Below are 144,179 nucleotides of genomic sequence, written 5' to 3'. Positions count from 1 at the left end.
TACCAGATCTCAACCCAATGGTGACACCTGTTGGAGATGTTGGACCAACATGTTAGACAGTATACTTTTGCACAGACAATATTCTATATATGTACACGTGTGTACGCCCAGATGCATGTGCCTAGGTACAGTACAGTATGTGAGTCTTGTCTTGTACATTTGTGTCCTCTGCAGGTCACCCGTCCTGCCTCAAGTTCTCCCCTGAGCTCACAGTGCGAGTCAAGGCTCTGTGGTGGCAGTGTATCGAATGCAAGACCTGCAGCAACTGTCAGGATCAGGGCAAGAATGCGGTGAGTCAGAGACGATGACATCTATTCTTTGTTAATGGACATTCAGACATCTGTCCTGAGCTTTTTTCTCTTTGATTTTGCCACATAGATTCCATCTCATCTCTTTCATAATCAGAAATTACAGATTGGATTTGATTATATGTCTTGTTATATCACATTGTTTGAGTTGGTGTATTTCTCCTGCACAGGAGAACATGTTGTTCTGCGACTCCTGTGACCGGGGCTTCCACATGGAGTGTTGTGACCCCCCTCTCACGCGAATGCCAAAAGGTAAGATATTTTTCTGTGGCCTGCCACTTTAATCTAAGGTAAACAAACATTATTATTATTCCTTCCCACCAGGTGGAGATCTTTCCATCGGTTGTGTCTGTCTGTCCACTACTTTGTCAACGACAAATATGTAATTTGATTTACTTAATAATCACAGAGCAATCATCCCTCCAGGCTATTAGAACGGGCACTTGATAATTTCAGATATGCACAATGGGCGGTACAACAACAAATTGCACAGTACATTCACACTGAGCCTACTGACAGTCTGACACACACACGGTACAGAGCGAGAGTGTTTTAAATCACCAAACCACAACGTCTATTGAGTCAATACCACTGTGCCAGTGCATTTTCTGTTTTTAAGAAAGATACAAATTATGTTTACGTCACAACTCGTGACTGTGTTCAAGAGGCTCTTACTGTTGGAAATCTTGTGTAGGTCCTATATCTGTCCACAGATCAAAGCACTAGACTACTGTCTATATTTTCCAATTTGTCAGAGGTGCAATTTTGATATTATGTGTTGGAAAGTATTATTATTGTTAGAGTATGCCTCCTGGTGGAGATTTACATTAAACTGAGCACACTTTACTTTCTAGTAATTTCTTAAATTAGGATGGACATCAGAGAACTCTGCCTAATGATGAAATCAATAATCACTAAACTCATTTATCTCCAGCCATTTCCCTCTATAACATAGCGGGAAAAACAATCTTGTCTCTTGTATTTCTGGAAGTCTCTGCTTTAAATGATTGTACTTCTGATATGGCCATGCTCGTATTCACAAAACTAATAAGACAAAAAAATGTATATATATTCTAATGAAGTGCATAATACCTTACCATTTTGTCCTAGTGGTACTACCCAACATATGTCATTAGAAGCAGTGATGCACATCTCTAATCCTCTGTCTGTCACTCTCTCTCACCCCCCCCCCCCCCCCCCCCCTCTGTGTGTGTGTGTTCTCCCCCTCTCAGGCATGTGGATCTGTCAGATCTGCCAGCCCAGGAAAAAGGGAAAGAAGCTCTTACATGAAAAGGCAGCACAAATCAAACGCCGCTACAGCGCACCACTGGGACGGCCCAAGAACAGGTAAAAGGAACTGAAGAACTGGGGCCCATCTAATGGCGTCTTCCTTCACCGTCAGCCTGGCAGACTGCTACACAGGCCAGAAGGCCACTGTCAGCCTAGATAGATAGATAGATAGATAGGTCTGTCTGTCTAAAAGCTCCAAAGGGTTCATATTTTAAACACAACACAACACACACACACACTACACACGCACGCACGCACGCTTTCGCGCCCATCAAAAGTAGTTTGAGAGCTAGGGAGAGACAGAGCGCTGTGAGCACATTCAAGACAGTTGAAACCGTCTTCAGTTCGCTATAAACACAACACGAGATACTCATGTTGTGTTTATAGCGATCTGTACAACTGACTGTTGCAGTCCCAGTGGCCCAAAGGTGGCTGCCAGTCGACACCACACACACACTTGCCCCCCCCAGCTCAGGAGTGTAGGCTAATAACGGGGAAGAAGTTAGAAGAGTGCGGGTGCCCCGTAGGCTTTTGTTTTTATGTAATCGGTTCACCAGCAGCTGTTATCAGTTAGACACCCAGCAACATTATCTACCTATCTATCTATCTGTCTGTCCATCCATCCATTCATCTCTATTACTACTTTTGTGCCCAACCCAAATTCCCAAGATCAACTGTAAAGAATTCCCTCCCTATCAGTAATGTGATCTATTACATCGCATTACCCACACTGAACATTTGGCGTTATATATATTCAGAACGGGTAAGGACTAGTACAGTATAATTACTATCGATATAATTTACAGCAGTAGGAAAGAAAATGAGTGAATAAGTGAAATTCAAAACCATTTATTCCTGTATCTTTTCCCGTCACTCACTCCCCCCTCCCTCCATTTCAGACCGGGTCGGCCCTTCAAAAAGCTGGGCGGGCGTGGCCGGCGGAAGCGTTCCGCCTCCCCCAATTCGTCCTCCAGCTCGTCTTGCGAGGGCTACCCCGGTGACGACCGCCTGCTGTTCTCCCTACGTGAGGACGACGACTCGTCACAGGGGGGAGGCGGTCTGCGCTTCAACAAGAAGACCAAGGGTCTGATCGACGCACTTACCAAGTTTTTTACGCCCTCGCCGGAGGGCCGCAAGGCACGCCAGGAGGTAGTGGACTACTCTCAGCAGTGCCGCATTCGCAAGAAGTCCAGTCGCAAGGGAGAGGGAGACGATCGGACAGGTGAGGGAGGAGTGAGAAATATCTGGTCTTTACGTACATAAATGTTTGTCAAGGGACACTTGCGCTGAGGTATGAATTGGCGTTAAGAAGGGACACAGTATCGTATTAGCCTGACACAAAACAAGCAAGCTTAGTGAGGATGTTGTGATTTCTGTATATAGCATATTGAAATTCTATCCCACCACCAACCTTGTGTGCTTTTATTACCACAGTTTAAATGTTCAGAAATGTAGCAGTGTTTGATTGTACTCAAATGTGTTTAACTTGGTTGAGTTTTTAAGCACAGTGACACAAATAAATGGACAACAAATCCAAGTCTTAAAGGAGAATTCCATGCTAGAAGCCTTTCTTACCTTTATTATTTTGTGCAAAAGTGCATTATTGGCTATTTCCCCTACCATAAGCCGTCATGAATTGAATTGAATGGGGCTATGGGGTGTTGTGCTAATTCGCTTATTTCCATCGCTCAAAAATCTATTATTTTGTATATATCCTCTCTTCATAATGTAAATAGTATCCCAAGCGGTATACTTTACTACTTATTTCGATGGAAATAAGTGAATTAGCACAAAAACCCAACCCCCATTGAGGGCTTCTATTAGGGGAAATAGCCAATAATGCACTTTTGCACAAAATAACACCTGGACCTCTTTGGTGGGGACTTAACAACTACAAATAAAGGTAAGAAAGCCTTCTAGCATGGATGGAATTCTCCTTTAATATAACAGCGGACAAGGGAGCAAAGGAAGGATGGTGGCATATTGTCTGTATCAGCCGAGCAAAGAGTGTCTATCTACTTGGCAATATGCTAGACCCCTTGGAGATGGATTGATAAGGTGGAGCTGGAGCACCACACCTACTGTCAGCTCCCAGTACTTAACACATGTCTTAGTTAACAAAGCTGTGCTACTCGTATCCTGAGTGGTGGTGACAGGATTGAACCCAGAACCTTGCAATTCAAAGGTGAGTGCTCAGAGACTGAGATACCTGGGGCAGCCTGTGAAACATATGGTATAGTTTTGTCTCATATTGTAGGCCTCAGCCTGTGTTAAAGCCAGCTTTTCTTTCTACAGACAATCAGGATGGCAGCGACTGGCGTGACGATGACGACAAATTGCCGGGTCATGAAAACCTGATGGAGAAAGACATTGAACTGTTCAGACACATCCAGGAGCTGGCACTACAGGTATGCACTTTAAAGATTGCAGCAGAAAGATTTGCACACTACATCTCCCATTACGAGGATTTAACAAGCCGTTCTTCAGACTTCTGAGGTTTTGTTATCCATCTGGATTATGCATATGCTATGCACTGTATAGTATATATACAGCATATATACAGCATCATACACATGACAGAGTACAGCTTGTGGAAATGGACCGGTGAGTCTAAATTGCTGGGTATTTAATTTACAGGTCTGTATTCGAGTTTCTTTTGTCAGTGCAAGTGCCAAGGCATAATGCACACACTAGCATGTGGTGCTGGTGTGCATCCTACCAACAGACAGACGGCCAGCCGATGCTGAGGGTTTCCCTTCTGTACAGAGTGTACAACTAATAATAACCCTGCTGGCACTATCACGCTACTGGGACGTGTGTGTCTGTGAGATAGTCGGTGTGCTTGCATATTTGGTGCAGTTCTTTATGTGCCTTGTTATGTGTGTTATGGGTGGATATGTGTGTGTAATCTGTCTACCCAATGCTTTACGATGTCCACTGTAAAATTAATTGGTCTTGACTAAGGTTGGGCGATATGCTATATTTTTTCATTCGCCCATCGTCTGTACAAAAATCACAGATTGGACGATATATTCCTGTTATAAAAGTGCACTGCGGGTCGCAAAAAAGCCAGATCTACAAGCTCTCAAGGCGTCGCGTCCTGCCTGTTTTTGCAGCGCCGTTCGCTTACGCATTGAGGGCTTGTAGATCTGTCTGTTTTTGCAGCGTAACAAAACAAGAAATAAATTCCAGACGGAGATTAAGTGAAGTTGAACAGACGAGCAGCAGCAAGCTAAGCTAACATCACCAACATGGCTGGTGACAGTGTTTTTAGCTTAGCTTGTTACAATGCTAACATGTTGTCACTCACTACTCGTCTCGTCTCGTCTCGTCTCCCCCCCCTCCCCCCTGCACGGCCGTTTCATTGAAGCACGTCGGTGATGAGACACGAGACAGCAGTGTGCATTCTGGTGTAACTGTATATTATTTAACTGTCCGTGGAGTGACAGACGTAAACATAGCAACATGTAGCCTGCCGTAGTAACTTCTCCTCCTCCCCGGACGGTCGGAGCCTCGGAGCGATAGAGCCCAATGCTGCTGTTTGGCCAGGAGCATACCATTACAAGGGGAGGAGGGGTTTCTACTGGTGGCTGCTGGCCCAAATTGATTGCATTTTGCTCACACTTGTGCAGGCTACATTTGAAGAGTTGAAATTAGCAAAATAAAAAATCGCCCCGATAAATCGCCTAATAACAATATTTGGCGATAAACTCATCCAAATCACGATTGCCGATATATTCGTATCGTCACCCAACCCTGGTCTTGACCCATCTTTTTCTCTGTCTCCCTCTGTCGCTTCCACCTTACAGAAGGTCGGGGTGACGGGCCCCCCAGACCCCCAGATGCGCTGTCCGTCTGTTATTGAGTTTGGCAAGTTTGAGATCCAGACTTGGTACTCATCTCCGTACCCACAAGAGTACAGCCGGTGAGCCCCCACACACACATGCATGCAAACATCATTGGTATATTATACCAATTTCAAAGATTTTGAACCCAATACAATGAGAATAAAGCCCTAACCACACCAAAGGGTCACCATGCAACTCCTTGGGTCCAAACGGTTGCAAGGAGTTAACGCTAAAACCGTCTCGACTCTTTGGTGTGGTTTGGGCCATTGAATTCCATGCGTTGAATCACTAGGTCATATCACACCAGAGGGACAATGCTGAAAACCATTTGACCCTTTGGTGTGGTTAGGGCTTAAGGCCACTGATCACTGTGTACACTGTGTGAGCCTAGATACAAGCAGCAATAGAAGTCAAAACTAATATAGAAGGCAAAAGAATGACATGCGTGTAACATTTTACATACGTATAAATTACAGTACATATACAGTATGAGTATATGTGCAAATATACAGGCTGTATCTAAAACTAATATAGATTGCTCAGCAATCAGCCATAGACTGAACCAGTCTATGGCTGGTTCAGTTGTCTTACTACTCTATTCCACCAGCCACTGTGTCAGGTATTTGTGTGAAATGCCTGCCAGTACAGCCAATGTTTAAAAAGGAAGTTAGGTTACCTGTCCACTGGGAAGCTCTTTTTTGAGAACTGGCTTCTTTTGCTGAGTTTTTCAATTATATCCTCTTCCTCGTACTCCGTTGTCCTCCTCTTCTATACTCTCTTTCTCACTCTGCTTTGTCTCTCCCGATCTCCATCCCAGGCTCCCTAAGCTGTACCTGTGTGAGTTCTGCCTGCGCTACATGAAGAGCCGTAGCATCCTGTACCAGCACATGAGGAAGTGCTGCTGGTTCCACCCACCGGCCAACGAGATCTACAGGAAGGAAGAAGTCTCTGTGTTTGAAGTGAGACTTGGGTGGGCGGGAGCAACGGCACAGAGGGGGCGGGAGCAGGGTAGAATGGAGCAATGGGACAGAGGGGGCGGGAGCAGGGTAGACTGGAGCAATGGGACAGAGGGGGCGGGAGCAGGGTAGAATGGGACAGAGGGGGCGGGAGCAGGGTAGAATGGGACAGAGGGGGCGGGAGCAGGGTAGAATGGGATGCAGGTAAACGGAAAGGTGGAGGGAGTAAATTTTCACATCAGAAATGCCAGACAATTTTACATAAATAAATAAAATAATCTATGCTAATATTGTACTCAAGTAGAAATGAAAGGAACTCGACATTATCCTCCAGCGTAAGTAAGCACAGGCTGGAATGTTCCCCCTGTCCAACATGAGATCTAGGGCCAAGTTTACTTGAATAAATCGTACCATTTTGATATGCTTCATCTGGAGATTTTCCTTTAGGCTTGTATAGAGCCTGGAGTTCCAGGCAGGAAGTGGTTTGTCAAAGTCAGACAATGGATTAGGCAGAACAAAGCCTTTTTCATCTGTCAAGAGTCAAGCTCTTTCCTTAGCCTTGCATTTAATCTCTGAATAACACTTTTAACAATACTATACTAACCTGCTGTCGCAGTTAAGCTCATATATGGAGATCCCTGATGTCATCAATATTGGCCAGCAACTCTACAACCCTCAAACCCTTATATCTCCATATGTGGATATGTCAGAACCTGATCTGACATTTCATATGTTGATCCTTCCCCATCTATCCTTCCACTTCGATGTCTCCCTTTTGACATACCTCTGTCCATTCAAATTTCAAACGGGCCCGAAAATTAAGGTCTGCTTCTACATGGGCCCTCATCAAACCCTGTGCACTCAAGAGAATGTCCCCACTACCACCCTTAGATCTCCATAGACTGTATGGAGCTGACCTGTTCTGACATTCCATATGCTGATCTGACCTCATCAAACCCTGTACACTTAAGACATGCTCCTTATATGGCCAGTACATAATTCATTCCATATGTTGCCAAAGCGCCAGCGCTCGCCCAGCAGTCTGCTGTCAACAAGGCGGATGCGTGCCCTCGGGCATCTTACTGGTTATTTTTCCTATAGAGCGGTGCCCATTGGAGCCTCTACAGCGGTGACTGTTGGGCACTGGCCTACTTGGAACGATGCAAGTTGGAAATACATGCCCCGCCCATATATTATGTCTGTGTCCCTTTTATGCCCATATTTGGAGTTCTTTGTCAGGCATGCACAAATATGGAGTCTATGCCGATGTCAGAATTATGTCAGAACAAGCCAGGGCAGAGGCCTTTTTGTGGCGGTTCTGGACACCCTTGGGTCCGACCGACTCGACACCGGGCACGGGTGCAGTTCCCTGTGGTGGGGCGAACGATTCTCAAGTTACGTGGATTACAGACATACGTAGTACACACACACGCACAAAAGTCTGATTTTACTTTGATTGTACATGAACAGTTTCTTAGAAAGTAGACACTTTACTGACCAGGGAGTGAGATGGAAGATTGACTGAAGTATTAGAGGAGAGAAAGATGGAGGACTGAGTTAGAGGAAAGGAATAATGTTTGAGAGAAGAAAGACGGGCTGGGCGGCAGGCAGTCAAGGCCTAGCCCTCAAACCACAGGTCTGCTGCAGCCACCGCCCCTCTCGTCCACATCCTCCTCCAGAGGTGTCATTTACTCCTCCCCACCCTGAAATCAAACAGTCTACACGCCATACACAACAGGATCATCACAGTTACACAATACAGCCCAACAACCTACCATAAGTAGCACGCCTGGCTGCGACTACTGTCACACTACTTATGGAAATAAGGTATTTTGTACCCCTTGCCACAAAACTACTTTCCCACTTGGTACAATGGCATTTGAATCTGAAACAGGAAGCACCGTGGGTTAGCATTCTTAAATATTGCAGCCTGTGGATAACTTACTTTGTGAATGAAGTATTTGAGCTTGTACTTGGTACCACTACCGTTGCCGATAGTACAGGCACAACCATTTCAGACCACAGACCTACTGATGTGGTGTTTTGTTGTGTTGGGCTGGGCTGTTCAGCAGGGACTATCAGCGATGTGTTCATTTAGGCCTTGGTTACTGCATCTTCTCTGCAGACTGTTCTCAATCAGTGCTGATGTTGAAACTGGTCCAGGAAAGGACTGGCCAGCTGCCAACCTCCATTTTTCTATTGTTCTCGCCACTGTCGTAGCTATTTTCTGTCCTTCCTCTGTGTTCTCTCTCTCTCCTCTCTTGTGTGTGCACGTGCGCTCATGTGTGCGTCTCCAGAGATGTAGCTGAGATCATTGTGTTCAATGTCCCTCCTCTCCTCGTCTTCTCCTTGTCCCACAGCTCTAATAGCACTTTAAAGATGTCCACTTACAGATGCCCTCAGGGAGCTTTGTGATGTTTTCCTGTCACTGTAGTTCATATTGATATCCTCCCAGTGTGTGTGCGTTCTGTCTATGCAAATTTGCATTTGTAGGCCTAGATGTTTGCGTATGCATTCTTCTAGTATGTACACATGCACTTACATTTGCATTCTATTTCCCCCTCAGGTGGATGGCAATGTGAGCACAATCTACTGTCAGAACCTGTGCTTACTGGCCAAGCTGTTCCTGGACCACAAGACACTGTACTATGATGTCGAGCCCTTCCTCTTCTACGTCCTCACCCAGAACGACAGCAAGGGCTGCCATCTTGTTGGATACTTCTCTAAGGTGCACACACTGTCACACTGTCACAGTCCCCCTACTACACAATCTTAGCTACGACATTATGTAATGTAGGCTTAGATTAGATGAAATGGGATAAGATTAGATGACATAAGTAAATCTGTGGCAGGTAGCATGCTTATCACACAGGCACAGAGCCTCTTACAACTTATGCTTTTGAACCAGACCCTCATCCCCTCTCTGTCTCTATCTCTACTTTCAGTCTTATGCTTTTGAACCAGACCCTCATCCCCTCTCTGTCTCTATCTCTACTTTCAGTCTTCAAAGTATTGAACCAGACCCCCATCCCCTCTCTGTCTCTATCTCTACTTTCAGTCTTCAAAGTATTGAACCAGACCCTCATCCCCTCTCTGTCTATATCTCTACTTTCAGTCTTCAAAGTATTGAACCAGACCCCCATCCCCTCTCTGTCTATATCTCTACTTTCAGTCTTCAAAGTATTGCCAATAAGGCAAGGACAATATCCATTTTATTGATCCCAGTGGGGAAATGGAGTGTTCACAGCAATAAGTAATAAGGCACATAAAACAATTGTAAAATAGTGGCTCATGAAAGGAAAACTACAATAAAATGTCTAGACTGACCTGTTGTAATGAATTCTAGTGAATTGGGAGCATATTGTCCTGATGCAGGTGCTCCCATTAGCATGCCTCCTCCTGCCAAACGCAGCATCTAGTGGGGTAGTACACCTTGATCAACATCCAGCACTACAGACTGCCTCCTGTGTAACACGCACAGGATCACTGTACATCAGGAGCCCCCTACCTGGACAATATTTTACTGGGTGGGCGATCGTGACCAGAACGTCCTAGTAAAATAACAAATTAAGAATGTATTAATTATTAACCAAGAATTGAAGAAGGTGTGCACGATATGCACATTGTCAGTGCATAAACTCCACTAGTCCCCCCCCCTCCCCGAGCCGTCGTGATCCACGGGTTTAGAACCCCTGATCTATGCCACACTGCGTGAGCACACACACACACACACACACACACACACACACACACACACACACACACACACACACACACACACACACACACACACACACACACACACACACACAATGCTTGTGTGTGTGTGTGTGTGTGTGTGTGTGTGTGTGTGTGCTCACGCTCACTCATCTGTTGGTTTCTGTGTAAAATGTGTGTCTCTCTCTGATGTGTCTCTGTGTGCATGTCTTCCTCTTCAGGAGAAGCACTGTCAACAGAAGTACAACGTGTCCTGCATCATGATTCTTCCCCAGTACCAGCGCAAGGGCTACGGACGCTTCCTCATTGACTTCAGTAAGGCCCTCTCAGCCTTCCTCAGATAGATACACAATGCATACCCACACAAATGCAGTCAAATATCCATACACACAACACACTTGTGATGCCATCATACACACCCAGAGTGATGTGCAACTGCATGCACACAGACAGACATGCTTACGGAGTCATGCCTGTTTAATCCTGATCCCTCTACTGCAGATATTGGGTTGTTGGCATTCCATTCGATAGCAAGGGATCGAAGAACACGTCCCCATTCAGATTGAAACCTGCCTGTATTGAACACTCTCTATGAAACACACTGACACATTTCCTGTTCTTTCGAGAGCATTTGTGCTAGTTGCTCGCTTTAAAGCGTTTAAACAGTGCTGGCTGGCTCGGAGAGACCTATTTACTTTTTGGGAAACAAGGACAATGTTCTCACATTTCTCTTTTCCGACAAAACTTGCATAATGAGTGAGCAAGTGGGTGCTCTGCGTTTTGCCCAAGGATTCTTTGATGTTGTGGGCAGTCTCAGTTGCACTCAAATTCACCCATCAGCAACCATTGCAAACTTGGCAATAGGATCTGAAGCGAGGCCTGTAAAAAATAATAATTTCTCTGAACTGTTTAATCAATGCCCTAGTAGCATACTAGAAATGCATTGCTACCGAACCAGATTCACATGCTTAAAGATTCACTACTGGTTCTTGAAAGAAGACCTGTTTGTTTCTTTGTTGGATAAAGGCATGTTTCATTATGTAATAGAATTAATTATGTTCAGTTTGGGGCACCAATAGCTGAGTGGTTAAGAATTGTGATATAAAGTACATTGTTTTCAATGCCGATAACAAAAATCAATAACTTTTTGAGGGGTGCTAGCCCCTCCTATACACAGGTTTAATATTTGTCTTTAGTTCAATGTTTGCTTTGTAAACGCATGAAGGGAAAATTCACGTCATAATGTGTAATTTACGTCATATTGTCTCTTTATTGTTAATGGCATACAGTAATGTTTGTGTTGGCACCGTTTGTTTTACATCACCATTACATCACCTAATCAACATGAGTTAGACTTTCATATATTAGCGCCCCTCACTTCAAACGGGTGTGATTTATTTGTATACAGCCATGTAGTGTAGTTCTGCTAGTCCAACATTAAACCCTACCACCTATAGAGTTGACCAGTGACCACCCTCGTTTAGAACTTTCTGGCACAGTGGCTCGGTAGGGAAGAATCTCCCATTAATTTACTCTATAGTATACAAGGTTTGAGTTAGATCTGGTGAATCATGACCATTAAACATTTGATTCGGTTCATAAAAGGAATTGAAAAACTACACTGCACATATTTTAAGAATGAACTACTAGTACTTAACCCATTCTGACCTGAGATCAGATTCTAAAAATGTCTACATGATGTTCTACATCAAAGTCAATTTGAAGTAAAAAATAGCAGACCTACAAGCTTGTGGCGCGCTATGAGCTTGTAGATCTGCTATTTTTCAATAGCTAACTGGCGGGAACACCAAAAGGGGTTCCCGCCCAAAATGGGTTAAAAGGGTAAGACTACTTTTTGAGAGGTTTGTGTTGTTTTTTTACCTTATTATGGGCAAACTATTCCATTCCATGAGTTATTTCACTCCGTTGTGTTGTTTATTAGCAATTTCAGAAATAAAAATAGTCGCTCATTGACTTCCATTGTAACGGGGAAACAGCTCTCAAAGTCACTCTTTTAGCACATAATCCAACGCAACAAAAGCTGATTCTGACAGTTTATGACATCAGGAAAACTCATGCGGTTTTATTTTCGTCTTTTAAGATGGATTTGTAAAGTTACTATTTTAGTCGGAGATGGACTGCAGCAGTACTACGGCGTTCCCAACTCACGCGGGCCGTCTTGCCACAGTAAACAGAAGTCTCCACGCTGTTTGAGATGCACCCTCACATATAGCAATCCCAGACACAGACACTTTACACACTTCTTCTAAAGTGTGTTATAAAGTGTCTCCCTCAAACACGTCCATTGTGTATGTTTTTAGTGACAAGCGGACGAGATCAAATCCATTTGTTTACATCCCCTTCGTAAGGAAGTAGTGTACAGTTTTGTTCCAATCAGATCAGACGCGAACAGCAGTGATTCGGTCGGCGTAGGCATACCTACCGGATCTTCTTTCTACACAAATTTGTCAAAACAAGACAAAGTTGACATTTTATATTAAAAATAAAACCGCATGAGTTTTCCTGACATAAACTGTCACTTGTTGCGTTCGTTTATGTGCTAAAAGAGTGACTTTGAGAGCTGTTTCCCCGCTACAATGGAAGTCAATGGACCCTATTTTTTATTTCTTAAATTGCTAATAAACAACACAACGGAGCGAAATAACTCATGGAATGTAATAGTTTGCCCATAATAAGGTAAGAAAGCAAACCAAACCTCTAAAAAAGTGGTCTTACCCTTTAGCTATCCCATCCCATAATAAACCATTTTACATGCATTTCCAATGCTTCCAATCAAATGATGGTTTAGCTTGCTTCTTTTTTACTTTAACCATTACCATTATTATAGTGTTTATATTAACACAATGAGCTCCAGGATTTCTTTCAAAATAGGAGCTCAGGGTGCTGGGCAGATATGGCAGCTTTTACTCTGAAAGCCCCCCCTTCCGTTCCGTACAAAAACAGGGAGGCATAATGTTGCTTGCTAGATAGATAGATCTTTATTTGTCATTGCAACGTGTACAACGAAATTAAAAGTGCCAACCAATCAGTGCATTATATCACAAAACAACATATACAAGCTAAAAACAAAACACACATGACTTCTTGTTATTGCACAACCCCAGCAGCACAATGCACAAACATGTAATTTCATCTGTTATCGCACAACAAACCCTTATTGTACTTTAAGATAGCAGATAAAAAAACTAAAAGTGTTGCAGTAACAGATCATTTTTTAGCAGCATTGAGTGCAACTACCGCTGTGGGATAGAAGCTGTTACTGAATCTGTTGGTCTTGGACTTGATCACTCTGTACCGTCTGCCTGATGGCAGCAGTTCAAACAGTGAGTGAGCGGGGTGGGAAGTGTCTGTCATAATGTTCAGAGTTTTTTTATGACAGCGGTCTCTGTGTAGTTCTTCCAGTGTGGGGAGAGGGCAGCCAACGATCTTCTGTGCTTGCTTACCTTGCAATGATTAATGGGGTGGTAAAATATTGTAATTGACTTTAGTGATTTTCCGCAACGATGTACAATTATGTCTCTGAGCTGTTTAATCTAGTGTAGCATATAAACTAATGTGACTGTCACTAACATTTCAATAACACAAGCTCCACCAATGAGATGCATTGTTTTACAACCACGTCACTCGTGGTAAATCTCTGCAGAAATGAATGGGATTTTTTCCGGCACCACACTGTTGAGTTCCTTAGCTTAGCTTTATCACACTTTTTGAGTCAAAGAAGCTCTGGATGTAACCTCCCAACCCCCTACAGGCTATCTGCTGTCAAAGCGTGAGGGCCAGCCGGGCTCCCCGGAGAAGCCCCTGTCTGACCTAGGCCGTCTGTCCTACATGGCCTACTGGCGCAGCGTTGTCCTGGAGTGCCTCCACCATGTCCGTGACCGACAGCTCACCATCCGCCACCTCAGCAAGCTGACAGGGATCTGCCCCCAGGACATCACTGCTACGCTGCACCAGCTCAACATGCTGGAACAGCGAGGAGATCGGTTAGAGATAAAAGACTACATATGCACACTGAACATATTTATGCGTTTATCTGTACACATCTAAAAAAAAAACGCAGGCGTTGCACAGACTTTATTCCTGACTTCCCTCCCTGGTTTTCTCCAGGTTGGTACTGGTGCGGAGAGAGAAGCTGGTGGCCAACCACATGGCACGTCTCCAGGCTAGGCCCAGGGAGCTTGATGTAGACCCTGAATGTCTCCGCTGGACACCAGTCATTGTCACAAACACTGTGGTCTCTGACGCTGATGCAGATGACGACGACGACGATGATGAAGAGGATGACGAGCCAGAGGAAAACAACCGCAAGGAGGTGAATGTGAGTTTTTGTTGATATGCTGCTTGGTTTTCATGTAGCTGGTGATTGTGTTCTGTTTCTGACTACTGACTTGTTTGGCCCTTTTTGAAACTAGCTCCTTGCCACTCGCCCTACACACTTCCACTCGGTTTGAGCATAGATATATAAATAATTGAGATGGCACCGGGATTCCCCTCCCATCTAGTGCCGTCTCTATTATTTATATATCTATTCTCAAACCAAGTGGAAGTGTGTAGGGCGAGTGGCGATGAGCTAGTATCAAAAGGGTTTTTTTTTCTCTTAATGTTCATCAACTTATACAGCTCCATCTCACTGAATTTAGTAAAAGTTCATTTTCTTCTGTAATATAATTCAAAAAGTGAAACTTTTATATATTCTCAATTCATTGTGTATAAAGTGAAGTACCGGTATTTAAAACCTTTTTTTGTATTAATCTTGATGAGTATGGCGTACAGCTCTTGGAAATCAAAAAATCCTATCAATGAATTAGAAAAGAAAATCACGAGAAATGTCGACCATCTGAAAAGTATATTAATGTATGCAGTCAATACTTGGTCTCGGCTACTTTTGAAGAAATGATTTCATCAATGGGGCGTGGCATGGAGGTGATCAGCCTGTGGCACTGTTGAGGTGTTATGGAAGCCCAAGTTTGCTTTGATAACAGCCGTAAATGAATTTGTATTGTTGAGTCATTGTTGAGACAATTCAACCTAGATTCTCTGTGGGGTTCAGGTCAGGCTAGTTGGCTGGTCAGTTAAGCACAGTAATACCATGGTCAGTACACCAATTGCTAGTAGTTTAGGCTCTGTGGGCAGGTGCCAAATCGAGCTGGAAAGGAAAATTAGCATCTCCATGAAGTTTGTCACCATACTGAAGCACAATGTACTCTAAAAAGATGCCCGTGTTGAAACCGTCGTTAACTTTTCACTGTCAGTGGACCAACACCATGCACATAACATGGCCTAAATCATCACATCACAGATGCAAATGTTCCTTTCCAGCTAGATTTGGCACCTGCCCACAGAGCCAAAACTACTAGTAACTGGTGTACTGACCATGGTATTACTGTGCTTAACTGACCAGCCAACTGGCCTGACCTGAACCCCACAGAGAATCTAGGTTGAATTGTCAAGAGGAAGGTGTGAGACATGAGACTGAACAATACAAATTAATTTACGGCTGTTATCAAAGCAAACCTGGGCTTCCATAACACCTCAACAGTGCCACAGGCTGATCACCTCCATGCCACGCCCCATCGATGAAATAATTTGTTCAAAAGTAGCCCAGACCAAGTATTAACCTCATACATTAATATACTTTTCAGATTGTCGACATTTCTCGTTCAAAAAAAACATTTTTGTAGTGGTCTCGTAAAATATTCTAATTCATTGAGATAGGATTTTTTGATTTTCATGAGCTGTACAATGTAATCAAGATTAAAACAAAAAAAGGTTTTAAATGCTTCACTTTATTCACAATGAATGGAGAATATATGAAAGTTTCACTTTTTGAATTATATTACAGAAGAAAATGTACTTTTACATAATATTCTATTCGGTGAGATGGAGCTGTATAGTGGTTCCGCGGTCTGCATTCATAAAAGTAAAATGTTATTGGTTTGTCACATTGGCACTGAAGAGGTTTTTGTATTTGTTGTAGCTTTGTCATATCAGAGCTTTTGACTGTTTTAGGCCTCCATTCTCATAGATTTGGGATTGATTTTGTTAATTGTTTGTGTAAACAGATCAAACCCAGCCACAAGGTCTCTCCCCTCTCCTGGCACATGCCCCAAGAAAGGAGGCGGAAGGAAGAGGAGCATGAAGATGAGGAGGAAGATGAGGAAGAGGAGGAGGAGGAGGAAAGAAAGTGCTTCCCAGGCTTCCCTACTAGTCAGAGTTCCCCAGTGACTTCCTCCCTTGCCGTTGCCCGCTGCCCTGCTCCACCCACCCCCGCTCAGGAGCCGTCACGCCCTCCTCCTCCTGCCAATGGAGAGCGTCGGCCGCGGGGCAGACCGCCCAAAAACTGGCCCTGGGGAAAGGTGAAGGACGGACCACGGGTGGGGAGGCCGCCCAAGATCCGGCCTCCAGAGGTGGAGGAAGAGGAGGAGGAGGAGGAAGAGGAGGAGGAGGAGGAAGAGGAGGAGGAGGTGAACCACGATGGGAGTAACACAACGCAGCACTCCTCTACTAGCCCACCGTCCTTATTCTCCCTGGACCGACGGGCTGACTCTGCCTCCAGCGTGCGGCCAGCGGACATGGCAAGACACCTGGCCGTCACACCTCCACGCCGTGGTCGACCCCCCAGGAAAAAGAGAATTCCTCCTAAGCCCAGACTGAGAGATGGCCAAGTGGAAGGACTGTCCCAGCTAGCCCTAGGGGCCAGGCTCAGCGAGCAACAGCTTCAGCCTGTCAGAAAGAGCTGCTTCAGTGAGAGCAGTGACGAAGAGGATGAGGATGATGATGACGACGATGAGGATGAGAATGAGGAGAGAAGAGCCTGTTCCCCACCCATCCTCACCAAACCTGCCATGGGGCTAAAATGCAAGGTAAGCAGTCTGATGTACATGCTGGTGGTATTTCAGTTAAGTGGTCCAATAACAGAATATATAGGAGAGAATACTGTAGTTAGTGAATGGAAGAACTTATAATACATTACTTACTGCAGAATCAACAAAATCATGTTGTGTATATAAGTTTGTATATATAGGTTTCTCGCATACAAGCTGTGGCTACTGAATGGGCAAACTGTCTGCATTGTAGATCAAAGTTGACTCAAGTGTGGTTTATATCTTTTCCCCATTTCTCCAAATTGAACATGTTCTCAATTGTTAGGAATGAATACTTGCTAGCTATTTGAAACTTTGCTAGTTCTGAACTGGTGGTGATAGAAAAAGTTCCTGTGTCTCACTGAAGTACAGCGAGGTGATGAAGACGGAGGAAGAGACGTTACTGTAAAAGAGAATCAATGCTCGGCTGACTTTACCCTTGTTTCCCGCACCAGAAGCCCCTGAGGAAGCGTCGAATCCGCCAGCGGAGCCACCCTCACAGCAGTGTAGTAACCGAGACCATCTCTGAGACAACTGAGGTCCTGGACGAACCCTTTGTTGACTCTGATTCAGAGCGGCCCATGCCCCGCCTGGAGGAGGAAACCCCCCTGGGGCTCCACCACCACCCACTGCGACGCTATCCCCCAGCCCGGTCTGCCATGAGGCTGTCTGATCCGGCACCAAAACGGGGCCGACGCTCTAACCTCACTGAGTCAGAGGACGACGGTGAGTTGAGATATGTTTTGGGATTATTGGAAACTAGAAGAAAAAATAAAACTGGCACATCCGTTGGACAGCAAAAAATATACGTACAAAAAAGTCTGCACACTGAGACTTTGCAGAGCTCCCAGTCGAGGCTTTATTGATTGTTATTGGTTATTGAAAACTACACTTAAAACGTTTTTTCACCCTTCTAGAGCATATTTGCGGTCATACAATCTTTAAGTCTAATTTTAATTGCATCCTGTCAAACGGAAACAACAGCAGGTAGTAACCAAATTAACCAATAATATGACCTTCGTTTTTTAAGATCATCTTTTTATTTGGGTGCGGGCGTCTTTATTGTCATTAGCAAAACTGCCATCGATACTAGGCTAATTAGCACAATTTGCCGACTGTGGATAGCATGCCGTTCAGTACTCCACCTCTGTAGTACTCCAACTGAATATGCCATCCACTCCAACTGAATATGCCATCCACTCCAACTGAATATGCCATCCACCCAGACAGCCATGTTTCTATTTACTTGCGCAAGCAGAGCGCGCAAGTAATAATTTCGCCCGGTCTGTGTGCACTGTGCCAGCCAACCCGCCACTTGATGCGTATGCAAATAAAACTGCAGATTTGTGCCTGCATCAAGTGGCGGGTTGGCTGGCACGGTTTTTGGCGCAAAGTAACCACAGTATACCGCTAATCAACTTACAAATTACTCATACATATGTATATGTAATTTGTAAGTTATTCTATTTTACAAATTACATATATATGTATGAAATCCATATACATATGGTCATGTATGTAAATGGATTTCATACATATACATATATATGTAATTTGTAAAACTAATTGTGCCTGATTTGCTGGGACCAGATTGCATACATGACCATATGTCTTACGTCATCATTGAGAGCTAGTCATAGATATACATATATAATAATTTGTAAGTTGATTAGCGGTATACTGTGGTTACTTACAGAGAATATGATATAGGTGGGGAGTTAAGTTTGTTATAAAAGAAGATATTTCCATTAAAATAATTAAAAATGAAATCAAGATATTAGAAAAAGTAGAACACGTATGCATACATGTAAAAGATAAAGATCTATATATCATTCTTATGTACAGATCACCTAAAACAGACCTTTCGAAATTAAACACATTTCTCGAAAACATGGTAAAGTATCTATCATCTCCGACTTCTGCAATTATGATAATAGGAGATTTCAATGAAGACCAATATAGTGAGAAAGGTAGAATTATAAAGACCTTCATGTCAAGATTAGGCTTTAAACAATTAAATACAAATCCAACTACAGATTACGGAAGTATTTTAGATCATGTATATTTTAACAAATGTGAAAGTATTATTACAGAAATTGAAGTTAGAGACACCTATTACTCTGATCATGATTTAGTATAGTATTTAGTATATTCCAAGATGAAATACATTTAAAACAATTGACAATTTAGAATAAATAATAGAATAATTATACTGTATAACATATTTTAATTCAGTTTATATACCTTTTTTTCATCACATATCAATGATATATATATTTATGGCCTACTAGTGTGCAACAAGCAAGTATCTAGTTACTACTATCTAGTATTCTAGTTACTGCTGTGTTCAGATCCGGTCTAGAGCCACAACACACATGCACGGCTTGCACCCACACCATTTCCTTATCCTTTCGAAACTGGTTGTGTAGAAATGTCCAGAATGAGTTGCCATGCGAGTCAGGAGCTACAAAATAAATACGCAAACATCCAAATCTTTTTATTTAAATTCAAATGTCAATGTAACGATCGAACCTTGAGATGTTTTGTGGCAGCTATAAAAGAAAGGCATCACCAAATGACTCATTTGATGAATATTTGCTGACAGACACAATTCAGTGAATAATTTGAATTACCTTAAGCCTTGTATCTAACTAATATATTTATCCTGGTCAATCTCTTCTCTCTCTGTCAGACCTCACCCCTGTCCTGAAGCCTGTATCCACACTTCCTGCGGCCCCTTCAGAGTCCACTGAGGCCAATCCTGAAGTTCCTGTCAAGAAGAAGAAAGGATGGCCTAAAGGCAAGAGCCGCAAGCCCCTCCACTGGAAGAAACGTGGTCCAGGCAGGCCGCCAGGCAGCGGTTCCAAACAGCGGGCAGCTGCAGAGATCCAGGCGCAATCCGGAGTCCCCCCACCCACAAAGATCAAGATGAAACCTGGACGCAAGCCACAGAGCTGGTACCTGCAGAGGGCACAGGAGGAGGCAAAGAGGCAAGAGCAGGAGAGGCAGAGACTCATGGAGCAGCAGCAGCTAACGGCTACGCAACCATCCCAGGTAGAGGACCGAGCTGCAAAGAGAGCCTGCAGAGCCAGCATTGACAACGCCAACAAGTGCAAAGACACTGATGATGAAGACGACTACCTACCCAAGCCTGTGGAGCAGAAGGTTCCCAAGAGACGTGGCAGACCGCCCAAGAACCCCGCACTTCGCCAGCCACCTCCGCCCGCCCCCAAACCCCCTCCTGTTTCTGAGCCTGAGGAGGAAGAGGACGAGACTGAGAGGAGCTGTTGGGGTGACGACAAGCCCAGTCGGCCACCGTCCCGTCCCCTGCTCTCCCCTTCCTCATCCTCCACTGTGGCGCCTCGGGGCTCTCAGTCCCAGGATGTAGAAATAGGTGACAGGGAGGAGGAAGAGGATGACGACGAGGGGGAGGAAGAGGAACCTGGAAATGGCAGACGGCCGGTGGCCATGTCAGGATCTGGCAGTCGGCGTAGTGAAGACCATGATGCTGACGACGAGGGAGATGGACACCTGGAGGACAAGAGCATCAGCAGCAGCAGTAGCAGCAGTAAGAAGAGGAAGAGCCAGGACTCGGAGGAAGATGAGGATGAAGATGATGAGGAGGAGGAGGAAGAGCCTGCCTCCCGCGCCAGCTCTCCTCCTGTCAAAGAGGAACCTCAGGGTGGTGAGGCTTTTTTAGACATTCAGGACAGTGCAACCCGCAACTATGTCAGCAAACAGGAGGAGGACGAGGAGGAGGAGGAGGCTGACGAGGAACAGCAGCAGGAGGTGAAGTGCAGGCCCTCATCGGCTGACCCTGAGCAAGAAGAGAGGAGGCGCAGGGAGCAGGAGGAGTCGGCAGCGGCAGCCGCGGCTGTTGAAACGGTAACGGCAATCTCTGTGCCAGCAGAGCCCATGGAAATCCAGCCTCTTCACCCAGAGGACAAGGCAGTCTCACTGCTGATGGAGCCCCAGCACCCCCACCCTCACTCCCACCCTCACCAACAACACCCCGACTTCAAAGAGGAGCTGAGCCATCACCACCCTCACCACACCCATCACCACCACCACCCCCACCACTCCAATGAGCTGGACCTGGAAACGGTGCAGGCTGTGCAGTCTCTGACCCAGGGTGAGGCCCAGGATGAGGAAGCTGAGCCCCACCCACATCATGGAGCCTACCAGGACTGTGAGGAGACCCTGGCTGCTTGTCGCACACTGCAGAGCTTCAGCCACACCGGGGAGGCAGAGGAGGAGACTCTGGCTCTTGTGGATGAATGTGGGACCTCCCAACACAGCAGCCCCCTGCCCAACCCTCCCATGCCTCCCCTGCCCAACCAGTCGGTACGCTCAGTCAACAGCCCAGGGCTGCCTCCTGGTGTGATGTCGCCAGGGCCAGCAGGAGCACAGAGGGGAGGCACACCTGGCCCAGCAGGGGCACCAGGGGGAGGCGGAGGAGGATACACCCAGATCACCCCGGAACATCCCAGCTCCCTCTCGGCCCCTTCCCAACAGAACATGGAGACATCCCCAATGATGGACGTGCCATCGGTGTCCGACCACTCCCAGCAAGTGGTGGATAGTGGCTTCAGTGACCTGGGCAGTATTGAGAGCACCACTGAGAACTATGACAACCCTAGCAGCTACGACTCCACCATGGGTGGAGCAGCCAGTGGGGCAGGCAACGGCGGTGGTGGAGGGGGGGGAATGTCAGTGGCCGGTGCAGGTACAGCCGCCTCGGTGACTTCTGCGTCAGCTTCTTCGTCCTCCAGGTCGGCCACACCCTCCTCTTCGTCCTCCCAGGCTAACAGCTGCTCCTTTGTCCCCACACCAGGCCTTGGGTCTTCCTCAGGCCCTGTGGGTTCACAACTCTCCATGGGCAGCTGCAGCCTCATCCAGCAGACTGCACCGGGACCCAACAACGCTGGTTCGGGAGCCAATAATGGAGGTAATGCTGCACAGCCCCCGCCACCGCCATCCAACACCCCTAACTGTGGCATTAAATCTCCCCAGAACTGTGTGGTAATTGAGAGGCCACCCAGCACCAACCAGCAGCAGCAGCAGCAGCAGCAGGCACCACAGAAGAAGGTGCCTCAGCAACAACCCCCTCCTCAACAACAGCAGCAGCAACAACAACCTCCCAACCCTCAGCCCCCACCCTCCGCGCCGCCACCCCAGCAGCAACAGCAGTCCCTGTCTCAGTGCAGTATGGGTAATGGCTTTTCTTCCACTCCCATGATCATGGAGATCCCAGAAAGTGGCGGCGGAGGAGGAGGCCGAAGCCTGTATGAACGTATGGGTCAAGACTTTGGCACTGGGGGATACCCTCAGCCCTCGGCTACCTTCAGCCTGGCCAAGCTCCAGCAGCTCACCAACACTATCATGGACCCCCACTCCATGCCCTACTCCCACTCTGCATCAGTCACGTCCTATGCCACCAGTGTGTCTCTGTCCAACCCAGGACTGGCTCAACTTGCCCCCTCTCCCCACCCTCCCCTCTCCCAGGGACAGGCCACCATGACCAGCCCTCCCAACCTCAGCTCTGGCTCCATGAACTTGGGGTCGCTGCAGTTGCAGTGTAACATGCCTGGCACCAATATTGGCCTGCCGCCTCCTCCTCACACTCAGCGCTTACAGGGCCAGATGGCCACGGTGAAGGGTCACATATCCATCCGCTCCAAAGCCACACAGCAGCTGGCCCCGGCCCCACACCAGCAGCAGCTGTACGGCCGCAGCTCCGGTGCCGTGGCTATGCAGGGCACACCGCGCACCCTGGCCGTGCAGCGTGGCATGATGCCCAACCTGATGCCTGCCCCGTCAGCCTACAATTCTATGAATATGACGCCACTCAATGCCATGTCAGCTGGCTACCGCATGCCCCAACCGATGATGAACAGTGGTTACCATGGTAACCCACCCTACATGAACCAGCCAGCCCAGTACCCCATGCAGATGCAAATGGGCATGATGGGAGGACAGGGTTACCCACAGCAGCCTATGCAGCCCAATCACCACGGCAACATGATGTACACGGGCCCCACTCATCACAGCTATGCCGGTGTGCCCAAGCAGTCACCTTACATGAGCAGATGAGCATCTGAAGAACAAACTGCAAAAAACAACTTCAGCCAGGGGGGCATGGCGGGCCAGCGCTCATACTGAGCTGTATTCTTAAATATTGTACCGTGACTCTCATTCACCCTCTCTACAGCCGCAGCAGGCACAAGAGACGGGACAGGGAGAGTTAAAGAGAAAGAGAGAAAGGGTCTTTGGCTTTCTTGTATTTCTATGTTGTCATTTTGTTCCATTCAGTCAGACTTCCCCCCCCTCCCCCCAGCCAGTTGTTTTATGGGAGGCAGCTGGCAGAATAGCTTTGTGTTTGCGTACACCGACCTTTAAGCATCCGATGTGAGGCCTATACACTCTGAAACGGTTTTTCAATTAGGCCAACGGTGTGCCTACATCCGCCTGGTGTCAGTGGTTCACGCAACACATGGGAGGAGAGATGAGGAGCAAGAGAAAGAGGGGGAAAAAGACAGACTGTGCGGGAGGGACCTCAAAATGAGGAAAACATTAAAAACGCGGTTAACTGAATATATTCAACCATGCACACAATCTTTTAAATGACATAGGAAGCCTTATCTTAAAAAAGAGACAATGAGACATTGTAGATGGACTGTTTTTGTTTTTTTAAAACAACCTTTTTTATTTTTTGTTCATTTGTTTCATCAACATTTAGTTGTGATGAAAATACTCCTATACTACGCTCATACACTTGGGTGTCCATACGTACGTGGCATCCATGGAGCAGTGGTTTGCTCTTTCACCAAATAAAACGTCAGCGTCTCCCGTCTGCACTCCGAGAGGGAGAGGAGCTCACATGGCTGTAGACATAACATGCATAGGAGCAAGGCGTTCGGCCCATGTGAGGAATAAGCCAGTTTCCTGATTTCTGTCTTCCTATATGGACGCCGCATGTGTCTAACGATGCACAGCTAAATAGAAACAGGAGGCAGGTGAGCAGGGTCATGTTTGATGGATAGTATGTCGCTAAAATAAAAGAAGTAGCAGTTTTTGTTTGTTTTGTTTTACAATACGCCGCCGTTCTGAGAAACACTTAGATGTAAATATTCTGGTACTTCCTAATAATCCAGCAGCAGCACACAAATACACACTCTAGCTGTCTCCCTCTGGTGGCCAGCACTTTTAAGTGCTACTTTTCTTTTTATATATATATATATCTCTCACTCCACTGACAAATTCTTTATATATATATATATATATATATATATATATATATATATATATAATGTCAGCCCTTTAGCAGTTTGGCGGAGGGGGGGGCTACAGAATGAATTGTGGAAATCCTGCCTTAAGGCAAATCAGTTGCTAATAACAGTAGCTGAACACAACCCCCTCCCGCCACTCCCCACAAGTGTTGATGACCTAGGACGTCCAGGGGTTCTATTTTTGAATGGTGTTTCTTCTATTCAAACTAAAACACTGCACTCCCATTGGCTAGTGACAGGGTGAGGGGCTGTTCATCCTTCAGCAGAGGTGTGCCTACTGTACATGCATCTGGTGTATTACTGGCCCCTCCCACAGACATGCCCACACTTAGGGTGTTAGTGTGGTGGTGGGGTCCTGTTTGGTTAAAGGCGATCGATGGGAGGGTTGGAGGAGTTGAACCCAGTTGCTCCATGTTCCAGTATTCAGAGTCAAAACAATTTTTTTCTCCTCCTTACAGACCAGATGTTTTCATATTTTATTTGTGTGTATTGATCTGTTCTGTTTTGTTTCTCTATGAATTCTACCTGACTGGGCAGCTTTCTTTTGACACAAGCTGACTCTTTTTCGACTTTAGGAAGAAAATAAAAATATATTGTAGAGAGAAAATGTTTTTTCTATAATATACAATGGAAAAATTCTGACATTGATATTGGTACTGTCATTTTTTTCACTTCTGTTTCAGGAACAAAATCAATACATATTTTTTAGCTCGACTTCTTGGGGTAATAATTATTACTAAGAAATTCAAAACGAAAAAAAATTACCACTCACTTTTAGTGACTTTAAGATGCCTTTAACCTCTCCATTCCATCTCATCTCTAGAGTTTTTCTATCTTTGTGTAGTATATTAATGCTATTTTAAACAAAAAGGAAAAAACGGATATCTAAAGGTCACTTAGTGTTCTTTTCTTTATTTTTTATTTTTTGACTGTGTGTATAGGATGACTTCCTTACATTTAAGAGGCATGTAAAAATGAGCTCAGTATATTTCTGTCTGTTTATATCGCTTCCCTTTTTGTATCCTTTGTAATTGTACATGGTGCGTTGTAAGCTAAGAGAGCGCAAAATAAAAAGAGAGAAGGACCGATGGCCGGGCACGCAGTGAAGGTTGAGTTGCACTCGGCACTGCCTCGACTCTCTACTTTGTCCCTGTATGTATTTCTCATTTATTCGTTTGTTTGTTTTTGTTTCCTTTCTTAGCAAGTACTTTCAAAGAACTCTGTACATTTTAACATAAAACAAAAATAAATTATGTTGAGCCATTTATGTTTCATGGTGGCTTCTTCAGGTCAGATGTGATTCAAGTCTGTTACTGGTCCATTTCTGATCCGCTCAACGAAGATGACACATTTTAAGATGTATCAAATTAATAATTGACAGAAATAATTAAACATGAATTTACCTCGCATCTCAAAATGATGAGCCTAGCTCTTTAGATTTAATTTTTCTGGTGGGACAGATCATCAGTTAATTTACTTAGTAATTAGTTAATTTCATCCAATCAGTATAGAGAACCTTTCTACTCCAATTGTGAAAATTGCGGCCAAATATAAATTTGGGGTCCTTGACATGAAATGGGGGAAGAATCTCATGCACCGTCTTCAAATGCAGTTGAAAAGTTTAATGGTGAACGTTTCGGTCTAGTCAACCTCCTTCAGGCTATATTTTTACAGCCCTTGAGGGCCTTGACATGAAAAGTGGTGATGGATGGATGGTTACCATCTGATCGGTGTTCTTTTGTATCATCTGCCAGATGAAATCTGATACTGGATACAAAATGTCAGACCAACTTTATCGTTCGGCCAATCGACAGGCAGTCTAGCGGTGTTTACTGGATACTGTCCAATCACAGCCCAGTCAAGAGCAAAAAAATAAAGGTCAAAGACTGACCCACTTCCGCATCGTCGACCAATAGCTCTTTTTAATGGGCGTAATTTCTTCCACTTCCAGTACCTGATTGGTCGTCTCTGTTGTCAAGGTTCCCAACAGGATTTAGTTCCATCTAGACTGGGATCGATTCGCTTTGCAGGTTGCTGATCCGGTCTGGCTCGAAGTGCGGAAACGGTGCGTGCGTGCATGTGTGTAAGTGTTCAAATGACCGGATACAGTAAAGGGTTACAGACCGGACCAAAGCACTGAGCAGTAAATGGAAACCGGGCTTTCCACACGTACTGCGGAAAGCCTGGTGACGCGACGTTAGCTCCACCTAACGGGGAAGGAACGACGGCCTCTAATCTTTCATTCAGAAAAGGCGAAAGGCGAGACAAAAACGTAAATTGAGTCTACGGTGAGTAATTGGTATTTTAATAACTAAATACTTTGCGAGCTGTTAAAAGAACTGTAGTGTCGTTGTTGACGACGATTACTATTTCCCATCATTGGCTGTATCACGGGAGCTTTTCCGCTGTCACAAGACTGAGGGAGGAGGAGGGATTTGAACACAGGATGGATGTTTATATTCTGAGACGATGGCTTCTAATATGGCCTTGTAAGTAATTTAGCTAGGTAGCAGACAGTTAACTAATATTTATTTTCATTGTGTAATGTGTATGCCATGTATGAAGCAGATGGTAGCAATTCACTAGAGACACCCGATAGCTGTGTGCCTGCGTGTCGCATGTTTAATGAATACTCCGGTATCACCTTTCCCTTCCTCCAACCCACAACTTACTTGCTACTAGTTTAATGCTATTACATCGTATATTAGCCCATATGTCTATTTGACAAAACATGCAATTGAAAAAGAACGATCTGCCTCCCTTCTCATATGAGCCACCACTAACCATAGTATAGCTGGAGCATCATGTGAGTGAAGAAGGGACGTCACTTCATCATTCTTTTTATCTATGATAGCATCTTGGAATGCGTGAGTGCTTAAAAGCCCTTGGCTGATTTTGTACTGTATCCTGGCAAAAGAAAAGGAAAGCCAGTCTGCAAGATACCATAATGTGAGAAACACATCAAATTAATAATGGTTGTGAGTGACGTGGGCACATTGGTACACCGGCGTACGCCCTCTGAGAACACCTATATAAACACGCTTATTTGCCTGCCATGTCTAGAATCTGCTCTTTGCCTTCTCTGCAAAATGCTGTAGTTTTTTAACCTGAAAACAAACTACACAATCAGCCTAGGGTTTCTCAACAATGGGGAATACGCTCTGTGTGTGTGTGTGTGTGTGTGTGTGTGTGTGTGTGTGCGCGCGCGCGTGCGTATGCGCATGCGCGGCTTTATCCTTTTGACGGATATGTACAAACACACTGTATGTTGATATGCATTTTTTGTCAATAAAAACCTCATTCAATCCACCAATGGGTGTGGTTGCTGTCAAGAAACTTGCCAAGGCATCAAATGTGAAAATGTCCCATTGAAGTGGTTGGCTCAATGAAAGAAAACTATAATAGTCAAGGGGCTACAGGCCCAAAAGCTCAAGGAATAGAGTAGTCTCTGGTGTGTGGTATACAAAAATGGCCATACATTTTTCTTTTCGCGATGTTTCCGGCAGAGCAGACCTCTCATTCTGTGTACCATAATGACCAAATTAATAGAAAAACATGGCATGAATAGAAAGTATGGCATGACATTACAGTTCCTCTCATAAACTATAAACTGAATACCTGTCAAGTGAGGTCAACACTAGGTTGACACCTAGTCAAATGAAGGAACTCCAAGCTCTTTTGCTCCCATAGTACGGAACGGTAGGCTGAAGCTTGTGATGTGTGACCATGCCTTTATTACATCATGGCAATGACATTGTCATTTTGTCCACTCAACCCGTGATCTTAAATTACAGTGCGGCTTGACACTGATTCAACACATCTTGTATTGGTCTTCCACTGACTATCTGTGAAATGTAAAACGTTTCCATGGTGGCTAATGAAATGTATTAATGGCTTCCATCTCTCAGCCTCCAGCCAAAATGATCCACAGCCTGTTCTTGGTCAATGCCTCCGGTGATATCTTCCTGGAGAAACACTGGAAGAGTGTTGTCAGCCGCTCTGTGTGCGACTACTTCTTCGAGGCCCAGGAGCGTGCCACTGAGCCAGAGAACGTGTCGCCGGTGATCTCAACACCGCATCACTACCTCATAAATGTGCTCCGCCACCGTATCTACTTTGTGGCCGTCATTCAGAGTGAAGTCCCACCGCTCTTCGTCATCGAGTTCCTCCACAGGGTTGTCGACACGTTCCAGGTAAATTTACCCTCAAATTCAGTCTTAATTTTTGCCAGGTGAAGTCTGGCCTACAACCTCTGCTGTGGGTTTAGCGACCAAGTTATGATTGGCTGCCCTTAAGCCAATGGTATACTCTGAAACGTTGCCTAAGCCAATGGGAGTCTGCCCTGCCACGCACCGTGGAAGTCTGTACCCACACAGGCACACTGTATGTAACGCTAGCAGCCAACAGCTGCTAATGTTATGAGCTAACTGGACAGCAGGAAAACCAAAACAAAACACAGAGCGCCAGCACTCGGCCAGCAGTCTGCTGTCATCCAGGTGGATGCGTGCACGAGAGAAGCGCGCCCTCAGGCTTCTTACTGGTTTCGAATATTATGTACTATGTAGAATAACATTCTATAGTTTATACTTATAGTTTCATTGTACAGTATTGTTAGACGGATGTTAGGTAATTAGCTTGCTTACAGTATGATCCTTGTTGACTATTTCTATTTATTTAATAATTTGATGTAGTACCATGTGTTGTTCTTGCTTTACTGCAAGTCTCTCTGGATCAAGAGCGTCTGCTAAAGGCCTAAATTGTGAATTGTTTGTTATTAGGACTATTTTGGAGTGTGCACAGAGGCTGCCATTAAGGACAATGTTGTGGTGGTATATGAGCTGCTGGAGGAGATGCTGGATAATGGCTTTCCGTTGGCCACTGAGTCCAACATTCTCAAAGAACTCATCAAACCTCCAACCATCCTCCGCACAATGGTCAACACCATTACAGGTAATGGGAATTAAATTTTTTCCATAAAATATATACCTTTATTGAAAGGATAAGCCCCTTGAGATGTCGCATCTCATTTTAGAGGGGGTCCTCAACACAGATACATTGTACAATACAGTTCACAAAGCAATACAACAGTACAACCATACACACAGACAGGACAAAACAAGACAGAACAAAAGCTCTCCCAAAGATAGCTCCCACCCCACTGTTTCAACCCTAAATAGCAGAGTTCATATGGGGAAAAATATATACCCTTTGCACAATAAGACCATGTTATTAGGCAAAAAACTAAACAAAAGCAAACAAGCAATACCAGCATGCATAATGTGATAATAATGAACAGCAGCATCGAGCCAGCAGGGAACACATGAAGGTACATACAGATCGGTCGGTATGTTATATTTATGGAAAACAAGGACAACTGCCAAGAAGAGTACATTAATTTAGAAGCATGAGCACGGCGTTAGAAGGTGTATGAAAATCTATTCCTTAAATACGTTGAGGGAAGTGATTGATCTGAGTGGACTTGGTAGGTCATTCCAATCAGATGGAGCTTTCAATTTGAAGGCACGGCGCCCACTTTCCTTTTTTATCCTTGTGGGGACTGTAAAGTAGGGATGGTCCGACAGGTCCGTGTGTCTTAAATTATAGTGTGGTGTGTATGGGACAAGAAATTGTTTTAGGTACTGTGGATAAGGAAAGAAAATACATTTAAAAATAAATTGTAGCCAATGTGAGTGTCTTCGTGATTTAGTTTAAAGACTCATACATGGAGCAATGGTGAGTTCTATATGGGCATCTCAGTATGAATCTACATAGGTTATTATAGGTGACATTGAGGGGGTAGAGGTTTGTATCGGTGGTGTTCTGATATATGACATCCGCATAGTCTATTATGGGTAGTAGAAGCTGTGAAATTAATCTTTTTCTAAACTGAAGGGTAAAACTATTGATGGATCGATATAGAGTTTTCAAACTGAAATTTATTTTCTGAACAATAGAGTTAATATGAGTCTTAAAGGAGAGTTGAGGATCCAGCCAAAGTCCTAGGTACTTAAACTCCTCCACTTTCTCCAATGCTGCCCCATCGGAAAAGTTAAGGACTAGAGGATGAGGGTTTGGGCTTTGAGTGAACAGCATACTGACAGATTTTCTTTTGTTCAACAGCAGTTTGTTAGAGTGAAACCATTTTTGAACGGAGTCAAAATCAGCCTGTAAAGTACGTTCAATTTCTGAGATAATTAAATTAGATGAATAAATAACTGTGTCATCAGCATATAGTTGAATATGACTGTTGGAGCAGATTGAGGGAAAAGCTGGACTTTCACATATTTGTTTGTTAGAGTGAAACCATTTTTGAACGGAGTCAAAATCAGCCTGTAAAGTACGTTCAATTTCTGAGATAATTAAATTAGATGAATAAATAACTGTGTCATCAGCATATAGTTGAATATGACTGTTGGAGCAGATTGAGGGAAAAGCTGGACTTTCACATATCTGCAGACTTTCTCATATCTTCAGCTGATTTTGGGTCAGCTCCTGCCAGTGCCTTCTCCCCAGTGACTTCTCCATTTCCTACTCTGCTGTCTGAATGCGTTTTACTGAGGGAGACAACATAGAGGAGGCACAGATGACAAGGTTCTTATGGGGCACATGTATACAGATGCAGACTTCGGGTCCATAGCCATTAAAACCGTAATGTATAAAGATATCATCTGAACAATTGTTCTAACTCAAGTGGATGGTGGAGTCCATACCACAACTATAACAAAGACAACTCAAGTGGATGGTGGAGTCCACACCACAACTATAACAAAGACAACGGTGAAGGATATAGTTATTGTTATATTCATAGTGCTTGGGGTGCATGGCGTTTACCCCATCACTAGCCACTGAAACTGTACTGTATCTCTACAGGCCTTATAGTCCAGAATGAATCAAACACATTTCAATGTTTTATTAAGAAAATAAGATTACGAACATATACGTATACATATTACGAATATATATAAGAAAGTAGAGCTATACAATAAAATTAAAAAATAAAATAACTTAAATATTTGAAAGCCAGGTAAATATACACAATATAACGTGTATACTGTTTAACTAGTAGAGTAGACAATTAAACAAATGCACCAAATGGTAAACAGTGTCCCCTCTCCCCCCCAATTTGTGGACATCAAAATTATGACAGTCATCCCAGGTGGGGCATCTGGCCTGTAATAGATTGTGGGAAGTGGCACAAAGAACAGCCATAGTAGAGTAAACGCATGTTCTTGTTTGTTTGTTTTACAGGCAGTACAAATGTAGGAGAACAGCTGCCCACAGGCCAGTTGTCAGTGGTGCCATGGCGACGGACGGGTGTGAAATACACCAACAATGAGGCGTACTTTGACGTAGTAGAGGAGATTGACTGCATCATTGATAAGTCAGGTACATTGATTGAATGAATACTTTATTAGTCAGAAATGTAATTGAAAACTAGAAAGAGGCAATTCTGGGAAATTGCAAAGTGTGATTGCCTACATCGCAGCCGTCGAAAATGGAATCGCTTTTGGCTCCGCGTTGATTAAGCCACCCTCGACACGTGATTCAGATTTGGGATGGATCGGACATTCCGTGTGTGAGTTGTGGCGTTTTTCGTAAAATAGGCCCCTCCCACTAACTTCAGAAGACGATTACGGCCGAGCGATACAGAAAATCTAAATTCTGACTGTGCTGTTTTAATCGGATAGGTCCAGAGATCATGTGTACCGATTTTTGTGAGATTTGGACAAAATCTGTAGGAGGAGGAGCAAAAAGTGTGTTTTGAACAAAATTCAAAATGGCGGGAAATCTATCTAGACACTAATGGGCGTGGCCTATATGGGGAGATGCATGACTCAAGGAATCCAGGGTAAAAAACATTTTGATTTTACTACGGTTCAAGAGTTATACCCAAAAACGTAAAGGTGGCTGTTATAGCGCCACCATGAGGCCGACCGGTATACTTCTAAGGTAATTCATTTTAGTAATTATTATGAATCTCTCCTCCAAGTCTTGTAAGTACGGTCTTACGGTCTGAGACCTTACGGTCTCAGAGGAAAAAATACTTGAAAGTGAGTTTTTGCATTTTCCCATTTTCCCATTCATGTCTATGTGGAAATTCTAATTAATTCATATAAATTAAATTATCCAACAAATGTCTTAGCAAAATACAAGCACACGATTCCCGATGTAGCCCGTCGTTTTGACATATGGCTCGAGTGCGTGCGACAAAAACGTGGGAGGAGTAGCACGTCAAAATAAACAGAGCAGTAAAACAATAGTATGATTGCCCCCAGGGAAATCACACTAACAAGTTATCATTCCATGTACACCTGAATAAGTTGACATATGCAGTCATGCAGATGTGAATATTTTGTGCCTAACTTCTAATACAAATATTAATGGAAAGAAAAGTACAGTCAGACATTACGGCTAAAAGGGTAACAACAAAGTTCTGGGGACTTGTTTCCATTGTGGCTAATATTACATTACTATTACAAGATACTGTTAATAGTATTAGTAGTAGTAGTAGCAGTAACAATAGTAGCAGTAGTAGCAACAATAGAAATATCTGAAATATTGTTAGCAGCAGTAGAAGTAATTGTAGTTAAAGGAATACTTCACCCCCAAAATGACTATTTTTCTATCAATCCGTGGATAATTCTTGTTTTTGTCACATTCCTTCTCCGTGGATAAAGAAATGCTTAATGAATTAAAGATGATAGGGGTCCAAGATTTAGAACAGCAAAACGGGTTCAACACGAGCTGAGTTCACAAAACTTGAGGTCACGTGTGCTCCTTGTTGCGTGCTGTTTACACTGGAAGTATTTTAAATGGTTAAGTTTGAGTAGAAATCCTGTGTACTGTACTGATGATGTAGGATTCAAACATTCTACATTATTCATGGCTTGAGGTGAGTAAATAAAAGTCATTTTGGGGTTGAAGTATTCATTTCATATAATTTCTCACATGATTCCCATGCCTCTCCAATGTCAGGCTCCACCATCACAGCAGAGATCCAGGGAGTGATTGATGCTTGTGTTAAGCTGACAGGAATGCCAGACCTCACCCTCTCATTTATGGTGAGTTCAGTGACCTCCATCCTCAGAATGTGGCATCAATATACAGGTGTCAGAAATGTGAATAATGTGACTGATTAATTACATTAAAAGTTGTTTATCTAGCATTTTTCCTAATCAGTGTGATTAGGAATGCTAGATATTGAGAATGATGCATTAGTGCGTGTGTGTGTGTTAATCATGTAATTGTAATATATCAACCCTTCCTCTTACGCCCATTATGATCTTCTATTCCTTTCATCTCCCAGAATCCTCGACTGCTGGATGATGTCAGTTTCCACCCCTGTGTACGGTTCAAGCGTTGGGAGTCAGAGAGGATCCTGTCCTTCATCCCTCCTGATGGAAACTTCAGGCTGCTGTCCTATCACGTCAGCTCACAGAAGTGAGTCTGTTAACTCCTTTTTAGTCGATATGGTGTGGTCAGCACCTACAGTAGCCTACCACTCGTACAGTCCACACACCTTCTTACACAAACTGCCATCATTCTGTCCCCTCCCTTGTTGCCTTTATGCCGTCTCCAGTCTCCACCCATGTGTGTATACTGCAGTACTGTGTATTACATTGTGCCTGGAGCATCACCGGTAGTTACAACAGCACCACTAAACAAAATGAAGCACACACTCAACATAATGTACACTAGTAATATGCGGCCAATATTGAGGAGAATGAGACTAGACACTGCCAAAGACACCAAGAGCTGCCAGCCAAATTAGTGCTGTGGGAACTAACACACATTAACATAAGTGGATGTACTCAAGAAAGATGCTTTTGATTGATTGATTGAAATCTTTATTAACAGTTTGCAGAATTACAGTACATTTCAAGCACAAACTCAATACAAAGACTGTTAACTGTGAGTGGACGACCCAATTAAGCCTTACACTTGTTTACAACAGGGTCCACATTGTTCAATTCATCAAAACATTTAGAGACAAACAAATAGACACTTCTATGTAGTTAAAGAACAGAACAGGAATTCATCATATAGGAAGCGAAAAGGGAAAAAAAAAATATATACAGTGAGGGGAACAGGGGGATAAAAGAAAAGAAAACGAAAGACAGAGTGTAGGGCGCCTGCACACAAACACCATGCGTTGATGCCATGTGTGCATATGTGCAGGCACCCAACACCACGTCCATACAAAAACATAGTACAATCCATAGTACAAAGACAGAGTGTAGGGCGCCTGCACACAACACCATGCGTTGATGCCATGTGTGCATATGTGCAGGCACCCAACACCACGTCCATACAAAAACATAGTACAATCCAGATAAAAATTCAGCTTTTACAGAGGCCAGTTTCGAATTGCAGCCATCCGTAGGTGCCCTTTGAGAGCAGTTTTGAAGGAGCCAAGGGATTCACATGTCTTAATGACTGTTGGTAGGGCGTTCCACATTTTGGTCGCATAGGAGCGAAAAGAATTTAGTCCCTTGTTTGTGCCGAATCTGGGTTGTACATGGTTTGTTGCACTCCCTCTGGTGTTGTGGGTGTGGACTTCGTTTACATTAAGGAAGTATTTAGACAGGTACATGGGTATCTTGGTGGTGTATCTAATCTTGTGGACCAGACCCATTGCAAGATGCTGTACTCTGTCGTCGACCCTAAGCCATCCCAGCCTGTCAAAGTGGGCAGGGGTGAGGTGGGTTCGGGGGGTGAGGTGGGTTCGGGGGGTGAGGCCAAGTAGGAGCCTGACCAGTTTGTTTTGGGAGGTCTGGAGCCTTGTTTTAAGGGCCTTTGAGGTGCTGTGGTACCAGGAGGTGGATGCATAGTCAAAGAAACCTTGTACAAGGGCTCCTGTTAAGGTCTTCAAGGTGTTTTTGTCGACCAGTGAGGAGATCCTGTAGAGGAATCTTGTTCTTTGATTGACTTTTTTGATTACGTTGGTGGCCATCTTGCAGGAGCGCAAAGCACCAACGAGCTGGCCAGATGTATGGAGAAACGGGATGACTTGAAGCAACGATGGAGAGCTCGTCTGAGGACGACCTAGAGAGAGAATATGTGCCGTTAGCCCAATTGTAAATTGGTTGCTATGTAGTTTTATAGTGAACTTTTCTTGGAGACCAGGACAGAGGTCACTGGTGTATGATGTATGTAGCAGTAGCGCCTAGCCAATGGCGCCAAGGGCAGCACGGGCTCCCCCACTTTAGGGTGGGCCAGTTGCCCACCTCCCCCAGATCTCCTCCTCCCGGCCTACCCACCACCCAGAACGACAAAGACTCAACTCACACGCATGTAATGTCACATATTTATTACGGGTTCGATCCCGGGCACTGCCATCTCAGCGTATGAGTAGCACGGCTTGAAGTTGTGCGCTAAGTACTGGAAGGATGGTATGTGTTGCACTCCACCTCAGCAGTCCATCTCCCAGAGGTCTAGCGCATTGAAAGTAGGGATAGACTCCTGCACCCTGGCTGATACCGACAATAAGCCTCTCTGACTTACTACTACTTATTTATTACATTACTATATTCCACTTTTAAAATGATTCTCACATAAATGCATCGCAAAGAAACAAATATCTGAAGGGTTTGTTTCTGCGCAACCACATACATCCTGCTCAGTGGTTTGTTCCATTTGAACTGGGGAGCCGCCCCTCCGCAGTGAGTCTCAGTCACACACACAAGAAAGTGGATAATGGATTTCAGTTCGTAATGGGAAAGACTGATCAGATGGCATGCATTGTGAAAGTAAGAATGAAACGTTTAAAACCCTAACCACACTTTCTTTACCACCTAACATGAATTGACTTATCCCCTGACTGACTGATTCATATTTACATCTTAGTTGGAAAACAACTGCCATAAGTCATCATGTTAGGGATAACTGCATCAGGGATATAAACACACACAGTTAAAACACGGAAATACAAAAATGCATGTTAAATTGGGAAAATCTAAACGCACTGTCCAAGACTGTCATATATTATTAAGAACGATGACTGTCTTGATCTAAGACTAGTAATTTATACTAGTTCTCATGGCTTTAGGCTTACAATAGTAGGCTATGATTGAGTTCCCATCACCAACGCAAGCCTATAGTAGCCAGAGCTTTCAATCTCCAAATTACAACTAATTAAGAATTCGGGAACGTTATCAACTTTATTTGGACGTTGGGGCAACTGACATGGTGAGTGAGTAGCCTAATCTTCATGCACATAATTAACTGACCAACATGCCAATGTTATAATCATTATAGCTTTAGATATGGCTTCAGCCTGTCATTGGTTGCTTTTATAGTATGTGCGTTCAGAAGCACGCTGCGGCGATGTTGTGATTTGATGACGTGTGCCTCATAGGCCACTGCAGGCAGCTGTCTGTGCATCTGTAGTTTGCTTTTCTATCATTTCTCAAATTATTTAAATTTATGACGTGAATGTACAGTAGCTTATCAATGCTTGTAAGCCCCACAGTTGTTAATTATTTGTAAGTGAACTTCAATTTCTCATTTTAGCACCCGAAGGCACGCAAATATAATGTATAGATATAGACTATGGCTGCATATGGGATCTGGATATGCATTATGCAACTTATTAACAACTTATTTTGTGAAGCAATGGTTTAACTGCAACTTGTAGTTACAAAACAAATGTTGAGTTATGAACAGAACTGATGGCTGGAGGCGGTCAACATGGCCCACATGAAATTGCGCGAAGACGCCCAACTTAATATTTTGAGGGTAAAGAGTGCTCCACCACTCATAGACAAAGTTACATCCGTGTAAATGAGGATAAAGAGTCTCTTTGTGCTCCACCACTCATAGACAAAGTCTGTAAATGTATAGATCCTCTGACTGCTGCTGCCAGATTCACAGTGAACCACCAGACTTCATGTCACAGTTAGTTAAACATATTAAAACAGATGAACTTGTATTATGTTTGTGATAGATGCCTGACCTGCCCATGTTTCTTTCTCTCATCTTGTCATGTGTGCCTAGAGACACATACAGTACGCACACACACAGAGGCGCTTTCTCACAGGTGCAGTTTTATAATGGTTTTCTTGGCAGTGGCCTACTTCTTACTTGAGAAAAAGTGATGCCAATTGTTTTACTTCAAATAATTGTATATGCCTATATTTGCAGTTTATCACAGAGTTACAGCCACAGTGCAAGGGTTCATAGTTACATAACAATATCAAGCAACATATTCCAGTCCATGCATTAATAATGTTCATCATGTTTAATGCAATCAGATAGGACTTTTCTGTTTGGATGCATGGGCTGTCAAGGCCAGAAAATAGTTTTTTGACATTCCCGCATAACTTCCGGGTTTGATGACGCGCATACCCTCTATTCATTTATGATATATATTCTCTATTATTGGTTATTTTTGCAGTCAGTTTGTATTGGCGGTGGGGAGGGGGGGCGGGGCATGGCCAAAGCATTTCCGGGGGTCCCCAGCCAAAAACGTTGAGAACCCCTGTTCTAGACAGCTTGTGGTCGTACACTGTGTTTTACATGTATTGTACCAGTCCTCCAATATAGAGTAGATGTTTCTTTACTTGCCATCAGACCTTGGTAAAGAGCTGAGATTATTCTACCCTTTTTTTCATAAGCATGAACCATAATCCTAATAACTTCATTCATTGAGTCAGGGTTTTATTTTATTTTTATCTATAATAATAGATAAATAATCTCTCATTTGCAAGTATAAAAAATACCTCTCCCCCTTCTCTATCACCGTACAATACATACTGCCTAATACCCTTCCATGTTGCCCATCGTTTAAATCCTTGGTCATAGATTCCCGGTTTGAAACGTGGACCATATGCCAGAATGTTTGTTTCCTTTTTCCAATTTGTATTTTTTAACTATTGTATTCCATATTTCAGAAAGATCTTTCTCCAATTTATAGCGCCTTGTCTGCCAACAAATGTTGTATCTGCCATCCTTCAAATTCCATTTCAATTTCCTTCCATTTCGCAGCACCATAGGTTCAATTTGACATTGTAATTCTATCAATCACAATTAATTTCAGTGAAAATATAAAGGCAATGTATTTGGCAGAAGATGAAGGTAACCATTTTTTATATTTTTTTAATTTTAATCATTATAATATACCACAACTTCTTTGTCGCCCAGTCTCGTGGCCATCCCAGTTTACGTTAAACACAACATCACCTTCCGTGAGGGAAGCTCCCAGGGCCGCTTTGACCTGACGCTGGGCCCCAAGCAGACCATGGGCAAGGCAGTGGAGTCTGTGTTGGTCAGCAGCCAGCTGCCCCGTGGGGTCCTCAACACCAACCTCAACGCCACCCAGGGAACATTCACCTTTGACCCAGTTACCAAGGTAGTCATGATGGAGCATGGGTGTCTGTAGGTTAACGTGTGTGTGTGTGTGTGTGTGTGTGTGTGTGTGTGTGTGTGTGTGTGTGTGTGTGTGTGTGGCCGTGTGGCCGTGTGGCCGTGTGCGTGCGTGCGCGCAGAAAACAAATATGTAGTACTAATCAAAACATTTTGGCTATTGCTCGAATCCCAGCTCCTCCTGTCCACATGTCGAAGTGTCCTTGGGCAAGACACTCCAATGAGTTGGTCAGTGTTAGCTTGCCACCATTGGTGTGTGAATGTGGGAAGTGAGGACGCTGGCGTAGACTGTTCGCCACTTCACCTCCCAATGTATGACCATTGTAAAGCGCTTTGAGCACTTGGAAAAGTGCTATAAAAATGCAATTAATTATTATTATTATTATTGGCTTAGAATTGCGTGATTATTTCCTGGAACGGTACACCCGTCCCAACACTGTCCCTACGGTAAGTACCACCAGCAGGGCTTTTAGATTCTTAGTCTTATTGCACTCAACTGAGGATTTTGCTGTGAACTGTCAGTACATCATGCTACCAGGAGTCTGGTGGAAATTTTGCAATCTGTTTTGCGGTTGCGGTTTGAAATGGACACCAAAGAATGTTTTGTGTTTTGCACAGTTGTTGACGTGGGATGTTGGGAAGATTAACCCTCAGAAGCTGCCCAGCCTGAAGGGCACCATGAGTCTGCAGGCTGGAGCTTCCAAACCAGACGAGAATCCCAGCATCAACATTCAGTTCAAAATACAGCAGATGGCCCTCTCAGGTACACACACACACACACACACACACACACACACACACACGCACACACTTTATTTTGTTTGTATGTTAAACTAATTGACCCCAGCCCTGACACACACATGTACACACAAGCACAATTACACTTGCCATCAGCTCATTGCAGTCTCAACTGACACCACCTAACAAAGTGACACATCTTCCACTAGATGGTGCCAGCTCCAACAAAGACTGCGCCTGTGAACATAACAGAGTTGCATCAAAATCTGTCTTGGGAAATGAAACTTTTTTGTGTCTCTCTTTCTTTTAACAGGCCTGAAGGTGAATCGGTTGGATATGTATGGAGAGAAGTACAAACCTTTTAAGGGCATCAAGTACATGACCAAGGCTGGCAAGTTCCAGGTCAGGACATAGAGTGTCATTGCTCTGTGGCTGTCAGACTACTACTACTACTACTACTACTTGACAGAAGGGAGTGCCTTGATGGGGGGAAGCAGAAGAGAAAGCAGGACGCAATGGTACATTCCCAATGTACACAATTCAGGATTTGTGCACACACACATAACTTATCTGTTATGAATGAAGTCACATATTAAACCTAATATTAAAGTAAAAGACAAATATACAGTTGCAATATTAGTTTGCTTCTGTTTTGAAAATTTGAGGCAAGTTTGATTCGAACCTGATCCAAACAAAAATGTCCGTCCAAAGTGGTCCATATTTTTCAATAATATTTTTTAACCCAACCCAAATCTGACAACATTTATTCCCTGCCAGTTATTGATTAATTATTTCGCCCCTGCCAATTTCCATTCTGAGTTTTTTGCTTAAGGCCAAGATTACCCAAGGTCTTGAACCGGAAGTAAAAGCCCTCTATGTTAAGTCTCTCTCTGTCTTTTTTTTTGTATTCACCCGAAACAACCATTTTGTAACCGTGATCAGCAACATTTTAGTTATCGGCCGTGAATAAAGCTGGTTTTGATTAGAATCGGAATCTGGGAATAGAATCTGAGATAAAACATAAAATAATCTAAACAAATGCAAGTCGACAGGTGCAGCCATCTTGGATCCCAGGTCATTGCCTGTTTACTGATCGCATAGCAATCCAGAGCTAATCATATGTAGCATACGACTGGGACCAAACTTAATCAATATAAAACATGAATTGACGGAATATTCCGCCAATGGTAAACAACGGGTGGATTTCAATCGACGGAGATCTCCGTCAATGGCAGGGAAAAGTTATGCTTACCCAATCAGAGCCCTTTGGGTTGTGAATGGTCTAGTCCAATTTTAATTTCAAGTTCTAAAACAAATGAGGAAGGCCATTTTCTCATAGTGTACTGTGTTCATTTTTATTGTAAGTGCTGTAAGTGACCTTTCTTAAACTTTCCTGTGGTCTTATGTTTCCCATTTAAGTTGTGATCTGACAGATGTGTGCTGGTGACTATTTCTTCCCGTCATCATAATAATCCTTCAGTTGACGGTTCGCTACATTTCATGTCCAGAATACAATTGCACAATTGCAGTGCAAATGTAAAGAAGTCCCCTTTTCTGAAGGAATGTACGATAAAAGAAAACTGGTGTCTTGTATTAGGCTAATACTAGGTCAGAATATCAGTAACAAAAGGTTTTCCTGATAACATCTGTTGCCAAATAAAAGCAAAGCAACTTGATTTTCGGCCTTTTTTAGACTCGGGAGGAAGTTAATGGACAAATAGTTTGGATTGCACTTGTTTTTGTTCAGTGACCTCAAACTATGAGAACCTGTAGTGTTGGCTAAATGTGGATTGTGTCACTATTCAGTGCTCTAAACTGGTAATGGCAGTCATGCAATTAAAAGAAAGTTTGACAATGTCAGTTTTTCTTGCAAATTCCTACATTTCTTTACAACAATCCTAGTTTGTCATTTTAGAGTAACTACTGTCTTCTCCTTTACTTTACTAAGGCCGGGGCTCCACTGAGTGCATGTTGAGTTTGGACGGTGTACATTTTTTTTACCCGGGTGAATGGGTGACGCCGTCCAAACGCAACCGTTGGCAGTGGAGCACCCATTGATTAAAAAGGGAACATTCCCTGCATTGACGATGATGCGGCGCTGACGGACACCCAATGGCTGCAGTGGAGCTTCGGCGTAACTCCTGGCCTTCCAACTCGTATGTCTTTCAGTTTTTGTACAATTCCTCTCTTTTTGATTTTGTTTAATTTCTATTACTCCTTTGTTTATTTCCAACATTCCCTTTTATTGTTTGGCACCAGGCCAATGGAGACGGCAGCCCTGAAGGGAAATTCCAGACTTGAGTTGTTTGAAAAGTACAGGAGATCTGACAGGGTTGTGTTTTTTTCTTTGCTAATCTTATCAAAACTACTGAAGTTGTATCTCCACTACTGTTTTCTCATTTATTGTAAGAGTTTAATTATGTCATCTATCTGTTTTATTCATCTCACTAACTGAAATGGTTATTTATTTGAAGTGACAATTGATAACTGAAATGTGATCTGACTGCTGAAGAACCACACCTTGAATGCTAGGCAGCCCAGGGCTGTGGCTTGGACTACTGAACAGTTTTATGTTGCTTTCAGTCTGATGTATACATGCACAATATATTCTAGACACATGGCAATGAAATACACTTGTTCATGGTTTCACTCTTAATAAAACTATTTAACTATGAAACAATACTTGGAATAACAATGGAATACTCTATGAAATCATACTGTATGTTTATACTGACTATCCTCAAATAGGTAAGGTCCCTGTTATAGCCAAGTGTTGTGTTCCATTGTCTTGGGGCAAGACACTGACTTCCACCTGTGCACTCAGTCACAGCAGAAGAGTGTCACCTAAATGGCTAAAGTAATAGAATATCAATGTGCATGTAAATGCACTGACTAATTACATCATATGGTGTAATGGCAATGTAACCTGTTAAATTTAAGGCAGGTATTTTTTTGTTTAGAGCTTTTTGTTTGAGTGTTGTCCCAATGGTTTTACAATAGGAATAAAGAAAAAAAACAAGATCTGAAGTGTTATATCTGAGTGGTGATAAAGTTAATTTATGGAAATTAATTTACTATTTCTGTATCGTTTATTCCAGTATTTGGAGTTCAGTGTAAGGCTTGCCCAAATATTGAGTCTAGGCGAGTAAGTCTGACGTCGTATACTGTATATTGATGGCATCAGTGGATTCAATAGATTTCTGGGTGATCCTCTTATCCAACCGACTTCCCACTTGGCGCATCACGCCCTCAGGTCCTCATGCATCCAGAGTTCGAAGACTTGCCGCACCCACGCCATGCTACTCATACGCTGAGTCCAACCCATGAAGTTGTAGTCCAAAGGCGAGAACTCTACCGACTGAGTTACCCGTTCCGAACGACTGGTCGGTTTCTGATCTGAAGGATTAGCCAACCTTTTAATGGAACCCTTTTTATTTGAAACTAAGCACAAACTCACGAAGACAACTCACTTGGTATAAAAGGGAGGCCGGTGTTCCCTGCCGCTTCCCCCATTGCCCATAATGGCCACCAAAATCAATTACAACAAATTGAATTATATATATAATAAAAAGATTATATAGCAATTCCCATAGCAAATAACGTCTTTATAACACAACAATAAAATAATAGAGGGTATGCGTGTGACATCATCATCAAACCTGGAAGCTATGTAGGAACGTCTACTGAGTGTCAGAAAATGACTTTCTGGGCTTGACAGCCCATATCCAAACAAACTTTGAATTTGATTGCATTAAACGACGATAAACGACATTAAACTCACTTTGTCACTCATTTTGCCACTCACTTTATGCATCTGCATACCCTACAGACAACTCCCCATGGCATACTGGGAAGACTTCCACTCCCAGCCTGGGATGCTACAATATTTACTTCCACTAAGTGGCTCTGGCCTCCTCACATAAATGCACACATTCTGAACATAATATATGAGGAAGAGCTATATTACAGGAAGAACTGATTGCTCTCTTGGCTGAACAGTATAGTGAGTACTGAGTAGTGACTTTACTACTTTACTTACTACTAGACAGTAGTGATGTGATCATGGAGCTGCTCTGTAGAGGATTTTATTTAATTTTTTTAGGTTCATTTTCTATAAGATCTGTAACATTTAATTAAACCTCATTTGCGATCTAAAACCAAAATATATATTTGTATTTGAAGAACGAATTGCATTGTGGCATTCCCATGTGGTGCTATGGATGGCATTGGCAACATTCTAGGCCGCTTTTGAGGAAGAGGTTGTGAGCAGTGTGGTCAAACTTTCAAACTGAATCTAAAACTGGGAGCATTTAACCCCTTGTTCCAGTGTTGAAACTCCACTCCGTAATTTGGTGATCACTTAGTTTAACCTCTCAGTCTCCGCACTGCAGCCTGCTACAACGTTTTTTCTCTCTGGTTTGTTTCCCTCACTCCTCCTATACTAGTCATCTCTTCGACTTTTGGAGTTGCGAAAAGTTTTTCTTGTTTATGTTAATTGCACTAAGAATTATTAGGCTATTGTTGTCCTCACAATTAAGTTTGTTGTAGACCTAGGCTACTATGCCTATATCACTAGTAATTGTATTTTAGCACTTAACGTTTTTTGGTTTATAACCTTTTATTAGTAGCCTACACTTTATAGTACGAATGTTTCTTTGTTTTTTCTGAATATTGTAACTTTGTATTTGGTCTTCTTGCATTGGGCTGTAGCCAGGAGCCTACACGATTCTAATCAAGCTGAAGTGAAGAGGAACATCACGGCATTCAAAGATCCATCACACGTGGTATGTTGTTGCTTAATCCTTGATTTATCTCGGCCAATTATTTTCTTTCCACTTAGGCCTATGCAAGTGAGGTGATTAGAACTGAGGTGATTAGGGGGTTAGGAAATCAATAATAGCCTGTAGCCCAATGCTGGCTGAATGTGTATTCGTTCGAACCAGTGAAAGTGCCGAGTTTCTCACTAGTCAAATGACCTCACACACTTAGTAGCCTAATAGATTTGTTTTGTTTAACACCGCTGCTGACCACTGTGGAGAGATAAGGAAGCTTATTATCTTCATGTAAATCTAATCCCATGTAGCCACTATGTGTCTCTTTCTCAGCCGGTCCTTTGATCATCATGCACGGGCCGGCTCCCCGGAGTGACTGTTTAGAAAAACCCGGGGGTTGTTTGTTTGTTTGTTTTTCTCTACTTCCGACGCCGTTAAAACGGACACGCATAATATGTCGACACGACAGGCAGGCTACAAAACGATAGGGCTGCTCAGTGCTGACATGGTTTTCTGTTGCATCATGACGGCGTGCTTTCAAGTTGCCGCATGTTAAAGTGCCTGCTGCTGCGAATGAAGGGGAAAAACTGCTGAATAAGCCATGTGCTTATGGGAAGTTGATGGAACGCGTGCTACTGGGTGGCATATGGCTTCATTCCAAGCCGGTGCCTTTCTGGAATCTTTCTGCATAAAAAAAAGAAAAACGCGGCCGGTGTGCAACTACCTTTAGAGTATATCGTGGACGTTCGCATTTAGTGCGAATGGAATTAGTAATCAGCAGGAACCAATCGAAAGCCGTAACTGCATATTTGGCAACATATTGATTTATATTTGTCTCAAAGGTCAGATTAACCTCCATGATTTTGGGGGATAAACAATTAGTCCATGCATGTATAGATAGGCCCAATAGCCTACAATTTGTGCAATATTATGCTATAGGTCTACTTTAAAATATAGCCTATCTCTCTCAGGCATGTGTGTAGGCTACTCATATCTCAAGTAAAACTATACCGGCGGTAGGCTGCTTTCAGCTTCAACCTGAGTGGTCATGCTCGATGTCTACTACTTTAACAACTATGCAAGGTATAATACACTTTGTTAGATAGTCAGACATCATAGTCTATACTCTATTAACTCAATGTATTTCCCTTTCATGTTTAAAATAGTTGTGAACAAATTCGTATCTGTATCTTGAACAACAACAAACAAGCAAGCCAAGCCACAGACAGCCTAATTTGAGTGTTTAACTAATTTGTTACATTTGTATCAATTCAAGTTAGATAAAGCGTGCCTATTGCCTAGCCTACGTTATCTAGGCCTATTTAATTTAAATGTATCAATTCTGCATCACGTGACTTTCCCCATCCCCAGTGGGAGAAGTCTTTGGATTTGGTGCAGGTGCACAGCGATCATTTGCCATATGAAAATCACACCCGTGTGAAGTGAGGGGTGCTAATATATTAATGTCTAACTCATGTTGCTATGATTTGGGGAGGTAAAACAAACAGACAAAAAAACATAAAACTCTCTTTATTGTCAATGGCATTTAATGTTTGTGTTAGCGACTAAACAAACATTAAACTGTGTCCCTGTATATAGAAGCCCCTCAAAAATAAGCTATTATATTCCGTCATATAGGCATTAGGTAAGTGGATATTCTTTGGCAAAGTTGGCAAAAAAAAGTGGCAAAAGATATGGTGTGTCTGTCCCACTCTAGATATAATTACTGCAAAAAAGTTTTATATCCTGTCCAATGCATCAAAAATATTATAGAAGCAGACCTAGGCTATAAGGTAGGCCTATATGGCATTTTATTTTTCACAGTTGAAACGTTCTGAAGATTCCAACTTCCAACAAGGAACAGCAGGAAATATTAATCAAAAATGTATTGTGAATTTTACAAAATAAAAACTAAAGAAACAATCAAAAGAGTGTTACTCAACCACTTTTTAGATTACATTTATTATATTGACAATAATCATAGCTAAAAAGTAGATTAAAATGTCGTCCTGTGTTTCTAAATCCACTAGAAATAGTGTCTCTTTCCATGTGATATATGATTTTCAATCAACTAAGGCACTAAGCAATAAGCTACAAGTACATATTTCATAGTATAAGACTGTTTAGATGTACAGGTATATTTAAAGTACCATCATCACCACATTTTTATCTCCCCAGCCCTCCAGTTGCTGTGCCCAGGCTGACAGGGCCATGGCTTCCCTCACTCCGGCCATTCTCTGGGTGTGGAAGAAGAGGTTCCACACCAGCATTGACAACTTAACTCTGATTCATCAGGCCACTCTGTGACAGAAGAAACAAGATGGATTAATCTTAATGTATATCCCATAGAACAGCTACCAGACATGACACTTAACCATTTCACCAGTGGCCTACAGTGGCCACAAGATTCTAATTCTTGCCAGACATGTTAATTCATGGTAGCACACATTTTTAGAACAGAAAAGACTTGACAGAAATGCACTTGATAGACGTTCCACACAAAAACACACTTCACAGTTTTATTTTTCTCTAGTGACTTGTCTACCTGTGAGCTGTTGTGTGTGGCGTTATTATCTCAGTCCACCTTAAACCAGCCGTAGAGATTAGCACGGCCATTGAGCTGTACAGTTGTCACAATGCCCAGGCCAAGGCCTCGTGCCCCATCCGTGGATGAACCATCAAAGGTTTCCCCACTAAGCAAGTACATCGACTCTGAACACCACCAAGCTGGGCTGTTTTCCCTACCACCTATTGACACATTAGATCTTGTCAAGAAGAAGAGGACAAAATGTCGGATGTGTACCCCATGCCTGCGTAAGGAGAACTGTGGCACATGCACAAACTGTGTGAACCGCAAGACGGGCAAGCAGATCTGTAAGCGGCGCAAGTGTGACCAGCTGAGGAAGAAGAGTGACTTTGAGGTGAGTGACTTACTACTAAGGGCTGTCTCTGTCTGTCAATGAATTGATTCACTAATTATTTATTTTGTGCAAACTATACAACAAAAACATTCTATTTCCATCAGGCCAGGTTATAAACAACTTGTGTGGGAAATTAATCCAGGCTCTTTGAAACTACACAGGCCTTCCAGCCGCTGTCTGGACCCTCCCTACTGTAGGCATTCCTCAGCTGACTAGTCCTGACAGGCTTCTCCCTACATTTCAGGATAGATAGTTACTTTTTTAAGTTACTAGCTTGCTTAATGCTTACATACTTAGATTAACAGTTTGTTTCAGTGATTCTTAAAATAAATTGGTACAAATGTATCTGATTTTTAAAGTCATCAAGGATGACAAATAGTAACTCACTTGTTTCCATTGTAGACCCCAAGCTACCAACACATTACCTATATTTCCATTTACATATGTGATGATTGTGGCTTTTATTTTGCATGCGTTATCCGGTATAAACGCGGTTCACCAAGGCTGCTAAGCCTGGTAGTGTGTTGTAGTCCTGTTAGCCTACTTTACTGTCAAATAAAGGCAGAAGAAACCCCAAAAATATCTATAAAAAAGCAGTTCATAATGCCTTCAGTGACTTATAGGCCTACTGATTTCCTGTTTTTGACTGTCCTGTACTTTGTAACTTTGAGCAGCATTCCTCATTGATTCCAGGTAGTATGTGGTAGTTTTGCAATTATGCCAATCCATGAGAATTTGTTCAGTCAATTTCAGATCAAACTAATTTGAAGCAGTGTTGTGAAGTGAGTCTGTCCTTAGTTTGGTCTACCATTGTCTCTGTAACCTTTTTCATATTTGAAAGGTAGCTTAATAGTTAAACTATTATTGGAATTTTGCAAATGCAAAAATAAAGCCATGACTGAGTTACAGTAAACTAACTTGAAGCTGTGTTGAGAAAGAGCTAGCAGGTTTTTTCCTGGCAGACAGACGTTGTAAACCTGTTAAAGACACCATCATCCTAACTTGGTGATCACTACAGTTTGGGAAAGAAAGGCAACGCTCACCTGACTACATATAGGCTTGTGTATGTGTGGATAAAAAAAACAGAATTCCAGGAGTCTTCCACGCTTTTGTGGAGAATGTGTATGGAGACTCGGACAGTGTCTCCATCCATGGCAAAGATGCCAGTCGGTGTATAACCTGACAAGTCTCAATGGATACTGACCCAGATGGATACATTAACAGTTTATTAACAGAAGAAAACCAGTATCATAAAGGGAAAAAACCTTCCAAGGAAGGGACTGCACACTCCAGGGAACAGAGACGGACAACTTACTGCATCAACTTATTTATTAGCATGACGCGTTTCGCCATGAGCTTCGTCATGTGCTATAGAATAAAACCAGTATTTGCTGAAGTAGTGGTTGTGTGAGTGTTGTCTTGGTCCCAGGTTGTTTGTCTATGTAGAGGCAGGGTGTGCGAGGGTCTAACAAACGGCAGCAAAGGAGAATTCCTCCAGCTCCCTGTATTTCTCCTCTGACCCCTGACCCCTCACATGAGGGTGGGGGTTGACCTTAGCCCACTGTGTGTGTGTGTGTGTGTGTGTGTGTGTGTGTGTGTGTGTGTGTGTGTGTGTGTGTGAGTGAATGTGCAGTTGGGTTCTGAACTGCAGATGGGGGATGGGCTGTAAGTCAAGGAGTATAAGAATAGGCAATAAATGCTCAGCAGTATGGCGGGAACAGGCAGGCGAGCACAGCCTTTCATAGTATGACAGCCAAGGAAGCTCCCTAGCAACCTGTTGGGGTGGACTGGCAGGTACTAGGCATTAGGCAATACTTTTTCATATAATAATAACTGATACATATTTTGATTAACAAGTTATTTCTTTGACGTTATAGCTCTAATAGTGTCACCTCTCATAATAACTGGTATAGGTTGGCAAGATGCTCAAACCGGGAGCACATTTTAAGTTTAGGCATCACTGTTTCATTCAGTGGTGCAGTGGACAGAATAGATGCAGAAAAGAAAGGGTGAAGTCAAGGCTTAACACCACTGACGTAAACTCAGGAATGTGTGCATGTTATACATGCTATTCTGGTTGACCCGCCAAAGCTCGCCAAAGCTCCTGACACCTTGAAAATATGACACTCTTTCCTCTCTACTACACCAGTGGAGTGTAGAGGACACTGAAGGCCAGGAGGAGTATGTCAGTGTGGTAGACAAGGCCACAGGAACAGGCGTGGGTTGGCTGCTGCTGCTGGTGGTGGTGGTGGTACTATTAAGAATGTAGCAAGGACTTTACATACTTACTAACAGATTTATGACTGACTGGTGTGACCATTTCCAGAGTAGAGCCCGACTGGACCGATATATCAGTTTATCTGCAATTATGTAGCTGTTAATAAGTGATTGTGATAATTTGTAAATAAGTATATCGAAACAATACATAGAGTATTGTGGTGCCTCAGCTGCCAGAGTTACCAAGAGTTCAGTTCTTGTGTGTATTTACTTGTTTGCGTGTATTCCTTATTGTATTATCAAAGTTAAATGTTCTTGGTTAGGGCCGATTCATACTCCTATTTTAGAACCAAATAAAAGTCGGTTCGGCTCTGTAGAGCCTACAATTTGACGTCATTTGAGGTTCGGGGGGGCGGGTACCCTCCTAAAGTCGGCTCTTCGGTGCTACTGAAAATTTCTGACGAGCCGAAATCATTTCGGCACTACAGCGCCGAAACAGCGGTAAAATAGGAGTATGAATCGGCCCTTAGTCTCTCAAAAAAATTGGAATCGGCATCAGACCCAAAAATATGGCATCACCGGTCATGCTCTAGCCCATTGATGCCTGAGGCCGAATCTGGGAACGCCTTCTAGGGCCTGACTTAAGTTTTCTGAAAACCTTCAAATTCTGATGATTTTTTTAAAAATAGTTATGTTGCTACATGTATAGCAATAGCTGATGAGACACAGAGAGCGTGCCGGCATCAAGGGTAGAACAACGTATACGTTGCACCAGGCGTCAATGGGCTAGTCCAGAGCACCAAGGACTAAAGAAGTTCCTCGTCTTTTTCTTACCTCTGTTATTGTGTAATTTGAAAACTGTCAATTTTCACAAAAAGGAAGAGAGAACAACAATTAAGACATTCAGAGGCGGAAAGTTCTTATAACGGCAGGGGGTTCAAGCAGCCACGCCCCCCCCCCCCCAGCGGTGGAAAAAAAAGCGAGTTTTGTTTTTTCGGTTGGTACTTTATTTACAGTTTGTTAATGAACACAGTGTTTCAGTTCACAACGAAGAACACATTAAATTGTTTCAGCAACATTTCAACATGATCAATGATAAACAGTAAAGCAGTCACTTTGTGGCGGTCGCTTATTGACGTACCATTTAAAGTACGAGGAAAGTGTTTCTCCTTACAGCTATAACTCTTCTTGGCTGGAGGGTGCTTCATCATCGTAGTCAAATGGAAATAAATCCTGTACTGTACTGTATCCGACATTTGTACTCTCTACCTGGCAGCAGAACAAAAGCCACCTTATTAGCATTTGAATGGGCATGGGCGGCGGCCCAACACCTATCTTGTAACCCCTCGTAAAGGTATGTGACTACGTGCATGACAACATGACCACTGGGGAGGGGAAATTTCAGTGGACAGTCAGTGGGTGCATAATTTACTGCAGTGCATATAGATATATTTTGCCAAAATGCCAGTGGGTTCAGTCGCGCCTTTGCCAAAATGCCAGGGGGTTCAATCGCGCCTCTGAACCCACGGAGTTTCCGCCTCTGAAGACATTCACTGAACATAGTGGAATGTTCCTTTTAACCACCGGTAACTAGGTTCCAAACATTCCATTCCATAACAGGTCTGTATTGGAAACTCTTCTTTTCCATTCATCAACACATGTCACAGCTCCTAAAGTTGGTCCTAGGGAAAGCACAGACAACCACATGTCTCTGATACGCATAATTTCAAGGCAATGTCAATTGTTTTCACCTGAGAGTGAGGAGTTTCATTCTTTATAATGCATGCAGAGAAACACTCTAATCCTCCAAGTAACACACCCCATTGAACAGGTGACCAACCCATAACTAGCGGAGTGACAGAGATCGACCGACTTCCCACTCGTGCACGGCCAGCTGTTTTCATATGAACGCCTGGACAAACCAGAGGCAATGTGGAGAATTCAATCCCCTAGTCCTAGTCCCCTTTATGCATGTTCTTATTTTATCCCCATCAGGCCGGACCGGCTGAAGGCACGGGATTATGTTTTCACTCCTGTGATTCTGTTCGTCCGTCCGACCTTCCATCCATCCGTGAAGGGCTTATCTTGGGCACCTGACGCACCTCAGGACCTTTCGGCATGAAACTTGGCAAGCACACACTCCCATTAGGCCAAGAAAGAACCTCTTTCAAACTTAGTCTAATTTGATAATCACTAAAGATATTATTGTGTACTGTATCCTGCTTATAATTGTGGTTTGGAACAGAGTATATACAAGTCTCTCCTAGGTATAGGATATTATGTTGATTAGTAATACACACATACATACAGTACTAGTAACACACACAAACACTTAGTAATCAATGATAAGTGTGTGTGTGTGTGTGTGTGTGTGTGTGTGTACGTTTACGTGCGTGCGTGCGTGCGTGCGTGTACGTTTACGTGGGTGTGTGCACGCGATCACCTCCACTGAACAGAGAGTCACACATGCTCATGAGTTGCTTTGAACAATAGGTTAACGGTCCATCCATCACCAACACTCCTCTTCCATCACTCCATCACGTGCGACCTCTCCTTCCTTCACTGTATGTTTACATCCCTCCATCACTCCCCTCTGACCCCTCTGTGGATGTGAACAGCTGAGTCCTTATCGCCTAGCAACCACATCCTCCATCTTTTCATTTGAGTATCACATGCACTGCCTTCATTATGAGTTAACATGGAGTGCAATGCTTGTGAAATAATCCTATAAATACAGCATATTGTCGCTACCTCTCAAGCACGTAGACCTGCAGAAATTGGTCCAGTTCAGGAGCCACAAACTAATAATCTGTGTAAACCGCAACAATGATGGTACATGGAAGGGAAGGACGTTTTCCTGCTTTTCCTTTAGAGCAGTCTTGCTCTGGCTTTGGTAATATAGGCAAATGGATACACAGGTGTATTATTGTTGGCAGTGGCTTGCTTACAGTATGCTTGCTTACAGTATGCATTGCATGCACATGGAGCACACATGTGTGGTGCCCATGTATGTGCATGAAGTGGAAATGTGTGGGTAGGGACTTAAAGTAGACATTGTAGTCTTATAGTCACAGGAAACGGTGCCTAATTAATACCATTAACTGGACTGTAATAGAGCTGAACCACTACCCCCCAGACCACATCAACCCACTCTCCTCTGTCTATCCTCCTTTTCCATAGAGATCTTACACTATTGTGTGTGTGTGTGTGTGTGTGTGTGTGTGTGTGTGTGTGTGTGTGTGTGTGTGTGTGTGTGTGTGTGTGTGTGTGTGTGTGTGTGTGTGTGTGTGTGTGTGTGTGTGTGTGTGTGTGTGTGCGTGCGTGCGTGAAGCTGGGGTATGGGGACTGGGGAGGTGTGGCTTATCAAAGGTTTGGATGTAGGCGTGTGTGTGTGTGTGTGTGTCTAATCTGTCATTATGTATAAGTGGACAACAGTGAGAGACAGAAGTTCAGACTGAAATGTTTTTCTGTGTATGCGTGTGTGCATGTGTGTGGGGGGAGGTCGGGGTGGGTGGGTGCCTGGGTGGGTAATGATCTGTTGTGTTCAGAGTGTGCCAGGTGCTCAGTAATCAGCCTGGCTTAGTGTTGAGGAGAACACAGGGTGGAGAGACCTACCAGTCTGCTGCTTCCCCTTTACTCTTTGTTAGTTCACCTTTTGCAGTTTGTCCATTACAGCCACATGTAGCCCTATCTACATGTACTGCACACTACATGTGCATCTTCATTTCCTACACTGTAAAAAGAAGAAGTAGGTCAGAAGTGGTTTATTGTCGGTAAAGTGTTAATTTGTACACTCCAACAATAAAAGATTACAGCGCACTGTCCAACTTGCCCCTTACAGGAGATTTCTTTTTTCAAGCAACGTCTCGGTCAGTGGCAACCTTGCTCACGCGATTTCTGAGTTTCAAATGGATAAATGAACACTTTTACTATGTACATTGCCAGCATTATAAGCACAAAGCAACAATTGAGTGACGTCAAATATGCAACTGCAGAATGAGCTGAAATTCCATTTTTTGAATTAGGCAAATGCATGCAACGATACCACATTTCTGAACATGACAAAACGTGCTTTACATTTGGGTACCTACGGTATCCAACACTGGCCTCTTGTCAGACGTGCTATCTAAAACCAGCGATAACGAGTGTATCTATCGGACTCCCGCTTACAGAGATCGTTTGGTCCGAGAATGAGGGCTGAATGGCTGGCTCGCGTAGTCGACCTAACGGGAGAGGTGCCTTTTAAATACAACAGTGTGCCGCTATTGCTACCGCATGGTAACCACCACTAAAACAGCACACAACTATACGGCAGCGCAGCGCCGCTCTCCTCATCTTGTCCCGCTTTACCACAAACACACACCCCTGGCTTACACACACGTACACACATTGACACATTCATTCACGCACACAAACACACACACACACACACACACACACACACACACACACACACACACACACAGTGGCACACGTGGCTGTGCTGCTGACGTCAGACGCAGGGATTTCCCACGCCATACGAGAGAGAGAGAGCGGCTCAGAAAGACCCTACGAATGCTGTGTCACTGCCGGGCCGCCTCTTTTCTCTCTATCTCTCTCTTTCCTCGATCCCTTGTTTCGTGCCCCGGCTGCCTGAACTTTCAATGAATTCCGGTTTCCCTTTTTCTTTTGTCCAGCAGCTAAATGTTTTCTATACACCTTATCTTTGTTCAAAGGCCTATTCTTTTTTTCTTTTCTAAAACTTCCTCAAAGTGACTGTTTTTTAAGAACTTTTTTTTCTATACGAACCAAACCAGTGGCATAGTACCGCTGTAAACAAAGCTACGAACCAAACCAGTGGCATAGTACCGCTGTAAACACAGCTGGACATGAACGATTCACCTTTAAGCTTTTCTCTTTCTTTTAAATGGTACAAGCCAGGGATATCTTTCAAACTTGATTAAAGTAAACATACATATGAGGGCAGAGCTCCCCACAGATATGCTTGGTATGCCAGTCTCACAGTGTTCAACAAGGAAACGCAAGCCCATCCCCGGCACAATACAGCCCTCATTGTGACCAAAGGGAGGAAACCTTTTACTGGATATTATTGTGTGTATTTGTAGAGCAGTAACTTTGTTGACGCTGTGAAAGCGGCGACAATAGCAAAGAATGTGTGCCGGGATGGAGGTCGTGCTAACTTTGCTGTCGAATGTAGTCAATTAGTTCAGTAGGGATTTTTCAAAATGATAACTTGATTTCAGTAGGGATTTTTCAAAATTAACACTTTGTGAACTGATTTCTGTGTCACCTATGCACGTGATTTGAGTCAGCATGTAAAGTCACAGGCTTTGCTGTGTAATTGTGCATTCCCCCTGCCAGACGATGACTACCAGTGTTCCATTCAGTGTGTCTATGTGTGTGTGCGCGACGGTGCGTGCGTGAGTGTGTGCGTGCGTGTATGAGAGTGCACCATGCAGTCCAGTCCAGTTATTGCATGCAACCCTGACACAGATGGTGTTCAGTGATACGGCATACCAAAGGCATTGTTTAGGGAAGGCAAGCTGGAGGAGATAATTGACAGGCATAGAGCCGTCCCATCCCCCATCTCTCTCTCTGTCCACCTTTGCCTCGGTCTCTCTCTCTCTTTTTCTCTCTATGTCAACCTCCCTTTAACATGCGCATGGCAGCCATTGCTGGCGTGCATGCGCGCACACACACATTTCTCTTTAACCCATAGTAGCTAATATCCCTCATGTTCCCTCCCTTTCTCTTCCTCTCCACCCCTCCCTCCCTCCCTCTCTTTCCCTCTGTATTTTTCGCCCTAGCAGCAGAGCCAACGCTAGCCTCTGATTGGCTGATCGACTGTCTTTGTGTGCTATCTGTAGCGTGACGTCTCGCCGGCAAGCTGTGTGTGTGTGTGTGTGTGTGTGTGTGTGTATGTGTGTGCGCGTGCACATGTGTGTGCACTTGAGTATATTAAATTTGTGTGTGTTGTGTGAAGGGTTTGAGGGCGGTGGATTCACATCATGTGTGTGCTGCTGATTTAGAGAGAGACGCGGAGGAGCGTTAGATGAAAAGAGAGAGAGAGGAGGGAGGTTCTATACGGTGCAGTGGTGATAGCGATCACAGAGTCTGGCTTTGGGGGGAAAAATCCCTCCAATGCGCGTGTATTTGCGTGCATGCGTGTGCGTCCTGTAGACCTGCTGTAGCGTACTAGCGAGTTAGAGGGAGGGGAGAGGGAAAGCAAGAGAGAGAGGGATGTGTGTACTAGAGCTAATGTAAAACAGGATTAAAACACAAGATGGCTTCCTGAATGGGCTGGAACACAGACGAAAGAGAGAGAGAGAGACTAGAGAGGAAGGGAGAGAGGAGAGAGAGAGAGAAATAGACAGACAGAGGGATAGAGAGGTGAGGGGAGAAGGAAGGAGTCTTCTGATGGGGATACGGACGGCAGAGAGAACGCACACACCGAGGAAGCTCAGAGGCACACTGGGTAAATATGAACTACCAGCCCCCCTGGAGGGAAGCTAGAGACTGTTTCAGGAGGAGATAGGCGTTGTGGCGAGGGTGGAGTGAGGGGGGCGGTGGGGTTGTTTGGCTAGACCCAGGAACCAGCTTGAGACAAAACACAGCCGGCACATTTTAACCGCTAGACAAGGGTACAACTAAAGCCTATGGGGGAAGGAGGAGGGAAGGAAAGGGAGACCTATAGGCTCTACCAGATAAGGGGGGAAAAAACGTTGTTGTATTCTTTCCATAATTAACCCTTGTTATGATAACCCGGTTCTTAGAAGGCTTTGATTCCCTTTTCACCCTCCTCCTCCCCCTTTGCATTGGTGACAGTTGCCCTAATGCAGACGATGATAGTGAATTTGCATGCATTGCTGCCATAACCTTATATGGGGTTACAGACTTATGCCGGGACCGACATCAGGGCAAAGCGGGCATCGCCAAATGTGAATAGCGGCATTACATAATTCCATAATTGAATTGGAATCCTCAGCTGTCTGTCTATTTCTCCCTCGCTCCATTTCTGTTTATCTATCTCTGGTGGTCTGGTTCATTCTCACAGTTGGCGGTAGAGGGAAGTGCCGGATCGCTGTTAGAGGACAAAATAAAAGTGATTTAGGCAGTGAGGATCTAAGGATGATAACGTGGGGGTGGATTGTGTACTGTGTGTTCTGCAGGGCTGCACTGCTGTCTGGAGTGACATGTGTTTTAAAAATGGCTCTTGTCGCATTATTCTATTGATTCTTCATCTCTCTCTCTCTCTCTCTTTCCCTCCCCCTCTTTCCTTTATCTTCCCTTCTATCTCTTCTCTGTATCTCCAATCTCTCTCTCTCTCTCTCTCTCTCTCTCTCTCTCTCTCTCTCTCTCTCTCTCTCTCTCTCTTCCCCTCCCCTCCCTGCATTTCTTATGAATGCCTGTAAAGGTGGGATATTTTGAGAACGACAGTCAAAGCTGCTCTGTGAACCAACAACTGGCAACTGAGGTAAGAGAACACCCCAAGCATTCTGTAGAAGAGTGTGTGTGTGTGTGTGTGTGTGTGTGTGTGTGTGTGTGTGTGTGTGTGTGTGTGTGTGTGTGTGTGTGTGTGTGTGTGTGTGTGTGTGTGTGTGTGCGCGTGAACGAGCATACGTGCCTTTATACTGTGCTGGTGCAGAGGACAATAGTCAAAATGACTCACTTGTCATGAGTGTGATTGTTTTGTTGTTGCTTCAATACTTTATAATAATGAGCTCTTGGTTCATTATAGAAACACTTAGGAGGTGAAGGTTTACAGTTGGCAGTACAAAGTACACCAAGCCGTCCTGTTGCTGTGTGTGTGTGTGTGTGTGTGTGTGTGTGTGTGTGTGTGTGTGTGTGTGTGTGTGTGTGTGTGTGTGTGTGTGTGTGTGTGTGTGTGTGTGTGTGTGTGTGTGTGTGTGTGTGTGTGTGTGTGTGTGTGTGTGTGTGTGTGTGAGAGTAAATGTTCAATCCGTACGGTTGTACATGTCCACAACCACATGCTTTGTACTTCTGTTTTCATGTATGTACTATGCATGTAAATACACCATGTTTTCACATTATGTCTTTGATTGCATGTATGACAGTGGTGCTTACTCATTCCATCCAAAACATGAAAGTAATGAGCACAGTATCCGCTAACAAGAAGATGTGCACAGCTTTAAGAGCTTGTTGTCGTTACCTTACCATAGAGTTGTCCAGGAGAGTACATAAAGTACGTTAACCCATTAAAACCGGGAAAGCATCTTATAGTAACCATAATGTTATACGTTGGCTATTAAAAACTGTGTGTAGTCATGTTTTATAGCTGCAAACCTCCCATCCCATCCCCTCGCCGTGAGGTTGACTAGCCTAGGTGCCGGCGCCCGGCGCTTTATCTTCCAGCCACACTGGTGAGCTGAAGCTGAGAGGAGCGGTGTGGATCGGCGGTGGCGGCGGCCAGGGTTTAAAGCGTCCCACGCTGCCCGCTGATTGGCGCCAGAGCCAGGCATGTGTTGAGACAGCCGGCCAGCGAATGCAAGAGGCAGGGGCGGGGGGAGAAGAGGGGAGGAGGCAACCTACACTCTGGCTCAGGAGGAGTCGTGGCGGGGGTGGGCGGCCTTCCTTCCTCTCTTCTCTTAAGTTATTAAGTCAAATGAGGTAAAGGGTGTATAAGTTAGTGGGTCACACATGTGTGTGTGTGTGTGTGTGTGTGTGTGTGTGTGTGTGTGTGTGTGTGTGTTTGTTTGTTTGTTTGTGTACTGTTGTAAACGTGTAGCGTGTGCTGCTGTTCGCTGGCTTGCCGTGCCGTGGCATGCTTGTATATTTATATGGAAGGAATTGAGCGGCATGGGTTCACACTTCACAGCAAAGATAGAATTAGTGTAGATGGCGAATGGAACCATTGACAGTCACAGGCTGTCATTGCATAACACGGTTTTGAGATGTCTTGTCTTCCCTGCATACTTGAAAGTGAGCTCTTTATTTGACATGCAATTAGCTTCTACAATGAAATACAGACACAGTTTGAAATGTTGCTGTGTGGAAGTGAGGGGTAATCTACATCAAGACAATCTAGGTGTTCTACTCTGCTTTGTCAGTCAGTGTTTTTTTCAAACCTCAGACAATTTGCTCAAAAGTACCAACATAGGTTTTTTTTATCTGAGCTTGACCTATAATCCAAATCCATATTTACATAGGCTCCTTATCTGATAGATCTAGTCCATGTCAACCATCTGTTATCTACAGTAGGTTAAGAGTTGGTGACACTTGACTTTACTTCACTTAACTGAACCGGAATGCTATTCCAGTCTATTGATTAATATTAATATATATTGAAAAAACACAATGATACGAAATATCTGCCAAATATAAGATAATTTTCTTACAATGGCTCAGGAGGTAGTGGGAAGCGGACCGTTCACGGTTCGATCCCTGGCTTCCTCTGGGTTAGTGTTGAATGAAGTGTCCTTGAGCAAGACACCTAAGCCCTAGCTGATGAGTAGGCTGGTGCCTGTTGGTGTGTGTGTGTGTGTGTGTGTGTGTGTGTGTGTGTGTGTGTGTGTGTGTGTGTGTGTGTGTGTGTGTGTGTGTGTGTGTGTGTGTGTGTGTGTGTGTGTGTGTGTGTGTGTGTGTGTGTGTGTGTGTGTGTGTGTGTGTGTGTGTGTGTGTGTGTGTGTGTGTGTGTGTGTGAATGTAATACACATTGTAAAGCTCTATATAAATGCACTCAACCACATAAGCCGTATATTCTCGCTACTTTGTCATATGACAAGTAGCGAGAATAGCTGATCACGTTCACAATGCATTCTGATGTGATGTGAGTGTAACTGGCACTCCAGCATTTCTAAAACAACAAAACCACCACAGCTTGTAAGATGGGCTATTTTCAATACAACTATGATTCTTGGGGGATAAGTAATTTCAGGATTCCCTCGTGACCTTTTCACCACAATGTATAGTTAGGTCCCTCACTTTGGTAGCTATAATCATTGTGTAGCACTGTACTACATACCTCAGTCTGTTGGCCCGGGTTCGAACTCCGCCTCAGCCTTCTCTCCTGTGCCAGCCCCAATGTTGTGTCTCTCTCTGCTTGCCAACTAATCTGTCACAATGAAAAGTGCACAGGAGAACATACTGTATTTTCTCCTAGTAGTAAAAACAAACCGCATAACTGTCCATTCACAAGGAGATGTGTAGGATGTGATTACACCCTCTGCTTGTGGCTTTTCTGCTGCTGCACAGCAAAGTCTTCAGTGTTCATTTAACTCAGGGTATAACAATGAAACTACTAAGGGTCCAAGTTTACACTCTCAGAGTTAAATTTGTTACATGTGTGTTTATAGAGAGTCAAGGTTTCTGGAAGAATAGTCTGTTCTCACAGGCTCTGTTTTTTCTGTCAAACGTTTTCCTGGTTACTTTATCAAGACAAACACCCCTCTGTAGCCAGCAGATACAGAGTCTCGTGATTGAGCATACTCATCTAAATATGGTTCTGCGGTATGGTTATGAATGTGGGGCTTCTTTACAAAATATTACACATCCATTTTGAATAACACTAACTACAGTCTACACGTTTAAATCCTAACCCTAATGTGGAGGACCAAGGAAAAACGGCAGCAAGTGAATGACACCTTTCTATGGGAAATTAAATTTACCTCCCCTTGTGATCTCCTGGTAGTTGAATGAAACCAGTGATTCACACCTTTTAATGGATGGTGTCAGCCTGTCAGGGCATTCCACATTTTGGTGGCAGAGTAGCTAGTATAAGTCAAACTTCACCGGATGCTTCGTTCACATGGGCAGATGTAAAGATACAGTCTACCTTTAATTTTCAATGGAAGCCAGCGACATCCTAATATAAATTCACCATGTCTCTGTTGTGTAATGTGTACGTGTGACTGTAATCCACATAACTCGAGAACCGTTCGCCCCACCAACTTCAAATTTGACAGGGAGTGCAGTTCCCGGTGTCAAGTCCGTCGGATCGCCGGTTGTCCAGAACCAGCACAAAGGCCCCTGCCCGGGCTCTGGACAGGGCCCCTGCCCGGGCTCTGGACAGGGCCCCTGCCCGGGCTCTGGACATCTCCATATATGGACTGTTCTGACATCTGCATATAGGCTACTCCATATTTGGGCATGCCTGACAAATAACTCCATATATGGGCATAAAAGGGACACAGACATATTAACTGGTTGGGGCATCCATTTCCAACTTGCATCGTTCCAAGTAGGCCAGTGCCCAACGGGCACCGCTCTAGTGAAGATACAAAGATACTGTACATCCGACATCAGAAAAATGTCAACTTCAGCTACAAAGATACAAAGCTACAAATATGCTGTGTACCTTTGCATCTTTGTATCTTTTGCATGTGCCTGTGCGCATGGGGGGTCGTGACCTAGACAGAAATATATTGTGTGGAAGCAAAGCATTATCTGCAATGTGTGACTTAATGTTTGAAAAAGGCAGGCTTCTGTTTCTAAATACGATTTTGTAATGAACATCTTCATACATTCAAAACCACATTTCAGTGGAGAAAAGAAAAAGTTTAAACTTACTATGATAATGTCTGGTCAACTTATTTGTAATGCTTAGTACGATCTTGAATGAAGAAAATACTAGGCAGCGTAGGCCTGTGTCACAAGTTTATTTTTTATTGAGAAACAAAAGTACAGCTGAGAGATAGACAATGTAGTTGGGAATCAGGTTGAAGACACTTGACAGGACGTCCAACCTCATTTTTATAGTACTTTTTTATAAACAGTGTGGGTCAACATGCTTCACAGTAAATGCACACTAAATTTAATGCGAAAAAAATGAATACAAAAAGAACAGTTAGATGCCATTACAGGAATCAGCCATTCTTTCAATGTTAGGGTAGGTCCTCCTTATGGCATGTCCTTCCTTACCGTGGTTGTTTAGGAAAGGAGACCAAGGTGAGAGTTACACCAACAAGTTGGACAGCTCCGCCGTGATGTACTCTATTACTCATGCACAGGATTTCCTCTACAAGAGTCTACATCATGAAATTAAACCCCACATGGTATGGGTGCAGAAGGAGTCACGTACGGCCAACAGAAACAATGCCATCCAGTTACTGATGACTGCATGGCAACAGATGCATAGTTCAGGATTTATTGCATTTATCCTCGCGCGGAATCCCCAACACTTGACGAGAAAGGGTTAATCGTGACCTAGTTTCCGTGGCAACAATGAATGACTGGTGACATCACTGCTGTAATTTTATCTCAGCCTCAATGGTTGGGTCACGTGAGCCAAATAGCAACGTGTGGGAGTGTATGTGTGTGTGTGGTTATATGGCTTGATGTAAAGCACACACAGCAAGCGGAGGGTTTGACTTCACCACTACGACTGTACTATAATAATTCCACACAGTCAACAATGAAGTCGCCCTTTTCCCACATGTCAACACGTGGTCATTGCCTGTCATTTAGAAAACAACTTAAATTGCCACATGGGTCTCAAACATTATTCATGTAAACACCACTCTCACATAAGTCACATAAGTCCCCCCTACATCAAATGTTAAAAGCAAGCTACCTGACTTTGTACTGTTGTCATGTTTAGGTTCTCTAATTAATGCCACTGAGCTAACATTTGTCGCAGCACTGTCCGGCTTGGTTGCCCATGTTCTTCTGCAAGTGCATACAACCTGGCACTGTCTAAGATCTGGCATGGATTAATGGTACTCTTGCATTTCCTGGTGGCTGGTCATGGCTGGGTATCAGGATGGTTGGTTGGATAAGTTCTTGTGTGGCATGTATGGTGTACAGTATGTCTTTCTTCCTGGATCAGAGAGACAGAGAGAGAGAGGCTGTCAGCTGCATGGTGCTGCAGTTAATGAAAAATGAATGGGTGGAAAAGAAGGGGGAGGATCGCTAAGTTGTCGCACCTTTAACTCTCGCCTCTCTGGAGGCTGTCCTGGTACTCACGCTCAGGGGAGCCAGAGCTGAGTTCTGAGTGTCTAGAATCTCACACTGAACATCTAGGATACTGCTACATTCTGAACATAGAATACTGCTACATTCTGAACATAGAATACTGCTACATTCTGAACATAGAATACTGCTACATTCTGAACATAGAATACTGCTACATTCTGAACATAGAATACTGCTACATTCTGAACATAGAATACTGCTACATTCTGAACATAGAATACTGCTACATTCTGAACATAGAATACTGCTACATTCTGAACAAAGTGAACATAGAATACTGCTACATTCTGAACAAAGTGAACATCTAATACTGCTAAATACATCTATTGCTACATACATCTAATACTGCTACTGTACATTCTCTGAACATGTAAAATACTGCTACTGTACATTCTGAACATCTCGAATCCTTGCAATGAGATATGCATTTTACGTTGAGATTTCAGAATGTAGACTCGTGACACTCTTACCCAGACTATAAAGTCATAAAACAAGCTTCCATGCATTAGAATGTACAGGGCTCAGAGCCATAGTAACCTGTTGTTGTTCCTCTAATCCTAAAATGTTCTTCTAGAATCCTACAACATTCTGACATCTAGAATAGAACCTTTATACATGCTGCTGGCTTCTCTTTGCCGCGCTTCAGGCATGTGCTGGCCCTTTAAGTCAGGCTACGCCTGACTTGAACATATGGGAAGCTAATCTTAGCCCAGCTCCTGGGAGAGAGACAAGGCTGGCAATGAGCCACCGTGCAGGCTGAGGAAACCGTTCTATGTGTACTCTCTTGCTTGCTACCTCTGTTTCTTCTACTCTGTTTCGTTCTGTGACATCCTCTGTGGTTCACTTGTTTTGTCTCTCTGTAATCTCTCTTTCTCTTTTGTGCTTCCCTTTGAAATCTATTATCTCATGTTGGTGATACCTTAATCTCATCACTCTTGACTAAGCAGTTCCTCTATTGTTCATCATCATCAAATAATCAGGTACAAAATGTACAAGTTTCAGGCAAATGTCTCACCACCATTCTTGCTTTCCTACTTTATCACCACTTCCTTCTGTCATCTTTTCCACTACTGTCTTGTCTTACTGTCTCTGTCTTCTCTCAGTCAGTGAGAGATACAGTTCTTGGTACTGTTCCGATTTTGGTGGTTCCACCCTGCCCCCACCACCACCATTTCTCCTCTTCCCTCCTCCTCTCCCCACCTCCCCCTTCTTCTTTTCTCTTTTTGTGGAAGAGTGGTGAATTGAAGTAGAAGAGAGAGAGGGATAGGGTGATGGGGGCTCTCCCAGCTGGGCTGTGTGCGTGCTGACTTGCACGTGCCGCATGCAAGTCAGGAGTAATGAGTCAGAGTAGATACCCTACCCCCGACAACTAGGTCTCGCACACCACAACACAACCTCCACACCCTGAACCCTACACCACCTGCCCTGCCCTGTCCAGAGAGGCTGCACCGTCCATCACCAGAGGGGAGCAGAAAGACAAAAGAAAGGAACAGAAAAAAAGAAAGACAATACAAAAGCTGGTTCATGCAGAGAGAGAGAGAGAGAGAGAGAGAGAGAGAGAGCATGCAGGGATAATGTGACAAGGTGATGTCACTGGCAACATGAGATGGATGGATGTAAAATAGAAGGGTGTCTGTATCTACATATCTATCTATAGCTATAATAAATAGATATGCATACAGACAGTACATCTGTCCCCAGTCAAGCTGAAGTGCTGCTATTCTGCTATCGTGCCTCCTCTCTTGTTCTGAAAAGGTCCTCCCACCAGTAAACCCACTGACCTCTCAGTGAAGGAACGAGAGTTAGATACTGTAGAGTGCATACTGTACGTGTGTGTATGTGGTCATGTATGTGCAGATGTAGGCAGAATGCCCTGGTATGAGCGTTTATTTTCCCTGTGTGGATGTAAAAGTCTGCCCCCCCCCCCCCCCACCTCCTCTGCATGTGAGGGAGGGATGGGAGAGAGGGAGATAGATTAGTCAAAAAAGAGTGAGAGAGACAAAAGAATGGAGGAAAGCAGAAAAGAGGGATACGGAGAGATGAAGAAGGAGCAGATCAATAGCTCAAGGGAAAAGAAGACGGGGAGGGATAGTTTAAAAAGAGAATGAGAAATACAGTAGAGAGAGGGAGGGAGTCGTATTCTGATTGACACATTACATTTGACACTTATTTGGAGCTTATTTTCAGTTCAGATATCTTTTCTTTATAGCTGGAGAAAAAAAGAAAGAAAGAAAGAAAGAAAGGGAGATGAAGAAAAAAATATACTGGAATATTCTAGACAAGCAAAGAAAGAAATAAAGAAAGAAAGAGGAAGGAGCAATTAGAGAAAGAAAGAAAGAATAGACAAACAAAAACAGACTTAGAAATAGAGAGGCAGAAAGTATTGGGAAGGGGTGTACTGGATGGACAGGAATATAAAGTATTTGGAAGGGGTGTACTGGATGAACAGGAATATAAATGGAATATTATAAACGGATAAATAGAGAAAGGGAAGGAGATACAGAGAGATGGAATGAGAGAGATGGGTAGAGAGAGTTAGATCAGATGACCTTGATGCCATTAGGCTGGGGGGGGGGGGGGGAATGGGTCATGGCGGGTGAGGCTGGGGGAGGTGCGTGGCTGGGTACGGTGGGGGGGAGGGGTGTAGTAGGAGGCTGAACACAGGAAGAGATGAGCAGTGGTGGGGGGGATGGGTCATCCTGTCAGCAACACAACTCAGTTATTTGCTCTGCATGGAGGTCATGTGAGTGTGTTTAACAGCAAATCGTTGAAGCCTTATAAGTATACAACTGTTGCTTTTCTGAAAATGGGTGTTCTAATGGATTCATTGTAGATATTATTATTTAGTCAAAAGCTTTTGTTAATACTTTGGTTTATTAGTTCAGTATTTATAAAACCCACAGACTAGGGGTGGCCAAATTGAGACATTTCATTAACCGGTTACCGCTAACCGCTAACCGCTAAGGGAAAATAATGCGCTATTTTACTCAGTCTACCCAGACGGGGGAATTAGCAGCTACAACGTTACGTGCGTTATCGTGAACACATGCTCTGTGATGCTCACACTTTCCCAGTAGCCTAAAGGGGGTTCGAGACCACACAATAGAATAAGCGGGTCCATTTGGTTACACTCCCAAAGTTAAATTACTGTGTACATTTTTGTCTCCACCAGGCCGAAGGCATGGGGAGAGAGTATATGTCTTGCACTCCGTCCGTATGTCCATGCGTGTGTCCGTCCTTCAGTCCGTCCGTTACCAGCTAATCTCCGCCACCGTTGGCCCGATCCATGCCAAAATTTGCACACACACTCCCTGGATCCCAACGACGAACCTCTGCCCCGAATATTCTTCAACGGTCTGTTATAGCGCCACCATGAGGCCGATTTAGGCAAAACATATTTCTGTAGATTACTCGTACACATTTCCACTAGGCCGAGGACGACATGCCACTCATTCTTTTCCAAATCAGCCTCATGGTGGCGCTATAAGAGGCCAATTCATTGTTGAACATTGTTGCAAAAAAACAAAAAAACATTTTTTATATTACTCGCAAACATTTTGCCAAACATTACACACACACTCCTATCCTCCTGGTGGAGACCTGTGCCCAGAAGGTCACTTTTTCTAGTTATATCTGTTATCATAATATAGCTACAGATCTTGCATGGAAGCAACTGGAAACAAATCAGGTTTGAACGCACCTCCAGTCGCCAAGCCTCTAGCCTGGCTTTAGCCATACTGATAGCGTGGATTCACTCTTGCTTCCTCCCCGACCTCCCCCCCATCCAAACAGCTCTGGAGTGTAGGCTAATAACGTGGAGGAAGTTAGAAGAGGCCAGGGTGCCCCATAGGCTTTTCTTTTCACTTTTCGGTTCACCATTAGCCGTTAGTGTTTGTCGGTTACCAATTTCTTAACGGCTAACGGTTATCAGTTGTGCACCCCTACCACAGACACACTTTCACTTAAAAAATGGCAGATCTATAGAATCTCACAATGCGTCCCGTCGCGATGAGTTGTGAGCTTGTAGGTCGGCTATTCTTGCTTCTTTTGTGAGACACTGTTGTACAGTATGACAAAGTAGGGCATTCATTTTTACGAAAAAAAACATAAAAAGAGTTATTAGGCTGCTGCCCGACACCAACAAAATGCTAAATGCAGCTGCTAACTGCTCCCATGATTCCATTGTATAGGTATAAGTAGATAATGGGTAATAAATCAATTAATTAAGTCAAAATGAAGACAGATTGATTCATACATACACAAAACTGCAAATATATGTATGCATACACACAATGTTTTTGTGTGTCAGATGAAGTGTTTCACTCTGACGGGCAGAAGTCCTCCCACACTTTAAGACAATTATGTGTTGCGTGCAGCGTGACAGGAATCATGTCAGGTTTTTACACGAAACCCTTCCATTTCCTCAACTCTCAGAAAGGTGGTTTTCCTCAGTAACCCACCAAGTACAATAATCTTGTGCCTCGTAGTCCGCCCCCCACACTACTGATGTCTTTCTTAAAGTTTAAATTACTGTTTTGCTGTGTGTGGGATGTGTGTGTTTGTGTGCGCTTTGATTGGAAGAAAAGACTGCAGTGGCTCAGGCTTAGTCATATGTTAGAAAACATCTACGCTCTACCAAGACTGCACTTTTGTTGTCAGTCAGTCACCCCTTCCTACAGCGCAGATCATTTGTCCTTATTGCAGAGAATGACACAGCCTAGATAAAGTGGGAGGAACTGAGACAGATGAGAGAATGAAACTGAGAGAAATGGAAAGAGTTATGGGTAGTTGAGGGCATAATTTCACTAGCTTTGATTTTCTTTCTTTTTTGATATGTTTTTGACTTTTTTCTGCCTTTATTGATAGATACAGTAGTCTTCTGACAGGAAATGGGGAGAGAGAGATGGGGAATGACACGCAGCAAAGGTCGTCGGGACGGGAGTCGAACCCGCAACACGCTCTTAGGCGGCACTAGGTGCCCACATGGCTACGCCAACCGTCCGGGCCGCTTTGAGATTAATTCTGATCACAGAATCATCACAGAGACTCGTCACACCTCTCTGCTCATGCCAGGCTATAGCAGGTGTAGGGTAAGAGTTCATCTGAACTTGTCTCACTGTCTGTTCCTTGACTGATTTTCTCCAAAAGGTTAAAGTTATGTTATGATAGTTCATTTTCCATTGTAGCGCCCCACCGCCCACACTGTGGAACGATCTTCCACCTCATATTATAGCTTCCCAAACCTTGCCTGTGTTTAATCATGTTTGAGAATTCACTTGTAGTCCTTGGTATTCGAACATGATGATTAAGTGTTGCTGTTTCCGCTGTGTTGCCCTAGTTTTTATTGTTGTTTTGCCCTTGGTATTTTAGTGTACAGCACTTTGGTTCAACATTGTTGTTTTAAATGTGCTTTATAAATATAGAGTGGATTGGATTGGATTGGATTTTACTAACTGGTTTTAAAGTCCTTGAAGTCTTGTTGCCTGTTACCATGGGAACTGTGTTTCAAGTTCAACAAGGACTGTAGTCTGTCATGTAGCCTTAATATGCTTGTCAGGATTGTGTATGTATTGTAATATATTCAAGGTCAGATATTGGCACTGTGTTGTAGATCAGCTTCTCACAGTAGGAAGTAGTTTGGATTTTTTGGTCAACATTGAGTACCTAGAAAAGCGCTATATAAATTGTATGTATTAATTATTATTACAGTATAGCACGACATCAGGTGTATTATTCCAGTATTACCAGTTCCATTATTAATATTTACAATTGGATGTCAAGACAATGATGAAACAAGCTCATTATTATGGAAGTTTATGTGCCTCCAGGTTCTCGTATGTATGTGGGATTTAAGCAATAAGCCACGAGAGGTATTTTACAATGGCTGGGAGGTGTAGGCAGACCCGACGCGCAGTGAAGGGTCTTCTACCTCCCAGCCACACATTCACAGTCATATGAGCCGGGCGGTGCTTAGACGCCTGCACGGCATGGGTTCGTAAGGCAATCAAGCGCTCCCCTTCCCCAGTACAGCTACAGAGATGCGGAATCAGCTGCAAATTATATAAAGTGATTGAAGGTGTGGGTTATCAGTGAAACGGTCATGTGGCGGTAACCAGCCAATCAGAATCAAATATTGGGACTAACCGTTTTAGAAAAACTATTTAATTCTGTCCATTTTGGGTGTTTTTACTTGTAGGTTGGATTTAGGTTTGTTGTTGTAAAATTATTGTTCAAAGCCATTACATTTGACAATGTTCATGTGAGCCCAACAACATACTTAAGGAGCCCGGCTCCTCAAAATATAGGTTGAAAGGGGAAAAATCTTGGCAATCCACGATAAATAGATGAATTAATCCTGATGGTCAAACGGTTAAGGCTGGTTAATGTTATTTGGTTTCTGACAGCTGGCAGACATTACTAGGTAGAATAATAGGGTAAATCAACAGTAGTACTCCGCCAGGTGGTTTAGCTGTGGGATGCAGCCATCATTCAAGACGTTTTTTGTAAGAAATAGTCCACAATTTTATAAAGACAATTACAGGCCAATTTAGTATCAAAACCTTGTTTGACGGTCATTGTCACATGACTCACATGGCGAGGTCCAAGTGTGCCCATGTGTGAGAAAATTGGACTTTACGGCCCGTTTAGCAAAAGGGCCCCTCCCGCAAATGTTGGACTTGAGCCTGATTAATACATCTTGATCACTTGACTTTTGGATTGGACAGAATCTGAATCTGTGGGAGTATAGTAGCAAAATATATGCAGATGCATCACTTTTCCACCGGGAAAACATTGAGCTACATGGAGCATTGGCGTTTCGAAGCGCTCGTTGGAAATCACTCAACGGTCCTCCGTACCACCTGTTTCTAAATTAATTGCACATAAGGCAGGAGGCAGCAGGACTTTACGTTATTGAAAACGAGTGCTTCCAAACACTGACACTCTAATCACCTGCATGGACTTTCTTGACCGAAAGTTTATGGTGGATTTTTATGAAACGAAAACTTTGCAAATAGAAAGAGGACAATGCAAGCTTTCCCATACAGTGCAATGTTGGTGAGTTTAATGTTGTTTAATACAATCAGATAGAACTTTTCCATTTGGATGTATGGGCTGTAGGCCAGAAAGTAGTTTTTTGTCACTCAGTAGGCGTTCCCGCATAACTTCCGGGTACGATGATGTCACCTTATAGGCCAAAACGTGAAGCGCCCTGTTATAGCGCCACCCATGGGTTCTTCCTTTACTTACTGGGAGTGTGTTTCCCACCAAACGGTCCAGCATTGCCTGACAGTTGCTCACAGACAAGACAGACATTCAGGCAGACAGACATACTCACGGACAGACATAATTCCTGCCCATGGCTGTCCCGGTGGAGTTAATAAAATGGAATTAGGGATGCACCGAAAAGGAAATTATTGGCCGAAACCGAATACCGAATATAGGAAACAGTTGGCCGAAAACCGAACACCGAATATCCGAATATGATTAATATTATATAATTTTTTTCCTACCATTGCTGTCATGGCCGTACCTTAAAGCTACCTTATTTATGGCAAAAGACATGATTATGGCTAAACTTAAATAATAATCACGATTATGGGTCCATAATACATTTATTCAGCAATTTTGAATGCATTAATTGCATACACTATTATGTGATATATTTGCGGCCTATTCGGGCCGAAACCGAATAGGCCGAAAATGCATTTTCTGCAGAATATTTTCTTTGGCCGAATATTCGGTGCATCCCTAGATGGAATAGTGTCCACTCATTGGAATCCAACTCTGGCAATCAAACTGTGGTACAAATTATAGATTCCTATACTATAATTATAGTACAGGAAGTACTGTAGGCCTAATCGATTGTGTTCCCACATACAGTTGGAATCTATGTTTGGGCAGTAACACTGCTTTTGAGCACTTTGAACAACTTGTTGTTATGCAACTGAATATTGATGAGTCATTATCAAGAAATAAAATCCAGACAGGGTGTTTAACCACTAGGCGCAGCCGATGTGGATTATCAGCCTGAAGGGTACTAATACATAAAGTCATAAATTGAGCCAATAGTGACAACAAAATGAAGTATTTCCTTGCTTATGATTCCAAGTTGGCCCCGCAGAGCGCAACACAAGTCGTTAAGTTCTGTTTTCATGTCCCCATAAGTTTAGTATATCCTCTCTTAATTGCATACAGCTGATAGTTGGTCCTTTAAATTGTGCTTTGGACACATTGGAATTTGCTGTGGTGACAAAAAACAGCAGAGGAATTTCCTTCTTGATGGTTGGTGGTTTTCACTCTTTCGATGTACTTCGGGCTGGTAAAAAATAAAATAAAATAACATTTTTATAGTTATTGTTGTTATTGTTTATTTAAAATGTCCCACAATAGTAAACTCTCAGGTTCATAGAATATTGCATTACAAGATCATAAAATAACATGCGTGGGTGTTTGCGTGCGTGCGTGCATGCATGCGTGTGATATAGATATCGTTATTTGCGTATATATATTTTAATAACAGCATAAATTGATAATTATTGTCTTGACTATTGAACTAGATATTAAGCATAAAAGTGACGTGCTTGCTAATACAATACAAATGTGCCTTAATGGACTTGGCTAAATGTCTTGTCCTCCCCATCAATAGTTTTAGCCATTGTTTAGGACACTTACCGGTAATCTGGTGCAGTGGAGGAGATTTGTGTTAGTCTGTTCTGTTTCAAGCTATTTCTATGCATGAGGTCAGGGCAGATTTAGCAATGTGACGACATTGCATTGTTCTCCTTTACTCCTTTCAACTCACAAACGACCACTGCTAGTTCTATTGTACAAGGATGTTTAAGTGTGTTCGCTTGAAGCTACAAGTCTATATTAGTCCATAATTAGATTATTATAAGAAATCTTGCAGCAATTTGGGTCCACATGACAAGAGTTGGAAACTAAGTGTGTTTCAAATCTGTTTGCTCTACGCTCACAAGTTCAGTTCATGTGATGTTGTTTTCCTGTTATGTTTCCTTGATGGCTGAATGCATTCCAAGAAATATTTTTTTCATCAGTAATTTTCAAACCTATTCTGACTCACATTCAGATTTATATTTACGCTGGCACTCTCATCCAAAATGACTTACAATAAGTGAAAACTAACTGTTTCATCTTCAGTGATATGTTGTAACTTGCATTATATAAAATGAAATTATAATAACTTGAATTTATATAGCATATAGCATATAGTACTCAACGTTGACTTAGTGTGTTTGGTGGCCAGGGGAGACGGAAAAAAAACGTTATTAGGAAAAAACTAAGATGAGAATATACGATAAGAATTTAATGAATTAAAAAAAAATCCCTTTTATATGAGATTAAGCTGGAGATGGAGGGGGTAAGGTTCGGTCTCCTGGAGTTTTGCTGTGTCACTGCTGCAAAACAGAGAGGAGGCGCTATAAGAGAGGCTGAATGAATGAGAGCGTGTGTTTGAGTGTGGTGGTTGGCAGAGCTGTGTGTGTGTGTGTGTGTGTGTGTGTGTGTGTGTGTGTGTGTGTGTGTGTGTGTGTGTTTCGGGGATGGCGAAAGGAGGAGGCCGAGGGGGTTGGCAACTCCATGCTTTGTCATAAGACACATGTGCCCACCCAGTGACGGCAAGGGGGTAGCATGATGATGATGATGTAGGTGATGTAATGGCTACGTCATACCCACATGCTTCCCACTCTACCCTCACTTTCCCTCGCTCACTCTGTTGACTCTCATTGGCGCTTCCTGGTCACATGACCCTACGTCTCTTCCCTTTTCTTCTTCTTCCCCTTAGTCAGCCTAGGCTGGGCCGTGCAAGTCTTTTGGGGCCGACGTACAGTGTGTGTATGTATGTGTGCATGTGTGCAATGTATATGTACGGTGTGTGTGCATCCATGGAAAGTGTATGAGTATATTTTGAATTAAAGGGCCAGAGAGCAAGAATGCCAGACACGGCAAGGAGACCATATAGCGAGAAGTAGCGAGATCGGGTGAGACAGAGGAATAGGTGGATCGAGATGGATCAAGAGAGAAAGAGAGAGAGGAAAAGGCAAAGTGAGCAAGATAGAATGAGGAGGTTAATCCAGTATAGCAGACGGCACACACTCATAATGAGAGAACAGCAACAATGTGCACAAACTGACAGCAGGCTGCATGGAGGGTGACAGCCATGTTTTATTTGTGTTTTGTTTAGTTTTTCACTCCCCTCTTCCTGCATAAATCCAGTCGTATCGAAGAGAAGAGAAGAACATAGGCCGGTTAGCAAGCAGCAGCGAGAGAGCGATCGGCGGTCATGATGATGATAACGGTGAAGCATAGCAATGGTGAGGAGAGAATGACAGAGCAAGAGATTCACAGAGGAGGAAATGAGTAGGCAAGTAGGGATTGCACAGTGACAGAAGAGAAGGAGAATTAGGAGAGAGGAACGTCATGATCTTCTCCTCGCCAAACCATTGCATCTCTTACCACAGCACCCATGGTTCTGTGTCGCTGCCACCTCGGCTTATTTATACCCTCATCTTCCTTTTCACGCTCTCCATGCAGAACCAATGTCACAAGAATAACCGACTTCTCTGTGAAGTCCCTTCCCTTATATCTACTTCTCCCCACACCCTCTCTTCCTGCTGTTTATTTCCGTAATGTTCGCTAGGTTCCTCTTTGCACCCATGTCTCCAGCTTAGACCTACTGGTTTTCTATCGCACAACTGTGTTGCTGCTTCCCCACCACCCTGTTGCCCTAGCTGCCTCCTCCAGTCTTTAATGCCTCTTTTTGTATTCCATTCTGTTCACTGTTGTCTCTCGGGGCGAATGTGTATGAAAATAAAAGGCTGTAGATGCAGGTTGATGGAGTGTGTAACAGTTATCAGGCCTCCATCGGTCATCACCTCCAGCCAGAACCTTTCAGCTCTTCTAATTCTCTGGTTCCTCAAATCGTTAGTGAGCAGATAAAGCCACCTAGCCGAGCCGCCGTTATCTCAGTCTCTCACCTACAAACTCATCTCTTTCCTTTATGTACATCCCGTGTCAGGGCTGACACAAAAATGGAAGGTTGGCTTTGGGGTTTTAATAGAACGATCGGTGGCTGGCATGGATGCGGACGAGGGCAAGGGAGACAGAGGCATCCCTGCCCGTCACCTGTCCACCGTTCCTCGCTAGATGTGAACAACATCGATGCTGAGCCGTGGAAGGGAGAATCTTTGCAAAAGGGAAGTCAGGCGATGGAACGCCTACGTACACAATATAATGTTGTTTTTCTTTCCTCACGGTTTTTCATCTTCCTCGTTGATGTCGCCTTGTATTATTGCGCTTGCATGGCGGCTTCGCTCGCCCCTCGATTATCCAAAATGTATCCAGGGCTGTTTCTGGACAGACTAAATACATCATACAGTATATTATACGATCCAATGCAGTTCAAGTGTTGTTAACGGTTATTCAAGGTTCCTTTTTTTGCAGCAAATAGAGGAAGAAGGATTTGCTCAATGGTAATATCTCTGCAGCACTGTGCTGTTTCCTAGGCTGCCACTAGCGTCCATTCCCCAGCTTTTACTCCCTCTTGTTCTCTCTCTCTCTCTCCCTCTCTCTCTCTCTGGGCTTGCTGCATACTCCTCCATTCCATCGTACGTGCCCAATGTGGCTCAGATAATGGCCTCTCGCTCTGCACACACAGAAGAGAGAGGGAGGGAGCAGAGCAGGGGGAGACTGAGCGAGAGGGAGGGGTGTAGAGTGCAGCAGAGGGAGGGAAGCCGAGAGCAAGAGACAGAGAACGAGAGAGAAGGGAAGGTGGGGGCTGCTACTAGGAGAGCAACACTACGAGAGCAGAAGAAAGAAAGGGGATATTCAAAAAGGGGGAAGGGAGGGACAGAGAGAGATAATGACAGAGGAAAAGAGCGAGAACGGAAAGCGCCGGCCGTAAGACGAAGAGGCAGAAAACAGGAACAACGCACACGCACGTCTCCGTGTGTGTGCGTGTGTGTGGGTGGGTGTGTGTGCGTGTGTGTGTTGGGGGAGGGAGGTGTGAGTGTACGTATATGTGTGTTTTGTGGTGCTCGCGGTGCCTGTGTGCCTGTACCTGTCGTGCAGACCAGAGAGTAATAATTTAGACAAGAAAACCCAGAAAGGAAAAACACAACGCTACACCGGACCGAGTGTATTCCATGTTCCTCTCTGTCTCCTCTCCCCTGTGTTGCTGTTGGATTGGTTGCTCCTCTGTCTGGATCTCTTGGTGTGAGTAAGACATTTACTAGCCTCTCTCTCATTCTCTCTCTCTCTCTCTCTCTGTCTCTGTCTGTCTGTCTCTCAGCCGACCTCATATTCTCATGGCGGTCTCCTTCACATTTCACATGAAAGGCGCAGGGGGGGGGGGGGGGGGGGTGTGAAGGATGGACATGGAGAAAGAGACTGGGGGGGGGCACCGTTTGTAACATTGTGGATTTAGGTTCAGCTGTCTACTCCTCTTCAATACATGCGTCTCTTCATAGTCTCACCTTGTTTTGTGCTGTCAACCTTGAAAGACATCTGCTCTATTCTGCTGGTGAGTGGGGAGGTCTTGGTTAGTTTGCCTGTTGGCCCGGTTGACTGCATTCTGCAAACATGCTAGTTTAAAGGGCTGTTCGATGGTACTGTAGTAATCTGCCCTGACCGGCTTAGCTGTCTCTTCCGGTTGAGCATGTTGATGTTTGGGAACCGCTGTCTGATATGCGTGCGTGCGTACGTACCGTACGCGCATGCGTGTGTTTATGTGTTTGATGGGTTTGTGTGTGCGTGCGGTGCGTGCATGGCACGCATGCACGTGTGCCTGTGTGTGTCTGTGTGTACGTGCCATCTGTGTGTGTTTGTGTGTGAGAGAATCCTTGGCAGTAGAGTAGGTTTTGGCATGCTGTAAATATTTGCCAGAGCACGTGGTCTTGCGCTGTCAGAGCCGCCCGGCGAGGTGCCCGGCTGCCCGCAGGTGTGTCAGCGCAGTACATACAAGCTCCTTCTTCTCTCTCTCTTGTATAAATGTTTTTACAGAACATAACGCAGAAAACAGAAATAGCTCTTTTTTTTATAGTTATTTATAATTATAAAATTATGACCACATTTGAGAGATCATTGCAAAAAATCATATTTGAATTGGTTACACTACATACACTGAATGGGTTGAATCGTTTGGACTTGTTTCACTACACACTGCATGTCATGAATCTCATACTAGCAAACACTGGACACAGTCCACTCATACAGCCAAGGCCTGAGTTTTGCAGTCATTTTAATTCTCATGGTGAGTGTGACATGCCAGTTTGTGTTTTGCATAAAAAAGAGGAAATGGTAGTGATGACGTGGCTGATAGCGTTCAGGCTGTGGATTCAGATCTCATGCAGTGTTGTTTTTGTGTGGCTAAAACACAGTATTTCGACACTGCAGTTCTCATACGTAACTGCTGTGGTGTTGAACACTCCCCCTTCACCCTGCCCTCTTCCTCCCCTTCTCATCTGATCTGACTGATAGTGCAGACATGGGCCTCTCACGTATAGCATGCCGGCTGTTCACCGCATGCACGCACGCACGCGCGCACACACACACACACACACACACACACACACACACACACACACACACACACACACACACACACACACACACACACACACACACACACACACACACACACAGTACCAATGCTGCCGTCGCTACTGCAGCCCCCCAGGGATCCCTAGCAGACAACAGGCACAGAAGGTAGATTCAAAGGGGCACGAGCATGCTGCCCATCTTGTAATTAGCCACTTCAAAAAGACTAATTTCAATATATATTCAAAACAAACCAGAGCGAAGCTCTGTCTAGCCCATTTCTACTGTCAACCACCTTATGTGGACATTACAAAGACAAGAACCAAGCTTCTTCTTTGGACTGGAGATGACAGCATGCTGATTATAGTAGGAGAGGAGAAAGATACATAATGTAGGTTAGTCACAAAGTCAAACCAAGTGTGCCACAGTAGCAGTGTGTACCCGCTAAGGCTATTTCAGATGTTACAAAATAACATTACACAGCACAGCCATAAGTTGAACTCTTATGAATGTTTCAGAGTTCACCCCTATGTAATTTTTCAGGTCATCCATACCAGTTACTCAGGCACAGTTCACAGCAGTCTCAGCACAGTCAGCAGATGATGAGATTAAAAAGAAAGACAAAAAAATACACCCACACACGCACGCGCACGCACGCAAGGTCGCACGCACACAGACAAGCATGCACGCACGCACGCACACACACACACACACACACACACACACACACACACACACGCACACGCACACGCACACACACACAAACGCTGATGTGTGGTGCATGTCCATATTTGACACATGACACAGTACTGTGATGTCAGCGATGATCATGCATGGGCTGTGAGTCCGGCATGGACATATTTCTACTGTATGGGCTATTTGTCCAAACATGCAGACCCACACACAGATACAGTTTTACACTGTATACAGTGTTATATACACTACACTGTATACACTACACTGTATGCTGTATAATTTTTAAATACATTTACGTTTATATGTATTTATTATATTTATATATATTTATCTATATTGTATTATATCTTTCTGATTGTCATCAGGTTATGTGATGTATTTCATTAATGTAATGTTTTTTGTTTTTTAGGGCGCTAGCCCCTCTAATATCCAGCTTTTGGTGTGTGTGCACAAACTGTGTCCTATACAAACATTACATTCCCATTGACAATGACTGGACAATTTTACGTCATAGTGACTGAGCAAATTCACATAGTGTCTATTTTACGTCATGATGATAAGAGCGCCCCTCATGGGTGTGATTTTTCTATTATATTCAATTGAAGAAAAAACTTACCTTAAATTAATTACGTATTAATAGTCATAAAGTACAGTACAGTACCTCAATTGATATCTCTAAACAGTGTCATAAGACTTGCGACTTCTTGCCTGTGGTGAAATCACAGCTGAGGCAACAGTTAATTCACTTGTCTAGACCCACTGACCTGTATTACTGTGTGTGTGTGTGTGTGTGTGTGTGTGTGTGTGTGTGTGTGTGTGTGTGTGTGTGTGTGTGTGTGTGTGTGTGTGTGTGTGTGTGTGTGCGTGTGCGTGTGCGTGTGCGTGTGCGTGTGCGTGTGCGTGTGCGCGTGCGCGTGCGCGTGCGCGTGCGTGTGCGCGCGTGTGTGCGTGTGTGTGAGAGAGGGCCGGCCAAGAGGGTACAAAATCCTAGCTAAGATGTGCAGGAGTGAAACGGATTGTATTGTTTCTTCCGTGGCTTCTCTCTCTCTCTCTCTCTTTCTCTCTCTCTCTCTCTCTGTCTATCTTTCGCTCTCTCTTTCTCTCTCTCTCTCTCTGTCTATCTTTCTCTGTCTATCTTTCTCTCTCTCTGGATGTTATTCATGTGTACCCGTGACAACATGTGTTTGTGTTGGCTTTCTGAGACCACACTAACCTATGCATCCTCATCTGCTCTTCTCCTCCTGCAGACTGTTTTGGAAGTGGCTTCAGTGGATGGCCCCAGAAGAGGAGGCCAGATGGAAATTGGGTCACATGACCGCCTCCAAGAAGGCGCACTGAGCCTGGAATCGACCAATGGGGTGAACCGCTACCCTAGCAATGAGGAGGCGTCTTTGAAGATGGAACAGCAGCAGCGGCCGGGGAGCGTACCACCAAGTCAGGGGTGGGTACCAGGGCACGGCAAGGTAACTGACCCCCAACAGCAGCTCCCCTGTTGGGGCAACAAAGTTGGCATGACCACTGGTGAGCCAGTACAGCAAGATGACATGGAAGATGCTCAAAACCTAGTAGCTTTCTCTGCTTGTGCTGGCTCCTTGCCTCTATCTTCTTCCTCCTCCTCTCCCTCTGCTCCCACAAAGGTGCAGCCCAATACAGCACAGCTGTATGAGAAGTTCAATCAGGAGATGGGTTCTGAGGGGGCTGAGGCTAGGCTGCCTACTGGGATATCCGATGGATCTAGCCAGCCTCCGGAAGACCTCAACACCCTGCAAACTGCACTGAGCCAGGCCAAGCATGGACACAAACCCCCTAACTGTAATTGTGATGGGCCCGACTGTCCAGACTACCTGGAGTGGCTAGAGAAGAAGATCAAGTTGGCAGTCAATGAAGAGCAGCCCTGTAAAATGACCAACACACCCAATCACTCACAGCCTCATCCACAGCAGCCTCTCCCTCAGCCCCGCCCCCAGGTGAATGGAGGCCATCACCTCTCTGCCCTATACCCCCAACAGCAGCCACAGCTGCAGCAGCAAATAGGAATCAGAGTCCCTCAGCCAGGCTCAACACCTTGCTCAAAACCCCCCATCCCCTGCTCTCCCCAGGTGCTCTCCATAGCCAAGGAGAAAAATGTTAGTCTCCAGACAGCAATCGCCATAGAGGCCCTGACCCAGTTGTCTGGCTCTGACCCCCATAGTGTGGGGCCCCCTGACCTGTCTTCCTCCTTAACCAGTCACCTCCATCAGCACCACCACCAACATGCCCACAACCCCCTGTCTCAGCCCCAGCATGGTGCCTACCTGTTCCCGTCCTCATCCCCAGGCTCCCTCAACTCTTCATCGCGCTCACAATCCGTCCCCCCAGGGTTACACCCAAGCAAGCATGTCCAGCAGGTGTCCCCCTGGGAGCAACACAGACCACAATCCCAGGGCCCTCCACCCCTTGCCTGCGCTCTCCCACCAGCTACCTCTCCCTTCCCAGGGCAGAGCAAGCCCTTTGATTCCAGTCCTCATCCAACACAGTGGCAGCAAGGCTCTGGAGCAGGCCCTGGCTCGGATTACAGGACTCAATCAGAGAACTCTGAATCCCAATCCCACTACCCTGCCGCTCCACCAACCCACAGCAGCTCCGACCCAATGTCAGAGCTTAAACAGCTGCTTGGGGACACGAGTGGCAAGCTCGCCCATTCCTTCAAGCTCCCCTTCCCTTTCCAACTTACGTTGAATGAGAGTGGAGGTAGTCAAACCCAGGGACAGGGCCAGGCCTATCCAGGAATGGCCATGATCAAGCAGGAACCAGACTCTCGGGAGTATTACCACCACCTGCCCTCCATGGAACACTACAGCATGAATGGCCAGCAGCAGTACCAGGCATCCATCCATCACTCCACTCAGGCAGCTCTGCAGCAGCACCTTCACTACAAGAGGAACCTCTTTGCCAACAACCCAATTGGCTTTGGGCCTCAGGGCCCACGGACCCCTCAGGCCTGCCAAAACTTGAAGAAGTGGTGGCCCCAGATGGGACCTGATGGTATGCCCCCTCTGGTACGCCCCATCAAACGAGAGCCCAAGACGGCGACGCCCAAAAAGAGGAAGAGTAGTCAGGGCTCTCCTGGAGCAGGCCTACCCAAACCCAAGCAGATTATCATCAAGAAGACTAAGCAGAAAGCCTCCTTGCCAACCTTCTTGCCCCGGAATCAGATCACTGTATCAAAACCTACCCTATCCAAACCTACAGTCCCCGCTGTGGACAGAGCCACGTTCCTAGCCAGCCTGCAGGCAGACTTCCTCAGTGACGCCACTCAGGATGCCGCAGCAGGGCTCCCTGCACCAGCCCAATCTCAGGTATCCATACACACCCCCTCTTCTACTGCACCTCCCTTGCTGGAAAACACTCCAGCTCCAGCTGTCACTGGACCCCAGGCGCAGGTGAGCTCTTCTGAGGAAGATGGTGTAACAACTTCCAGCACCACCAGCACCACCACCACCCCCACCGCCACAACAATTCTTACCTCCACATCTCCGCCCATCAGCTCGCAGATACCAAGCCTCACCGACGTGGACCCCAAGTACGAGGATCTGATGCGGCAGTTTGAGGCTGAATTTGGGGATTCCTCTGCCCAAGAGACCCCTGCAAACCAACCTCTGGAGCAGGCCTCCTCAACCCCTTCTTCCACGGCGAGTGAGTCCCAAATCAGCGCTAACTCAGGACCTGACAGGCCCGTGTTGCCACCCACCACGCCGTCTGCACTCCCCCTCGCAGCTCCCACCGCTCTACCCAGCTCATTACCTCCTTCCTCTGACCAGGAGGAGTCCATGGAAGTGGACAAGGAGAACGAGCCATTGAGCCAAACCGAAGCGGTGCCATCGAGTCAGGCCTCCATGGAGGGCCCCATGGAGGTGGAGGAGCAGAGTATGAAGGCCTCCATGGAGGGCCACATGGAGGTAGAGGAGCAGAGTGTGAAGGCTTCGCCTCTCTCCCTGTATTCAAAGGCTCTTCTGGAACAACAACAACAAAGCATGCTGGGAGATCCTTTCAGCACGCTTTACTCACCGCTGCCCAAACGCATGAAGATCGAGTCATCACCAGGAGGATTAACAGTACTCTCCACCACATGCTTTTCTGAGGAGGATACTCCTTCCAAGGATAGCCTACCCTGTTCTCCCTCCCTAAGAGGCTTCCTGGAGTCTCCGCTGCGGTATTTGGACACCCCTACCAAGAATCTCCTGACCACTCCTGCCAAAGACACCCAGCCTGAGTACCCTACCTGCGACTGTGTGGGTGAGTCACTGTGTGTGTGTGTGTGTGTGTGTGTGTGTGTGTGTGTGTGTGTGTGTGTGTGTGTGTGTGTGTGTGTGTGTGTGTGTGTGTGTGTGTGTGTGTGTGTGTGTGTGTGTGTGTGTGTGTGTGTGTGTGTGTGTGTGTGTGTGTGTGTGTGTGTGTGCGCGTGTGTGTGTGTGTGGGCATGCTCACTGAATTCACATACTTCTAATGCTGTGTGCGTGCGTGCGTGCGTGCGTGATGAACTCACAATCAGTCCAAATACTTGTAACACCTTTCACTAACACATACATCCCATATTCATCCATGCCGTTCCAAATACCACACCCTCCATAAACTTGATCACAATACCATTTGGTGGAGGAGGTTATCCACTTCAGAGTGTATGTAGTTTGGTGGAGGAGGTTATCCACTTCAGAGTGTATGTAGTTTCACAGTGAGTGTAACAACTAATCCTGCCAAGTACCATGCTCTACTACCTAGGATCAACACAGGACCCATGGCATTTTAAAAGCATCGTCATACTATAACTATTGGTTTACATAGGAGAATTTCCAGGTGATCCTATGCCCTTCTGCTCCACCACCTCTGTCTGGACAGTTGGTGAGTGTGTCTGAGAATGTGTATGTTGCCAGGGTGTGTGGCTGGGCGTGGGGGTACAGTGCAGAGCATACACTCTGCTACACTGTGAGGCACTGAGGGAGGCCAGCATCAGAACAATAGGGCTAACAGAAGGGGTCTATTGTGTTGGTTTGGGTCTGGCAGGCAAGCAGAACAGTGCAAAGGGCGCTCAGTCAGCCTATAGTCAGACGGCAAGGACCACGGTCACTCACTGCCCGCCTGGGTGGAGCTCAGCTCACCAGCTTGCAGAGGGCTGGCCAGACCTAGGTTGCAGTTGATTATTTACATTTACATTTGTGCGTTCAGCTCGTGATAATATCCCAGGTCATTTAGTGTAAACTGAGTTGAACTGGCTTCTGCAAGAAATATGTGGATTAAAGGACCCAATGCCAGAGTGTAATTGGTTTTCGATGGTGACGTAATGACGATATGTTTTAGTCTTGGGAGGCACTGATTGACATATACGTCACCATTCAAAGTCGTGTATAAAAAAGTGTATAAAAACAATTACCATTGTTTCATTCTGGCACCACTGCCGTATCAGGCACAAGTAGTCATTACTGAGATGACAGTTTGTAGCGGTCGAAAGTACTAGTAGGCCTACTAGTGTGCAACAAGCAAGTATGCACTCGACAGTGCAGTTCTAGTTCTAGTTATTATTTGTTTTTGTTTAAACATAATTTTGTGATGCATCTGCCATGTTACAATTAAAGCTGCAACTGCTTTATGATTTCTGCCCTTAGTGCTGCCGTGCACAAGTAAACCAAACACAGGGGAACCTTACGCAGATCAGGAAGTTGGCAAGACGAGATGTTGGATTGTCTTTTCAAAATAATGTATTTTCACAGAATATTACCAACAACACTCAACACATGCATTACATTTATGATCAGAATCAATATTTTAGCTGTTCATTTATCAAACATGATAAAAGACTTACACAGCAGCACGGTATGAGCTACATTAGTAGATTGTGACGGCAAACGTCTTGCACGTGTATGAAATAAAATGTGACTACCAGCCAGAGTGGCGTATGGCCTCCAATAATGTACAAAGATTTCACTTACCCACATTTGGCTATATTGGGTTAAAGGGTTCATTTAAAACTTTCATGACTGCAAATGCAGTCCTGACGGGTGTAAATTTGGGACCCCAAGTGATTCTTAGACATTCGACCATTCTAAATACTAGCTTAGAATGGTTAACTAATAATTAACCATTAATGAGTATAGGTTACAGGTTATGAAAACACATAGCACCTTTGAGCACCTCAAATCATGCTATATGACCAATGTAACTACTTTGTTATTCCCTTTCTTACTGTTGCTGCTATTCTCTAATATTTATTTCATTATTCTAGTCATTGTTATAATTATTTTGCTGCTACAAATTTGAGGAAACAAAAATAAAGGACGCTTAGTTGTATATAAGATGTAATAACAATACAAATCTTGAATCCGATACACAAGCGTCTGAGCAATGCACAATATTCCTTTGATTGTAAGAGGACTTAGGAGAACTTTGCCACTCCAGTAAATAAATTAGGACCAAGAGGAGACATATTTTACTAGCTTACAGAGGGGCTACTAGCCCTCTGGCATGTAGGCAGTTAACTGACCCTTACAACTATATTAAGAGTAAAAAACACAACAGTAGAAGGAGATTCAACCCCTGGATCATATTACATGACTTTAAGATACGTGTCCAAGTGTAAGAACAAGATGCAACACTCAAAATTGTTTAATAATAAAAAACAAGTAACATTTTCAGTCATATGATGAGTATGATCGCAAGTACAGTATAAAGTGGAAGTGTCACCTTTGCCTGCCCTTACATATAGACTTCTTCTCAGAATTTAAATAAAGACCTGGGCTATGAATCAAATGTTTGGCAGTACACACGTTCTCTAGTGTGAAATTGTATCTTCATGACACCTCTCACTGATCCTCTCTCCAGCACCGCAATATATATAAGTAATGTGTAACTGAGTAGAATAGCTCAGCTGAGCTAGCTTTAGAAATACTGTTCCAGTGTCCTCCAACTTTACACAGTCTGTGTGACCATAGTCCACATCAAACCTACTATTGCTGCTATTATTATTTGATATTGTATAGAAGAGTATAGACTGATACAAGGTTATTGGTTGACCTACGATCCTAGATTACTGAGGCACTGAACTGTCTCTCTGTGTTTGTTGATGTATGTGTTTATCTTGCGACTGTAAGTCGCTCTTTATGAATGCCGAAATTGTACATTGTACTCCATTGTGTATTATTTGTACAACTTCCTCCAGAGATTCCTTCCAATCGTGTCCCCTTAGCTGCTAGAGTGTGTGTGTATGTGTGTATATGTGTGTGTTAACTATAGGAGTCTGGAATGTTTAGGACTGTGTTAATAGATCCTGGCTGTCCCCTACACAGCAGAGGGGGTGCTCAGTGGGTGGAGAGAGCAGCTGTGTAGGGAACACTTGCTGTATGCTGTTACTAAGAGCAAAGGCCGCCAGACAACAGGTCTCCATAGCGTAGCCTAGTAACACTGCTCTGTCAACGCCCAGACACAACACTCCCATGGAATCTGACTCCTCACAACATACACACATTCGTAGTATGTACAGTGTCTACAGACAGAGGCGTGATTGTTTGGCCATATGAAGACATGGGTGAACTCACATGTTGACACACTTATAGGCAGTAATGCCGGCATGCACGCGCACACAGTTACATGCACACACACACACACACACACACACACACACAAAACAGTCGTCTTATATTTTATCGCATAATTTCTTGTCTTAATAATAAGACCACTGCTCCACTCAACCACACTATTTTCACACAGGAGTTTGGTTTGGCCCCTCCTACATAGCATTTCCTGTTCTGGGCCACACCCTAGTTCCTCCCTGCAGCATCATGGGAATGTGACCTCAGATTGCCTCTGCACCAGAGACTCACATAATACACGTGTGTGTGTGTGTGTGTGTGTGTGTGTGTGTGTGTGTGTGTGTGTGTGTGTGTGCGTGTGCGCGTGTGCGTGCGTGCGTGCGTGTGTGAGAAAGAGAAATTTGCTTCAGAAGTGGGATGATAATTATTTTCACCATGTCTCAACCACTTAAACCCCAGCATCCGCATTGTGAGGAAAGCCTTCGCAGAACATATCCCATGGACAAGCTCACAACGCGCATTGTGATTGTGAGCTTGTCGATTGGCTATTTTCAGTTAAAGCCTTCTTCACAACAACAGAAAACAGAATATACACCCTGAGGGACTCCCCTCAAACTATGGCCGTTTAAGTAGCCTGGCATGGCCAGACTAATTGAAATCCAATCACAACCGAGCAGGGCAGACCAAATCTGCCGAAGGCTTTATTTTTTATTTTATTTATTTTCAGATTTGTGTGGTTTTCAGGTCACTATTGCTCATTACAATATGGTACCATCTCTCCCTATCTCTCTCTCTCTCTCTCTCTCTCTCTCTCTCTCTCTCTCTCTTTCTTTCTTTCTCTCTCTCTCTCTCTCTCTCTCTCTCTCTCTCCATCTCTATCTGACTCTATTTCACCATTACCCCCCACACACACACACACACGCACCCTCTCAATTTTTACTCACTCCTGAGTCATTCATCCCTCAAACGGCTTCTGCTTTATGTACTGTCCCCACCCGTGTGTGTGTGTGTGTGTGTGTGTGTGTGTGTGTGTGTGTGTGTGTGTGTGTGTGTGTGTGTGTGTGTGTGTGTGTGTGTGTGTGTGTGTGTGTGTGTGTGTGAAAGGGAGGATTCAGTCATGTATGCGTATGTGTGTGTGTGTGTGTGTGTGAAAGGGAGGATTCAGTCATGTATGCGTTTGTTTGATTGATTGAATAGTTTATTAGACATAAATGTAAAAATAGCAACAGAGTACATTCAAACAGTTATGCCAAAAGGGATGGCACCAATTAGGCCCTATGCACTCAATTCATAGATATGACATGAAGAATAACAACAAAATTCAATATCATCAATAACAATAAATATATTAAAAGATGTAAGAAGGATATAGCTCTGTCTGTGTGTCTGCATACCCGTGTTTGCAAAAAAAACCCATTATGAATTAGTTTTATTTTTGTAAGTTGTCAATTACGTACTGTATGTACAGTATACTAGTTCTGATAACCACAGCTCGACATCCACAAGATAGCTGCAGTCTCTCCTCCAGGTTACCACACTTCCACTCACAGAGAACACACACAGTCTTCAACACACAACTACAGACAGACAGACTGAACTGTACAAATGTACTAACTAGAGACAGTTGTAAGTCTTGTGGTCTTATGTAGCACTGACTGTGACCTCACACCACTGTAGCTCCGGGATGAGGTTCAGAACTCAGAATTCAAATAACAGGCTAACAGCCAGGTCCATTCAGTTCTGGGTACATTTTGTACGGGTCTATTTGGGTACGGGGCGGTCAAATTGGACCTGTGAAGACCTCTACTCTGAACTATAAGGTGGAGGGCTGTGATGCAATTGAAGTAGAGGTCTAGTGTAGAACAGGTTCTCAACGTTTGTGGCTGGGGACCCCCGCCCAGCCCCCCTGTATATATTTATTTTATTTGGGGACCCCCCAAAATAATTTGGCGACCCCCGAGGGGTCGCGACCCCTGGTGTAGAAGAGAGCTGTATTTAAATGCACCTTGTTGCCCTGCTTGAACTAACGCTATGCTTCATTTTGTATCGTTAACAGAACAAATCCAGGAGAAAGATGAAGGACCGTACTACAATCACCTGGGATCTGGACCCACTGTAGCCTCCATACGAGACCTGATGGAGACTAGGTAATCCTCCTTTCCTCTCCCCTTTCAATCCCCCCTGCCCTCATTCTCCCACTTTCTCCTTCTCTCCCTGTTCCTTACACTTCCTCTCTCTGTCCTGTTCTCTCTCCCTAATTCTCCTTGGTTACACTTTATGCAGTAGAATAAAGGTATGATCATTTATTAATCCGACGGTGTCACTCTGTGAAAATATACAATCTACAAGCTCACAGCGTGTTGCGATGCTTGTAGATTTTTGGCGAGAGACACCATTGGCTTTACTCGCAGGGAGCAGTTTTCTTTGGTGACATAGACATGGTGCCAAAAGACAGCAAGAAAAAAGAAAAAAAGTCATATGGCAAAATGTAATTGCAAAACAGCAAATGCCGCAATTCAGAAGTTCATGCATGGCGTACTATATGGTTCAACTGTTTCCAGAGAACAAGTGCTAGTGCATCCTTAGTGTGAAGGTAGGGGGCTGGTTGTAGTAGCTGCCTCCATCCAATGGGCCTACTCACAGGCACAGCCTACTCACAGGCACAGCTGTGAGGTGGCATCATACTAGCACCTTCTATCCCGCTGCTGCCTTTTCCCCCCTACTCATTCTCCCACAGCACCCCCCCCCCACACACACACACACACACACACACACACACACACACACTCTTCTGCCTGTGTCCCCAGGGGATCTGTGACCCAGAATCCAATAGGAGGAAACTGAGGAAATATGAGCATCATCAGCATATCACAAACCAGGCACGCCGAGCCCAGAGAAGAGGAAGGTTAGGGAAAGATGTGAAATGAGAGCATGAGTTAGAGGAGAGGGCGGGAGGGTGAGAAGGGGAGAGGAGGAGGGAAAATGGAGAGGGAAAGAAAGAAAGAAAGAAAGGCTACCATTTCCTTTGCATATTGACAACCACAGGTTTTTGATTGATTTATTGATTGAATACTTTATTATCAGTGCAAAAACAGCACAGGAAAGTACAGTTCAATACAATGTCTGCTAAGAGGATTTGGGTATAACCTAAGAAAGCACAATGGCTTGTTTCCATTAGGGACCTTCATATTCAATTCATCTGAACATACAAATATACAGTACTATGCAAAAACATCACAATAAATGTAAAAAGTAATTTTGCTCTTTAAAACATGAACAGGAGATCAAGCTGTGAATTATCAAATTATTATACCAAGTGATTCACTCTATGTGTATACATAGAGTGAATAAACTATTACTAGTTTGTTATCTGATGGTTGTGTATAGTAAGTATTATTGACTGTAGCTGAGTACCCACAGCCAAGCAGACAATGAATCAGAGGAAGTGCACCTGCTCTACATTTTGAAACTTAACTGTACAACTCAGCGTACATCACATTAATTAGCTTCAGTGAATACATTCAACACAAGGTGGAATGATGCAATACCCATGATAACAATAAGTATGCCGGATGTGGCGCTTCATGTTTGGTGTGCTATCATTTCACTACTATTTCCAATGAATGACTCATCTCTCCCCAGAGAGAGGGGTCGGTTGAGGACACATCTCTCCCCAGAGAGAGGGGTAGGTTGAGTAGGAGGTGGAGGCTGGGGGAGGTCGGGGGGTTGTCAGCCAGGCCAGGGCTCTTCTTTTTGTTTGTCTGAAGGGTGACGTAAGACCTAAAGCTCTCCATAGTCCTTCAGATGACCTTTGACTGACCCCTAACCCCAGCAGGCCACCCCTGTGGAGAGAGAGCCCACTCTTCTGCCACTTTCTTATCCACCTCAGGGTTGAGTCCCTTTCAGCCTGGATCCCATGTGTTCATGGTGATGCCAGAACCACTCAGGGATGATGCTTTCTTTAATGACAGGTAGTGGAGAGACATAAGAAAGGGTTAGTAATGGAAGAGAACATCTTATAGACTCACACAGGCAACTCAAACATACCAAGATGCAACACACACGCACGCATGCACGTGCAAGCACGCACACGCACGCATGCACGTGCAAGCACGCACAAACACACACACACACACACACACACACACACACACACACACACACACACACACACACAATGGCAATGTGTATTAATTAAATGAAATACTAACTATATTAAGCTTTTTTGTATCTTTCAGATAACTGTAACCCTGTAAAAAGTGTTTCACAAGCAACACTAAATGAAACAAAGCCTGCATGCTGGGTTTCGGTTACATGTTCCCGTGTTTCTGTGAATCTCAACAGAGCCATGAGAACCATCCTCTTATTAACCAGCCACTGGGATTGGTTGGCCATAGAGGTTGGCCTGTTCTGGAGTTAACAAATACAAGTCAAGTGGCATCCAAATCCTTAGGAGTGTTTGGAGACACAATATCAGTATAGGCCATTATTGCAATTTATTATATATATCCACCATTAACAAATATGCACTTTGAAGTCACATTTTGTAAGTCACATTTTCAAATATGAAGCTTACAGTACCTTGGCTACCGTTTGCAATAACATATTAGCTTGCTAATAGGCTGAAGATACCATTTTGTGAACGAGACACCAGTTAACATGTACACCTTAAGTCATGATGAAGTGGCTAGTAATTACTAGCCACTTCATCATGACTTAAGACGTAAATTTGTGTCTACTACCAAATAATTTAGATTGATAGAATCTTGTCCAAAATTGTCTGCTCATGCTTCAACAGTATACATTAGAATTGTACTGTATATAACCACATAAAAGTATGTAATCATCTGTTTTCTGAGCTGAGGTATTTCATGTGACAAGCATACCTTCTCCCCCCTGTGTAGATATGGAGAGAAGGGCGATGCAATCCGAATTGAGAAAGTGGTGTTCACCGGCAAGGAGGGGAAAAGCTCTAGAGGATGTCCTATTGCTAAGTGGGTGAGTAACATAAAGGGACATGACATGACATTACAAAATGAAACAACACAGCATCTGCATAGTTTCGGCATTGGTGGGCTCCTTGTGGATAGCTATTTACAAATGGAAAATAACGTATGATCCTGAATGAACACAGTTGTGTGACTAAATATTTGTGTGTACTTGCATATGTGCATGAATGTGTGCTGTGTTCCTATCAGTTCAGTCCCAAAACATACGCTTACATTGCCAAAGCGGAAATATAATAAAATCCAAGAAACAAACCGGGGAAGTATTTACAGTTGGTGGGGTCAACATTGCACCTTGGAAAAACAGGCTGTTTGAAATAGTTTTTTTCATCACTTACATTTTTATAATTTTTTGAACAATGGCAAAAGAAAGAAAGACATACAGAAAAATAAAACATACAGTACAAACAAACATATAAAAATAAAATAAAATCGACATTGCGTTTCAAACCTTGCATGTTACATTACATATTTCTAAGCATTGTTTGAAATAGTTTTATATACATATTGGTGAGGGTAGCTTTTTTGATGTAAATATTCTTGGGACAAATAGCAGCAGCTTTCCAAAACTAAATAGTATACAAAAAAGGTTTTTCAAAGACGTAGCAGCTCCATTCATATGTACAGTAGGTCTATGTATGAGGTCCACTCGGTGCAGAGTGTGCAGTGAAACCCATAGTGGTCCAAGTAATCCATTGGATTACTTTCTCTAGTCAGTTCACAAATCTTGCTGCTTTGTTTGCATATTGTTGTATTTGCGAACGCAGTGAGCACTTACTATGAGACCTAGCAGATCATGTCTGTCTGTCTGTGTGTCCGTGTGTCCCCCCTTTGTGCCCATATATGGAGCTGAGTGATTTGTTTGTGATTGATGCAACACACTCCATATTTGGACGTATAGCTGCTTTGGGGACTCCTTATATGGTTATGGCTAAGTTAAAAACTTAACTTAAAAATAACTTAACTTAAAAAAATAATAACTTAAAAAAAATCTTAAAAAAACCCAAATATGTATGAGCTGCGTTCGCTTCCCGCGTTTGCGCGTCTTACTGGTTTTCCTAGCAGGTGTACAGTATGGGAGTTGTTTGTCATTGTTCATGTTGTCAAACTCTTTGGGTGTTTGTAATCTGTGGGAAGTATGTGTCTCTGATGTCTTGGTACTGTATAGTTGGTAGATGGTTAGAAAGTGTAGTGTAGAAAGTGTGTGGAGGAAAGTGTTTCCACTATATTTTGTTTGCAGAGGATGCATAGTCTGTCTACCCAAGGAGCTAGGTCTGTCTGTGGCGGCATTTCTCTATTGCAAGGCTGTGTTCACTGAGTCGGTACCTAGTCAATTCGTCCCTTAGTTAGTGTGATTGCCCTGAGGGCAATCAGACTATTGTTTTACTGCAATTTTATTTCTCCTTTTTTTCTTTATACTAGATAAACTTTATTTTGGCACGCTACTCCTCCCACAGTTTTTGTCGCACGCACTCGAGCCATATGTCAAAACGATGGGCTACATCGGGAATCGTGTGCTCGTAAATTGCTAAGACATTTGTTGGATAGTTTAATTGATATGAATTAATTAGAGCATTCAATTTCCCCATAGACATGAATGGGAAAATGCAAAAACTCACTTTCAAGTATTTTTTCCTCTGAGACCGTAAGGGCTATACTTACAAGACTTGGAGGAGAGATTCATCATAATTACTAAAATTAATTACCTTACAAGTATACCGGTCGGCCTCATGGTGGCGCTATAACAGGCAACTTTACGTTTTTGGGTATAACTCTTGAACCGTAGGCCGTAAAATCAAAAACATTTTTCCCTGGATTCCTTGGGTCATGACGCATCTCCCCATATAGGCCACGCCCATTTGCGTCTAGATAGATTTCCAGCCATTTTGAATTTTGTTCAAAACACACTTTTTGCTCCTCCTACAGATTTTGTCCACATCTCACAAAAATCGGTACACATGATCTCCGGACCTATCCGATTAAAACAGCACAGTCAGAATTTAGATCTTCTGTATCGTTCGGCCGTAATCCTCTTCCAAAGTTAGTGGGAGGGGCCTATTTCACAAAAAACGCCACAACTCACGCACGGAATGTCCGATCCATCCCAAATCTGAATCACGTGTCGAGGGTGGCTTAATCAACGCGGAGCCAAAAGCCATTCCATTTTCGACGGCTGCGATGTAGGCAATCACACTTTGCAATTTCCCAGAATTGCCTCTTTCTAGTTATACTTGTGTTTGTGCACCAGCTGACCACGGGGCATCCCTGTAGGTTTTCTTTTAAGTGGTTATAACATTTAAATGTTAAATTAAACTTTGATAATGAGTGGGTATCATCCAAATTCTGCTCTGAATGCATTGTTGTTTTCCATTGGGTGCAGGGGATGGATTTGCAGAGTTCTGCGTGCAGAGTCTCCGTTTTGTGTTTGTCCCATTTCTCAATTTCTTTGTTGGCAAGACCTTTCAACCATAGAGGGAGATGGGTTTTATAACAGAGTCTAATATCTTTAACCAAGACCTTTCAACCATAGAGGGAGATGGGTTTTATAAGATAGTCTAACATCTTTACCTTTCACCACCCTGGGCCTTGACAGTAAAACAGTAGGGGGTCAGTCTCTGTAACAACTACAGCCCCCCAACCACACCTTATACACACACACACACACACACACACACACACACACACACACACACACACACACACACACACACACACACACACACACACACACACACACACACACACACACTCCTAATGGCTTTACGAATTCAAAACAACTACCACACAGACAGAGACACAGAGCCCATTACAGTGCGTGCGCGAGAGAGCAAATGATCAAGTGTGTAATGACAGCTAAAACAGGGAAACCTAGCAGGCCTGCCCACTGCTGGAAGGTACAACAGACCCTAACCCTAAACCTAGCAGGCCTGCCCACTGCTGGAAGGTACAACAGACCCTAACCCTAAACCTAGCAGGCCTGCCCACTGCTGGAAGGTACAACAACAGGGATTCAGTGGTGGAAACAGTACTCACATTTTGTACTGGAGTAAAAGTATCAATACTGCAATCTAGAAATACTGAGTAAAAGTAAAGTATTGGTATAAAAATGTTCTTACAATACCAAAAGTAAGAAAGTAGTCTTTATGCAGAATGTCCCATTTCAAGTTGTATAATAGTAATTTAAAAAATAACAGAGTGAGCTTGTAGATCGGCTATTTTCAAATGGCCGAAATGTATATAGGGCTGAAGTGGTTAGTTTTTTTTAATAATATAATCCGAATCTACAAAGTTAAAATAAATGTAGTGGTGTAAAAGCACAATATTTGGATCCTAGATGTAGTGGAGTAGAAGTAAAAGTATTGGAAATTGAAAATACTCAAGTAAAGTAAAATACTGTACCTCAAAATTGTACTTAAGAAGCTGGACACTAACCACAAAGCCACTGAGCTGGTATAGGAAGTAACTCTTGGGTGTTTTTACATATATAATTAATGCATATAATCAATCATATATGTCTTTTTCATTGACTTTTTAAAACTTTTAATTGATAGTGAAGGTCAAAACTCAACACGAGCGGAAACTTTGTCAAAATATGGAGATGTACCGACATCATAAGATGACTTCCATTATGTAATAGCCTGGCCATATGAAGTCCATCCATTTCGAAGCCACGCTGTTATCAGGCCCTGTCTTGTTTTAAATTGTGCGTTATGTGCAAACATTCACCTCACCATCTCTCCTCAGGTCATCCGTCGGGCCAACGAGGCAGAGAAGATTATGTGTTTGGTGCGTCACCGCGCAGGCCACCGCTGTGCCAATGCTGTCATCATTATCCTCATCATGGCCTGGGAGGGTGTGCCGAGGGACATGGGAGACAAGCTGTACCGTGAGATCAGCGAAGCCATCACTAAACACGGCAACCCCACCAGCCGGCGCTGTGGGCTCAATGACGAGTAAGTCGCTGAGTGTAAATTCAAGTAAAGCTTTGGCCTTGGTTTAGGAAGAAATGACAATGGAAAGGATTAAGTCTATTATTATTTGTGCCGTTGAGCTCTTGTTGCTTGTACCGAAGGAGCAACAAGGGAATCACTTTGGTTAGTCAGGTTTGGAGGAAAGCTTTGGGGTTCAATAACTAGACAAGCCCAAACCTAGTTGTTGCAAGTGTCCTTGAGCGAGAAGACACTGATTTCCTGTTTCAACTAACATGCATTGCTCATGTATTGTTTTTTCACGCTTGAACACCTGTCACTCATCATTGTGCTTATGCATGTACGTCATCCTATCAATTAGGGCTACAGTGGTAGAGTCTAGAAATGTTTGATAAATTATCATTAATATTTCTTCACAATTATACTCTATGTATTTCAAATTAATTGAATTTGGAAAGAAAATGACAGAAATGAAAGTAATATAACGGTAATGTAAACCGTTCATTTAATAGAAATACTTGCAATAATGTATGATACAAATAAAATATACTAGAGATAAAAACTGAATATGTGTACATTGCAATCTTCTTGCATTGCAATGTCAGCTACCTCCACCTCACAGGGGCAGGAAGTAAATGACAGATGGCATTGAAGTTAATTGTACTTAGACATGAAGTTAATGTCTCACTGTTGCCCCCTGCAGTCGTACGTGTGCGTGCCAAGGCAAGAGCCCTGAAACATGTGGCGCTTCGTTCTCCTTTGGCTGCTCCTGGAGCATGTATTTCAACGGCTGCAAATATGCCCGCAGTAAAATCCCACGCAAATTCAGACTGCAAGGAGAACATCCTGAAGAGGTATTACTCCACCATGGTGTCTGGATTATTAGTTTTATATTCTCCTTTTCCCTATTATTGAGACAGACAGTAGAAGTCTGATATAGGCCATCAAGTATAAGTAATGTAATTTATTTTCATCATTTATACAGTATTATATGTGTGGTACTTATTATTAATTATATTATTAATTATTATTATTACTATTATTATTAATGAATAATAATAATAATTATTATTATTACTACCCTTATTATTATTATGAGGCAACTACGAGTACCATCACTTTGTTTTGGATTGTCTAACATTGAGGAACCTTTGAAAATGTATTATGAATAATAACACCACTGTGGGAGCGGGGGGATATTGTGTGTTTTTCTTTTTCATGTCAACTGGTAAACTAAATTACCAGTAATTGTTTATTATTATAATTCTATGGTCACCAGGAGGACAACCTTGGGGATAACTTTCAAACCCTGGCAACTGAGGTGGCTCCCCTATACAAGCAACTGGCCCCACAGGCCTACAGCAACCAGGTTAGTATATGCACACTCTGAGGACCTCTGTGGAGTGGTAAATGTATTTATAAATGGTACATTTTATTTATAAAGCGCCTTTCAAAACAAATGTCACAAGGTGCTGTACAATAAATAAAATGAAATAAAACAAGAGCAATACATAGATCATCAATAAAACGAAAACACAATGACAGAGTAGTAATACAAATATATATATATATAAAACATGCAGTACCATATAGACAATATTACAGACAAAAGTGCTTTTGAAACAAATGGGTTTTTAGCAGCTTTTTGAACGTCTCGACAGATTCTGCCCTCCTTAGGGAAAGGGGTAATTCATTCCATAGGGAAGGGGCTAAAGCTTTATCGCCTTTTGTTCTCAGTCTCGTATTAGGAACTTTGAGCAGGTCTTTACCTGAAGACCTCAGTGTTCTCACATTTGATATGGGGAATAAAAGTTCAGTAATGTACATGGGAGACAGCCCATGGAGAGCTTTAAAAGTGATTAATAAAATTAAAAAAACAATTCTGCAGTCAATTGGAAGCCAGTGTAAAGCAGCAAGCACAGGGGTGATATGAGACCTTCTAAAAGTGTTTGTTAAAAGTCTGGCAGCTGTATTCTGCACCAACTGGAGGCGATGTACTGAAGAGCGGGAACTACTGAGGATAGTGAATAATGAGTTGCAATAGTCCAGCCGGGAAGAAATAAAAGCATGAATGAGTTGTTCCAGATCTCGAGGGGTTAAAAGCGACTTGATTTTGGAAATGTTTCTTAGCTGAAAGAAACAGGTTTGAACCACTTTTTTAACATGTGGCTCGAAATTAATTTGCTGGTCAAATAACACTCCTAGGTTTTTTTAAACTTTTGTGAAGTGTGCTGATGAAGGACGCAGGGACTGCTTTATGTCATTGCATATAGTATCTGGGCCTATGATAAGGACTTCAGTTTTGTCCGGGTTTAATTGGAGAAAACTTTCTGCCATCCAGTCTTTAATGGAAGACAGACAGTTTTTTTAAATATACAATTTGCTATGATCAGAGGGTTTAAAAGCAAAATACAGCTGGGTGTCATCAGCATAACAGTGGTAAGACACTTGATTAAAATTACTGATTAAAACACCAAGTGGAAGCATGTATAAAGAAAATAAAATGGGACCAAGAATTGAACCTTGGGGCACGCCATGTTTTAACTGTGCAGAGGAAGAGACATGATCATTTATGGCCACAGCAGCACTCCTGTTAGACAGGTAAGAGGAAAACCATTTTAATGCAGTCCCCCGTAGTCCTACCCATTTCTCTAATCTATTTATCAAAATGGTGTGATCGATAGTGTCGAAGGCTGCACTTAGGTCCAGTAGCAGCAGAACCGAACACTCCCCAGAGTGCTGCCTCCCCTCCTGACAATAGTCCTGTCTTTTACCATAATATCAACACATTCGTATATATGTTATATTGCAATTCACGTTGTTTTAAGGATAACTTTTTAGAGTGTTAGCTTAAATTGTCGGTAATACACTAACATTTTTAGCATGTGTATTTATTTATTTAGTGTTGGGACAGAGGCCAGTTTATCTGAAAGTAGTGTACACCCTACTGGCCTCATGGCTACAAAAGTATATTCTGCGACCATAGTTTGCAGTAAGGCGGACGTAACTATTATGCACATCAACAAAGGTTCATGGGTTAAGAAGAGTAGACAGCCAATACAGGTGATTATTTTTTTCTGTCAGAGTTTGGAAGCGCTTGTTTTCAACAACGCAATATCCTGCTGCCTCCTGCATTATGTGCAATTTAGAAACAGGTTGTACGCACTTATGATGACCATAAACTGAAACAACGTTGTCCCCCATCATCTTTTTGAGTGGGAACCTGCTTAGGACTAATTCATTCATTTACATGTGGGTCCTACTCCTACCTCAGTGTCTGACTGAGGCCACGGCTCCAGACTGCAGACTGGGACTGAAGGAGGGCAGGCCGTTCTCTGGGGTCACAGCCTGCATGGACTTCTGTGCCCATGCTCACAAGGATCAGCACAACCTCCACAACGGCAGCACTGTGGTAAAGTTATCTGCCTCTCTATCTTTCTTCTCTTTTTTTACTCTTCCCCTTGTTTTACACTCTACTTTACTTTATGTACATCAGTATTTTTGAGGGGCACTAGCCCCTCCTATATTCAGATATTTGTGTAGATTTTCGTTTTACACAAACATTAAATTGCCATTGGCAATGAATGAGAGTGTATGTCATATGTGGACGAGCAAATCGATATGTTACCTCATGATGATGTAAGTTTCACTTTTTTATCAAATTTAAATCAATTGAGAACAGTGTTCAAATCAGTGTGTGTGTGTGTGTGTGTGTGTGTGTGTGTGTGTGTGTGTGTGTGTGTGTGTGTGTGTGTGTGTGTGTGTGTGTTTGTGTGTGTGTTTGTGTGTGTGTGTGTGTGTGTGTGTGTGTATATGCCTCCATACCTTACTAACCCTTCTTGCTTTCTCATCTCTCACAGGTGTGTACCCTGACCAAGGAGGATAACCGTAAGGTTGGTGTGATCCCAGAGGACGAGCAACTCCATGTGCTACCCCTGTACAAGGTCTCCCTGACCGACGAGTTTGGCAGTGAAGAGGGCCAGCGTCTCAAGATGAAGTCGGGGGCCATTCAGGTGCTGGAGGCCTTCCGCCGCCAGGTGCGCAAGCTACCTGAGCCGGTCAAGTCCTGCCGACAGCGCCGCCTAGAGGCCAAGAAGGCTGCAGCAGAGAAGAAGTTTGCTGCAGAGAAGAAGAAGGCCAAGCAGAAGCAGCAGGTTGCTGGGGGCACACCGGAGAAAACGGTGGTAGTGAAGACGGAGATCAGAGTCACAGGGTCACCACATCCACAAGGCGATAAAGGTGAGCAGGTGTTTTATTGAGGGAGACATGAGGGAGTGGAGATGCCATGCAGCGCAGGTCATGAAACAGAACCCATGTTGTTGCAACTAGGTATGTCGTATGTGCCCTTGTACTCTGGCTGAGCAACTGGAATGATCCAGGGTGAGCTTTGTCTTATGCACTGCTGCTCTAAAAGGTTTTATTTAATGCTTGAGCCAGTTATGGCGTTTCAGACAGACTTGAAATCACAGTTTTCTAATTTATACCCTGTCCTCTGTTTTCAATGCACAGCAATTGTGAAGCAGGAGGAAAACGTCACCATTAAACTGGAGCCCTTCATTAAAACTGAGCCCTTCATTAAAACGGAGCAGTTCATTAAAACGGAGCCCTTCAATGGAGCCTTGGACTGCTACTCGCCCCAGATAGCAGACCCCTACAGCAACAACTATCCCCATCCTGCCTATTATGCAAGGGTAGGCCTTCCTCCCAATGGCCAGCCCCCTGCCCCAGGCCCAGTCAATGGCTACCACCCCAGTTTCCCAGCACTGCCCTATGGCTACTACAACTACCCCCCCAATGCACTTTTCCCAACTCGACTTAGGACTTATGAGGGTCGAAGGGGCTGGTCCAAAACAGGCACTAAATTGGTCCAGGTGGACACGAAGCCAGATGTGGAGAGCCTCCAGGCCAGGCTAGCTCAGTCCTACTCCACTCTCCCTGAGCAGCAGACCCCAGAGCTGGCTATCCAACATAGCACTTACCCTCAGCAACTCGAATACCAGTCACGGCCCTCCTCTATCTCTTCCGAGCACTCTCACCGTGGCACCCCGGTTATTAAACAGGAACCTATGGATGTGCCTGTTTATGATGGTGTATTGGTCAATCAGAGTGGTGCCAGCACACCTAGCACCACCCCACTGCCTGACGGCTGGCCTGGGCAAAAGCCTAATGGCAGCATGGTGCTCACTAGCTGGGACGGGCATGTGAACTCTAAAGCTGGCTGTACAGCTTCGCCGTTCACTCCAGATAAGCAGCAATCTCATCAGCAACTTCCTCAGCAGTCCTCTCCTTATCCCCAGCAGTGGAGTTCCTACCCTAGGTCAAACACCCCCATGGCCTCCCCTTCCCCATGTCAGTCACCATCCCTAAAGGTGCCTCCCTCTCCATCTCCTTCCCCACACCCAGGTACTCCATATCCGAGCAGCCTACATCCAGGCACTCCTCATCCTGCCACCCCTCACCTAGTTATGCCCCAGTCTGACCTCTCCCATCCAGACACACCACAACCTGGCACCCCCAGCCATCACTGGTATAGTCCTGCTCCCAGCCCTCAGCCCAATGCCTGGGCCATGGGGCCTGGGACAGCATACAGCCCTGGAATTGTGAAGCACAGCAGCCCTGCCGGAGCTTACCCTGACAAGATGTTGTCCAAGGCTGGGGAGAGTCGGAGCTCTACTCCTCAGGGGCTCCAGGAGAAGGCTTGGAAGTCTTGTGGGGGTTCAGTGGCAGGTAGCACTCCATCTCCAGCCCCTGAGTGCCGTCTGTTCCCAGATACTCCAGTCCAGGCATGCTGGCCTGATCTGAGCCATGCAGAGAGTGATGTGGAGAGCACGAAAGGTCACTTTGAGGATGAAGACGTGTGGTCCGATAGTGAGCACAACTTCCTTGACCCCAACATTGGTGGTGTGGCGGTGGCACCAGCCCATGGCTCCATCCTAATCGAGTGTGCCCGGCGGGAACTGCATGCCACCACCCCAATCAAGAACCCGGACCGCTCCCACCCCACTCGCATATCACTGGTCTTTTACCAGCACAAGAACCTCAACCAGCCCATTCATGGCCTGGCTCTTTGGGAGAACAAGATGAAAATTCTAGCAGAAAGGGCGCTCCAGAGGCAGCAGGAGGGCGCTCTCCTGGGCCTCTCCCAGGAAGAAATCAAGGCCCTAGGAAAGAAGCACAAGTGGGGTGCGGCAGCGGCAGGATTGAGCCCTGGGGGGCCCACCCTGGCTAAGGGACCAGTGACGCGGCTGGCACCCACGCTCCACACCACATCCACGGTCACTGTGTCTCCCTATGCCTTCACTCGCCTCACCGGGCCCTACAGCCGCTACGTCTGAGGACAGAGAAAGAGACAAATTGAGAGGTATGCTCTCAGACTTCCACGTCCTCACAAACTGTTGCAGTGTGGTGGAGGGGGCGCCAGGCAGGGATAAAGAAGGGATTAATGCAACTCAAGCTCTCTCCCTCCTTACTCTGGTGTACCTGTATGCTCCAACCTCAACCCCCTCACCACCAACATCACCCTACCCCCTATCCCTCCATTGTCCACTGGGAGGGAAGAGGTGTCATTTTATTTTATTTTTTACCTCATGTCAGGCAGTGGTTTGGCCGTCTAGCCGACAGACTCACTGCTTGTGGTGCTCGTCCTCTCTCTTCCTGATGAGAGGAACTCCATTGCTCTTTCTTCTTCTTCTTCTTCTCCTTCATAGAATTTTAATGACCCTAATTATTATTGCTATTATCAATATTATTATGATTGCTATTGTTACTGTCAATGTTGTTATAACAGGTATTGTTATTATTATTATTATGAAGACTTTTGTTTTGTTTTTTATATTGTCAGTTTCATTAATGTTATTAATGATGTGATTGCTTTTGGTTTTGTTTTATTATTATTATTATTATTATTATTGTTGTTGTTGTTATTATTATTATGATTTCATGGTTTTAAAAATCAGGAGTCAGTCATACTCAGACAATTGCTTTGTTCCATGTTTGGAAAGCGTGTACCCTATTATTTTTTATTTGCTTTGGCCTTGATCAATCTTCCTGCTCTGCTCAGAGTGGCAGAGCCAGTCTCTCCTCCTGCACTTGGAAACGCAAAATCATTCAATCACAAACACAGCGAAGGAGATTGTAATACAATAGAAATTGTCGATTTTATGGATACTATACAGATATTTATCTTGGATCATGTTTAGCCTCTCTGGGCCTTTTGGAGGAGAGAATGTGCTCTGTCTCCTCATTTTCTTCTAAACCCCTCCGCCTCCCCTCCTCTGGTGCTTCACTTCCACCGACCTCAGTCCTTCTTCTAGAATGTATCTCCATTCTACTCCTCTTTGCACTTAATGCTGTATAAAAGGTGCTCTTTCCCAGACTTGGCTCAACAGTATAAGAAAATAATGTTGCGTGTATGGTGTACTACAAATCCTCTTTGTAGTACACTGTACAATCTGGTCCATTTGGTTACATTTGTACATTATCAGAGTTACAAATGGATAAATCCACAGTGGGTTTCACTGCGTACTAGATGGATTTTCATCAGGACGATATTGTAAAGGATGATCTTTCAAATAGATTCCTGTGATTTTTCAAACTTTCTAGTACTTGTAAGTCCCACCCATCTGATGCTCCAATGAGAATGAAACAGATGTCAAGGTTTTTTTTTTAATGCTGTTACAGTAGGTCCAAGTCTGTGCTTAGCATGCAGAGAACAAAAACTGGCACTAGATGTCCTCATCTATTCCAGCATGAGTGATTGTGAGCATTTCACATTCTAAAGCCTACTCAGTCACTCAAGTTTTCAGAGCATGCGCGCACACACACACACACACACACACACACACACACACACACACACACACACACACACACACACACACACACACACACACACACACACACACACACATGCTCACCCCTTGAGCTTCTTGACAGCCAGCAGAGCATTGCCTCGTGGCTTTAACCACAAATGACCACCAGAGGGTAACCCCCTGTTTACTGACCAAGGCTGGGTGTCCCAAAGACACATTTTATCTATCTTTCTTCAAGTAAATATTATGAAGTTGAAATATAGCCTAAAGTTTGACGTATGAGGTGCTTTCCCCAAAACACTTAAAAATCAACTTCATCTTTTTTCCATTGTAAGTCAATTGAATAAACGGAAATTGCCTGGTAGTCTTAAGTTGACACCCTAGTTCACCCTTGTTCAACTGTAAGCAAATGGAGTGTCACGGTGCTTTTGTAGAATCAAGTTGGTTCCATTGCAGTTTAACTTCATATAGAAATTGCCTTTGGGAAATCCAGTCCATACCTGAGATACATCAATAGGGAAATGAGATGGTACAGTAAGCCTCTTGGTGCTCCTCGTAACACAAACTCACACTCTGGTGCTTCCCTCCGAATCTTTCAGTTGCAGTAAAATGTGATGAGCCCTTCTGCATGGAGCTATGTCTGTCCTTCTCCTTAACACCATGTCCCCACCAACCAGTCATCCAAACCACCGTGATGTCATTAGAACACCTGCAGTTCTGGTGTTGAGCCATGGAGCGGAGTTCTTGGTGTTTTGGCAACATTTGTGTGGTAAGGCTATGTTAGCCTGTGTGTGTGTGTGTGTGTGTGTGTGTGTGTGTGTGTGTGTGTGTGTGTGTGTGTGTGTGTGTGTGTGTGTGTGTGTGTGTGTGTGTGCGTGTGCGTGTGCGCGAGTGCGTGCGCGGAAGAGGTAGAGACAGAGCTTGATAACATAGACGCAGTTCCATGAACCATGAATAATGTTCACTCATATTGACTTGCCTCGTAGCTATTCTGCTTGTCATGTGAAATGGTGTGAGTGACGTTAATGGCAGTAGATCCAGAGCAAATCCCATGCATCGCTCGTTACCATTACGTTTGTTAGCAGCATAACCATTCGAATCATGAAATACAGTTGCGTTATACTGTACTTAACAAGCAAAATACATGGAAATGAAAAGCAATCCATGGTACAGAACCCGAGCTTGATGTGCATGACGGTCTACAGGTGGTTGTGAGGGTCTGAAAGACCCTGGTGCTTGTTTGGAGATCTAGAGCTCTCTACCTCATGATGTAGAGACACTGGTCATGAACACAACTCGCTACTGAGAGCAAAGAATCATACATTTGTTCATTTGTGGTGCCCTCAGTCGACATGCTCATTTTAATACGCTTCTTATTTTTTAGAACTCTTATTTATTACACGATGATGTTGATGATGATTGTCAATATTATTTGATTTGTTTTGTTTGATATAGCTAATACAAATTGTACATAAAGAAGAAAAGATTTTATAAAAGCACTTTTAATCTTGATTTTAACGATGAAAAGAAAGAGCCGATTATTGACAACTTGAAGCTTAGTCTTGTTTTGTTTTTTGTTTTGTTTTCTGGATTTTTTATTTTTTTTCTTCTTGAGAGATGAAAAAAAATGTAAATATGGAAATATTTAGGTAAGATTATTTAACTAATGATGGGCAATAGTGAGTAATTCATCAAGGATTTTGGAGGGGGATCTTTTGAATTCCAGGTTTTTTCTGTCAGCCCCTAAACGACCCTTTGAACCAAGGTGTGTAAATGTCTACTTTACTAACACTCATTACATAAATACTGTACTCTCCCCTGTCAACCAGAACCGTTGTCAGTAATGTGGCCCTGCCCTCTTCTGTCAACCAGAACCGTTGTCAGTAATGTGGCCCTGCCCTCTTCTGTCAACCAGAACCGTTGTCAGTAATGTGGCCCTGCCCTCTTCTGTCAACCAGAACCGTTGTCAGTAATGTGGCCCTGCCCTCTTCTGAGCTAATTCCACCAATCCCGTAATGTAGAACCTGCTACAGTTGACTAGTTCTATAGTGTTATATAGCATTGGATATTCCCATATCTATAAGGAACATCTTTCATTCTTCAGCATGATTTTCCCATTGATGTTCATGATGGGGTTTTGAACAGTTTCCAAGGATTATGGTATTCAATCGACAGATCTCAATTTACACCTTCTGTTTTTATACCAATAAGGCATGGTCCACATACCATACACAGTATATAGTATATGGATTCAGTCATATTTATGTATATCTAGATATTTCAGAATGGGTGCTGTTCATATTCTGTACATGTTTTTGATTTTCTAAACTTTGTACATTTCTATACAAGTCTTGAGTGAGTTTGGTAAACAGGGCTCCCAAGAGCCCCACACCTCCCAAATGTGTGGGGGTCATTGGGGACGCCGGTGCTATGATGCTACACCTTAACTTCACTGTGGAAAATAATGGGGGAAAAAATAAGGTATATATATGAGGAAATATACATAATGGCCGCTAAATATTTTTCTGCGCTCTTAGAATGTCACGAGAATAAATACTTTTGAATAAAAAAGCAGTTTTGCAGGATTGGAAGCTGCTCTGGTGCTGACTATTGAAAAGTCTCTAGATACAACTATATTGTAAAACTCTGAAAGAAATTACATCTCTTTGAGGAGGAAATAAATGAGCACTCAAAACTGTTTGAATACATTCTCTATTAGTCTCCATTCCATGTGGTGCTTGAAAATGTATTTTATTCAAATTTTTAACAGGGACAAATATATTGAGACTGTTATCTGGAACAGATATTTAAGTGCAGCATATATGTACCGAAAGATATTGAAATGTCTCTTTTGAGTGTGTTGTACATTGTCATGTTAAGGGAATGCTAAGATATTTGAACCATATGAGCATAGAAATTGTGTACTTCCTCTTCCTCACCATGCACTTCGTTTCTCAAACCCTTCACTCTCTTTTACCTATACACCTTGTATATTTTGCCACACACACACACACACACACACACACACACACACACACACGCAAACACCTGCACACACACGTCAATGTGTCCGTGCCCCACTTTCACAACCACTCTTCATTAAACAACTTTCACAACAGTTCTTCATCAAAATCTTAATTTGTCCACTTTACCAGAGTTGGAATATAAATGTAGAACATGGCCCATACTGAATGAAAACAAACAAACACAACAGGCAGCTACATTCCTTTTTGAGTTTTAGGATTGTTCTCTTTTTTTATGTCAAGTATGCAGTATGTAAAAAGGTGTTTTTGTTTAGTCTCTCTCTTTGTAGCTGTATGGTGTATTATGTGAATACATAGTGTATGTGGTAAAAACCCACAATATTGTTTTTTTGTTGCGCGATAATAAATAAATAAAACAAACATGAAAATGAACTTGACTTAATATGGATTTATTGTCTCCACCAGCCGAAGGCATGGGGAGAGAGTAGTATGTTTTGCATTCCGGGGGGGGGGGGGGGGGGGAGATGCAATGCAAATGAAAGACATATACTCTGTATCCCTATTCCCTGACATAATTTTATAGCTAAACGGACAGAATTCTATTTTATTTGAATGATGAAACCCAGGACGGACCTGGACGGGGCCACATATTACCCTCTCCTCTATGTCTTCCCTCCTCCAACTCTTCTTCTCCCACCACCCAGGCCATAGGCTCCTCTACCATGACAACACTACTCCCATTCATAACCACATTTTCACATACACTCCAACCACTTCACCACAAGTTTAAACAGAATTTCACCACTACACAACAATCCTACCCCCCATTACAAACACATCAGGTAATTTCTGCACTCAGAAGGAATAGGAACCCATGTGAGACCTCCTTGTGCATTCCAAATGTTCCACTTTACCTCCCAAGCCCCCACAGCCAGATACACTTTATATTGCTGTGATCATGTTGTGCCCAATCATTACACCTTTGGCTTATTTGAGTCTTCGCGTCTCGTCCTCTTTAGACAGTCCTTGGGTGCAACTTGACATTCATCCAAACAGAAAAGTCCTATATTTATTAATATTAAACGATGTAAGTGTGTAGTTTGTGTAGGCCTACCACCTTTTGCACATAATGCAGGAGGCAGAAGGAGGTTTCTTTACTGATAACGAGTGCTTCCAAACTCAGACACTTCAAATAAATAATCATCTTGCTGGCAAGATATGGCAGCCTTTTATCCAAGGAGCTTTACATAGATTGTGCATTACATTCACCCATTCACACACACATTCATTCATACACCGATTGCGGCGGAAGCCATGCAAGGCACCAACCAGCACATCGGGAGCCATTTGGGGTTCAGTGTCTTTGCCCAAGGACACTTTGACATGTTAGACAGGAGGAGGAGCCGGGATTCGAACCGCCGACCCAGGGATCATCATTGGACGACCTGCTCTACCTCCTGAGCCACAGCCACTCAGGAGGTAGAGCTTTGAGACCCACTGCTGTAGCCAGAGTGTTTCCAGGGAGACAACATGTTTTCATTTATTTTTAATAATCATTTTTCGATTTTTTTTTGTCTCTTCCATCCTCCTCCTGGAGGATCGAGGTTATTTTTCAAAACAATTATTCAAAATAAATGAAAAAAGCAATAAAAAAAAAGCACGGCCCCCTCACGTATTATAGATGGATAATATCACCAGAAAAAGGTACAGGTGGCCATGAGTAGACGATAAAATGACCAAAAGTAAAATATCTCTTTAAGTAAAACGATCAATTCTGCAATGTAGAAATAAAAGTCTGGAATTCATGTTTCCTTCTATGCATGAGGAGTCTAAGTTGCTCCTTTACACCTGACAGGGGGGAGTTTCCCTGGTTGGACGTAGATCTACAAGCTCTACAAGAACTTGTAGCTCTGCTATTTTTGAAAAATTGTGAAAATGCGCCTCAAATCTTTGATTGAATATATATTATTACAGAGTGAACATTTTAACTCAGAGAGAGAGAGAGAGAGAGAGAGAGAGAGAGAGCAGGTGAAACTACATGTTTAAAGTAGTTTGTCATGGACAGACTGGGAAACCGTTTTGCTGCCATCTAGTGTTCACCAGCAGACACTGCATGTGTCTGAAGATTATGGATCTGCAGCAGTTCTTGACAAACCTTTTCATATTATATAATTTGTGGGTCCTTGTCTGTCTGTCTGTCTGTCTGTCTGTCTGTCTGTCTGTCTGTCTGTCTGTCTGTCTGTCTGTCTGTCTGTCTGTCTGTCTGTCTGTCTGTCTGTCTGTCTGTTGTGTGTGCGTGCTTGCGTGTGCGCGCGCGCATGCGTGCAGCTTGTAAATCCACACAGCTGTTATCCATTCACTCCGACGGACCAATGACCGACGGTCTAGAACCGGATACAGGAGGCGGGGCTTATGCTTTAAAATGGAGGCGCACACGGTGCATAGTGTGTTTGGGGCGTTGCTGCTGGAAGGTAAGATTTGTTTGTTAACCGCATGGTTGTTAGCCAACATTAACTCTGTTATTGTTTAAAGTGTTAGTGTTGTTAGAAGGACTGTTGGTTGTTTATTGTGACTCTAAAAGGACAACAATATGAGGAATGTGTTGGTACTTTTTGAGACACAAACAAATAAACAAACAGGTGGAAAGTAAATAATTACATCTACTGAAGTGCTGTGGACAATAGGCTATATTGTACTTTTATATTCTATTATTTGGACACTTTACTAGTTATTTTGTAGATTTGGATTATATATCCTTTTGGCTACATTGCAATTTACCACTGGGCTACAACCACATTTTGGCCATTTGGAAGTAGCTGATCTACAATCTCACAATGCATTGTGATGCAATGCATTGTGAAATTGTAGATCAGCTAATTGTAGATTTGTAGCTATTTTTCAGATTTTTTTTTTTTCTTTCAAACATTTGAAATGGGACATTTCTGCACAATGAGCTACATTTGGTAATTTTAAGTGCATTTTGATGCCATACCCTTTTACTTTAGTACATAATGGTAACCAGTTGTAACTGGCTCAGACACATTCATAAGATTAAACTAAATGTCTCTCTGTTGATGGAAAACTCAAATGTATCAGATCTACAAGCCCATTTCTACCACACAGAGCAACTTGATTTAAACTTTAAAGGGCCACTTCACCCCTTTTGCAACCAGACCTTCTTTGAATGATTTTTGAGACACACTTTCCTGGGGTTTTTATGTGTTTTTAAGATATTTTAGTATTTCAAAGTGTCCATGGAATCCATGATGTCATGGACACTGGGCTCACTTCCTTCCTGAACTACTATTCCCACAATGCTTTGGTCCACTGCTCCACCTTGTGGATAGGGGGAGGGCTGTCTTACTGAGACAAAATGTAGTCCAGGAAGGAAGTGAGCCCAGTGTCCATGACATCATGGACTCTTTGAAATACTGAAATATCTAAACCCCAGGAAAGTTTTTTTCTTTTTTTGGTCTCCCAAACATCATTCAAATAAGATCTGGATGCAAAAGAGAAAAGCAAGAATTTCCTAAAGATGTATTTTCTACAATGTATAAAATCTGGATAAAGAGTAATGTTGGCGTATGTTTGTGTCTTACAGGTTGATCATGTGACCTTGGTGTCATGCGGTGACCTTGGCTGCAGTCTTCAGGAGATGGCTGGTATTGATAATAGAGTGTCTACTCGGGTGAGCTGAAACGAATAACGGTGTCAACGAACGCTCCCTGAGATTACGAGGCGTACGGTGCTCGGGACGTATTGTGCCATACAACCTACGCGGCTCTATTAATACCGGCCATCTTCAACCGAGCGACGGAAGGCCCAACACGGTACGTAACTGGATTACATGTGGCTGTAGTAGAAACTAGGGCTGTGTCATTACATTACAACATGTTAAGTTGACCATTCATTGTCATACAAAGGACTGCGATTAACAATTGTGTTTGCTGTTGAACATATGAATACGAAGTTTCCTTTTTAGCTTTTAGGCGTCATAAAAGAAATGGTTGCACAAGGCACATTATAGCCCTAGAATGTGTGTGACACAGCCTTGTCAGTGACTGTTATGACTTCCAAAATGTCATCCTGTAGGCCGACAACTAATTTTCTTTTCCCCTGCCATTTCAGAAAGTGAAGCTGACTGCTGGGTGAACTCTATGCTGTTGCCACTGCTGGGTGAACTCTATGCTGTTGCCATTGCTGGCTGCTGTTATCAGTGAAGGTTAGTTAACCGTCTGATTCCTGCTGCTTGTTTAAGTGGGTTACATGCTACCATACCGTAGGTTGTCTTTTGTGACATGTATAGTTTCACTTAATTTGTGTGTATAATGCCAGTCCACATCACCGTTATATGATGTTTGTGGAGGCATGTGATTTATTTATCGTTTAACATAATTTACGGGTAAAGTCTGTCCACATCCACATCACATATGTAAGATCTCCTTTCTCTTCTATTCTTTGGATTTAATAAAGTTATTTATTTTTTCTTGTCATAGTTTTTAATCGCATTTTGCTTTATTATATTTAAGTAATGTCTTTCTTCTTGCCTATCTATTGCCCTAGTTCTTCACTAGTGTTTTATGTGATGTGGAGGTGTGTGCTTTATGTCTTGTGTCATTATGGTAGCATGTAGCCCCTTAACACTGTGTTTACAGCTTACTATGCTGTAGGTCTGAACTAACAAGAGGAAGCAAATGATGGCCGCTGTGTCATTTGTTTCCTTGGTTGGTGTGTTTTGTTTAGTGCTGATATTGAAGGTAAGTGAGCGTAGTTTATTATCCTTGACTGTTGGGCAGAAACCTTGTATCTCCATAGTTCAACCTTTTTAGTAAATTAATTTCCTTACTTGGTCATGCTACAGTGTCACACACAAGTAGCAAATGGCCAATCTCACGAGGCAAAGATAATCAATTTTTGAATATTTAACATGTAGTATTCTGTTTTTCTAATGTATCGAACCAGTGAAGTATCAGCAAGAGCTTGTGACTAAATAATAACATTGGAACACAGATTATTATTATATTAATAATATGGATCAGTTGTTTTTGGTCCAGAAAAGTAACCGTTTTGGACGTACAAGGTTTCTACCCAACCTTCATCTTTTCTCTCTTCTTTGCTTTAATAAAGTTATTTATTTTTGTGGTCCCAGAGTTTTTAATCGCATTTTGCTTTAATTTTTATTGTAATTTCTTATTTCTTTCTTTCCCATCTATGACACTAGTTTTTCACTAGTGTATGTGTGACTCGGGTCATGTCTCGCGTACAGTTTCTCATTTGGAGCTGTTTCATGTAATTTACCAGTAAAGCGTCATCACGTCAGTTCACATCAGATATGAACACAGGCCGATATGTGATGTGCATTTATGTGGTTTTTTTAAAGGTGATTTTTCACAGCAATTGCGGATAGCTCGTCATTCACGCCATTCTAATTGTGTTTATTGCTGTTGTATGTTGTGTACTAATGTTCATAGTGTTGCTGACAAATACTGGGGCGCATAGAATGCTGCTACCTCGTATAATTTATGTCAATCGTCCACACATGGCATAAATTGTACAGTCTTGCCCCATGTTTCCTACATGGGACAACTAGATTGAAAAATACTTGCACCACGAAAACCTAAAGGCCAACTGCTTGGGCAGAGACCAAGAAAATCTATTTTGTTCATGTTCATAAAGCGCTCCAAGTGCTTAGAGTGAAAAGTGCAGCAGCAAACATCTAGGTCATAAGACCATTGTCAGTCTATATTATCAGATCTAATTTGTGAGTAAAGCTTCATTACGTAAGCCCACATCACCTATGAACACAGGCCCGGTATGTGATGTGTGTTTATGTCTTGTCTCATTTCACATTTGTGAGTAAGGCTTCATCATGTCATCCCACATCACATAATGAACTTAGGGTTAGGGTAGGGCTAGGTATGTGATGTTGGTTGATGTGATGTATGTCTTATAATGTGCAAGCTTCATCGCGTCAGTTAACATCACATTATGTGGTGTGTATTGATGTGATTTATTTATGCTGCCATTTGCAGCTAAAACTTCATCCAGGCATTGACGATGGGCCTATGACTCAAACGTTTTCTGCTGCACTTTTCACTTTTAGCACTTGGCAGCACTTTATGAGCATGAAAAAATAAGATTCTTAGTTTATGTCTGAGGAGTTTTCCTTAAGGTATTTGTGGAGTGAGTCTTCCGGTTTTCAATTGTATAATGACTTAATCATGGATATCATTTATAGTCATGATTCAAATTGAGTGTGTAGGCTCTCTTTTTTTTTAAATTATCTGGCCGCAAGAGTACGGTACGTTTAAAACATATTTTCCAAAATTGCAACTAATGACTGATTTGGACCTGTAAATTATAAAACAAAAACTAAGGCACTGGTGTGGTACTCCTGGTTTACCAGAACGGGGTTCAACTCCCTGCGGTGCCCTCAATTTGTTGTATTTACATGGTTCATTTTCTGCTCATTGTGTTGCCTTTTCATAGATGATAACCCCCAGGTTCTTTACTGTGTTTGTACGCCCTACAGTTGGGTCACAAGTCCATTTAGGGACCAAGCCCAAAGGGACTCCTGGTCCCTTATTGTTCTCTTCTCCTTCCACCAAAAATGTTAGTTCTGGCTGAACTGTGCTGTCGTGTTTTCGTCAAACTTGGCAATATTGTAGCCCTCTACTTTTTGGGCTCAATTCCAATCATTTGAAAATGACTATTGGCCCTGATTTCCGATCACCCCATCCGATCGGGACAACCTAGAGGGCAATGCCAAACGGTGAGGTCGCAAAGCCCACAACCATTGGCCAATGGGTGGCGCTATAGCACTCAACTGAACATTCAAACTTTAAAACGGGCATAGCTCATGAACCGCTTGACCGTGAGCAATAAAACATTGATACCCGTGTGTAGGAATGGAGCTCCATACCCGTAAAAAAATCCTTAATAAAGTTATTGAGTACCCGTTATCAATAAGCTTTGGGCTTGTTTAGCATAGTGGCCCCGGGTCATGTTTAAATAATCAAGACGAGAGGTGGATCAATAGATGCCAACCAGCGCTGTCCGGGTAAACACAATTACGCTTTTAAAGTGGCGGAACATATATTAACCTGTTAACAGTTTATTTAAAGGTATATTCAGTGATTTCACTTGATTCAAATATCACTTATTTGTTTTGTTGTGATAATCCTCTATTAGTGTGCTGACCATATAAGGCGTTCCTCCCTGTCCCCAGTTAACCCCTGTGGGTCAAAAAACCAAAAAAACAAAAGACACAAGACAGAAAACATTTTGTAGGCGACAAACTGAAGAACAAGGCGGGACTTCAGACAAGACAAAAAGGGTTGGGTTTACCCGCCAACCAATAGGAGAGAAGGTCCGTTTGTTACGCTGCACTGGGCGGTCTTTTCACACTCTTTTTTTCTGCAGAGTGCAGACACGGAAGAGGAAAGAGCCTATGCACTTTCGTAACGAAAATGATTTTATTAAGTAAAGTAGTTTGGTCTGTTCCAGTAAGCAATTCAACAGGAAAATATAATCCCTGCCCGTCGTGGCCGAACAGAAAATTAAAACAAACGTTATAATTCAAGGTGCATGCATTTTATCATTCACTCCTAACCTAGCTCTGGTCTATATAGCCTAATGCTTATATAATTCAGGTGTCGCGTCGACTCCGTTCAGATCTCTCGTTCCACCTCGTATCAGTTTGTTATTCCACCCGACCCATAATCAATAGTTATCCGTCTGACTGCACGGACCAACGATATAAAAGGACATCAGTGCTTTACACAGAGGATGCGACATTATAAATGAAGGCCTACTTCAAACCATTCCATATGATTTGGTTGTTAAAATAAAATAAAACTGTTAATATGAATGAACATGTTTTCAGTTCGCATGGGCAGTGCGCATTGGACTGGATATTATGAAAGAGTCGTAGCCATGACTTATATTTCTGAAAATGCTACTGCTCCCAAACAATCATTTTGGGCATGAAATGTTGAAGGATAAATGTAGATGTGATAATGATGTGCCGTGTTGGCTATGCCCAATGGGCCTACTGTACATTAGGCCTACTTCAGATTATGGTTCAAATATGATTCCCCCCCTTTTTTTTCTCATTTTTTTAATAACATTAACATCGAGGTGTCCACTGGCAATGCCAAAGCAGTGGCATGCACTCTTCAATCTGTCGTCTCCTCTCCTGAAGTAACGCTGAACGGTCGGACTGCAGATAGGAGAGAGCCGTGCGCCCAGGCGCAACTATAGGCTCCAACTTGGAGACGCATGTCATCTCTTATCCTATATTTCGCCTATAGCCTGCATCGACGTCTGCGTCATGGCTAACAGCCTGAAATGCAGCAAGTCGTGTGTTGTGGTAAAATGGATGCGCTTTAAGGAAAAGGAAAATGAACGGGGATTTATTTTCGGGGTCTCTCGAGGGGGCGGGACTGCGACGCTCTATCTATAGTATGCTGTGGTGCAACCCAACAGAGTTGCAGCACTTTTCAAGATTTTGGAGGATTTGAAAAAAAGATGAATCACGAAAAAAAAGGTATACTATAGTCCATGGTTTCGGACTGCATGACGTTTTTCATGATTTTGCAGGATTTGAGAACAAGATGAAAATAATGGACCTGTAAATTAAAACAAAACAAACTAAGGCACTGGTGTGGTACTCCTGGTTTACCAGAACGGGGTTCAAGTCCCTGCAGTGCTCTGCTCAATTTGTTGTATTTACATGGTTTATTTAAATTATACAAGACTAGTAAATGACCTTGACCAGTATAAATGACCTTGACCAGTATAAATTACCTATGCGTTCTGTGACCATGGACTATAGCCTTTCGCTTTTCCACGATTTTCACCTTTTTTCAAATCCTCAACAATGATGAAGAATCGCGCAATATAGCGCGCCGCTAAATGACCTTGACCAATATCAATGACCTTGAGCAGTATAAATGACCTTCATAAGACTAGTAAATGACCTTGACCGGTATAAATGACCTTGACAAGTATAAATTACCTTGACCAGTATAAATGACCTTAACAAGTATATATGACCTTGACCAGTATAAATTACCTTCACCAGTAAAAATGACCTTGACCAGTATAAATGACCGTAACCAGTATGAATGACCTTGACCAGTATGCCCTCCGACACCATGGACTATAGCCTTTCGCTTTTCCGCGATTTTCACCTTTTTTTTAAATCCTCCGAAATGGTAAAAAACGACATACTATAGTATGCCCTCCGACACCATGGACTATAGCCTTTCGCTTTTCCGCGATTTTCACCTTTTTTAAAATCCTCCGAAATCGTGAAAAACGACATACTATATGCCCTCCGACACCATGGACTATAGTGTCGCAGTCCCTCCCCCTTTCAGAACGACGAGTGGCCCAGGAAATTAATTTTCCCATGGGCATTTCAAAACGTATTTATTTAAAGACCTTTTAAGCGTTGTACGAAGCCAACTCTTGTCGTGACAACATACACACAATATTTTGGACCAAACAAATAATTACAAAGAAGAAAAACAAACATACAAAAATAACAAAAAGTGTTGTAACCTGCCGTTTTTATCTACTTTCTAATTCTTGAATTGGCCTCGTTTCGTTTTTCATCATTTTGGACCATGTGCTATAGCTATAGGTTTCAAACGAGGATAACTTTTTCTTTTTCAAAATTTCAAAAATGATGAAAAACGGCATGCTATAGTATGCCGTATGATATGGGCTATAGCCCATGGTCCAAAATGATGAGAAACTAGGATAACCTTTTTTTTCAAAATTTCAAAAAACATGGGCTATAACCCATCGTTTTTGTCATTTCGTCATTTTTTTCAAATCCTCAAAAATGATGAAAAACTGCGCGCTATAGTATGCCGTACGATATGGGCTATAGCCCACGGTCCAAAATGATGAGAAACGAGGCTAACTTTTTTTTCAAAATTTCAAAAAACATGGGCTATAACCCATCGTTTTTGTCATTTCGTCATTTTTTTCAAATCCTCAAAAATGATGAAAAACTGTGCGCTATAGTATGCCGTACGATATGGGCTATAGCCCACGGTCCAAAATGATGAGAAACGAGGCTAACTTTTTTTTCCAAAATTTCAAAAAACATGGGCTATAACCCATCGTTTTTGTCATTTCGTCATTTTTTCAAATCCTCAAAAATGATGAAAAACGGCGCGCTATAGTATGCCGTACGATATGGGCTATAGCCCATGGTCCAAAATAATGAGAAACGAGAAAAACTTTTTTTTTTTTTATTTAAAGAAACATGGGCTATAACCCATCGTTTTTGTCATTTCGTCTTTTTTTTCAAATCCTCAAAAATGATGAAAAACGGCGCGCTATAGTATGCCGTACGATATGGGCTATAGCCCACGGTCCAAAATGATGAGAAACGAGGCTAACTTTTTTTTCAAAATTTCAAAAAACATGGGTTATAACCCATCGTTTTTGTCATTTCGTAATTTTTTTCAAATCCTCAAAAATGATGAAAAACTGCGCGCTATAGTATGCCGTACGATATGGGCTATAGCCCACGGTCCAAAATGATGAGAAACGAGGCTAACTTTTTTTTTCAAAATTTCAACAAAACATGGGCTATAACCCATCGTTTTTGTCATTTCGTCATTTTTTTCAAATCCTCAAAAATGATGAAAAGCTGCGCGCTATAGTATGCCGTACGATATGGGCTATAGCCCACGGTCCAAAATGATGAGAAACGAGACTAACTTTTTTTTTCAAAATTTCAACAAAACATGGGCTATAACCCATCGTTTTTGTCATTTCGTCATTTTTTTCAAATCCTCAAAAATGATGAAAAACGGCGCGCTATAGTATGCCGTACGATATGGGCTATAGCCCACGGTCCAAAATGTTGAGAAACGAGACTAACTTTTTTTTTCAAAATTTCAAAAAACATGGGCTATAACGCATCGTTTTTGTCATTTCGTCATTTTTTTCAAATCCTCAAAAATGATGAAAAACGGCGCGCTATAGTATGCCGTACGATATGGGCTATAGCCCACGGTCCAAAATGATGAGAAACGAGGCTAACTTTTTTTTCAAAATTTCAAAAAACATGGGCTATAACCCATCGTTTTTGTCATTTCGTCATTTTTTTCAAATCCTTAAAAATGATGAAAAACTGTGCGCTATAGTATGCCGTACGATATGGGCTGTAGCCCACGGTCCAAAATGATGAGAAACGAGGCTAACTTTTTTTTTCAAAATTTCAAAAAACATGGGCTATAACCCATCGTTTTTGTCATTTCGTCATTTTTTTCAAATCCTCAAAAATGATGAAAAACGGCGCGCTATAGTATGCCGTACGATATGGGCTATAGCCCATGGTCCAAAATGATGAGAAACGAGGCTAACTTTTTTTTTTTTAATTAAAAAAAACATGGGCTATAACCCATCGTTTTTGTCATTTCGTCATTTTTTTCAAATCCTCAAAAATGATGAAAAACGGCGCGCTATAGTATGCCGTACGATATGGGCTATAGCCCACGGTCCAAAATGATGAGAAACGAGGCTAACTTTTTTTTCAAAATTTCAAAAAACATGGGCTATAACCCATCGTTTTTGTCATTTCGTCTTTTTTTTCAAATCCTCAAAAATGATGAAAAACGGCGCGCTATAGTATGCCGTACGATATGGGCTATAGCCCATGGTCCAAAATGATGAGAAACGAGGCTAACTTTTTTTTTCAAAATTTCAAAAAACATGGGCTATAACCCATCGTTTTTGTCATTTCGTCATTTTTTTCAAATCCTCAAAAATGATGAAAAACTGCGCGCTATAGTATGCCGTACGATATGGGCTATAGCCCACGGTCCAAAATGATGAGAAACGAGGCTAACTTTTTTTTTCCAAAATTTCAAAAAACATGGGCTATAACCCATCGTTTTTGTCATTTCGTCATTTTTTTCAAATCCTCAAAAATTATGAAAAACTGCGCGCTATAGTATGCCGTACGATATGGGCTATAGCCCACGGTCCAAAATGATGAGAAACGAGGCTAACTTTTTTTTTCAAAATTTAAAAAAACATGGGCTATAACCCATCGTTTTTGTCATTTCGTCATTTTTTTCAAATCCTCAAAAATGATGAAAAACTGCGCGCTATAGTATGCCGTACGATATGGGCTATAGCCCACGGTCCAAAGTGATGAGAAACGAGACTAACTTTTTTTTTCAAAATTTCAAAAAACATGGGCTATAACCCATCGTTTTTGTCATTTCGTCATTTTTTTCAAATCCTCAAAAATGATGAAAAACGGCGCGCTATAGTATGCCGTACGATATGGGCTATAGCCCACGGTCCAAAATGATGAGAAACGAGGCTAACTTTTTTTTCAAAATTTCAAAAAACATGGGCTATAACCCATCGTTTTTGTCATTTCGTCATTTTTTCCAAATCCTCAAAAATGATGAAAAACTGCGCGCTATAGTATGCCGTACGATATGGGCTATAGCCCACGGTCCAAAATGATGAGAAACGAGGCTAACTTTTTTTTTCAAAATTTCAAAAAACATGGGCTATAACCCATCGTTTTTGTCATTTCGTCATTTTTTTCAAATCCTCAAAAATGATGAAAAACTGCGCGCTATAGTATGCCGTACGATATGGGCTATAGCCCACGGTCCAAAATGATGAGAAACGAGGCTAACTTCTTTTTTTCAAAATTTCAAAAAACATGGGCTATAACCCATCGTTTTTGTCATTTCGTCATTTTTTTCAAATCCTCAAAAATGATGAAAAACGGCGCGCTATAGTATGCCGTACGATATGGGCTATAGCCCACGGTCCAAAATGATGAGAAACGAGGCTAACTTTTTTTTCAAAATTTCAAAAAACATGGGCTATAACCCATCGTTTTTGTCATTTCGTCATTTTTTTCAAATCCTCAAAAATGATGAAAAACGGCGCGCTATAGTATGCCGTACGATATGGGCTATAGCCCATGGTCCAAAATGATGAGAAACGAGGCTAACTTTTTTTTTCAAAATTTCAAAAAACATGGGATATAACCCATCGTTTTTGTCATTTCGTCATTTTTTTCAAATCCTCAAAAATGATGAAAAACTGCGCGCTATAGTATGCCGTACGATATGGGCTATAGCCCACGTTCCAAAATGATGAGAAACGAGACTAACTTTTTTTTTCAAAATTTCAAAAAACATGGGCTATAACCCATCGTTTTTGTCATTTCGTCATTTTTTTCAAATCCTCAAAAATGATGAAAAACGGCGCGCTATAGTATGCCGTACGATATGGGCTATAGCCCACGGTCCAAAATGATGAGAAACGAGGCTAACTTTTTTTTCAAAATTTCAAAAAACATGGGCTATAACCCATCGTTTTTGTCATTTCGTCATTTTTTCCAAATCCTCAAAAATGATGAAAAACTGCGCGCTATAGTATGCCGTACGATATGGGCTATAGCCCACGGTCCAAAATGATGAGAAACGAGGCTAACTTTTTTTTTCAAAATTTCAAAAAACATGGGCTATAACCCATCGTTTTTGTCATTTCGTCATTTTTTTCAAATCCTCAAAAATGATAAAAAACGGCGCGCTATAGTATGCCGTACGATATGGGCTATAGCCCATGGTCCAAAATGATGAGAAACGAGGCTAACTTTTTTTTTCAAAATTTCAAAAAACATGGGCTATAACCCCTCGTTTTTGTCATTTCGTAATTTTTTTCAAATCCTCAAAAATGATGAAAAACTGCGCGCTATAGTATGCCGTACGATATGGGCTATAGCCCACGGTCCAAAATGATGAGAAACGAGGCTAACTTTTTTTTTCAAAATTTCAAAAAACATGGGCTATAACCCATCGTTTTTGTCATTTCGTCATTTTTTTCAAATCCTCAAAAATGATGAAAAGCTGCGCGCTATAGTATGCCGTACGATATGGGCTATAGCCCACGGTCCAAAATGATGAGAAACGAGGCTAACTTTTTTTACAAAATTTCAAAAAACATGGGCTATAACCCATCGTTTTTGTCATTTCGTCATTTTTTCCAAATCCTCAAAAATGATGAAAAACTGCGCGCTATAGTATGCCGTACGATATGGGCTATAGCCCACGGTCCAAAATGATGAGAAACGAGGCTAACTTTTTTTTTCAAAATTTCAAAAAACATGGGCTATAACCCATCGTTTTTGTCATTTCGTCATTTTTTTCAAATCCTCAAAAATGATGAAAAACTGCGCGCTATAGTATGCCGTACGATATGGGCTATAGCCCACGGTCCAAAATGATGAGAAACGAGACTAACTTTTTTTTTCAAAATTTCAAAAAACATGGGCATATAACCCATCGTTTTTGTCATTTCGTCATTTTTTTCAAATCCTCAAAAATGATGAAAAACGGCGCGCTATAGTATGCCGTACGATATGGGCTATAGCCCACGGTCCAAAATGATGAGAAACGAGGCTAACTTTTTTTTCAAAATTTCAAAAAACATGGGCTATAACCCATCGTTTTTGTCATTTCGTCATTTTTTTCAAATCCTTAAAAATGATGAAAAACTGTGCGCTATAGTATGCCGTACGATATGGGCTATAGCCCACGGTCCAAAATGATGAGAAACGAGGCTAACTTTTTTTTTCAAAATTTCAAAAAACATGGGCTATAACCCATCGTTTTTGTCATTTCGTCATTTTTTTCAAATCCTCAAAAATGATGAAAAACGGCGCGCTATAGTATGCCGTACGATATGGGCTATAGCCCATGGTCCAAAATGATGAGAAACGAGGCTAACTTTTTTTTTTTTTCTTTTTTTTAAACATGGGCTATAACCCATCGTTTTTGTCATTTCGTCATTTTTTTCAAATCCTCAAAAATGATGAAAAACGGCGCGCTATAGTATGCCGTACGATATGGGCTATAGCCCACGGTCCAAAATGATGAGAAACGAGGCTAACTTTTTTTTCAAAATTTCAAAAAACATGGGCTATAACCCATCGTTTTTGTCATTTCGTAATTTTTTTCAAATCCTCAAAAATGATGAAAAACGGCGCGCTATAGTATGCCGTACGATATGGGCTATAGCCCATGGTCCAAAATGATGAGAAACGAGGCTAACTTTTTTTTTTTTTTTTTTTTTAAACATGGGCTATAACCCATCGTTTTTGTCATTTCGTCATTTTTTTCAAATCCTCAAAAATGATGAAAAACGGCGCGCTATAGTATGCCGTACGATATGGGCTATAGCCCATGGTCCAAAATGATGAGAAACGAGGCTAACTTTTTTTTTCAAAATTTCAAAAAACATGGGCTATAACCCCTCGTTTTTGTCATTTCGTAATTTTTTTCAAATCCTCAAAAATGATGAAAAACTGCGCGCTATAGTATGCCGTACGATATGGGCTATAGCCCACGGTCCAAAATGATGAGAAACGAGGCTAACTTTTTTTTTCAAAATTTCAAAAAACATGGGCTATAACCCATCGTTTTTGTCATTTTGTCATTTTTTTCAAATCCTCAAAAATGATGAAAAGCTGCGCGCTATAGTATGCCGTACGATATGGGCTATAGCCCACGGTCCAAAATGATGAGAAACGAGGCTAACTTTTTTTACAAAATTTCAAAAAACATGGGCTATAACCCATCGTTTTTGTCATTTCGTCATTTTTTCCAAATCCTCAAAAATGATGAAAAACTGCGCGCTATAGTATGCCGTACGATATGGGCTATAGCCCACGGTCCAAAATGATGAGAAACGAGGCTAACTTTTTTTTTCAAAATTTCAAAAAACATGGGCTATAACCCATCGTTTTTGTCATTTCGTCATTTTTTTCAAATCCTCAAAAATGATGAAAAACTGCGCGCTATAGTATGCCGTACGATATGGGCTATAGCCCACGGTCCAAAATGATGAGAAACGAGGCTAACTTTTTTTTTCAAAATTTCAAAAAACATGGGCTATAACCCATCGTTTTTGTCATTTCGTCATTTTTTTCAAATCCTCAAAAATGATGAAAAACGGCGCGCTATAGTATGCCGTACGATATGGGCTATAGCCCACGGTCCAAAATGATGAGAAACGAGACTAACTTTTTTTTTCAAAATTTCAAAAAACATGGGCTATAACCCATCGTTTTTGTCATTTCGTCATTTTTTTCAAATCCTCAAAAATGATGAAAAACGGCGCGCTATAGTATGCCGTACGATATGGGCTATAGCCCACGGTCCAAAATGATGAGAAACGAGGCTAACTTTTTTTTCAAAATTTCAAAAAACATGGGCTATAACCCATCGTTTTTGTCATTTCGTCATTTTTTCCAAATCCTCAAAAATGATGAAAAACTGCGCGCTATAGTATGCCGTACGATATGGGCTATAGCCCACGGTCCAAAATGATGAGAAACGAGGCTAACTTTTTTTTTCAAAATTTCAAAAAACATGGGCTATAACCCATCGTTTTTGTCATTTCGTCATTTTTTTCAAATCCTCAAAAATGATGAAAAACTGCGCGCTATAGTATGCCGTACGATATGGGCTATAGCCCACGGTCCAAAATGATGAGAAACGAGGCTAACTTTTTTTTTCAAAATTTCAAAAAACATGGGCTATAACCCATCGTTTTTGTCATTTCATCATTTTTTTCAAATCCTCAAAAATGATGAAAAACGGCGTGCTATAGTATGCCGTACGATATGGGCTATAGCCCATGGTCCAAAATGATGAGAAACGAGGCTAACTTTTTTTTTCAAAATTTCAAAAAACATGGGCTATAACCCATCGTTTTTGTCATTTCGTAATTTTTTTCAAATCCTCAAAAATGATGAAAAACGGCGTGCTATAGTATGCCGTACGATATGGGCTATAGCCCATGGTCCAAAATGATGAGAAACGAGGCTAACTTTTTTTTTCAACATTTCAAAAAACATGGGCTATAACCCATCGTTTTTGTCATTTCGTCATTTTTTTCAAATCCTCAAAAATGATGAAAAACTGCGCGCTATAGTATGCCGTACGATATGGGCTATAGCCCACGGTCCAAAATGATGAGAAACGAGGCTAACTTTTTTTTTCAAAATTTCAACAAAACATGGGCTATAACCCATCGTTTTTGTCATTTCGTCATTTTTTTCAAATCCTCAAAAATGATGAAAAACGGCGCGCTATAGTATGCCGTACGATATGGGCTATAGCCCACGGTCCAAAATGTTGAGAAACGAGACTAACTTTTTTTTTCAAAATTTCAAAAAACATGGGCATATAACCCATCGTTTTTGTCATTTCGTCATTTTTTTCAAATCCTCAAAAATGATGAAAAACGGCGCGCTATAGTATGCCGTACGATATGGGCTATAGCCCACGGTCCAAAATGATGAGAAACGAGGCTAACTTTTTTTTCAAAATTTCAAAAAACATGGGCTATAACCCATCGTTTTTGTCATTTCGTCATTTTTTTCAAATCCTTAAAAATGATGAAAAACTGTGCGCTATAGTATGCCGTACGATATGGGCTATAGCCCACGGTCCAAAATGATGAGAAACGAGGCTAACTTTTTTTTTCAAAATTTCAAAAAACATGGGCTATAACCCATCGTTTTTGTCATTTCGTCATTTTTTTCAAATCCTCAAAAATGATGAAAAACGGCGCGCTATAGTATGCCGTACGATATGGGCTATAGCCCATGGTCCAAAATGATGAGAAACGAGGCTAACTTTTTTTTTTTTTTTTTTTTTAAACATGGGCTATAACCCATCGTTTTTGTCATTTCGTCATTTTTTTCAAATCCTCAAAAATGATGAAAAACGGCGCGCTATAGTATGCCGTACGATATGGGCTATAGCCCACGGTCCAAAATGATGAGAAACGAGGCTAACTTTTTTTTCAAAATTTCAAAAAACATGGGCTATAACCCATCGTTTTTGTCATTTCGTCTTTTTTTTCAAATCCTCAAAAATGATGAAAAACGGCGCGCTATAGTATGCCGTACGATATGGGCTATAGCCCATGGTCCAAAATGATGAGAAACGAGGCTAACTTTTTTTTTCAAAATTTCAAAAAACATGGGCTATAACCCATCGTTTTTGTCATTTCGTCATTTTTTTCAAATCCTCAAAAATGATGAAAAACTGCGCGCTATAGTATGCCGTACGATATGGGCTATAGCCCACGGTCCAAAATGATGAGAAACGAGGCTAACTTTTTTTTTCCAAAATTTCAAAAAACATGGGCTATAACCCATCGTTTTTGTCATTTCGTCATTTTTTTCAAATCCTCAAAAATGATGAAAAACTGCGCGCTATAGTATGCCGTACGATATGGGCTATAGCCCACGGTCCAAAATGATGAGAAACGAGGCTAACTTTTTTTTTCAAAATTAAATAAAACATGGGCTATAACCCATCGTTTTTGTCATTTCGTCATTTTTTTCAAATCCTCAAAAATGATGAAAAACTGCGCGCTATAGTATGCCGTACGATATGGGCTATAGCCCACGGTCCAAAATGATGAGAAACGAGGCTAACTTTTTTTTTCAAAATTTCAAAAAACATGGGCTATAACCCATCGTTTTTGTCATTTCGTCATTTTTTTCAAATCCTCAAAAATGATGAAAAACGGCGCGCTATAGTATGCCGTACGATATGGGCTATAGCCCATGGTCCAAAATGATGAGAAACGAGGCTAACTTTTTTTTTTTTAATTTAAAAAAACATGGGCTATAACCCATCGTTTTTGTCATTTCGTCATTTTTTTCAAATCCTCAAAAATGATGAAAAACGGCGCGCTATAGTATGCCGTACGATATGGGCTATAGCCCACGGTCCAAAATGATGAGAAACGAGGCTAACTTTTTTTTTCCAAAATTTCAAAAAACATGGGCTATAACCCATCGTTTTTGTCATTTCGTCATTTTTTTCAAATCCTCAAAAATGATGAAAAACTGCGCGCTATAGTATGCCGTACGATATGGGCTATAGCCCACGGTCCAAAATGATGAGAAACGAGGCTAACTTTTTTTTTCAAAATTAAATAAAACATGGGCTATAACCCATCGTTTTTGTCATTTCGTCATTTTTTTCAAATCCTCAAAAATGATGAAAAACTGCGCGCTATAGTATGCCGTACGATATGGGCTATAGCCCACGGTCCAAAATGATGAGAAACGAGGCTAACTTTTTTTTTCAAAATTTCAAAAAACATGGGCTATAACCCATCGTTTTTGTCATTTCGTCATTTTTTTCAAATCCTCAAAAATGATGAAAAACGGCGCGCTATAGTATGCCGTACGATATGGGCTATAGCCCATGGTCCAAAATGATGAGAAACGAGGCTAACTTTTTTTTTTTTAATTTAAAAAAACATGGGCTATAACCCATCGTTTTTGTCATTTCGTCATTTTTTTCAAATCCTCAAAAATGATGAAAAACGGCGCGCTATAGTATGCCGTACGATATGGGCTATAGCCCACGGTCCAAAATGATGAGAAACGAGGCTAACTTTTTTTTCAAAATTTCAAAAAACATGGGCTATAACCCATCGTTTTTGTCATTTCGTCTTTTTTTTCAAATCCTCAAAAATGATGAAAAACGGCGCGCTATAGTATGCCGTACGATATGGGCTATAGCCCATGGTCCAAAATGATGAGAAACGAGGCTAACTTTTTTTTTCAAAATTTCAAAAAACATGGGCTATAACCCATCGTTTTTGTCATTTCGTCATTTTTTTCAAATCCTCAAAAATGATGAAAAACTGCGCGCTATAGTATGCCGTACGATATGGGCTATAGCCCACGGTCCAAAATGATGAGAAACGAGGCTAACTTTTTTTTCCCAAAATTTCAAAAAACATGGGCTATAACCCATCGTTTTTGTCATTTCGTCATTTTTTTCAAATCCTCAAAAATGATGAAAAACTGCGCGCTATAGTATGCCGTACGATATGGGCTATAGCCCACGGTCCAAAATGATGAGAAACGAGGCTAACTTTTTTTTTCAAAATTTAAAAAAACATGGGCTATAACCCATCGTTTTTGTCATTTCGTCATTTTTTTCAAATCCTCAAAAATGATGAAAAACTGCGCGCTATAGTATGCCGTACGATATGGGCTATAGCCCACGGTCCAAAGTGATGAGAAACGAGACTAACTTTTTTTTTCAAAATTTCAAAAAACATGGGCTATAACCCATCGTTTTTGTCATTTCGTCATTTTTTTCAAATCCTCAAAAATGATGAAAAACGGCGCGCTATAGTATGCCGTACGATATGGGCTATAGCCCACGGTCCAAAATGATGAGAAACGAGGCTAACTTTTTTTTCAAAATTTCAAAAAACATGGGCTATAACCCATCGTTTTTGTCATTTCGTCATTTTTTCCAAATCCTCAAAAATGATGAAAAACTGCGCGCAATAGTATGCCGTACGATATGGGCTATAGCCCACGGTCCAAAATGATGAGAAACGAGGCTAACTTTTTTTTTCAAAATTTCAAAAAACATGGGCTATAACCCATCGTTTTTGTCATTTCGTCATTTTTTTCAAATCCTCAAAAATGATGAAAAACTGCGCGCTATAGTATGCCGTACGATATGGGCTATAGCCCACGGTCCAAAATGATGAGAAACGAGGCTAACTTCTTTTTTTCAAAATTTCAAAAAACATGGGCTATAACCCATCGTTTTTGTCATTTCGTCATTTTTTTCAAATCCTCAAAAATGATGAAAAACGGCGCGCTATAGTATGCCGTACGATATGGGCTATAGCACACGGTCCAAAATGATGAGAAACGAGGCTAACTTTTTTTTCAAAATTTCAAAAAACATGGGCTATAACCCATCGTTTTTGTCATTTCGTCATTTTTTTCAAATCCTCAAAAATGATGAAAAACGGCGCGCTATAGTATGCCGTACGATATGGGCTATAGCCCATGGTCCAAAATGATGAGAAACGAGGCTAACTTTTTTTTTCAAAATTTCAAAAAACATGGGATATAACCCATCGTTTTTGTCATTTCGTCATTTTTTTCAAATCCTCAAAAATGATGAAAAACTGCGCGCTATAGTATGCCGTACGATATGGGCTATAGCCCACGGTCCAAAATGATGAGAAACGAGGCTAACTTTTTTTTTCAAAATTTCAAAAAACATGGGCTATAACCCATCGTTTTTGTCATTTCGTCATTTTTTTCAAATCCTCAAAAATGATGAAAAACGGCGCGCTATAGTATGCCGTACGATATGGGCTATAGCCCACGGTCCAAAATGATGAGAAACGAGGCTAACTTTTTTTTCAAAATTTCAAAAAACATGGGCTATAACCCATCGTTTTTGTCATTTCGTCATTTTTTCCAAATCCTCAAAAATGATGAAAAACTGCGCGCAATAGTATGCCGTACGATATGGGCTATAGCCCACGGTCCAAAATGATGAGAAACGAGGCTAACTTTTTTTTCAAAATTTCAAAAAACATGGGCTATAACCCATCGTTTTTGTCATTTCGTCATTTTTTCCAAATCCTCAAAAATGATGAAAAACGGCGCGCTATAGTATGCCGTACGATATGGGCTATAGCCCACGGTCCAAAATGATGAGAAACGAGGCTAACTTTTTTTTTCAAAATTTCAAAAAACATGGGCTATAACCCATCGTTTTTGTCATTTCGTCATTTTTTTCAAATCCTCAAAAATGATGAAAAACTGCGCGCTATAGTATGCCGTACGATATGGGCTATAGCCCACGGTCCAAAATGATGAGAAACGAGGCTAACTTTTTTTTTCAAAATTTCAAAAAACATGGGCTATAACCCATCGTTTTTGTCATTTCGTCATTTTTTTCAAATCCTCAAAAATGATGAAAAACTGCACGCTATAGTATGCCGTACGATATGGGCTATAGCCCACGTTCCAAAATGATGAGAAACGAGACTAACTTTTTTTTTCAAAATTTCAAAAAACATGGGCTATAACCCATCGTTTTTGTCATTTCGTCATTTTTTTCAAATCCTCAAAAATGATGAAAAACGGCGCGCTATAGTATGCCGTACGATATGGGCTATAGCCCACGGTCCAAAATGATGAGAAACGAGGCTAACTTTTTTTTCAAAATTTCAAAAAACATGGGCTATAACCCATCGTTTTTGTCATTTCGTCATTTTTTCCAAATCCTCAAAAATGATGAAAAACTGCGCGCTATAGTATGCCGTACGATATGGGCTATAGCCCACGGTCCAAAATGATGAGAAACGAGGCTAACTTTTTTTTTCAAAATTTCAAAAAACATGGGCTATAACCCATCGTTTTTGTCATTTCGTCATTTTTTTCAAATCCTCAAAAATGATGAAAAACGGCGTGCTATAGTATGCCGTACGATATGGGCTATAGCCCATGGTCCAAAATGATGAGAAACGAGGCTAACTTTTTTTTTCAAAATTTCAAAAAACATGGGCTATAACCCATCGTTTTTGTCATTTCGTAATTTTTTTCAAATCCTCAAAAATTATGAAAAACTGCGCGCTATAGTATGCCGTACGATATGGGCTATAGCCCACGGTCCAAAATGATGAGAAACGAGGCTAACCTTTTTTTTCAAAATTTCAAAAAACATGGGCTATAACCCATCGTTTTTGTCATTTCGTCATTTTTTTCAAATCCTCAAAAATGATGAAAAGCTGCGCGCTATAGTATGCCGTACGATATGGGCTATAGCCCACGGTCCAAAATGATGAGAAACGAGGCTAACCTTTTTTACAAAATTTCAAAAAACATGGGCTATAACCCATCGTTTTTGTCATTTCGTCATTTTTTCCAAATCCTCAAAAATGATGAAAAACTGCGCGCTATAGTATGCCGTACGATATGGGCTATAGCCCACGGTCCAAAATGATGAGAAACGAGGCTAACTTTTTTTTTCAAAATTTCAAAAAACATGGGCTATAACCCATCGTTTTTGTCATTTCGTCATTTTTTTCAAATCCTCAAAAATGATGAAAAACTGCGCGCTATAGTATGCCGTACGATATGGGCTATAGCCCACGGTCCAAAATGATGAGAAACGAGGCTAACTTTTTTTTTCAAAATTTCAAAAAACATGGGCTATAACCCATCGTTTTTGTCATATCGTCATTTTTTTCAAATCCTCAAAAATGATGAAAAACGGCGCGCTATAGTATGCCGTACGATATGGGCTATAGCCCACGGTCCAAAATGATGAGAAACGAGACTAACTTTTTTTTTCAAAATTTCAAAAAACATGGGCTATAACCCATCGTTTTTGTCATTTCGTCATTTTTTTCAAATCCTCAAAAATGATGAAAAACGGCGCGCTATAGTATGCCGTACGATATGGGCTATAGCCCACGGTCCAAAATGATGAGAAACGAGGCTAACTTTTTTTTCAAAATTTCAAAAAACATGGGCTATAACCCATCGTTTTTGTCATTTCGTCATTTTTTCCAAATCCTCAAAAATGATGAAAAACTGCGCGCTATAGTATGCCGTACGATATGGGCTATAGCCCACGGTCCAAAATGATGAGAAACGAGGCTAACTTTCTTTTTCAAAATTTCAAAAAACATGGGCTATAACCCATCGTTTTTGTCATTTCGTCATTTTTTTCAAATCCTCAAAAATGATGAAAAACTGCGCGCTATAGTATGCCGTACGATATGGGCTATAGCCCACGGTCCAAAATGATGAGAAACGAGGCTAACTTTTTTTTTCAAAATTTCAAAAAACATGGGCTATAACCCATCGTTTTTGTCATTTCATCATTTTTTTCAAATCCTCAAAAATGATGAAAAACGGCGTGCTATAGTATGCCGTACGATATGGGCTATAGCCCATGGTCCAAAATGATGAGAAACGAGGCTAACTTTTTTTTTCAAAATTTCAAAAAACATGGGCTATAACCCATCGTTTTTGTCATTTCGTAATTTTTTTCAAATCCTCAAAAATGATGAAAAACGGCGTGCTATAGTATGCCGTACGATATGGGCTATAGCCCATGGTCCAAAATGATGAGAAACGAGGCTAACTTTTTTTTTCAACATTTCAAAAAACATGGGCTATAACCCATCGTTTTTGTCATTTCGTCTTTTTTTTCAAATCCTCAAAAATGATGAAAAACGGCGCGCTATAGTATGCCGTACGATATGGGCTATAGCCCATGGTCCAAAATGATGAGAAACGAGGCTAACTTTTTTTTTCAAAATTTCAAAAAACATGGGCTATAACCCATCGTTTTTGTCATTTCGTCATTTTTTTCAAATCCTCAAAAATGATGAAAAACTGCGCGCTATAGTATGCCGTACGATATGGGCTATAGCCCACGGTCCAAAATGATGAGAAACGAGGCTAACTTTTTTTTTCCAAAATTTCAAAAAACATGGGCTATAACCCATCGTTTTTGTCATTTCGTCATTTTTTTCAAATCCTCAAAAATGATGAAAAACTGCGCGCTATAGTATGCCGTACGATATGGGCTATAGCCCACGGTCCAAAATGATGAGAAACGAGGCTAACTTTTTTTTTCAAAATTAAAAAAAACATGGGCTATAACCCATCGTTTTTGTCATTTCGTCATTTTTTTCAAATCCTCAAAAATGATGAAAAACTGCGCGCTATAGTATGCCGTACGATATGGGCTATAGCCCACGGTCCAAAATGATGAGAAACGAGGCTAACTTTTTTTTTCAAAATATCAAAAAACATGGGCTATAACCCATCGTTTTTGTCATTTCGTCATTTTTTTCAAATCCTCAAAAATGATGAAAAACGGCGCGCTATAGTATGCCGTACGATATGGGCTATAGCCCATGGTCCAAAATGATGAGAAACGAGGCTAACTTTTTTTTTTTTAAATTAAAAAAACATGGGCTATAACCCATCGTTTTTGTCATTTCGTCATTTTTTTCAAATCCTCAAAAATGATGAAAAACGGCGCGCTATAGTATGCCGTACGATATGGGCTATAGCCCACGGTCCAAAATGATGAGAAACGAGGCTAACTTTTTTTTCAAAATTTCAAAAAACATGGGCTATAACCCATCGTTTTTGTCATTTCGTCTTTTTTTTTAAATCCTCAAAAATGATGAAAAACGGCGCGCTATAGTATGCCGTACGATATGGGCTATAGCCCATGGTCCAAAATGATGAGAAACGAGGCTAACTTTTTTTTTCAAAATTTCAAAAAACATGGGCTATAACCCATCGTTTTTGTCATTTCGTCATTTTTTTCAAATCCTCAAAAATGATGAAAAACTGCGCGCTATAGTATGCCGTACGATATGGGCTATAGCCCACGGTCCAAAATGATGAGAAACGAGGCTAACTTTTTTTTCCCAAAATTTCAAAAAACATGGGCTATAACCCATCGTTTTTGTCATTTCGTCATTTTTTTCAAATCCTCAAAAATGATGAAAAACTGCGCGCTATAGTATGCCGTACGATATGGGCTATAGCCCACGGTCCAAAATGATGAGAAACGAGGCTAACTTTTTTTTTCAAAATTTAAAAAAACATGGGCTATAACCCATCGTTTTTGTCATTTCGTCATTTTTTTCAAATCCTCAAAAATGATGAAAAACTGCGCGCTATAGTATGCCGTACGATATGGGCTATAGCCCACGGTCCAAAGTGATGAGAAACGAGACTAACTTTTTTTTTCAAAATTTCAAAAAACATGGGCTATAACCCATCGTTTTTGTCATTTCGTCATTTTTTTCAAATCCTCAAAAATGATGAAAAACGGCGCGCTATAGTATGCCGTACGATATGGGCTATAGCCCACGGTCCAAAATGATGAGAAACGAGGCTAACTTTTTTTTCAAAATTTCAAAAAACATGGGCTATAACCCATCGTTTTTGTCATTTCGTCATTTTTTCCAAATCCTCAAAAATGATGAAAAACTGCGCGCAATAGTATGCCGTACGATATGGGCTATAGCCCACGGTCCAAAATGATGAGAAACGAGGCTAACTTTTTTTTTCAAAATTTCAAAAAACATGGGCTATAACCCATCGTTTTTGTCATTTCGTCATTTTTTTCAAATCCTCAAAAATGATGAAAAACTGCGCGCTATAGTATGCCGTACGATATGGGCTATAGCCCACGGTCCAAAATGATGAGAAACGAGGCTAACTTCTTTTTTTCAAAATTTCAAAAAACATGGGCTATAACCCATCGTTTTTGTCATTTCGTCATTTTTTTCAAATCCTCAAAAATGATGAAAAACTGCGCGCTATAGTATGCCGTACGATATGGGCTATAGCCCACGGTCCAAAATGATGAGAAACGAGGCTAACTTTTTTTTTCAAAATTTCAAAAAACATGGGCTATAACCCATCGTTTTTGTCATTTCGTCATTTTTTTCAAATCCTCAAAAATGATGAAAAACGGCGCGCTATAGTATGCCGTACGATATGGGCTATAGCCCACGGTCCAAAATGATGAGAAACGAGGCTAACTTTTTTTTCAAAATTTCAAAAAACATGGGCCATAACCCAACGTTTTTGTCATTTCGTCATTTTTTCCAAATCCTCAAAAATGATGAAAAACTGCGCGCTATAGTATGCCGTACGATATGGGCTATAGCCCACGGTCCAAAATGATGAGAAACGAGGCTAACTTTTTTTTTCAAAATTTCAAAAAACATGGGCTATAACCCATCGTTTTTGTCATTTCGTCATTTTTTTCAAATCCTCAAAAATGATGAAAAACGGCGCGCTATAGTATGCCGTACGATATGGGCTATAGCCCATGGTCCAAAATGATGAGAAACGAGGCTAACTTTTTTTTTCAAAATTTCAAAAAACATGGGCTATAACCCATCGTTTTTGTCATTTCGTAATTTGTTTCAAATCCTCAAAAATGATGAAAAACTGCGCGCTATAGTATGCCGTACGATATGGGCTATAGCCCACGGTCCAAAATGATGAGAAACGAGGCTAACTTTTTTTTTCAAAATTTCAAAAAACATGGGCTATAACCCATCGTTTTTGTCATTTCGTCATTTTTTTCAAATCCTCAAAAATGATGAAAAGCTGCGCGCTATAGTATGCCGTACGATATGGGCTATAGCCCACGGTCCAAAATGATGAGAAACGAGACTAACTTTTTTTTTCAAAATTTCAAAAAACATGGGCTATAACCCATCGTTTTTGTCATTTCGTCATTTTTTTCAAATCCTCAAAAATGATGAAAAACGGCGCGCTATAGTATGCCGTACGATATGGGCTATAGCCGACGGTCCAAAATGATGAGAAACGAGACTAACTTTTTTTTTCAAAATTTCAAAAAACATGGGCTATAACCCATCGTTTTTGTCATTTCGTCATTTTTTTCAAATCCTCAAAAATGATGAAAAACGGCGCGCTATAGTATGCCGTACGATATGGGCTATAGCCCACGGTCCAAAATGATGAGAAACGAGGCTAACTTTTTTTTCAAAATTTCAAAAAACATGGGCTATAACCCATCGTTTTTGTCATTTCGTCATTTTTTTCAAATCCTCAAAAATGATGAAAAACTGCGCGTTATAGTATGCCGTACGATATGGGCTATAGCCCACGGTCCAAAATGATGAGAAACGAGGCTAACTTTTTTTTTCAAAATTTCAAAAAACATGGGCTATAACCCATCGTTTTTGTCATTTCGTCATTTTTTTCAAATCCTCAAAAATGATGAAAAACGGCGCGCTATAGTATGCCGTACGATATGGGCTATAGCCCATGGTCCAAAATGATGAGAAACGAGGCTAACTTTTTTTTTCAAAATTTCAAAAAACATGGGCTATAACCCATCGTTTTTGTCATTTCGTCATTTTTTTCAAATCATCAAAAATGATGAAAAACTGCGCGCTATAGTATGCCGTACGATATGGGCTATAGCCCACGGTCCAAAATGATGAGAAACGAGGCTAACTTTTTTTTTCAAAATTTCAAAAAACATGGGCTATAACCCATCGTTTTTGTCATTTCGTCATTTTTTTCAAATCCTCAAAAATGATGAAAAACGGCGCGCTATAGTATGCCGTACGATATGGGCTATAGCCCACGGTCCAAAATGATGAGAAACGAGGCTAACTTTTTTTTCAAAATTTCAAAAAACATGGGCTATAACCCATCGTTTTTGTCATTTCGTCATTTTTTTCAAATCCTCAAAAATGATGAAAAACGGCGCGCTATAGTATGCCGTACGATATGGGCTATAGCCCATGGTCCAAAATGATGAGAAACGAGGCTAACTTTTTTTTTCAAAATTTCAAAAAACATGGGCTATAACCCATCGTTTTTGTCATTTCATAATTTTTTTCAAATCCTCAAAAATGATGAAAAACGGCGTGCTATAGTATGCCGTACGATATGGGCTATAGCCCATGGTCCAAAATGATGAGAAACGAGGCTAACTTTTTTTTTCAAAATTTCAAAAAACATGGGCTATAACCCATCGTTTTTGTAATTTCGTCATTTTTTTCAAATCCTCAAAAATGATGAAAAACGGCGCGCTATAGTATGCCGTACGATATGGGCTATAGCCCATGGTCCAAAATGATGAGAAACGAGGCTAACTTTTTTTTTCAAAATTTCAAAAAACATGGGCTATAACCCATCGTTTTTGTCATTTCGTCATTTTTTTCAAATCATCAAAAATGATGAAAAACTGCGCGCTATAGTATGCCGTACGATATGGGCTATAGCCCACGGTCCAAAATGATGAGAAACGAGGCTAACTTTTTTTTTCAAAATTTCAAAAAACATGGGCTATAACCCATCGTTTTTGTCATTTCGTCATTTTTTTCAAATCCTCAAAAATGATGAAAAACGGCGCGCTATAGTATGCCGTACGATATGGGCTATAGCCCACGGTCCAAAATGATGAGAAACGAGGCTAACTTTTTTTTCAAAATTTCAAAAAACATGGGCTATAACCCATCGTTTTTGTCATTTCGTCATTTTTTTCAAATCCTCAAAAATGATGAAAAACGGCGCGCTATAGTATGCCGTACGATATGGGCTATAGCCCATGGTCCAAAATGATGAGAAACGAGGCTAACTTTTTTTTTCAAAATTTAAAAAAACATGGGCTATAACCCATCGTTTTTGTCATTTCGTCATTTTTTTCAAATCCTCAAAAATGATGAAAAACTGCGCGCTATAGTATGCCGTACGATATGGGCTATAGCCCACGGTCCAAAATGATGAGAAACGAGGCTAACTTTTTTTTTCAAAATTTCAAAAAACATGGGCTATAACCCATCGTTTTTGTCATTTCGTCATTTTTTTCAAATCCTCAAAAATGATGAAAAACTGCGCGCTATAGTATGCCGTACGATATGGGCTATAGCCCACGGTCCAAAATGATGAGAAACGAGGCTAACTTTTTTTTTCAAAATTTCAAAAAACATGGGATATAACCCATCGTTTTTGTCATTTCGTCATTTTTTTCAAATCCTCAAAAATGATGAAAAACTGCGCGCTATAGTATGCCGTACGATATGGGCTATAGTCCACGGTCCAAAGTGATGAGAAACGAGACTAACTTTTTTTTTTTTAATTTAAAAAAACATGGGCTATAACCCATCGTTTTTGTCATTTCGTCATTTTTTTCAAATCCTCAAAAATGATGAAAAACGGCGCGCTATAGTATGCCGTACGATATGGGCTATAGCCCACGGTCCAAAATGATGAGAAACGAGGCTAACTTTTTTTACAAAATTTCAAAAAACATGGGCTATAACCCATCGTTTTTGTCATTTCGTCATTTTTTCCAAATCCTCAAAAATGATGAAAAACTGCGCGCTATAGTATGCCGTACGATATGGGCTATAGCCCACGGTCCAAAATGATGAGAAACGAGGCTAACTTTTTTTTTCAAAATTTCAAAAAACATGGGCTATAACCCATCGTTTTTGTCATTTCGTCATTTTTTTCAAATCCTCAAAAATGATGAAAAACTGCGCGCTATAGTATGCCGTACGATATGGGCTATAGCCCACGGTCCAAAATGATGAGAAACGAGGCTAACTTTTTTTTTCAAAATTTCAAAAAACATGGGCTATAACCCATCGTTTTTGTCATTTCGTCATTTTTTTCAAATCCTCAAAAATGATGAAAAACGGCGCGCTATAGTATGCCGTACGATATGGGCTATAGCCCACGGTCCAAAATGATGAGAAACGAGACTAACTTTTTTTTTCAAAATTTCAAAAAACATGGGCTATAACCCATCGTTTTTGTCATTTCGTCATTTTTTTCAAATCCTCAAAAATGATGAAAAACGGCGTGCTATAGTATGCCGTACGATATGGGCTATAGCCCATGGTCCAAAATGATGAGAAACGAGGCTAACTTTTTTTTTCAAAATTTCAAAAAACATGGGCTATAACCCATCGTTTTTGTAATTTCGTCATTTTTTTCAAATCCTCAAAAATGATGAAAAACGGCGCGCTATAGTATGCCGTACGATATGGGCTATAGCCCATGGTCCAAAATGATGAGAAACGAGGCTAACTTTTTTTTTCAAAATTTCAAAAAACATGGGCTATAACCCATCGTTTTTGTCATTTCGTCATTTTTTTCAAATCCTCAAAAATGATGAAAAACTGCGCGCTATAGTATGCCGTACGATATGGGCTATAGCCCACGGTCCAAAATGATGAGAAACGAGGCTAACTTTTTTTTTCAAAATTTCAAAAAACATGGGCTATAACCCATCGTTTTTGTCATTTCGTCATTTTTTTCAAATCCTCAAAAATGATGAAAAACTGCGCGCTATAGTATGCCGTACGATATGGGCTATAGCCCACGGTCCAAAATGATGAGAAACGAGGCTAACTTTTTTTTTCAAAATTTCAAAAAACATGGGATATAACCCATCGTTTTTGTCATTTCGTCATTTTTTTCAAATCCTCAAAAATGATGAAAAACTGCGCGCTATAGTATGCCGTACGATATGGGCTATAGCCCATGGTCCAAAATGATGAGAAACGAGGCTAACTTTTTTTTTCAAAATTTCAAAAAACATGGGCTATAACCCATCGTTTTTGTAATTTCGTCATTTTTTTCAAATCCTCAAAAATGATGAAAAACGGCGCGCTATAGTATGCCGTACGATATGGGCTATAGCCCATGGTCCAAAATGATGAGAAACGAGGCTAACTTTTTTTTTCAAAATTTCAAAAAACATGGGCTATAACCCATCGTTTTTGTCATTTCGTCATTTTTTTCAAATCATCAAAAATGATGAAAAACTGCGCGCTATAGTATGCCGTACGATATGGGCTATAGCCCACGGTCCAAAATGATGAGAAACGAGGCTAACTTTTTTTTTCAAAATTTCAAAAAACATGGGCTATAACCCATCGTTTTTGTCATTTCGTCATTTTTTTCAAATCCTCAAAAATGATGAAAAACGGCGCGCTATAGTATGCCGTACGATATGGGCTATAGCCCACGGTCCAAAATGATGAGAAACGAGGCTAACTTTTTTTTCAAAATTTCAAAAAACATGGGCTATAACCCATCGTTTTTGTCATTTCGTCATTTTTTTCAAATCCTCAAAAATGATGAAAAACGGCGCGCTATAGTATGCCGTACGATATGGGCTATAGCCCATGGTCCAAAATGATGAGAAACGAGGCTAACTTTTTTTTTCAAAATTTCAAAAAACATGGGCTATAACCCATCGTTTTTGTCATTTCGTCATTTTTTTCAAATCCTCAAAAATGATGAAAAACTGCGCGCTATAGTATGCCGTACGATATGGGCTATAGCCCACGGTCCAAAATGATGAGAAACGAGGCTAACTTTTTTTTTCAAAATTTCAAAAAACATGGGCTATAACCCATCGTTTTTGTCATTTCGTCATTTTTTTCAAATCCTCAAAAATGATGAAAAACTGCGCGCTATAGTATGCCGTACGATATGGGCTATAGCCCACGGTCCAAAATGATGAGAAACGAGGCTAACTTTTTTTTTCAAAATTTAAAAAAACATGGGATATAACCCATCGTTTTTGTCATTTCGTCATTTTTTTCAAATCCTCAAAAATGATGAAAAACTGCGCGCTATAGTATGCCGTACGATATGGGCTATAGTCCACGGTCCAAAGTGATGAGAAACGAGACTAACTTTTTTTTTTTTAATTTAAAAAAACATGGGCTATAACCCATCGTTTTTGTCATTTCGTCATTTTTTTCAAATCCTCAAAAATGATGAAAAACGGCGCGCTATAGTATGCCGTACGATATGGGCTATAGCCCACGGTCCAAAATGATGAGAAACGAGGCTAACTTTTTTTACAAAATTTCAAAAAACATGGGCTATAACCCATCGTTTTTGTCATTTCGTCATTTTTTCCAAATCCTCAAAAATGATGAAAAACTGCGCGCTATAGTATGCCGTACGATATGGGCTATAGCCCACGGTCCAAAATGATGAGAAACGAGGCTAACTTTTTTTTTCAAAATTTCAAAAAACATGGGCTATAACCCATCGTTTTTGTCATTTCGTCATTTTTTTCAAATCCTCAAAAATGATGAAAAACTGCGCGCTATAGTATGCCGTACGATATGGGCTATAGCCCACGGTCCAAAATGATGAGAAACGAGGCTAACTTTTTTTTCAAAATTTCAAAAAACATGGGCTATAACCCATCGTTTTTGTTATTTCGTCATTTTTTTCAAATCCTCAAAAATGATGAAAAACTGCGCGCTATAGTATGCCGTACGATATGGGCTATAGCCCACGGTCCAAAATTATGAGAAACGAGGCTAACTTTTTTTTCCAAAATTTAAAAAAACATGGGCTATAACCCATCGTTTTTGTCATTTCGTCATTTTTTTCAAATCATCAAAAATGATGAAAAACTGCGCGCTATAGTATGCCGTACGATATGGGCTATAGCCCACGGTCCAAAATGATGAGAAACGAGGCTAACTTTTTTTTTCAAAATTTCAAAAAACATGGGCTATAACCCATCGTTTTTGTCATTTCGTCATTTTTTTCAAATCCTCAAAAATGATGAAAAACGGCGCGCTATAGTATGCCGTACGATATGGGCTATAGCCCACGGTCCAAAATGATGAGAAACGAGGCTAACTTTTTTTTCAAAATTTCAAAAAACATGGGCTATAACCCATCGTTTTTGTCATTTCGTCATTTTTTTCAAATCCTCAAAAATGATGAAAAACTGCGCGCTATAGTATGCCGTACGATATGGGCTATAGCCCACGGTCCAAAATGATGAGAAACGAGGCTAACTTTTTTTTTCAAAATTTCAAAAAACATGGGCTATAACCCATCGTTTTTGTCATTTCGTCATTTTTTTCAAATCCTCAAAAATGATGAAAAACTGCGCGCTATAGTATGCCGTACGATATGGGCTATAGCCCACGGTCCAAAATGATGAGAAACGAGGCTAACTTTTTTTTTCAAAATTTCAAAAAACATGGGATATAACCCATCGTTTTTGTCATTTCGTCATTTTTTTCAAATCCTCAAAAATGATGAAAAACTGCGCGCTATAGTATGCCGTACGATATGGGCTATAGTCCACGGTCCAAAGTGATGAGAAACGAGACTAACTTTTTTTTTTTTAATTTAAAAAAACATGGGCTATAACCCATCGTTTTTGTCATTTCGTCATTTTTTTCAAATCCTCAAAAATGATGAAAAACGGCGCGCTATAGTATGCCGTACGATATGGGCTATAGCCCACGGTCCAAAATGATGAGAAACGAGGCTAACTTTTTTTACAAAATTTCAAAAAACATGGGCTATAACCCATCGTTTTTGTCATTTCGTCATTTTTTCCAAATCCTCAAAAATGATGAAAAACTGCGCGCTATAGTATGCCGTACGATATGGGCTATAGCCCACGGTCCAAAATGATGAGAAACGAGGCTAACTTTTTTTTTCAAAATTTCAAAAAACATGGGCTATAACCCATCGTTTTTGTCATTTCGTCATTTTTTTCAAATCCTCAAAAATGATGAAAAACTGCGCGCTATAGTATGCCGTACGATATGGGCTATAGCCCACGGTCCAAAATGATGAGAAACGAGGCTAACTTTTTTTTTCAAAATTTCAAAAAACATGGGCTATAACCCATCGTTTTTGTCATTTCGTCATTTTTTTCAAATCCTCAAAAATGATGAAAAACGGCGCGCTATAGTATGCCGTACGATATGGGCTATAGCCCACGGTCCAAAATGATGAGAAACGAGACTAACTTTTTTTTTCAAAATTTCAAAAAACATGGGCTATAACCCATCGTTTTTGTCATTTCGTCATTTTTTTCAAATCCTCAAAAATGATGAAAAACGGCGCGCTATAGTATGCCGTACGATATGGGCTATAGCCCACGGTCCAAAATGATGAGAAACGAGGCTAACTTTTTTTTCAAAATTTCAAAAAACATGGGCTATAACCTATCGTTTTTGTCATTTCGTCATTTTTTCCAAATCCTCAAAAATGATGAAAAACTGCGCGCTATAGTATGCCGTACGATATGGGCTATAGCCCACGGTCCAAAATGATGAGAAACGAGGCTAACTTTTTTTTTCAAAATTTCAAAAAACATGGGCTATAACCCATCGTTTTTGTCATTTCGTCATTTTTTTCAAATCCTCAAAAATGATGAAAAACGGCGCGCTATAGTATGCCGTACGATATGGGCTATAGCCCACGGTCCAAAATGATGAGAAACGAGACTAACTTTTTTTTTCAAAATTTCAAAAAACATGGGCTATAACCCATCGTTTTTGTCATTTCGTCATTTTTTTCAAATCCTCATAAATGATGAAAAACGGCGCGCTATAGTATGCCGTACGATATGGGCTATAGCCCACGGTCCAAAATGATGAGAAACGAGGCTAACTTTTTTTTCAAAAATTCAAAAAACATGGGCTATAACCTATCGTTTTTGTCATTTCGTCATTTTTTCCAAATCCTCAAAAATGATGAAAAACTGCGCGCTATAGTATGCCGTACGATATGGGCTATAGCCCACGGTCCAAAATGATGAGAAACGAGGCTAACTTTTTTTTTCAAAATTTCAAAAAACATGGGCTATAACCCATCGTTTTTGTCATTTCGTCATTTTTTTCAAATCCTCAAAAATGATGAAAAACTGCGCGCTATAGTATGCCGTACGATATGGGCTATAGCCCACGGTCCAAAATGATGAGAAACGAGGCTAACTTTTTTTTTCAAAATTTCAAAAAACATGGGCTATAACCCATCGTTTTTGTCATTTCGTCATTTTTTTCAAATCCTCAAAAATGATGAAAAACGGCGCGCTATAGTATGCCGTACGATATGGGCTATAGCCCACGGTCCAAAATGATGAGAAACGAGACTAACTTTTTTTTTCAAAATTTCAAAAAACATGGGCTATAACCCATCGTTTTTGTCATTTCGTCATTTTTTTCAAATCCTCAAAAATGATGAAAAACGGCGCGCTATAGTATGCCGTACGATATGGGCTATAGCCCACGGTCCAAAATGATGAGAAACGAGGCTAACTTTTTTTTCAAAATTTCAAAAAACATGGGCTATAACCCATCGTTTTTGTCATTTCGTCATTTTTTTCAAATCCTCAAAAATGATGAAAAACTGCGCGCTATAGTATGCCGTACGATATGGGCTATAGCCCACGGTCCAAAATGATGAGAAACGAGACTAACTTTTTTTTTCAAAATTTCAAAAAACATGGGCTATAACCCATCGTTTTTGTCATTTCGTCATTTTTTTCAAATCCTCAAAAATGATGAAAAACGGCGCGCTATAGTATGCCGTACGATATGGGCTATAGCCCACGGTCCAAAATGATGAGAAACAAGGCTAACTTTTTTTTCAAATTTTCAAAAAACATGGGCTATAACCCATCGTTTTTGTCATTTCGTCATTTTTTTCAAATCCTCAAAAATGATGAAAAACTGTGCGCTATAGTATGCCGTACGATATGGGCTATAGCCCACGGTCCAAAATGATGAGAAACGAGGCTAACTTTTTTTTTCAAAATTTCAAAAAACATGGGCTATAACCCATCGTTTTTGTCATTTCGTCATTTTTTTCAAATCCTCAAAAATTATGAAAAACGGCGCGCTATAGTATGCCGTACGATATGGGCTATAGCCCATGGTCCAAAATGATGAGAAACGAGGCTAACTTTTTTTTTCAAAATTTCAAAAAACATGGGCTATAACCCATCGTTTTTGTCATTTCGTCATTTTTTTCAAATCCTCAAAAATGATGAAAAACTGCGCGCTATAGTATGCCGTACGATATGGGCTATAGCCCACGGTCCAAAATGATGAGAAACGAGGCTAACTTTTTTTTCAAAATTTCAAAAAACATGGGCTATAACCCATCGTTTTTGTCATTTCGTCATTTTTTTCAAATCCTCAAAAATGATGAAAAACGGCGCGCTATAGTATGCCGTACGATATGGGCTATAGCCCACGGTCCAAAATGATGAGAAACGAGGCTAACTTTTTTTACAAAATTTCAAAAAACATGGGCTATAACCCATCGTTTTTGTCATTTCGTCATTTTTTTCAAATCCTCAAAAATGATGAAAAACTGCGCGCTATAGTATGCCGTACGATATGGGCTATAGCCCACGGTCCAAAATGATGAGAAACGAGGCTAACTTTTTTTTTTCAAAATTTCAAAAAACATGGGCTATAACCCATCGTTTTTGTCATTTCGTCATTTTTTTCAAATCCTCAAAAATGATGAAAAACGGCGCGCTATAGTATGCCGTACGATATGGGCTATAGCCCACGGTCCAAAATGATGAGAAACGAGACTAACTTTTTTTTTCAAAATTTCAAAAAACATGGGCTATAACCCATCGTTTTTGTCATTTCGTCATTTTTTTCAAATCCTCAAAAATGATGAAAAACGGCGCGCTATAGTATGCCGTACGATATGGGCTATAGCCCACGGTCCAAAATGATGAGAAACGAGGCTAACTTTTTTTTCAAAATTTCAAAAAACATGGGCTATAACCCATCGTTTTTGTCATTTCGTCATTTTTTTCAAATCCTCAAAAATGATGAAAAACTGCGCGCTATAGTATGCCGTACGATATGGGCTATAGCCCACGGTCCAAAATGATGAGAAACGAGACTAACTTTTTTTTTCAAAATTTCAAAAAACATGGGCTATAACCCATCGTTTTTGTCATTTCGTCATTTTTTTCAAATCCTCAAAAATGATGAAAAACGGCGCGCTATAGTATGCCGTACGATATGGGCTATAGCCCACGGTCAAAATGATGAGAAACAAGGCTAACTTTTTTTTCAAAATTTCAAAAAACATGGGCTATAACCCATCGTTTTTGTCATTTCGTCATTTTTTTCAAATCCTCAAAAATGATGAAAAACTGTGCGCTATAGTATGCCGTACGATATGGGCTATAGCCCACGGTCCAAAATGATGAGAAACGAGGCTAACTTTTTTTTTCAAAATTTCAAAAAACATGGGCTATAACCCATCGTTTTTGTCATTTCGTCATTTTTTTCAAATCCTCAAAAATTATGAAAAACGGCGCGCTATAGTATGCCGTACGATATGGGCTATAGCCCATGGTCCAAAATGATGAGAAACGAGGCTAACTTTTTTTTTCAAAATTTCAAAAAACATGGGCTATAACCCATCGTTTTTGTCATTTCGTCATTTTTTTCAAATCCTCAAAAATGATGAAAAACTGCGCGCTATAGTATGCCGTACGATATGGGCTATAGCCCACGGTCCAAAATGATGAGAAACGAGGCTAACTTTTTTTTTCAAAATTTCAAAAAACATGGGCTATAACCCATCGTTTTTGTCATTTCGTCATTTTTTTCAAATCCTCAAAAATGATGAAAAACGGCGCGCTATAGTATGCCGTACGATATGGGCTATAGCCCACGGTCCAAAATGATGAGAAACGAGGCTAACTTTTTTTTCAAAATTTCAAAAAACATGGGCTATAACCCATCGTTTTTGTCATTTCGTCATTTTTTTCAAATCCTCAAAAATGATGAAAAACTGCGCGCTATAGTATGCCGTACGATATGGGCTATAGCCCACGGTCCAAAATGATGAGAAACAAGGCTAACTTTTTTTTTCAAAATTTCAAAAAACATGGGCTATAACCCATCGTTTTTGTCATTTCGTCATTTTTTTAAAATCCTCAAAAATGATGAAAAACGGCGCGCTATAGTATGCCGTACGATATGGGCTATAGCCCATGGTCCAAAATGATGAGAAACGAGGCTAACTTTTTTTTCAAAATTTCAAAAAACATGGGCTATAACCCATCGTTTTTGTCATTTCGTCATTTTTTTAAAATCCTCAAAAATGATGAAAAACTGCGCGCTATAGTATGCCGTACGATATGGGCTATAGCCCACGGTCCAAAATGATGAGAAACAAGGCTAACTTTTTTTTTCAAAATTTCAAAAAACATGGGCTATAACCCATCGTTTTTGTCATTTCGTCATTTTTTTTAAATCCTCAAAAATGATGAAAAACGGCGCGCTATAGTATGCCGTACGATATGGGCTATAGCCCATGGTCCAAAATGATGAGAAACGAGGCTACCTTTTTTTTTCAAAATTTCAAAAAACATGGGCTATAACCCATCGTTTTTGTCATTTCGTCATTTTTTTCAAATCCTCAAAAATGATGAAAAACTGCGCGCTATAGTATGCTGTACGATATGGGCTATAGCCCACGGTCCAAAATGATGAGAAACGAGGCTAACTTTTTTTTTCAAAATTTCAAAAAACATGGGCTATAACCCATCGTTTTTGTCATTTCGTCATTTTTTTCAAATCCTCAAAAATGATGAAAAACGGCGCGCTATAGTATGCCGTACGATATGGGCTATAGCCCACGGTCCAAAATGATGAGAAACGAGGCTAACTTTTTTTTCAAAATTTCAAAAAACATGGGCTATAACCCATCGTTTTTGTCATTTCGTCATTTTTTTCAAATCCTCAAAAATGATGAAAAACTGCGCGCTATAGTATGCCGTACGATATGGGCTATAGCCCACGGTCCAAAATGATGAGAAACAAGGCTAACTTTTTTTTTCAAAATTTCAAAAAACATGGGCTATAACCCATCGTTTTTGTCATTTCGTCATTTTTTTCAAATCCTCAAAAATGATGAAAAACGGCGTGCTATAGTATGCCGTACGATATGGGCTATAGCCCATGGTCCAAAATGATGAGAAACGAGGCTACCTTTTTTTTTCAAAATTTCAAAAAACATGGGCTATAACCCATCGTTTTTGTCATTTCGTCATTTTTTTCAAATCCTCAAAAATGATGAAAAACTGCGCGCTATAGTATGCTGTACGATATGGGCTATAGCCCACGGTCCAAAATGATGAGAAACGAGGCTAACTTTTTTTTTCAAAATTTCAAAAAACATGGGCTATAACCCATCGTTTTTGTCATTTCGTCATTTTTTTCAAATCCTCAAAAATGATGAAAAACTGCGCGCTATAGTATGCCGTACGATATGGGCTATAGCCCACGGTACAAAATGATGAGAAACAAGGCTAACTTTTTTTTTCAAAATTTCAAAAAACATGGGCTATAACCCATCGTTTTTGTCATTTCGTCATTTTTTTCAAATCCTCAAAAATGATGAAAAACTGCGCGCTATAGTATGCCGTACGATATGGGCTATAGCCCACGGTCCAAAATGATGAGAAACGAGGCTAACTTTTTTTTTCAAAATTTCAAAAAACATGGGCTTTAACCCATCGTTTTTGTCATTTCGTCATTTTTTTCAAATCCTCAAAAATGATGAAAAACGGCGCGCTATAGTATGCCGTACGATATGGGCTATAGCCCACGGTCCAAAATTATGAGAAACGAGGCTAACTCTTTTTTCAAAATTTCAAAAAACATGGGCTATAACCCATCGTTTTTGTCATTTCGTCATTTTTTTCAAATCCTCAAAAATGATGAAAAACTGCGCGCTATAGTATGCCGTACGATATGGGCTATAGCCCACGGTCCAAAATGATGAGAAACAAGGCTAACTTTTTTTTTCAAAATTTCAAAAAACATGGGCTATAACCCATCGTTTTTGTCATTTCGTCATTTTTTTCAAATCCTCAAAAATGATGAAAAACGGCGCGCTATAGTATGCCGTACGATATGGGCTATAGCCCATGGTCCAAAATGATGAGAAACGAGGCTAACTTTTTTTTTCAAAATTTCAAAAAACATGGGCTATAACCCATCGTTTTTGTCATTTCGTCATTTTTTTCAAATCCTCAAAAATGATGAAAAACTGCGCGCTATAGTATGCCGTACGATATGGGCTATAGCCCACGGTCCAAAATGATGAGAAACGAGGCTAACTTTTTTTTTCAAAATTTCAAAAAACATGGGCTATAACCCATCGTTTT

At 42.0% G+C, this 144,179-nt stretch overlaps 3 protein-coding genes across 11 annotated transcripts in view; all 3 read left to right on the top strand.

Moving 5' to 3' along the window:
* The window catches only part of kat6a (K(lysine) acetyltransferase 6A), a 57,804-nt gene extending 32,249 nt beyond the window's left edge, over window positions 1–25,555 (top strand). For 2 of the 3 annotated variants that reach the window (XM_080765424.1, XM_080765425.1), the window contains exons 4-17: window positions 175–290; window positions 479–560; window positions 1,541–1,655; window positions 2,498–2,820; window positions 3,894–4,006; window positions 5,408–5,523; window positions 6,264–6,405; window positions 8,969–9,130; window positions 10,341–10,434; window positions 13,892–14,123; window positions 14,248–14,458; window positions 16,203–17,003; window positions 17,459–17,729; window positions 19,696–25,555. In XM_080765424.1, the coding sequence (XP_080621550.1) occupies window positions 175–290; window positions 479–560; window positions 1,541–1,655; window positions 2,498–2,820; window positions 3,894–4,006; window positions 5,408–5,523; window positions 6,264–6,405; window positions 8,969–9,130; window positions 10,341–10,434; window positions 13,892–14,123; window positions 14,248–14,458; window positions 16,203–17,003; window positions 17,459–17,729; window positions 19,696–23,096 (6,179 nt within the window). In that variant the 3' untranslated portion in view covers window positions 23,097–25,555. The remainder of the gene's footprint in view (window positions 1–174; window positions 291–478; window positions 561–1,540; window positions 1,656–2,497; window positions 2,821–3,893; window positions 4,007–5,407; window positions 5,524–6,263; window positions 6,406–8,968; window positions 9,131–10,340; window positions 10,435–13,891; window positions 14,124–14,247; window positions 14,459–16,202; window positions 17,004–17,458; window positions 17,730–19,695) is intronic. The other variant, XM_080765426.1, reaches the window with a different exon arrangement.
* Window positions 25,556–26,473: 918 nt separating this feature from the next.
* ap3m2 (adaptor related protein complex 3 subunit mu 2) lies at window positions 26,474–42,462 on the top strand. 2 transcript variants are annotated; one of them, XR_013964270.1, is made up of 10 exons: window positions 26,474–26,580; window positions 28,201–28,485; window positions 29,071–29,242; window positions 31,541–31,678; window positions 33,269–33,354; window positions 33,600–33,733; window positions 38,435–38,642; window positions 39,275–39,419; window positions 39,708–40,033; window positions 40,065–42,462. XR_013964270.1 is itself a non-coding variant. In XM_080766685.1 (9 exons), exons 2-9 carry the CDS (start codon window positions 28,213–28,215, stop codon window positions 39,806–39,808), a joined length of 1,257 nt encoding a protein of 418 aa, XP_080622811.1. In that variant the 5' UTR covers window positions 26,474–26,580; window positions 28,201–28,212; the 3' UTR covers window positions 39,809–42,462. The 2 variants fall into 2 exon arrangements, 1 of the variants encoding a protein (XP_080622811.1); XM_080766685.1 differs by having other exon boundaries at window positions 39,708–42,462.
* A 13,189-nt stretch (window positions 42,463–55,651) lies between these two features.
* Window positions 55,652–104,191, top strand: tet3 (tet methylcytosine dioxygenase 3). Of its 6 annotated transcripts, XM_080766114.1 has the most exons (12): window positions 74,142–74,465; window positions 74,720–74,772; window positions 77,732–80,377; window positions 80,423–80,759; window positions 86,100–86,190; window positions 88,948–89,041; window positions 92,794–93,002; window positions 93,682–93,832; window positions 94,258–94,347; window positions 96,253–96,390; window positions 96,839–97,217; window positions 97,488–104,191. In XM_080766114.1, the coding sequence occupies exons 1-12, from the start codon at window positions 74,396–74,398 to the stop codon at window positions 99,311–99,313; spliced, it is 6,084 nt and encodes a 2,027-aa protein (XP_080622240.1). In that variant the 5' UTR covers window positions 74,142–74,395; the 3' UTR covers window positions 99,314–104,191. The 6 variants fall into 6 exon arrangements, with proteins under 6 accessions (XP_080622241.1, XP_080622244.1, XP_080622240.1 ...); XM_080766115.1 differs by lacking the exons at window positions 74,142–74,465; window positions 74,720–74,772 and adding exons at window positions 55,652–55,779; window positions 56,719–56,778 and having other exon boundaries at window positions 77,732–80,759; XM_080766113.1 differs by having other exon boundaries at window positions 77,732–80,759.
* The last annotated feature ends 39,988 nt before the right edge of the window (window positions 104,192–144,179 follow it).

The sequence above is a fragment of the Protomyctophum bolini genome (genome assembly GCF_963924005.1).
Source record: "Protomyctophum bolini genome assembly, chromosome: 6".
Taxonomy (NCBI): Eukaryota; Metazoa; Chordata; class Actinopteri; order Myctophiformes; family Myctophidae; genus Protomyctophum; species Protomyctophum bolini.
Note: the sequence above shows the minus strand (reverse complement) of the source record. Positions and strands in the feature narration are given on the sequence as shown.

Coding starts and splice junctions, on each gene's coding strand:
- ap3m2 (XM_080766685.1), top strand. CDS start 28,213: ATGATCCACAGCCTGTTCTTGGTCAATGCCTCCGGTGATATCTTCCTG. Junction 28,486..29,070: donor GGGTTGTCGACACGTTCCAG/GTAAATTTACCC, acceptor GTTTGTTATTAG/GACTATTTTGGAGTGTGCAC. Junction 38,643..39,274: donor CCTTTGACCCAGTTACCAAG/GTAGTCATGATG, acceptor TGTTTTGCACAG/TTGTTGACGTGGGATGTTGG.
- tet3 (XM_080766113.1), top strand. CDS start 74,396: ATGTTCCTCTCTGTCTCCTCTCCCCTGTGTTGCTGTTGGATTGGTTGC. Junction 94,348..96,252: donor CACAGGCCTACAGCAACCAG/GTTAGTATATGC, acceptor CTCCTACCTCAG/TGTCTGACTGAGGCCACGGC. Junction 97,218..97,487: donor ACATCCACAAGGCGATAAAG/GTGAGCAGGTGT, acceptor TTCAATGCACAG/CAATTGTGAAGCAGGAGGAA.